The sequence below is a fragment of the Triticum urartu genome, chromosome 4A (genome assembly GCF_056163025.1).
Source record: "Triticum urartu cultivar PI428250 chromosome 4A, HENAU_Tu73, whole genome shotgun sequence".
In the NCBI taxonomy this organism is placed as follows: domain Eukaryota; kingdom Viridiplantae; phylum Streptophyta; class Magnoliopsida; order Poales; family Poaceae; genus Triticum; species Triticum urartu.
This window is the reverse complement of record NC_141876.1, coordinates 49,232,067-49,376,245: the sequence shown is the minus strand read 5'-3', so window position 1 is coordinate 49,376,245 and position 144,179 is coordinate 49,232,067. Positions and strand designations below refer to the sequence as shown.

The following is a 144,179-nucleotide window of genomic DNA, read 5'->3' as shown; positions in this document are numbered from 1 at the left end:
GGCCGCGAGGACTTCAGTCCATCTTTCAGCTAGCAGATCTTGATCAGCTTGAAGCTGCTGCTGTTTTTTCTTAAGGCTATTTGCCGTGGCTATAAGCCGGCGTTTGAAGCGCTCTTGTTCGACGGGATCCTCTGGCAAAGCGAATTCGTCGTCGCCGAGGCTTGCCTCGTCTTCAGAGGGAGGCATGTAATTATCATCCTCCTCTTCTCCATCTGCCGCTCTCTCAGGAGGGCTGGCTCCTCCATCCTCCTGCTTTAAATCTTGCTGGAGGGGATTGTTGTTGTCTTCGGCACTATCCGGAGTATTATTATCTCCTATGCCGGTATCACCACTTTTTCTTTGGCGGGACTTAGAGCGGCGCCGTTGACGTCGACGCTTGGGTTGCTTCTTGGAGGGGTCATCCTCTGCTATCTCGTCGCCATTGCCTTCTTTGGGTGTATCCACCATGTATATATTGTATGATGAGGTGGCTGTCCAGTGCCCTGTGGGCGGTGGTTCCTCTTCACCTCCCGTATCGTTGTCCATACCGTCGATGTCTTTGGAGTCGAAGTCGAGCATGTCGGTTAAGTCATCGACAGTGGCTACTAAGTGGGTGGTGGGTGGGCCTCGAATTTCTTCGTCGTCCGCATCCCAGTCCTGCCGGACATAGTTCGGCCAGGATCCTCCTGACAAGGAGAGAGACCTTAATGAGTTTTTTTATGTCGCCAAAGGGCGAGTGCTGAAAAATATCCGTGGAGGTAAACTCCATGATCGGCGCCCAATCGGATTCGATAGGAACGGGCGCAGGCGGTTCGGAGTCCGTTGCCCGAGAAAGATCCGACAGTTTAACAACACGGCTCTCGTGCAAGGTAAGGTCGATGTTCGGATCGATCGCCGCTGAGGGTAAGGCCTCCGTGGCGGGGTCCATCCACCCGTCCGTGGAAGGCGCACCTGGCTCCGAATGGAGGGTCGGAGCGGCTGCCTGTGCGATCTCTTGAACACTATCCGATGGTAGCGCTAAACCGCACTCATCGTGACCGCCTGACGCACAAGGTAGAGGCTCGAATCCGTCGAAGATCAAGTCTCTGCGGATACCGGCCGTGTAGTTTAAGCTTCCAAACCTGACCTGGTGGCCAGGGGCGTAACTTTCAATCTGGTCCAGATGGCCAAGCGAATTGGCCCGCAGTGCAACGCCGCTGAATACGAAGATCTGTCCGGGGAGAAAAGTCTCACCCTGGATTGCATCGCCATTGATGATAGTAGGAGCCATCAAGCCTAACGGCGACGACACAGAGGAACTCTCAATGAAAGAACCAATGTCGGTGTCAAAACCGGCAGATCTCGGGTAGGGGGTCCCGAACTGTGTGTCTAGGCCGGATGGTAACAGGAGGCAAGGGACACAATGTTCTACCCAGGTTCGGGCCCTCTTGATGGAGGTAAAACCCTACGTCCTGCTTGATTAATATTGATGATATGGGTAGTACAAGAGTAGATCTACCATGAGATCAGAGAGGCTAAACCCTAGAAGCTAGCCTATGGTATGATTGTTGTTCGTCCTACGGACTAAAACCCTCCGGTTTATATAGACACCGGAGAGGTTAGGGTTACACAAGGTCGGTTACAAAGGAGGAGATATCCATATCTGTATTGCCTAGCTTGCCTTCCACGCCAAGTAGAGTCCCATCCGGACACGAGACGAAGTCTTCAATCTTGTATCTTCATAGTCTAACAGTCCGGCCAAAGGATACAGTCCGGCTGTCCGGAGACCTCCTAATCCAGGACTCCCTCACTAGCCTCCTCTGGTGTCTATATAAACTGGAGGGCTTTAGTCCGTAGGACAACATACAATCATGCCATAGGCTAGCTTCTAGGGTTTAGCCTCTCTGATCTTGTGGTAGATCAACTCTTGTACTACTCGTATTATCAAGAATAATCAAGCAGGACGTAGGGTTTTACCTCCATCAAGAGGGCCCGAACCTGGGTAAAACATCGTGTCCCCTGCCTCATGTTACCATCCGCCTTAGACGCACAATTCAGGACCCCTACCCAAGATCCGCCAGTTTTGACACCGACATTGGTGCTTTCATTGAGAGTTCCTCTGTGTCGTCATCATTAGGCTTGATGGCTCCTTCGATCATCGATAGCGATGCAGTCCAGGGTGAGACTTTTCTCCCCGGACAGATCTTTGTATTCGGCGGCTCCGCACTGCGGGCCAACTCGCTTGGCCATCTAGAGCAGATCGAGAGCTACGCCCCTGGCTATCAGGTCAGATTTGGAAACTTGAACTACATAGCCGACATCCACGGAGACTTGATCTTCGACGGATTCAAGTACTTGCCGAGTGCATCGGACGGTCACGATGAGCACGACTTAGCTCTACCATCGGACAGTGTTCGGTAGATCGCACCGGCGACCGCCCCGACCCTCAAATCGGAGCCAATTGCGCCATCCAGTGACGGGTGGATAGACCCCGCCGCGGAGGCCGCATTCTCATCGGCGATCGAGCCAAGTATCGACCTTACCCTTCACGAGAGCCGTGACGCCAAACTGCCTTGATCTCCATCTCCAAAGTATGTGACATGATAAACATCACATGCAATCAAAATATGTGACATGATATGGCCATAATCATCTTGTGCCTTTGATCTCCATCTTCAAAGTACCGTCATGATCTCCATTGTCACCGGCATGACACCATGATCTCCATCATCTTGATCTCTATCAATGTGTAGTCACATGGTCGTCTCGCCAACTATTGCTTTTGCAACTATTGCTATCGCATAGCGATAAAGTAAAGCAATTTTATGGCGCTTGCATCTTATGCAATAAAGAGACAACCATAAGGCTCATGCTAGTTGCCGATAACTTTAACAAAACATGATCATCTCATACAACAATTTATATCTCATCATGTCTTGACCACATCACATCACAACATGCCTTGCAAAAACAAGTTAGACGTCCTCTACTTTGTTGTTGCAAGTTTTACGTGGCTGCTATGGGCTGAGCAAGAACCGTTCTTACCCACACATCAAAAACCACAACGCGGTATAGTGATTGCTTTTTGATCTTCAGAAAGAACCATGCTCATTGAATTCGATTCAACTAAAGTTGGAGAAACAGACACCCACTAGCCACCTGTGTGCGAAGCACGTCGGTAGAACCAGTCTCGCGTAAGCGTACGCGTAATGTCGGTCTGAACCGCTTCATCCAACAATACCGCTGAATCAAGAATCAACTAGTGACGATAAGCAATATGTATATACCCACGCCCACAACTCCTTTGTGTCCTACTCGTGCATATAACATCTACGCATAGACCTGGCTCGGATGCCACTGTTGGGGAACACAGTAATTTCAAAATTTTCCTACGCACACACAAGATCATGGTGATGCATAGCAACGAGAGGGGAGAGTATTGTCTACGTACCCTCGTAGACCGTAAGCGGAAGCGTTATGACAATGCGGTTGATGTAGTCGTACGTCTTCACGATCGACCGATCCTAGTACCGAAAGTACGACACCTCCACGATCTGCACACGTTCGGCTCGGTGACGTCCCACGAACTCATGATCCAGCAGAGTGTCGACGGAGAGCTTCGTCAGCATGACGGTGTGATGACGGTGATGATGATGCTACCGGAACAGGGCTTCGCCTAAGCACCGCTATGATATGACCGAGGTGGATTATGGTGGAGGGGGGCACCGCACATGGCTAAGAGATCAATGATCAACTTGTGTGTCTATGGGGTGGCCCCTCCCCCGTATATAAAGGAGTGGAGGAGGGGGGCAGGCCCTCTATGGCACGCCCTGGAGGAGTCCTACTCCCTCCGAGAGTAGGATTCTCCCCCTTCCCTAGTTGGACTAGGAGAGAAGGAAGGGGGAGAGAGGGAGGAAGGAAAGGGGGCACCCCCCCTTCCTAGTCCAATTCGTACCAAAGGGGGAGGGGGCGTGCGACCTGCCCTGGCTGCCTCTCTCTCTCCACTAAAGCCCATTAGGGCCCATATACTCCCCGGGGGGTTCCGGTAACCCCCCGGTACCCCGATGTATGCCCAAACTCACTCAGAACCATACTGATCTCCAAACATAGGCTTCCAATATATTGATCTTTATGTCTCGACCATTTCGAGACACCTTGTCATGCCCATGATCACATCCGGGACACCGAACAACCTTCGGTTCATCAAAACACATAAACTCATAATACCGATCGTCATCGAACGTTAAGCGTGCAGACCCTGCGGGTTCGAGAACTATGTAGACATGACCGAGACTCATGGATGTTCATATTGGCTCCCACATATTCTACTAAGAACTTTATCGGTTAAACCGCATAACAACATACGTTGTTCCCTTTGTCATCGGTATGTTACTTGCCCGAGATTTGATCGTCGGTATCTCAATACCTAGTTCAATCTCGTTACCGACAAGTCTCTTTACTCGTTCTGTAATGCTACATTCTGTAACTAACTCATTAGCTACATTGCATGCAAGGCTTATAGTGATGTACATTACCGAGAGGGCCCAAAGATACCTTTCCGACAATCGGAGTGACAAATCCTAATCTCGATCTATGCCAACTCAACAAACACCATCGGAGACACTTGTAGTGCACCTTTATAATCACCCAGTTACGTTGTGACGTTTGGTATCACACAAAGTGTTCCTTCGGTATTCGGGAGTTGCATGTCTCATAGTCATAGGAACATGTATAAGTTATGGAGAAAGCAATAGCAACAAACTAAACGATCGTTGTGCTAAGCTAACCGAATGGGTCAAGTCAATCACATCATTCTCTAATGATGTGATCCCGTTAATCAAATGACAACTCATGTCTATGGCTAGGAAACTTAACCATCTTTGATTCAACGTGCTAGTCAAGTAGAGGCATACTAGTGACACTCTGTTTGTATATGTATTCACACATGTATTAAGTTTCCGGTTAATACAATTCTAGCATGAATAATAAACATTTATCATGATATAAGGAAATATAAATAACAACCTTATTATTGCCTCTAGGGCATATTTCCTTTAGTTTGCACACTCCAATCCCATCCCTTTACTTTCTTGCAAATTGCATGCTTTACTTTTTGCTGCTCATATACTCTTGCCATGCTTGCCTGAATGTATTGTGGATGTTTAAACTTGTGCAAAAACTCTACCTTAACTTGAAGAAAATAAAAACTGTAACTTTTCTTTGTTAGGAGTCTATTCACCCCCCCCCTTAGACACCTCTTCTTGACCCTTTCGATTGGTATCAGAGCATTGGTCTCCATTGCTTTGGTTTAAACACCTTTGGAGGAAGATGGATGAGTCTACATTGGGGAGTCTTAGACGTAGAGTACCTATACTTGATGGAGAGTTCTTTCTGAAGGAAATATGCCCTATAGGCAATAATAAAGTTATTATTTATTTCCTTATATCATGATAAAAGTTTATTATTCATGCTAGAATTTTATTAACCGGAAACATAATACATGTGTGAATACATAGACAAACAGAGTGTCACTAGTATGCCTCTACTAGACTAGCTTGTTAATCAAAGATGGTTATGTTTCCTAACCATGGACAAAGAGTTGTCATTTGATTAACAGGATCACATCATTAGTTGAATGATCTGATTGACATGACCCATTCCATTAGCTTAGCACCCGATCGTTTAGTATGTTGCTATTGCTTTCTTCATGACTTATACATGTTCCTATGACTATGAGATTATGCAACTCCCGTTTGCCAGAGGAACAATTTGTGTGTTACCAAACGTCACAACGTAACTGGGTGATTATAAAGGGGCTCTACAGGTGTCTCCAAAGGTACATGTTGGGTTGGCGTATTTCGAGATTAGGATTTGTCACTCCGATTGTCGGAGAGGTATCTCTGGGCCCTCTCGGTAATGCATATCACTTAAGCCTTGCAAGCATTGCATCTAATGAGTTAGTTGCGGGATGATGTATTACAGAACGAGTAAAGAGACTTGCCGGTAACGAGATTGAACTAGGTATGGGATACCGACGATCGAATCTCGGATAAGTAACATACCGATGACAAAGGGAACAACGTATGTTGTTATGCGGTCTGACCGATAAAAGATCTTCGTAGAATATGTAGGAGCCAATATGAGCATCCAGGTTCCGCTATTGGTTATTGACCAGAGACGTGTCTCGGTCATGTCTACATTGTTCTCGAACCCGTAGGGTCCGCACGCTTAAGGTTACGATGACAGTTATATTATGAGTTTATACATTTTGATGTACCGAAGGTTGTTCGGAGTCCCGGATGTGATCACGGACATGACGAGGAGTCTTGAAATGGTCGAGACATAAAGATTGATATATTGGAAGCCTATGTTTGGATATCGGAAGTGTTCCGGGTGAAATCGGGATTTTACCCGAGTACCGGGAGGTTACCGGAACCCCCCGGGAGCTATATGGGCCTAAGTGGGCCTTAGTGGAAAAGAGAAGGAGCAGCCCAAGATGGGCCGCGCGCCCCTCCCCTCCCTTGGTCCGAATAGGACAAGGAGAGGGGGCCGGCCCCCCTCTCTCTTTTCCCCCTCCGCGAATCCTATTCCAACTAGGATTGGGGGGGGGGAATCCTACTCCCAGAGGGAGTAGGACTCCTCCTAGCGCGCCTCTCCTAGGCCAGCCGCACCCTCCCTTGAGCCTTTATATACAGAGGTAGGGGCACCCCAGAGAAACACAAGTTGATCCACGTGGTCATATTCTTAGCCGTGTGCGGTGCCCCCTTCCACCATAGTCCTCGATAATATTGTAGTGGTGCTTAGGCGAAGCCCTGCTGCAGTAGTACATCAAGATCGTCACCACGCCGTCGTGCTGACGAAACTCTTCCCCGACACTTTGCTGGATCGGAGTCCGGGGATCGTCATCGAGCTGAACGTGTGCTAGAACTCGGAGGTGCCGTAGTTTCGGTGCTTGATCGGTCGGGCCGTGAAGACGTACGACTACATCAACCAAACGCTTCCGTTGTCGATCTACAAGGGTACGTAGATCATACTCTCCCCTCTCGTTGCTATGCATCACCATGATCTTGCGTGAGCGTAGGAAATTTTTTGAAATTAATACGAAACTCAACAGTGGTATTAGAGCCTAGGTTTTATATGTTGATGTTATATGCACGAGTAGAACACAAGTGAGTTGTGGGCGATATAAGTCATACTGCTTACCAACATGTCATACTTTGGTTCGGCGGTATTGTTGGACGAAGCGGCCCGGACCGACATTACGCGTACGCTTACGCGAGACCGGTTCACCCGACGTGCTTTGCACATAGGTGGCTTGCGGGTGACAGTTTCTCCAACTTTAGTTGAACTGAGTGTGGCTACACCCGGTCCTTGCGAAGGTTAAAACATCACCAACTTGACAAACTATCATTGTGGTTTTTGATGCGTAGGTAAGATTGGTTCTTGCTTAAGCCCATAGCAGCCACGTAAAACATGCTACAACAAAGTAGAGGACGTCTAACTTGTTTTTGCAGGGCATGTTGTGATGTGATATGGTCAAGACATGATGCTAAATTTTATTGTATGAGATGATCATGTTTTGTAACCGAGTTATCGGCAACCGGCAGGAGCCATATGGTTGTCGCTTTATTGTATGCAATGCAATCGCGCTGTAATGCTTTACTTTATCACTAAGCGGTAGCGATAGTCGTGGAAGCATAAGATTGGCGAGACGACAACGATGCTACGATGGAGATCAAGGTGTTGCGCCGGTGACGATGGTGATCATGACGGTGCTTCGGAGATGGAGATCACAAGCACAAGATGATGATGGCCATATCATATCACTTATATTGATTGCATGTGATGTTTATCTTTTATGCATCTTATCTTGCTTTGATTGACGGTGGCATTATAAGATGATTTCTCACTAAATTATCAAGAAGTGTTCTCCCTGAGTATGCACCGTTGCGAAAGTTCTTCGTGCTGAGACACCACATGATGATCGGGTGTGATAGGCTCTACGTTCAAATACAACGGGTGCAAAACAGTTGCACACGCGGAATACTCAGGTTATACTTGACGAGCCAAGCATATACAGATATGGCCTCGGAACACGGAGACCAAAAGGTCGAGCGTCAATCATATAGTAGATATGATCAACATAGTGATGTTCACCAATGAAACTACTCCATCTCACGTGATGATCGGGCATGGTTTAGTTGATTTGGATCACGTAATCACTTAGAGGATTAGAGGGATATCTATCTAAGTGGGAGTTCTTTAAGTAATATGATTAATTGAACCTAAATTTATCATGAACTTAGTACCTGATAGTATCTTGCTTGTTTATGTATGATTGTAGATAAATGGCCCGTGCTGTTGTTCCGTTGAATTTTAATGCGTTCCTTGAGAAAGCAAAGTTGAAAGATGATGGTAGCAATTACACGGAATGGGTCCGTAACTTGAGGATTATCCTCATTGCTGCACAGAAGAATTACGTCCTGGAAGCACCGCTGGGTGCCAGGCCTGCTGCTGGAACAACACCAGATGTTGTGAATGTCTGGCAGAGCAAAGCTGATGACTACTCGATAGTTCAGTGTGCCATGCTTTACGGCTTAGAACCGGGACTTCAACGACGTTTTGAACGTCATGGAGCATATGAGATGTTCCAGGAGTTGAAGTTAATATTTCAAGCAAATGCCCGGATTGAGAGATATGAAGTCTCCAATATGTTCTATAGCTGCAAGATGGAGGAGAACAGTTCTGTCAGTGAGCATATACTCAAAATGTCTGGGTATAATAATCACTTGATTCAAAATGGGAGTTAATCTTCCAGATGATTGCGTCATTGACAGAATTCTTCAATCACTGCCACCAAGCTACAAGAGCTTCGTGATGAACTATAATATGCAAGGGATGAATAAGACTATTCCCGAGCTCTTCGCAATGCTGAAAGCTGTGGAGGTAGAAATCAAAAAGGAGCATCAAGTGTTGATGGTCAACAAGACCACTAGTTTCAAGAAGAGGGCAAAGGGAAGAAGAAGGGGAACTTCAAGAAGAACAGCAAGCAAGTTGCTGCTCAAGAGAAGAAACCCAAGTTTGGACCTAAGCCTGAAACTGAGTGCTTCTATTGCAAGCAGACTGGTCACTGGAAGCGGAACTGCCCCAAGTATTTGGCAGATAAGAAGGATGGCAAGGTGAACAAAGGTATATGTGATATACATGTTATTGATGTGTACCTTACTAATGCTCGCAGTAGTACCTGGGTATTTGATACCGGTCCTGTTGCTAATATTTGCAACTCGAAATAGGGACTACGGATTAAGAAAAGATTGGCTAAGGACGAGGTGACGATGCGCGTGGGAAACGGTTCCAAAGTCGATGTGATCGCAGTCGGCACGCTACCTCTACATCTACCTTCGGGATTAATATTAGACCTCAATAATTGTTATTTGGTGCCAGCGTTAAGCATGAACATTATATCTGGATCTTGTTTGATGTGAGACGGTTATTCATTTAAATCAGAGAATAATGGTTGTTCTATTTATATGAGTAATATCTTTTATGGTCATGCACCCTTGAAGAATGGTCTATTCTTATTGAATCTCGATAGTAGTAACAGACATATTCATAATGTTGAAACCAAAAGATGCAGAGTTGATAATGATAGTGCAACTTATTTGTGGCACTGCCGTTTAGGTCATATCGGTGTAAAGCGCATGAAGAAACTCCATACTGTGGACTTTTGGAACCACTTGATTATGAATCACTTGGTACTTGCGAACCGTGCCTCATGGGCAAGATGACTAAAACACCGTTCTCCTGTACTATGGAGAGAGCAACAGATTTGTTGGAAATCATACATACAGATGTATGTGGTCCGATGAATATTGAGGCTTGTGGTGGATATCGTTATTTTCTCACCTTCACGGATGACTTAAGCAGATATGGGTATATCTACTTAATGAAACATAAGTCTGAGACATTTGAAAAGTTCAAAGAATTTCAGAGTGAAGTTGAAAATCATCGTAACAAGAAAATAAAGTTTCTACGATCTGATCGTGGAGGAGAATATTTGAGTTATGAGTTTGGTGTACATTTGAAACAATGCGGAATAGTTTCGCAACTCACGCCACCCGGAACACCACAGCGTAATGGTGTGTCCGAACGTCGTAATCGTACTTTACTAGATATGGTGCGATCTATGATGTCTCTTACTGATTTACCACTATTGTTTTGGGGTTATGCTTTGGAGACGGCCGCATTCACGTTAAATAGGGCACCATCAAAATCCGTTGAGACGACGCCTTATGAACTATGGTTTGGCAAGAAACCAAAGTTGTCATTTCTGAAAGTTTGGGGCTATGATGCTTATGTGAAAAAGCTTCAACCTGATAAGCTCGAACCCAAATCGGAGAAATGTGTCTTCATAGGATATCCAAAGGAGACTATTGGATACACCTTCTATCACAGATCCGAAGGCAAGACTTTTGTTGCTAAGTTCGGAAACTTTCTAGAGAAGGAGTTTCTCTCGAAAGAAGTGAGTGGGAGGAAAGTAGAACTTGACGAGGTAACTGTACCTGCTCCCTTATTGGAAAGTAGTGCATCACAGAAAACTGTTTCTGTGACACCTACACCAATTAGTGAGGAAGCTAATGATAATGATCATGAAACTTCAGAACAAAATACTACAAAACCTCGTAGATCAACCAGGGTAAGATCCGCACCAGAGTGGTACGGTAATCCTGTTTTGGAAGTCATGCTACTAGATCATGATGAACCTACGAACTATGAAGAAGCGATGGTGAGCCCAGATTCTGCAAAATGGCTTGAAGCCATGAAATCTGAGATGGGATCCATGTATGAGAACAAAGTGTGGACTTTGGTTGACTTGCTCAATGATCGGCAAGCAATTGAGAATAAATGGATCTTCAAAAAGAAGACTGACACCGACGGTAATATTACTGTCTACAAAGCTTGACTTGTCGCAAAAGGGTTTCGACAAGTTCAAGGGATTGACCACGATGAGACCTTCTCACCCGTAGCGATGCTTAAGTCTGTCCGAATCATGTTAGCAATTGCCGCATTTTATGATTATGAAATTTGGCAGATGGATGTCAAAACTGCATTCCTGAAAGGATTTCTGTAAGAAGAGTTGTATATGATGCAACTGGAGGGTTTTGTCAATCCAAAGGGAGCTAACAAAGTGTGCAAGCTCCAGCGATCCATTTATGGACTGGTGCAAGCCTCTCGGAGTTGGAATAAACTCTTTGATAGTGTGATCAAAGCATTTGGTTTTATACAGACTTTTGGAGAAGCCTGTATTTACAAGAAAGTGAGTGGGAGCTCTGTAGCATTTCTGATATTATATGTGGATGACATATTACTGATCGGAAATGATATAGAATTTCTGGATAGCATAAAGGGATACTTGAATAAAAGTTTTTCAATGAAAGACCTCGGTGAAGCTGCTTACATATTAGGCATAAAGATCTATAGAGATAGATCAAGACGTTTAATTGGACTTTCACAAAGCACATACCTTGACAAGATTTTAAAGAAGTTCAAAATGGATCAAGCAAAGAAAGGGTTCTTGCCTGTGTTACAAGGTGTGAAGTTGAATCGGACTCAATGCCCGACCACTGCAGAAGATAGAGAGAAGATGAAAGATGTTCCCTATGCTTCAGCCATAGGCTCTATCATGTATGCAATGCTGTGTACCAGACCTGATGTGTGCCTTGCTATAAGTCTAGTAGGGAGGTACCAAAGTAATCCAGGAGTGGATCACTGGACAGCGGTCAAGAACATCCTGAAGTACCTGAAAAGGACTAAGGATATGTTTCTCGTATATGGAGGTGACAAAGAGCTCATCGTAAACGGTTACGTTGATGCAAGCTTTGACACTGATCCGGACGATTCTAAATCGCAAACCGGATACATGTTTACATTAAACGGTGGAGCTGTCAGTTGGTGCAGTTCTAAACAAAGCGTCGTGGAGGGATCTACGTGTGAAGCGGAATACATAGCTGCTTCGGAAGCAGCAAATGAAGGAGTCTGGATGAAGGAGTTCATATCCGATCTAGGTGTCGTACCTAGTGCATCGGGTCCAATGAAAATCTTTTGTGACAATACTGGTGCAATTGCCTTGGCGAAGGAATCCAGATTTCACAAGAGAACCAAGGACATCAAGAGACGCTTCAATTCCATCCGGGATCTAGTCCAGGTGGGAGACATAGAGATTTGCAAGATACATACGGATCTGAATGTTGCAGACCCGTTGACTAAGCCTCTTCCACAAGCAAAACATGATCAGCACCAAGGCTCCATGGGTGTTAGAATCATTACTGTGTAATCTAGATTATTGACTCTAGTGCAAGTGGGAGACTAAAGGAAATATGCCCTAGAGGCAATAATAAAGTTATTATTTATTCCCTTATATCATGATAAAAGTTTATTATTCATGCTAGAATTGTATTAACCGGAAACATAATACATGTGTGAATACATAGACAAACGGAGTGTCACTAGTATGCCTCTACTAGACTAGCTTGTTAATCAAAGATGGTTATGTTTCCTAACCATGCACAAAGAGTTGTCATTTGATTAACAGGATCACATCATTAGTTGAATGATCTGATTGACATGACCCATTCCATTAGCTTAGCATCCGATCGTTTAGTATGTTGCTATTGCTTTCTTCATGACTTATACATGTTCCTATGACTATGAGATTATGCAACTCCCGTTTGCCAGAGGAACACTTTGTGTGTTACCAAACGTCACAACGTAACTGGGTGATTATAAAGGGGCTCTACAGGTGTCTCCAAAGGTACATGTTGGGTTGGCGTATTTCGAGATTAGGATTTGTCACTCCGATTGTCGGAGAGGTATCTCTGGGCCCTCTCGGTAATGCATATCACTTAAGCCTTGCAAGCATTGCAACTAATGAGTTAGTTGCGGGATGATGTATTACAGAACGAGTAAAGAGACTTGCCGGTAACGAGATTGAACTAGGTATGGGATACCGACGATCGAATCTTGGGCAAGTAACATACCGATGACAAAGGGAACAACGTATGTTGTTATGCGGTCTGATCGATAAAAGATCTTCGTAGAATATGTAGGAGCCAATATGAGCATCCAGGTTCCGCTATTGGTTATTGACCGGAGACGTGTCTCGGTCATGTCTACATTGTTCTCGAACCCGTAGGGTCCGCACGCTTAAGGTTACGATGACAGTTATATTATGAGTTTATACATTTTGATGTACCGAAGGTTGTTTGGAGTCCCGGATGTGATCACGGACATGACGAGGAGTCTCGAAATGGTCGAGACATAAATATTGATATATTGGAAGCCTATGTTTGGATATCGGAAGTGTTCCGGGTGAAAGCAGGATTTTACCGGAGTACCGGGAGGTTACCGGAACCCCCCGGGAGCTATATGGGCCTAAGTGGGCCTTAGTGGAAAAGAGAAGGAGCAGCCCAAGATGGGCCATGCGCCCCTCCCCTCCCTTGGTCCGAATAGGACAAGGAGAGGGGGCCGGCCCCCCTCTCTCTTTTCCCCCCTCCGCGAATCCTATTCCAACTAGGATTGGGGGGCAATCCTACTCCCAGAGGGAGTAGGACTCCTCCTGGCGCGCCTCTCCTAGGCCGGCCGCACCCCCCCCCCTTGAGCCCTTATATACGGAGGCAGGGGCACCCCAGAGAAACACAAGTTGATCCACGTGATCATATTCTTAGCCATGTGCGGTGCCCCCTTCCACCATAGTCCTCGATAATATTGTAGCGGTGCTTAGGCGAAGCCCTGCTGCAGTAGTACATCAAGATCGTCACCACGCCGTCATGCTGACGAAACTCTTCCCCGACACTTTGCTGTCGGAGTCCGGGGATCGTCATCGAGCTGAACGTGTGCTAGAACTCGGAGGTGCCGTAGTTTCGGTGCTTGATCGGTCGGGTCGTGAAGACGTACGACTACATCAACCAAACGCTTCCGTTGTCGATCTACAAGGGTACGTAGATCATACTCTCCCCTCTCGTTGCTATGCATCACCATGATCTTGCGTGAGCGTAGGAAATTTTTTGAAATTACTACGAAACTCAACACTTTCATGAGTGGAAAATTGAGATGCTTGAGATTTTCAATGAATATCTTTGAACAAGTATATTACTAGCCCTTGTGCACCTCATGTTGATCCTTTGCATTCTACCCTTGATGAGTCTATTGACATGATCCGTAATCTTAGAATTGTCAATTTAATCACTAGAGGATTGCCTAGAAACTTGTTTGCTAGCTTGCTTGCTTTTGATTGTGCTTACAGCATATGGAGATTTCTTGAGGAACGATTTCGAAATATTCCTTGAAAAACTAAGATGAGATCCTTCATAAGTCTATTGCCTTGAGTAAGATGAGTTCCAATGATCCCAAATTTGGTGATTGTCTATTTGAGCTTACTAATCTTACACGTGCCAAAGGAGATGTTGGAATCATTAGCAATATCATCTCTGAAGCCATTAGAATTAATAAAGATGACTATTGTGATGACCATTTATCTAATGAATTGCCCTCTCTAGGAATTGATCCATCACAAGACGATGTTGAACATGAGTACTATGATGAGGATGATGATAGTGACTTTGATCTCGACGAGTCTATGAGACACTTTGGTCTTATGGCAAATCTTCGCAGCTACATGGCTGGAGGAAAGGAATGGGTTCTTGATAGTGGGTGTACCCATCACATGACCGGAGACAAGGATATGTTTTGTGAGCTTGCTGAAAACGACGGCCCTCGAAAGTATGTCACTTTTGGTGACAACTCAAAGGGTAAGGTGGTTGGCCTTCGTAAGGTGGCCATCTCACATGATAGCTCCATACAAAATGTTATGCTCGTTGAATCTCTTGGCCACAATTTACTTTCCGTATCTAGACTTGCTGACTTTGGTTTCAATGTCCTATTTACTGAAGTAGATTGCCAAGTGTTTTGTAGAGACAATCATAAAATGGTATTTACCGGTATACGTAGAGGTGATCTATATATTGTTGATTTCACTAAAAAGGCTCAACCTAGAACTTCCTTAATTGCTAAATCTTCTACAGGTTGGTTGTGGCATAGAAGATTAGGTCATGTGGGCATGCAAAATCTTGATAAGCTTATTAAAGGTGATCACATCCTTGGAGTAAAAAATGTTATATTTGACAAGGATAGATTGTGCAGTGCTTGTCAAGCAGGAAAACAAGTTGGAGGAAGTCATCCCGTGAAGAACATCATGACCACAGGAGACCGCTCGAGCTACTTAATATGGATCTCTTTGGTCCCAATGCCTACAAAAGTCTCGGTGGAAACTCATTTGGTCTAGTTATAGTCGATGATTTTTCAAGATTTACGTGGGTGTTCTTTCTTGATGCTAAATCGCAGGTGTCGGTGTCAAAACCGGCGGATCTCGGGTAGGGGGTCCCGAACTGTGCGTCTAAGGCGGATGGTAACAGGAGGCAGGGGACACGATGTTTTACCCAGGTTCGGGCCCTCTTGATGGAGGTAAAACCCTACGTCCTGCTTGATTAATATTGATGATATGGGTAGTACAAGAGTAGATCTACCACGAGATCAGAGAGGCTAAACCCTAGAAGCTAACCTATGGTATGATTGTCTGTTGTTGTCCTACGGACTAAAACTCTCCGGTTTATATAGAGACCAAAGAGGGTAAGGGTTACACAAGGTCGGTTACAAAGGAGGAGATATCCATATCTGTATTGCCTAGCTTGCCTTCCACGCCAAGTAGAGTCCCATCCGGACACGAGACGAAGTCTTTAATCTTGTATCTTCATAGTCCAACAGTCCGGGCAAAGGATATAGTCCGGCTGTCCGGAGACCCCCTAATCCAGGACTCCCTCAGTAGCCCCTGAACCAGGCTTCAATGACAATGAGTCTGGCGCGCATTATTGTCTTCGGCATTGCAGGGCAGGTTCCTCCTCTGAATACACCATGGAAGAATTTGAATACAAGGATAGTGTCCGACCCTGCAAAATAAGTTCCACATACCACCGTAGAGAGAATAATATTTCCACAATTCTAATCTGCTGACATGTTTCGGCAACATGACATCACGCCATGGCCTGGTGATTATTCGAACCGTTTCCTTTAACTAGCCCCGCACATAACGCGAGGCAGTTTTTTGACACGTCTTGTCAAAGCAGAGATCGTGTCCCCTTATTACGGGATTCTCATCAATACGGGCGTGGGTAACCCAACCGCGCCATTGATTACGGCGCTTGGGGGATAAGCGAGTTTTACCAGGCTGGTGGGGGCGCATAGTTTCGGCTGCCCATATAAAGGGACAAGGATTCACCTTTTCATCCACGCCTTCTTCCTCCTTTTCTCATCCATTTTCGCACACTCGAGTTCCAGCGCCCAAGTCCGCATTTCCCACCTCAACCTTCTCCAACCATGTTCGGAGCGGGAGGCAGGTGGATGGTCTCCTCCGTTACGAAGGGACACATCAAGAAGCTGAGGAGAGCCGGATACCTGCCCGACGACATCGCACACCGGCTCCCAGATGAGGGGCAGCTCATCCCCACCCCCAGGCCCCACGAGAGGGTAGTGTTCCTTACCCATTTCCTCCGCGGACTGGGATTCCCTCTCCACCCATTCGTCCGGGGCCTCATGTTCTACTACAGCCTGGATTTCCATGATCTGGCCCCGAACTTCATCCTCAACATCTCAGCGTTTATCGTCGTGTGCGAGGCCTTCCTCTGCATCAAGCCCCACTTCGGCTTACGGCTGAAGACCTTCAATGTCAAACCGAAGGTTGTGAGCGGCCGCCAGGCGGAGTGCGGAGGCGCCATGGTGGGCAAGATGCCCAACGTCACATGGCTCGAGGGCTCCTTTGTGGAGACCATAAAGGGGTGACAATCGGGGTGGTTCTACATCACCGAGCCGCGTGACCCTGCATGGGTAGCGGCCCCCGAGTTCCGATCTGGCATCCCCATGCGGCTCACCTCCTGGCAAGAGAAGGGCCTGTCCTGGGGTAGTTCGAGAGAGCTGACCAGACTCCAAACATGTATTCAAAACATGGTGAACAAGAAGCTCAAACTCGTCAACGTAGTCCAGGTCATGCTCATCCTCCTGTCCTCCCGTGCCAACAATGGGCTTTCAACTTGTGGGAGTTTGACCCGGCCCAGGACCGAACTCTGAACAGGCTCTTCGACACAACTCATGAGGATGCCTGGAAGGTGCTATTCAAGGGTGCCGAGGTTCCACCTCCCACTACCGAGGATCAAGGATTCTGCGCAAAGCGCCAAGCCGGCGCGGTAAGCTGTTTTACCTCTCACAGGATACTTGCTTTTCATAGTTTGACTCTATGCGGGATCTAAGCTCATGTACCTTTGCCAGGACTGGTAGGAGACGGCCGGACAGATCGACTGTCCGATTCCTTTGCCCGAAGGCCCAGCAGACGCTCTCCTGACAAAGATGCTGACTCCGGCCCCTTATAAGGTGCCGGAGAAGACCAAGAAGGCCAAGGGAACCCGAAAGAGTTCCCGATGCCAGGCGTCATCGGACTCAATGTTCGATAACTCTGCGGCACACTCCTCCCCCGAAGACGAGGAGGAAGAAGAAGAAGAAGCTCCCCCTTCAGTTGGGGGACACGAGAAAAGGAAGGCCGCCCCAACCGGGGGGGGGGGGGCGAAGGGTCCAAGAAGGGAAGGACTCTCCTTCCGGACTACTCTACCATCGCCGCCGAAGGCGAAGATGAGTGGCTGCCCAGGGCCAAGCCCCTGGGGAAGTCGTAAGTATTTGGATACCAGAGTAACTCATAGCATTCCTTTGTCGCACTGCTTCTCCTAACGCCGAATTATGACTATGCAGACCGCCATGAGCCCGTATCGATGTATCGTTGGACGGCTCCCTGGGCTCATCGGATATGGATATCGATCCACTTCCGACCGCCACCTCCCCTTGCCCTACGGACAACACCGAGGTATTGTCTCAAGAGGCACCGGGTCAGGGGGAGACAGTCTCGGAGGCGCCTCAAGGCGACCTTCCGGACTCCGGGAGCAGAGGGGACAAGGCCCCCGAGGGCTCCGAGTTCGGCCCTCAGCCGAACACCGCGCCAGAACCTCCAGCGGTTCTGGATTCGGGCAGGCGGCCTCCTTCCAAGAGGGGCAAGACGCCTGTGCCGGTGACCTCTGTCCATCCAGAGGCACTGGACAATCTGCTGGGAGCGCTTCGCAGCGCTTCCATCGACGAGGAGCACCGCACTATTATGAGTGCGATGGTCCAGAAGGTTCAGTCCGCCAAGAGCGGATTGACTGAAGCCTGTGCCAGCCTTTTAACGGGCTTTGAGGTAAGTGTTTGAAATATAGGAAAAATATTATCGCATACACAGTAGCTCCTGATGCTCTGTTTGGCGTTCCAAAAGAAAAGCCGAATAGAGGATCAAATAATACCGCAGGAGTCTAACATAAGTATGTCTATATGCGTATGCAGGCTTCGCTGCTGGGCTCAGCCGCACTAACCGCGGAGGTCGCCACACTGAAGCAGGACCTCGAGGGGTCCAAGAAAGAGCTCGGCCTTGCCAAGAGGCAGCTCGAGGAGAACAAGGGTAAGTAATACCCTGTCTATAGATATGTATAAAAGAAGACGCGATTGCAAAATGACAGGATCATCATGAATTTGCCAGGGGCCACAACCGAAGTGGCGACCCTAAAGCAAGCGATGTCCAAGGCCAAAGATAAAGCGGCCAAGGAGCACACTGAGCAGGAAAGGCAAGAGGCTCGGGTGGGCGAGGTGCAGCAAGAGCTCCAGGCTCTCGTGATGAAGCATGAGGCGTTGGAGCTTGACTCGAAGACGCGAGAGTCTGAGCTTGCCGCGGCCCTCAAGAGCGCAAAGAGTGCCAAGGCCAAAGCCCAAAAGGCCCTCCAAGAGATTGACGTGATGAAGAAAATAGCGGCAGGTAAGGCATTCTATATGCAAAGCAAGCATGTGAAAGTAAATTACCTATTACTTACCCGAATCCGGAGCTCTCCAGGAGCATTCGCAGATTTGCCCCGCAGCGTGTCGGATGCCGCACAGTTTTACCAGGCCGAGGAGGGAAGCTCAACGGAGAAGCTGTTCTGGTCTCAGTATACTGGGACCGAACACCCGATGCCTCTGAGCGGCCAATTAAAGCAGCTGGTCGAGCTACACAAGGCGGCCAAACAGGCCATGAAGGGCCTTATAGTCTGGTTGTGGCCTGGCGACGCCCTTCCGAACAACTACTTCGGCCTGGTGAGGCGGCTTGTGGATGCCTTCCCACGGCTGGAAGTCGTCAAGCGGTCCGTCTGCATCGAAGGTGCACGCCGGGCTTTCGCCCGTGTGAAGGTGCAATGGGCCAAGCTAGACGCCGTGAAGCTGATCAAGGAAGGACCACCGCAGGGCAAGGAGCATCGTACCCCCGAAATTTATTATGAGGGTGTCCTGAAGGGTGCCCGTCTTGTAGCGGACGAATGTCCAAAGGATGTAATATTTGAGTAAACTTGCTCGTGTGATCCTGTACGATGAAAACTTGTTTCATATGCGCTATGCAATGCTTGTTGAATTTAAAATATTACCTTCTGTTTGGCTTTTTATCCAATCTGAGAGATGGCTAGTCCTCAGCTTCTGCCCCCATGCCACGAGTGCTGGGGTGTTCGGGATAAACCTGAGCACTCTTGTTCCCATTTTTGGGTCCTTCGAGGGAGGTGCTCAGCATAGCGAACAAGGCAACCGGACTAATAACGCTTTATCACTCTCACTTAGCCATAGAATTATATAATTTTAAATTTCGGCGAAGCCCCTGGTATTCAGAAGGCCAAATTCGGGGCGCGATACACGCCTTTAAGCCGGACAAGACCGGCTCCTTGCTCTAAGCGGCATAAGTCTTTAGGGACTCAAAACCTCGCTGAACAGCGACCAGTCTCTCGCCTTATCATGATAGACAGTTTTAGCTTTCTCTACTGAGGTGCTTAGCCCAGCAGAACCGGGGCACAATCGCAGTAGTTCTCCCAGTGCTACCTTAGCCGATATAGCGGAACGTAAGGTACCAAAACATGGGAGCCGGGCAAACCCAACTATTGACCAAAGACATGATTCGGAGCTGATGCATATAATGCTATAAGTGTTGGAAATATGCCCTAGAGGCAATAATTAAAGCATTATTATTATATTTCCTTGTTCATGATAATTGTGTTTATTCATGCTATAATTGTGTTATCCGGAAATCGTAATACATGTGTGAATAATAGACACCAACATGTCCCTAGTAAGCCTCTAGTTGACTAGCTCGTTGATCAACAGATAGTCATGGTTTCCTGACTATGGACATTGGATGTCATTGATAACGAGATCACATCATTAGGAGAATGATGTGATGGACAAGACCCAATCCTAAACATAGCACAAGATCGTATAGTTCGTTTGCTAGAGTTTTCCAATGTCAAGTATCTTTTCCTTAGACCATGAGATCGTGTAACTCCCGGATACCGTAGGAGTGCTTTGGGTGTGCCAAACATCACAACGTAACTGGGTGACTATAAAGGTATACTACGGGTATCTCCGAAAGTGTCTGTTGGGTTGACACGGATCAAGACTGGGATTTGTCACTCCGTATGACGGAGAGGTATCACTGGGCCCACTCGGTAATGCATCATCATAATGAGCTCAAAGTGACCAAGTGTCTGGTCACGGGATCATGCATTACGGTACGAGTAAAGTGACTTGCCGGTAACGAGATTGAACGAGGTATTGGGATACCGACGATCGAATCTCGGGCAAGTAACATACCAATTGACAAAGGGAATTGTATACGGGATTGATTGAATCCTCGACATCGTGGTTCATCCGATGAGATCATCGAGGAGCATGTGGGAGCCAACATGGGTATCCAGATCCCGCTGTTGGTTATTGGGCGGAGAGTCGTCTCGGTCATGTCTACACGTCTCCCGAACCCGTAGGGTCTACACACTTAAGGTTCGGTGACGCTAGGGTTGTAGGGATATGTATATGCAGTAACCCGAATGTTATTCGGAGTCCCGGATGAGATCCCGGACGTCACGAGGAGTTCCAGAATGGTCCGGAGGTAAAGAATTATATATAGGAAGTGCTATTTCGGGCATCGGGGCAAGTTTCGGGGTCACCGGTATTGTACCGGGACCACCGGAAGGGTCCCGGGGGTCCACCGGGTGGGGCCACCTGCCCCGGGGGGGCACATGGGCTGTAGGGGGTGCGCCTTGGCCTATATGGTCCAAGGGCACCAGCCCCAAGAGGCCCATGCGCCTAGGGTTCAAGAAGGGAAGAGTCCCAAAGGGGGAAGGCACCTCCTAGGTGCCTTGGGGAGGAGGGATTCCTCCCCTTGGCCGCACCCCCCTAGGAGATTGGATCTCCTAGGGCCGGCGCCCCCCCCCTTGGCCCTCCTATATATAGTGGGGAGATGGAGGACTTCTTACCCCACGCCTTTGGTGCCTCCCTCTCCTGCTCCAACACATCCTCCTCCTCTATAGTGCTTGGCGAAGCCCTGCTGGAGTACTGCAGCTCCACCACCACCACGCCGTCGTGCTACTGCTGGAGCCATATTCCTCAACCTCTCCTTCCCTCTTGCTGGATCAAGAAGAAGGAGACGTCACGCTGACCGTACGTGTGTTGAACGCGGAGGTGCCGTCCGTTCGGCGCTAGGATCTCCGGTGATTTGGATCACGTCGAGTACGCCTTCCTCATCCCCGTTCTTTGAATGCTTCCGCGTGTGATATACAAAGGTATGTAGATGCAATCCGATCACTCGTTGCTAGATGAACTCATAGATGGATCTTGGTGAAACCGTAGGAAGATTTTTGTTTTCTGCAACGTTCCCCAACAGTGGTATCAGAGCTAGGTCTATGCGTAGTTCTCTCGCACGAGTAGAACACAATTTGTTGTGGGTGTAGATGTTGTCAACTTTCTTGCCGCTACTAGTATTATCTTGCTTCAACGGTATTGTGGGATAAAGCGGCCTGGACCAGCCTTACACGTACGCTTACGTGAGATCGGTTCCACCGACTAACATGCACTAGTTGCATAAGGTGGCTGGCGGGTGTCTGTCTCTCCCACTTTAGTTGGAGCGGATTCGATGAAAAGGGTCCTTATGAAGGGTAAATAGAAGTTTACAAATCACGTTGTGGCTTTCACGTAGGTAAGAAAACGTTCTTGCTAGAACCCTACTTCAGCCACGTAAAACTTGCAACAACAATTAGAGGACATCTAACTTATTTTTGCAGCAAGTGCTTTGTGATATGATATGGCCAAAGTTGTGATGAATGATGAATGATATATATGTGATGTATGAGATGTTCATGCTATTGTAATAGGAATCACGACTTGCATGTCGGTGAGTATGACAACCGGCAGGAGCCATAGGAGTTGTCTTTATTTTTTGTATGACCTGCGTGTCATTGAGAAACGCCATGTAAATTACTTTACTTTATTGCTAAACGCGTTAGCCATAGTAGTAGAAGTAATAGTTGGCGAGCAACTTCATGGAGACACGATGATGGAGATCATGATGATGGAGATCATGGTGTCATGCCGGTGACAAGATGATCATGGAGCCCCAAGATGGAGATCAAAGGAGCTATGTGATATTGGCCATATCATGTCACTTTTATTATTTGATTGCATGTGATGTTTATCATATTTATGCATCTTGTTTACTTAGAACGACGGTAGTAAATAAGATGATCCCTCATAATAATTTCAAGAAAGTGTTCGCCCTAACTGTGCACCGTTGCGACAGTTTGTTGTTTCGAAGCACCACGTGATGATCGGGTGTGATAGATTCCAACGTTCACATACAACGGGTGTAAGACAGATTTACACATGCAAACACTTAGGTTGACTTGACGAGCCTAGCATGTACAGACATGGCCTCGGAACACAGAAGACCGAAAGGTCGAGCATGAGTCGTATAGAAGATACGATCAACATGAAGATGTTCACCGACGTTGACTAGTCCGTCTCACGTGATGATCGGACACGGCCTAGTTAACTCGGATCATGTTATACTTAGATGACTGGAGGGATGTCTATCTAAGTGGGAGTTCATTGAATAGTTTGATTAGATGAACTTAATTATCATGAACTTAGTCTAAAATTTTACAATATGTCTTGTAGATCAAATGGCCAACGTAGTCCTCAACTTCAACGCGTTCCTAGAGAAAACCAAGCTGAAAGACGATGGCAGCAACTATACGGACTGGGTCCGGAACCTGAGGATCATCCTCATAGCTGCCAAGAAAGATTATGTCCTACAAGCACCGCTAGGTGATGCACCCGTCCCACAGAACCAAGACGTTATGAACGCTTGGCAGACACGTGTTGATGACTACTCCCTCGTTCAGTGCGGCATGCTTTACAGCTTAGAGCCGGGGTTCCAAAAGCGTTTTGAGAGACATGGAGCATATGAGATGTTCGAAGAGCTGAAAATGGTTTTTCAAGCTCATGCCCGGGTCGAGAGATATGAAGTCTCCGACAAATTCTTCAGCTGTAAGATGGAGGAAAACAGTTCTGTCAGTGAGCACATACTCACTATGTCTGGGTTACATAACCGCTTGACTCAGCTGGGAGTTAATCTCCCGGATGACGCGGTCATTGACAGAATCCTCCAGTCGCTTCCACCGAGCTACAAGAGCTTTGTGATGAACTTCAATATGCAGGGGATGGAAAAGACCATTCCCGAATTATTTGCAATGCTGAAATCAGCAGAGGTAGAAGTCAAAAAGGAACATCAAGTGTTGATGGTGAATAAAACCACTAAGTTCAAGAAAGGCAAGGGTAAGAAGAACTTCAAGAAGGACGGCAAGGGAGTTGCCGCGCCCCGTAAGCAAGCTGCCGGGAAGAAGCCAAAGAATGGACCCAAGCCCGAGACTGAGTGCTTTTATTGCAAGGGAAGTGGTCACTGGAAGCGGAACTGCCCCAAGTACTTAGCGGACAAGAAGGCCGGCAAAACGAAAGGTATATGTGATATACATGTAATTGATGTGTACCTTACCAGTATTCGTAGTAGCTCCTGGGTATTTCATACCGGTGCGGTTGCTCACATTTGTAACTCAAAACAGGAGCTGCGGAATAAGCGGAGACTGGCGAAGAACGAGGTGACGATGCGAGTCGGGAATGGTTCCAAGGTCAATGTGATCGCCGTCGGCACGCTACCTCTACATTTACCTTCGGGATTAGTTTTAAACCTTAATAATTGTTATTTAGTGCCAGCTTTGAGCATGAACATTGTATCAGGATCTCGTTTAATTTGAGATGGCTACTCATTTAAATCCGAGAATAATGGTTGTTCTATTTATATGAGAGATATGTTTTATGGTCATGCTCCGATGGTGAATGGTTTATTCTTAATGAATCTTGAGCGTAATACTACACATGTTCATAGTGTGAGTACCAAAAGATGTAAGATTGATAATGATAGTCCCACATACTTGTGGCACTGCCGCCTTGGTCACATAGGTGTCAAATGCATGAAGAAGCTCCATGCTGATGGACTTTTAGAGTCTCTTGATTACGAATCATTTGACACGTGCGAACCATGCCTCATGGGTAAAATGACCAAGACTCCGTTCTCAGGAACAATGGAGCGAGCAACCAACTTATTGGAAATCATACATACTGATGTGTGCGGTCCAATGAGTGTTGAGGCTCGCGGTGGCTATCGTTATGTTCTCACCCTCACTGATGACTTGAGTAGATATGGGTATGTCTACTTAATGAAACACAAGTCTGAAACCTTTGAAAAGTTCAAGGAATTTCAGAGTGAGGTTGAGAATCAACGTGACAGGAAAATCAAGTTCCTGTGATCAGATCGCGGAGGAGAATACTTGAGTCACGAGTTTGGCACGCACTTAAGAAAATGTGGAATAGTTTCACAACTCACGCCGCCTGGAACACCTCAGCGTAATGGTGTGTCCGAACGTCGTAATCGCACTCTATTAGATATGGTGTGATCTATGATGTCTCTTGCCGATTTACCGCTTTCTTTTTGGGGCTATGCTTTAGAGACTGCCGCATTCACTTTAAATAGGGCTCCGTGAAATCCGTTGAGACGACACCGTTTGAATTATGGTTTGGGAAGAAACCTAAGCTGTCGTTTCTAAAAGTTTGGGGATGCGATGCTTATGTCAAGAAACTTCAACCTGAAAAGCTCGAACCCAAATCGGAAAAATGCGTCTTCATAGGATACCCTAAACAAACTATTGGGTATACCTTCTACCTCAGATCCGAAGGCAAGATCTTTGTTGCCAAAAATGGGTCCTTTCTAGAGAAAGAGTTTCTCTCGAAAGAAGTAAGTGGGAGGAAAGTAGACCTTGATGAAGTATTACCTCTTGAACCGGAAAATGGAGCAACTCAAGAAAATGTTTCTGAGGTGCCTGCACCGACAAGAGAGGAAGTTAATGATGATGATCAAGATACTTCTGATCAAGCTCCTACTGAAATTGGAAGGTCCACAAGGACATGTTCCGCACCAGAGTGGTACGGCAACCCTGTCCTGGAAATCATGTTGTTAGACAATGGTGAACCTTCGAACTATGAAGAAGCAATGGCAGGCCCGAATTCCGACAAATGGCTAGAAGCCATGAAATCCGAGATAGGATCCATGTATGAAAACGAAGTATGGACTTTGACTGACTTGCCCGTTGAGCGGCGAGCCATAGAAAATAAATGGATCTTTAAGAAGAAGACAGACGCGGATGGTAATGTGACCATCTATAAAGCTCGGCTTGTCGCTAAGGGTTATCGACAAGTTCAAGGGGTTGACTACGATGAGACTTTCTCACCGGTAGCGAAGCTGAAGTCTGTTCGAATCATGTTAGCAATTGCCGCATTTTATGATTATGAAATTTGGCAAATGGACGTCAAAACGGCATTCCTTAATGGTTTCCTTAAGGAAGAATTGTATATGATGCAGCCGGAAGGTTTTGTCGATCCTAAGAATGCTGACAAGGTATGCAAGCTCCAACGCTCAATTTATGGGCTGGTGCAAGCATCTCGGAGTTGGAACATTCGCTTTGATGAGATGATCAAAGCATTTGGGTTTACGCAGAGTTATGGAGAAGCCTGTGTTTACAAGAAAGTGAGTGGGAGCTCTGTAGCATTTCTCATATTATATGTAGATGACATACTTTTGATGGGAAATGATATAGAACTCTTGGACAGCATTAAGGCCTACTTGAATAAGAGTTTTTCAATGAAGGACCTTGGAGAAGCTGCATATATATTAGGCATCAAGATGTATAGAGATAGATCAAGACGCCTCATAGGTCTTTCACAAAGCACATACCTTGATAAGATATTGAAGAAGTTCAATATGGATCAGTCTAAGAAGGGGTTCTTGCCTGTGTTGCAAGGTGTGAAATTGAGCTCAGCTCAATGTCCGACCACGGCAGAAGATATAGAAGAGATGAGTGTCATCCCCTATGCCTCAGCCATAGGTTCTATTATGTATGCCATGCTGTGTACCAGACCTGATGTAAACCTTGCCGTAAGTTTGGTAGGAAGGTACCAAAGTAATCCCGGCAAGGAACACTGGACAGCGGTCAAGAATATCCTAAAGTACCTGAAAAGGACTAAGGAAATGTTTCTCGTTTATGGAGGTGATGAAGAGCTCGTCGTAAAAGGTTACGTCGACGCTAGCTTCGACACAGATCTGGATGACTCTAAGTCACAAACCGGATACGTGTATATATTGAATGGTGGGGCAGTAAGCTGGTGCAGTTGCAAGCAGAGCGTCGTGGCGGGATCTACATGTGAAGCGGAGTACATGGCAGCCTCGGAGGCAGCGCATGAAGCAATTTGGGTGAAGGAGTTCATCACCGACCTAGGAGTCATACCCAATGCGTCGGGGCCGATCAAGCTTTTCTGTGACAACACTGGAGCTATTGCTCTTGCCAAGGAGCCCAGGTTTCACAAGAAGACAAGGCACATCAAGCGTCGCTTCAACTCCATTCGTGAAAATGTTCAAGATGGAGACATAGAAATTTGTAAAGTCCATACAGATCTGAATGTAGCAGATCCGTTGACTAAACCTCTCCCTAGAGCAAAACATGATCAACACCAGAATTCCATGGGTGTTCGATTCATCACAATGTAACTAGATTATTGACTCTAGTGCAAGTGGGAGGCTGTTGGAAATATGCCCTAGAGGCAATAATTAAAGCATTATTATTATATTTCCTTGTTCATGATAATTGTCTTTATTCATGCTATAATTGTGTTATCCGGAAATCGTAATACATGTGTGAATAATAGACACCAACATGTCCCTAGTAAGCCTCTAGTTGACTAGCTCATTGATCAACAGATAGTCATGGTTTCCTGACTATGGACATTGGATGTCATTGATAACGAGATCACATCATTAGGAGAATGATGTGATGGACAAGACCCAATCCTAAACATAGCACAAGATCGTATAGTTCGTTTGCTAGAGTTTTCCAATGTCAAGTATCTTTTCCTTAGACCATGAGATCGTGTAACTCCCGGATACCGTAGGAGTTCTTTGGGTGTGCCAAACGTCACAACGTAACTGGGTGACTATAAAGGTATACTACGGGTATCTCCGAAAGTGTCCGTTGGGTTGACACGGATCAAGACTGGGATTTGTCACTCTGTATGACGGAGAGGTATCACTGGGCCCACTCGGTAATGCATCATCATAATGAGCTCAAAGTGACCAAGTGTCTGGTCACGGGATCATGCATTACGGTACGAGTAAAGTGACTTGCCGGTAACGAGATTGAACGAGGTATTGGGATACCAACGATCGAATCTCGGGCAAGTAACATACCGATTGACAAAGGGAATTGTATACGGGATTGATTGAATCCTCGACATCGTGGTTCATCCGATGAGATCATCGAGGAGCATGTGGGAGCCAACATGGGTATCCAGATCCCGCTGTTGGTTATTGGCCGGAGAGTCGTCTCGGTCATGTCTACACGCCTTTGGTGCCTCCCTCTCCCGCTCCAACACATCCTCCTCCTCCATAGTGCTTGGCGAAGCCCTGCCAGAGTACTGCAGCTCCACCACCACCACACCATCGTGCTGCTGCTGGAGCCATCTTCCTCAACCTCTCCTTCCCTCTTGCTGGATCAAGAAGAAGGAGACGTCACGCTGACCGTACGTGTGTTGAACGCGGAGGTGCCGTCCGTTCGGCGCTAGGATCTCCGGTGATTTGGATCACGTCGAGTAGGCCTTCCTCATCCCCGTTCTTTGAACGCTTCCGCGCGTGATCTACAAAGGTATGTAGATGCAATCCGATCACTCGTTGCTAGATGAACTCATAGATGGATCTTGGTGAAACCGTAGGAAAATTTTTGTTTTCTGCAACGTTCCCCAACAATAAGTTCGGGGTGCCGCACTTGTGAAATTGTTCGGACTTCTCACACCATATTGTGGGGTACTTAAGCCCCTAGTGTATTGGCCGTACCAAAGTGTATGGTTGCAAGGTGTCATTGATGAACACATATATGTAAAAAAGAAGGAATAATGCAATAATAGTCTTAATGCTATGTATTGTTTATTCAAAAAGGTGCGTTAAAGCGGAATGATACACGCAGTGCAATAAGCGAAAAGTAGGACTATATCCCTTCCAAGGGCAAGCTGAGGAATAATGTTAAGGCAAGTATTTCACTCGTTATCGTAATCCACCTAGGAGTTCCGTTTTGTGGTGTAGCTTTCTGCCTCCTTGGTTGCTGCATCATGTGTTAGGCAATCATGCTACCGGACAGGGTTTCTAGAGATTAATGTCCTGAAAGAAAAATAACAAAGCGGGAAGCCCCTAGTGTGGTTTAAGTCGCGTCTTGGGGTGTGTCGTAGTTGTGCCCCTCTCCCTACCTGTGCCCATGGTATTTTTAATGCGTAATTATGTATGCGTGGCACGAATTTCGTCGTTTGGCTGGGGTGGGGGCCGCATTGTTATGCGAGCTCGGGACGTGCCAGGTGGTTCAGTTGCCGATTACTCCGGGCGCGCTTGAAGGTGTTCGGGTCCTTGAACGCCGAACTAGTGGATTGCCTTAAGAGGCTGCTTTGCGTTTCCGCTGCGAGGGCTGTAGTGTGCTCCTTCGTTCGGAGAGAGCGCTCTGTGTTTCCATTAACTGTAATGACCCCCTGAGGTCCTGGCATCTTGAGCTTGAGGTATGCATAATGCGGTACCGCATTGAATCTCGCAAATGCGGTTCGCCCGAGCAGTGCATGATAACCACTGCGGAACGGGACTATATCGAAGATTAACTCTTCGCTTCGGAAGTTATTCGGGGATCCGAAGACCACTTCCAGTGTGACTGAGCTTGTGCAATGGGCTTCTACACCTGGCATGACGCCTTTAAAGGTCGTTTTGTGGGTTTGATCCTTGACGGGTCTATACCCATTTTGCACACTGTGTCCTGGTAAAGCAGGTTCAGGCTGCTGCCGCCATCCATAAGGACTCGAGTGAGGTGAAATCCGTCAATAATTTGGTCTAGGACCAGTGCGGTGAATCCACCATGACGGATACTAGTGGGGTGGTCCCTGCGATCGAAGGTGATCGGACAGGAGGACCATGGGTTGAACTTTGGGGCGACTGGCTCCAACGCATATACGTCCCTGAGCGCACGCTTCCGCTCCCTCTTGGGGATGTGGGTTGCGTATATCATGTTCACCGTCCGCATTTGTGGGGGGAACCTCTTCTGTCCTCCGGTATTCGGCTGCCGGGGCTCCTCCTCATCATCGCTATGTGGCCCCTGATCTTTGTTTTCGGCAATTAACTTGCCGGCCTGCTTGAACACCCAACAATCCCTATTGGTGTGGTTGGCTGGCTTGTCGGGGGTGCCGTGTATTTGACACGAGCGATCGATTATATGGTCCAAACTGGACAGCCCCGGGGTGCTTCTTTTAAATGGCTTTTTCCGCTGACCGGGTTTAGATCCTTTGAATCCGGCATTGATTGTCGTATCCTCGGTATTGTCACTGTTAATGCGGCGCTTATGTTTGTTGCGACATGACCTGCCATTGCCGTCCTTGGTATCCGAACTACCATGGTTCTTTGATATGTTATTACTGCGAGCCAGCCAGCTGTCTTCTCCCACACAAAAGTGGGTCATGAGTGTCGTGAGGGCTGCCATAGATTTCGGCTTTTCCGGACCAAGGTGCCGGGCTAGCCACTCGTCGCGGATGTTGTGTTTGAAAGCTGCTAGAGCCTCTGCATCCGGACAGTCGACAATTTGATTTTTCTTTGTTAGGAACCGTGTACAGAATTGCCTGTCCGATTCCTCTGGCTACTGAATTATGTGGCTCAAGTCATCGGCATCTGGTGGTCGCACATAAGTGCCCTGAAAGTTGTTGAGGAATGCGGCTTCCAGATTGATACGTCTCCGTCGTATCTACTTTTCCAAACACTTTTGCCCTTGTTTTGGACTCTAACTTGTGTGATTTGAATGGAACTAACCTGGACTGACGCTGTTTTCAGCAGAATTACCTTGGTGTTGTTTTATGTGCAGAAAGCAAATATTCTCGGAAAGTCCTGAAACTCCACGGAATACCTTAGAAAAAATAATAAAAAATCCTCGCCAAATATGAAGACCAGGGGGGCCCACACCCTTTCCACGAGGGTGGGGGGCGCCCCCCTAGGGCGCGCCCCCTACCTCGTGGGCCCCCTGTTGACCCTCCGACACCAACTCCAACTCTATATATTTGCTTTCGGAGAGAAAAAAATCAGAGAGAAGAAATCATCGTGTTTTATGATACGGAGCCGCCGACAAGCCCTAAAACCTCTCGGGAGGGCTGATCTGGAGTCCGTTCGGGGCTCCGGAGAGGGGGATTCGTCGCCGTTGTCATCATCAACCATCCTCCATCACCAATTTCATGATGCTCACTGCCGTGCGTGAGTAATTCCATTGTAGGCTTGCTAGACGGTGATGGGTTGGATGAGATTTATCATGTAATCGAGTTAGTTTTGTTAGGGTTTGATCCCTAGTATCCATTATGTTCTGAGATTGATGTTGCTATGACTTTGCTATGCTTAATGCTTGTCACTAGGGCCCGAGTGCCATGATTTCAGATCTGAACCTATTATGTTTTCATGAATATATGTGAGTTCTTGATCCTATCTTGCAAGTCTATAGTCACCTACTATGTGTTATGATCCGGCAACCCCGAAGTGACAATAATCGGGACCACTCCCGGTGATGACCATAGTTTGAGGAGTTCATGTATTCACTATGTGTTAATTCTTTGTTCCGGTTCTCTATTAAAAGGAGGCCTTAATATCCCTTAGTTTTCAATAGGACCCCGCTGCCTCGGGAGGGTAGGACAAAAGATGCTAAGATATGGGTGATGCTAAGATATGGTTTAATTCCCTTGATCCTGGTTGTGTGTGTAGTCCCCAGGATATGATTTATTACTCCTCTGCTAAATATTTCCCTGCTCATAAGAAACAAGCTGCTTTGAGGGAAATATACAATTTCGTGCAAATTAAAGAAGAGAGTCTCCCACAAGCTTGGGGGAGGCTTCTCAAGTTACTTAATGCTTTGCCTGATCATCCTCTTAAGGAACCTGAAATACTTGATATCTTTTATAATGGACTAACCGATGCTTCCAGAGATTACCTAGATAGTTGTGCTGGTTCTATTTTCAGGGAAAGAACACCGGATGAAGCTGAAATTCTATTGAATAATATGTTGACAAATGAAAATAATTGGGCACCTCCTGAGCCAGCTCCCGCTCCAATTAATGATCCTATTCCTAAACCAACTCCGAAGAAGAGAGGTGTTCTATTTCTCAGTCCCGAAGATATGCAAGAGGCAAAGAAATCTATGAAAGAAAAAGGTATTAAAGTTGAAGATGTTAAGAATTTACCTCCTATTGAAGAAATACATGGTCTTAATATATCGCCTGTTGACGAAGTATATGATCTTAATCCTTTATTCATTGAGGAACCTCCCGATATCCCGACACAGGTAGTAAAGGTAAATTCTCTATATATATTTGATGAAGGTGATATCCCTCACTATAAGTCTGCTAGGCAATGCTTTGATGAGTTTGATAATTTTATTGTCAAACAAGAAAATTTCAATGCTTATTTTGGTAGACAATTGAAATATGATTCCGATATAATTAAATACTTGGGTGATTATATGGCTAATATTAGAGGTGAACTTAAACTTGTTAGCAAACATGCTTCTATGGTTACCACTCAAGTAGAACAAGTACTTAAAGCTCAAAAAGAATTGCTCCATGAAATGAATAGTAAGAAAAATGATTATGTTGTTAGAGTGGCTACTAGAACTGGTAGAATGACTCAGGAACCTTTGTATCCTGAAGGCCACCCTAAGAGAATCGAGCAAGATTCTCAGAGAAATAATATTGATGCACCTAGTTCTTCTAAAAAGGAGAAAAAGAAAAATGATAGAACTGTGCAAACTTCTAGTGAACCTATTGCTGAACCACCTGATAATCCAAATGATATTTCTATGTCTGATGCTGAAACACAATCTGGTAATGAACATGATCCTAGTAAAAATATTAATGATGATGTTCATGATGATGCTCAACCTCGTAATGATAATGATGTAGAAATAGAACCTGCTGTTGATCTTGATAACCCATAATCAAAGAATCAACGTTATGATAAAAGAAACTTTGTTGCTAGGAAACATGGTAAAGAAAAGGGAACCTTGGGTTCAGAAACCCATTCCTTTTCCTCCGAAACCATCCAAGAAGAAGGATGATGAGGATTTTGAGCGCTTTGCTGAAATGATTAGGCCTATATTTTTACGTATGCGATTGACTGATGTGCTCAAAACTAATCCTTATGCTAAATATATGAAGGATATCATTACTAATAAAACAAAGATACCGGAAGCTGAAATTTCCACCATGCTTGCTAATTATACTTTTAAGGGTGAAATACCAAAGAAACTTGGAGATCCCAGAGTACCTACTATACCTTGCTCCATTAAAAGAAATTATATTAAAACTGCTTTATGTGATCTTGGAGCCGGTGTTAATGTTATGCCTCTCTCTTTATATCATAGACTTGACTTGAATAAGTTGACACCTACTGAAATATCTTTGCAAATGGCTGATAAATCAACTGCTATACCTGTCGGTATTTGTGAGGACGTGCCCGTTGTGGTTGCAAACGTTACTATTTTAATGGACTTTGTTATTCTTGATATTCCCGAGGATGATAGTATGTCTATTATTCTTGGAAGACCTTTTCTTAATACTGCAGGGGCTGTTATTGATTGCAACAAAGGCAATGTCACTTTTCATGTTAATGGTAATGAGCATACGGTACACTTTCCGAGGAAACAACCTCAAGTTCATAGTATCAACTCCATTGGAAAAATTACATCGATTATAATTGGAGGTTTTGAATTTCCTCTTCCTACACTCAAAAAGAAATATGATATACTCACTATAGGGGATGTGCATATCCCCGTTGAGGTAACTTAGTGTTATTCGAAATTTCTCTGGTTTCATGATTATCGGAATGAGTTTGTTAACAAGACTTGATCAACCTTGTTAGTGGATTCTTTTTTATGAGCATGAGGTGGATGAAACTAGAAGCACAAACTTATGTACCCTCTTTATATTTTCTGTAATTTAGTAGAAATGAAGTAAAAATAGTATTTTTCTGTCTGTTTCCTGACTTATCCGTGCAATATAAAAATATCCTGAAAATAAAAGTCCTCAGAAATCCATGCCAATTTAATAAGATTTTTTTCGGGAATATTTGAGGATTTACTGTGCAAAAATTACCACAAGAGGAGCTGCCACCTGGCCACGAGGGTGGTGGGCACGCCCCCCTCCCTAGGGCGCGCCCCCTGCCTCGTGGGCCCACGGTGGCCCTCCTCCACTTATCCCAGCACCCATCTTCTTCCTCTGCCTCACACAAACCCGAAAAACCAACTCAAGCACGAGTTCCAGCCACTTTTGCTGTGATTTTCGATCTCCTTGCTCAAAGCACCTCTCGCAAAACTGCTTGGGGAGATTGTTCCTTGGTATGTGACTCCTCCATTGGTCCAATTAGTTTTTGTTCTAGTGCTCTATTCTTTGCAAATTTGTGCTGCATAGGTGACCATGTTCTTGAGCTTGCATGTCAAATTTATATGGCTCCAAGTAGTTCTAATGCTTGATATAGGCTCTAGGCACTTGTAGGAGTAGTTACTATCAATATTATTGAAGTTGATTCACTTTTGTTTGAAGTTACTAAAACTTTCAGAATTTTTCAGAGAAAAACAATATGCTTAGGAAGATGTTCCAAGGTGGTTCCTCTAAGAAGCAAGGACCCAGGATTTCTATGCGCGATGCTGACGAGGATCCACCAAGAGACGCTCCGGTACGGCCTTGCGAATGGCCATCAAAAAATTTTATGGACCGTGCGGGAATTAAAGAAGAATTCAAAGCATATTTGTGCAATGCCGGTCTTGAGGAATTTGAGGCCAACAAATGCCCCCAGTATCATGATCTCACAAGTTCATTTGTGAGGAGGTTTGAGTATTCATCTTCGCGTAATTCTCCTTCAGTCATGTTTGATCTTTATGATAAATCTTATAGAATGGACTTAGAGGATTTTACTCTTGCGTGCAAACTTCCATCATGGGGCAGTATTAGGGATCCCCCTAAATCTGAATTTAGAAACTTTCTTGCTAGTATAACTGTGGGGGAATCCAGAGACATAACGCAGGCTACCATAGGGAGCATTCACCTTCCTGCTATACATTATTTTGCTCTCTTTATCGGTAGATGCATAAATGCTAAGGATGAAGCATGTCACATGTGTGTCCCTGATCTTAGCATTCTTAGGAGTGCTGTGTTAGGAGACCAATCTTATCATATGGGAGCCATTGTAGCTCGTAGGTTGCATCGTAATAGACATAATGGAGATTTCTTTGGAGGAATTTATGCAACCCGCTTAGCTCATTTTCTTGAAATAGACATTCGTGAGGGTGATATGGAGTTGCTTCCTGCATATTTAGATTATAACTCTATGGCTTCGCACCAGTGTGTCGAGAGGCCTGAATCACCTCTCTTATATCGCTTAATTTTTGATAAACGACGTGTTTTCCATATTACTCTCCCTGCTCCTGCCTTCTTTGATTCACAGACAAAAGGAAGATATGTTATTACCAGAGAGGAGGCAGAAGAGTACGAGAGGAGAGCGGAGGCAGCTCGACTCCACGCTGCAGCTCAGCAGGCGATAACCGCTGCACAACAGTATGATCCCAACTATTCTTCCTCATCACAATAAGACCCCAACAACTATTATTATGGATATCCGCCAGGCCAGCCGTGGCCATAGACCAACTTAGGACAAAAGCCTAAGCTTGGGGGAGTACGTATTTCTCACTGACATTACATTTATGTTCACACACACTCGTTGCTAGATGTCGGTGCTCATACTTTTTCACTGTAATATCCATGCTAGTTTATTTTCCTTTTCCTGCTTTCTTCTTGTGTGTTTAGTAAACCTTAAGAAAAACAAAAAAATTAGTAGTAATTTACTTTCCTGTTGTAGTAGTAATTAAAAAGAATACCCAAAAAAAAATATTTCCCGCTCTTCTTTTGCTTGTTGGGAGCTTTCCCGTGTAAATAGTTTTATTTTCTTTTCTTTTCTTTGGGGGTCAGTAGGAGAAGACCATAATTAAATTGTTGAAGTGGCTCTTATATGCATTATTGTTGATTTAACCCAGAGCCCATATTGCCTTGTCTTCTCCTGTTTGTTGAATGCTCACAGATTCCAGCTTAGTCCAATGCACGTACACTTTTATTATTATTCACACCGTTCGGTCGTGCAAGTGAAAGGCAATTATGATGATATATGATGGACTGACTGAGATGAGAAAAGTTGGTATGAACTCGACCTCTTTTGTTTTTGTAAATATGATGAGTCCCTCGTTCTTGATTCAGCTTATTATGAATAAACATGTTTGCAATGACAATTAGAGATCATCGTTGCTTGTGCCATGCTTGATTAGCCATGAGTTATAATGGTTTACCTTGTGTGCCAACATGCTATTGAGATGATTATGATGTGGTAAGATGGGGTGGTATCCTCCTTTGAATGATTTAAGTGACTTGACTTGGCACATGTTCATGCATGTAGTTGAAAAAAATCAACATAGCCTTCACGATATTTATGTTCATGGTGGATTATATCCTACTCATGCTTGCATCCAATGTTTATTAATTTTAATGCATGTACATGGCTGTTGTCGCTCTCTAGTTGGCCGCTTCCCAGTCTTTTGCTAGCCTTCACTTGTACTAAGCGGGAATACTGCTTGTGCATCCAATCCCTTAAACCCCAAAGTTATTCCAAATACGTCCACCATACCTTCCTATATGCGGTATCTACCTGCCGTTCCAAGTAAATTTGTATGTGCCAAACTCTAAACCTTCAAATAAACATTCTGTTTTGTATGCTCGAATAGCTCATGTATCAACAAAGGCTGTCCTTATCTTACGTGTTAGGCGGGTTATTCTCAAGAGGAGTGGACTCCGCTCCTCACTCACGAGAAAATGGCTGGTCACCGGGATGCCCAGTCCCATGCTTTATGCAAACTAAATCAAAATTAATTGCAAACAAAACTCCCCCTGGGACCTGATGTATGTTGGAGGCACTCGTTGTTTCGAGCAAGCCATGGATTGATGCTTGTTGGTGGAGGGGGAGTATAAACTTTACCATTCTGTTTGGGAACCGCCTATAATGTGTTTAGCATGGAAGATATCACCATCTCTTAGTTGTTATGTTGACAATGAAAGTATACCGCTCAAAATGCAATTTATCTCTATTTCAAAATCGAGCTCTGGCACCTCTACAAATCCCTGCTTCCCTCTGCGAAGGGCCTATCCATTTACTTTTATGTTGAGTCATCACCCTCTTATTAAAGAGCACTAGCTGGAGAGCACAACTGTCATTTGCATTCATCACTATTAATCTATGTTGGGTATGACTATGGTTGGATCTCTTTTACCATGAATTACAATGTCTAGTCAGTCTTTGATCTTTAAAGGTGCTCTGCATTTATGTTTTGCAGTCTCAGAAAGGGCTAGCGAGATACCATCTTGTTATATCATATTATGATTGTTTTGAGAAAGTGTTGTCATCCGAGATTTATTATTATGACTTGCTAGTTGATTATGCTATTGATATGAGTAATTGTGAGACCTGAGAATTATTGCAAATGTGGTTAGTTATGATCTATGCAGAAAACTTGAATGCTGGCTTGACATAGTTACAACAACAATAGTAAACTGAGTTTGTAAAAGTTTTTCTTTCTTTCTTTCAGTTTGTCAACTGAATTGCTTGAGGACAAGCAAGGGTTTAAGCTTGGGGGAGTTGATACGTCTCCGTCGTATCTACTTTTCCAAACACTTTTGCCCTTGTTTTGGACTCTAACTTGTATGATTTGACTGGAACTAACCTGGACTGACGCTATTTTCAGCAGAATTACCTTGGTGTTGTTTTATGTGCAGAAAGCAAATATTCTCGGAAAGTCCTGAAACTCCACGGAATACCTTAGAAAAAATAAAAAAATCCTCGCCAAATATGAAGACCAGGGAGCCCACACCCTTTCCATGAGGGTGGGGGGCGCCCCCCCCCCTAGGGCGCACCCCCCTACCTCGTGGGCCCCCTGTTGACCCTCCGATGCCAACTCCAACTCTATATATTTGCGTTCGGAGAGAGAAAAAATCAGAGAGAAGAAATCATCACGTTTTACGATACGGAGCCGCCGCCAAGCCCTAAAACCTCTCGGGAGGGCTGATCTGGAGTCCATTCGGGGCTCTGGAGAGGGGGATTCGTCGCCGTCGTCATCATCAACCATCCTCCATCACCAATTTCATGATGCTCACCGCCATGCGTGAGTAATTCCATCGTAGGCTTGTTGGACGGTGATGGGTTGGATGAGATTTATCATGTAATCGAGTTAGTTTTGTTAGGGTTTGATCCCTAGTATCCATTATGTTCTGAGATTGATGTTGCTATGACTTTGCTATGCTTAATGCTTGTCACTAGGGCCTGAGTGCCATGATTTCAGATCTGAACCTATTATGTTTTCATGAATATATGTGAGTTCTTGATCCTATCTTGCAAGTCTATAGTCACCTACTATGTGTTATGATCCGGCAACCCCGAAGTGACAATAATCGGGACCACTCCCGGTGATGACCATAGTTTGAGGAGTTCATGTATTCACTATGTGTTAATGCTTTGTTCCGGTTCTCTATTAAAAGGAGGCCTTAATATCCCTTAGTTTCCAATAGGACCACGCTGCCACGGGAGGGTAGGACAAAAGATGTCATGCAAGTTATTTTCCATAAGCACGTATGACTATATACGGAATACATGCCTACATTACATTGACGAACTGGAGCTAGTTCTGTGTCACCCTATGTTATGACTGTTACATGATGAACCGCATTTGGAATAATTATCCATCACTGATCCGGTGCCTACAAGTTTTCCATATACTGGTTTACGCTTATTTACTTTCCCGCTTTTACTGTTACAATCACTACAAAATACCAAAAACATTACTTTTGCTCTCTTTACTTTTGTTGCCGCTACCATCACTATCATATTACTATGCTACTAAACACTTTGCTGCGGATACTAAGTTTCCAGGTGTGGTTGAATTGACAACTCAGCTGCTAATACTTGAGAATATTCTTTGGCTCCCCTTGTGTCGAATCAATAAATTTGGGTTAAATACTCTACCCTCGAAAACTGTTGCTATCCCCTATACTTGTGGGTTATCACAGATCCTCCCAACATCCAAATGACTCTGCTGGCAAGCTATTGAGCCAATGCCGAGCTGGTCCTTTGAGTTTGAGTGGGAGATATTTAATGGCGTGTAGATCATTACAGCATGCCATGTGGATATGCAGGAGGAAATCCTCGATCCATACCGCGGGATCTGTTGTGCCGTCGTATGATTCTATATTTACGGGTTTGAAACCCTCTGGGATTTGATGATCCATAACTTCGTCAGTGAAGCATAAGGGGTGTGTGGCGCCTCTGTACTGGGCTATATCGCGACGCATCTCCAATGAGTCCTGCTCGCTGTGTTCGGCCCGGCCGGATTTACTTTTGCTGTATCCGGCGTGACGTTTATCGTCTCGCATAGCGGCGCACCCTCATGATCCATAGATCGATCTTACATGTTTTGCTTTGTCCTCCAATACGTCTCGCAGGTCTGGCATACTTCCCCATGCCTTTTTATTTAAATGGCGTCGGGGTGCAGGCTGAGCTTTTGGCTGGAATGCCTCTCTATCGCGGCCACGAGGTGGCCGATCAGCCGCGTCATACGCTTCTTCCTCCAGTCGGGGTAGCAATCTGCATTTTGGGTAACTCTTAGAGGGGCATTCGAGTTTATATTCCTCGGCCGCGAGGACTTCAGTCCATCTGTTAGCTAGCAGATCTTGATCAGCTTGAAGCTACTGCTGCTTTTTCTTAAGGCTACTTGTCCTGGTTGTAAGCCGGCGCTTGAAGCGCTCTTGTTCGACGGGATCCTCTAGCACGACGAATTCGTCATCGTGGAGGCTTGCCTCGTCTTCGGAGGGAGGTATGTAATTATTATCCTCTTCCTCTCTATCTACCGCTCTCTCATGAGGGCTGGCTTCTCCATCCTCCTGTGCTGAATCTTGCTGGAGGTGGTTGTCTTCGGCACTGTCCGGGGTGTTGTTATCTCTTGTGCCAGAATCACCATTTTTGCTTTGGCGGGACTTAGAGCGGCGCCGCTGACGCCGACGCTTAGGTTGCTCCCTGGAGGGGACTTAGCGTTTGAATTCTCCAAACCCTTCCCTTTACATTCTTGCAAGTTGCATGCTTTACTTTCCGCTGCCAAGATACTCTTTGCATGCTTGCTTGAATTATGTGATGATTGCTTGACTTGTCCTAAATTAGCTAAAAACTGCCAAGAACTAAAATTGGGAAAAGGTTAAGTTTTTATTTGGTCAAGTAGTCTAATCACCCCCCCCCCCTCTAGACATACTTTCGATCCTACAAGTGGTATCAGAGCTTTGGTCTCCATTTTCTTGATCTCCATAGCTTTTGGTGGTCATAGCCTTGGTTTCACAACCTAGGAGAGTATGGCGTCTAGCGAGGGAAATTATCACCGTAGAGGTCCTTACTTTGATGGTACTAATTTTGCTAGTTGGAAGCATAAAATGAAAATGCATATTCTTGGACATAACCCTGCCGTTTGGGCTATTGTGTGTGTTGGTTTGCAAGGTGACTTCTTTGATGGGAGAGAACCAAACCGTGAAGCTAGCGCGGATGAGTTGAAGATGTTGCAATACAATGCTCAAGCTTGTGATATTCTATTCAACGGATTGTGCCCCAAAGAATTCAACAAAATCAGCCGTCTTGAGAATGCAAAGGAAATTTGGGACACTTTGATTGATATGCACGAAGGTACCGACTCCGTCAAGGAATCCAAGTTGGATGTGCTTCCAAGCCAACTTGACAAGTTCAAGATGAAGGATGGTGAAGGTGTCGCTGAAATGTACTCTAGGCTTGCTCTCATCACAAATGAGATTGCCGGCTTAGGAAGTGAAGAGATGACCGATAGATTCATCATCAAGAAGATTCTAAGAGCCTTGGATGGAAAATATGATACCATGTGCACATTGATCCAAATGATGCCCAATTACAAAGATCTCAAGCCAACGGAGGTGATTGGAAGAATTGTTGCTCATGAGATGTCACTTAAGGATAAAGAGGAACTTCACAACAAATCAAGTGGTGCCTATAAAGCCTCATGTGAAGCCCCTACATCATCAAGTGAGAAACAAGACTTCAATGAAGAATTGAGCTTAATGGTGAAGAACTTCAACAAGTTCTACAAGAGTAGAAGCAAAGATAGAAGCTTCAAGTCAAGGTCCTACAATGACAAAAGATCTTCTAGTCGAGAGCGAAACTGCTACAATTGTGGAAGACCCGGACACTATTCCAATGAGTGTACGGCTCCCTACAAGAGAAGAGAAGATTCTCCAAGAAGAAGAAGCAAAGAATCACCACCAAGAGAGAGAAGGAGTAGAGATGATCGTTATGAACGAAGATACTCACGGAGAAGCAAGGATTCGGAAAGGAAGGAAAAATCATCAAGGAGCTACACAAGACGAAGACATCAAGCTCATGTTGGTGAATGGGTATCCGGCTCCGACTCCGACAGCCACTCCGAGAGAAGTTATCACTCCGACTCCGAAGATACTCAAGATGAAGGTGTTGCCGGTCTAGCACTTGTGTCAACCAACTCCTACGACATATTTGACTCACCAAATGAAGGAATTGGAAGATGCTTCATGGCCAAAGGTCCTAAGGTAACACACCCCAAGTATGTTGATTTCAATAGTGATGAAGATGACTTGTTAGGTGATGATTTGCTTGGTGACAACTCTAGTGATGAATATTATGATGAAAGACCAATTAATCATGCTAATCAAGATAAAACGAATGACAATGATAAGGAGAAGATTGAGGCTCTAACTAAAGAACTAAACACTCTTAAGTTAGCTCATGACACTATCTTCGAAGATCATCGAGAACTTTTAAGAGCTCATGAGAAATTACGCTTTGAAAAGCTCAATCTTGAACAAGAGCATGAGTTCTTAAAGGAAATCAATGATGATCTCCGCAAGAAAAGTTCTTCTTACATTGCCAAGCGTTTACTCTTATCTACTTACATGCCTCAAGTCAAGTCTAGTAACAAGAAAGATTCTTCCTCTAGCAGTAACAATGATCATGCTAAATCCAATATTGTTGCTTCTAGTAGTTCTCTTGATTCCACTAATGATTTTCTTGCTCAAGTTACACTTGAGCAAGAAAATAGTTTATTGAAGGGAATTATAGAGAAAGGAGTGTACAAAAGCCTTGCCGGGAGTAAGCAATTCGAGGAAATTGTGCGCAAGCAAGGAATGCACCGGAAGAATCAAGGTGTTGGTTTTGAACGAAAGTTCAATGCCAATGGAGTTGAGTGGGAAGAAGATCAATACCCCAAGACAAAGTTTATTCCTCAACAAGAGAAGTATGATACTTCTTTCAAGGGGACACAAGCTCAAGATGATCTTCCACCACAAGACTACAAGCAAAAAGGCAAGGACAAGCTTCAAGAGGAAATTGATGCATTTGAAGAAGCTCCAAAGACCTTAGTCAAGTGGATTCCCAAGACTACTTCAAGTTCCACTTCATCAAGTACGACTACAACTCCAAGGATTCCCATCAAGATGATGTGGATCCAAAAGAAGAAGAACTAGAGAGTTCTTGAGGGTGACTCCGCCGACATACTTCACTCTTATCATTTTGGCAAGAACAAGTGCAATCAACTTCCACATCGTGCACTAGTTCAAGGAGTCACAAACCCTCTTGTTGGTAAGACAAGGGACAAGGTAATCTAAAAGTTTTCATGGACATCATCTTTGTGTGCATCACTCTATGTCTATGGATATCCTTGTTTGTTCCTTGTGGGACTAACCCATGTAGGTATTGAAAGTGCAATTCACTCAAATGGATAGCTCCAAGAGATCTACATCAACATTGAGCATCCACATCTTCAATATCTACATGAAGTCATCATCAACAAAACCCAAGGTTAGTTCATCCCTCTTAGGGGGGATATCACATCTAGGGGGAGCTTTACTCTAAGACTTGAGCTAAAGCAACTCTAAAGATGTGAACAAAACAATGCTTTATGTAAAAGTGGTAACCCCACTTGAGCTTAAACGATGAGTATGACCTATGATTAAGTGCTCTCACTTGACTCCTAAGTCAATATACTCATATATAGATGACCTAGTCATCGCAAATTGCTTGATAGATGCTAGAATTGGTTGTGCATGCCTTGTCACATATTTCATTTGCCATCTTATTGTGTGAGCATGCTGGTTGCATATTTTACTCATTCGAGGACATCCACTTGTTGTTTTGATTGTTTGGTTTTATCTTCTTTTGCCAAGTGGATGGACAAGAATGCCTAAGAACCTCCTCTAGCTATCTATGCTTTTCTCGTCTCAAACTCTATTCATGCTGCATCACAAAATTTGATCAAGTCAGATTCGAACCACTCTGTGTGAGGAGCGCTCGGAGTCCCCGATTCGTCATAGACTTAAACTTCCAAAACCTCTTTATGGTTCTCGGTCTGACCGATACCCCACTTTCGGTCCTACCAAGATCATTAAGTTGATCTAGGTTTTCGATCTCGGTGCAACCGATTTGAACATTTCGGTCACACCGAGTTTCAGTAACTGCACGCAGTTATGAATCTCGGTGCCACCGAGTTGTTCCACTCGGTCACACCGACAGGGTCGGGCTATATATAGTCACGGGCAAAATTTTGGAAATTTCTCCGAACCCCTTCGCCCGCGCGATAGCCTGCTCTGCCCTCGTGGTCTCCGGATCGTCTTCTCGCCGCCAGCCGCCTCCAGTCGCTGGTCTCCGTCACCGTCAACGGGAATTCTGCCCCGCCGTTGCCGCCGTAGCAAGTCCCCGCCGAACTAGGGTATGGACTTGATCTCTGTACTATTCCTCAATCTTATTCCTAGCACATTGTGATCATATTGATTCTTGCCACGATTGAGACACTCCTATCCAGTCAATACGATCATAGATTAGGTTTGATTCAAAAATTCTAGGTTTAGGTTTTCGCCGAAACCATCTCGGACCCACCGAGTTGAAAAACTCGGTCCCACCGATTTGGCTTATGCCATTGCACAAGTGAGACTCGGCCTGACCGAGAATTACTTATCAGTGTGACCGATTTTGGAACTCTGTGAAACCCTAGCAGTCTCGGTGCCACCGAACTGTGACTCGGTCCAACCGAGTTCACTAGTTTAGGTTCCAAAACTGCTTCGGTATCACCGAGTTTGAAAATCGGTAGATCCGAGATGATTTCAGTGGAAAACTAAAACTAAGTTTTTGGATCATTCTTTTCACAAAAATCTCTGCATTTTGTGATGCTCATCCTTTCTACCTCATCTATAATCTGTTCACAGGGTCAGCAGTCAGTTTGCAGCATGTCTGATCAAAGTGATAGCCAAAATCTGTCAGAACAGCAAGTGGTGATGAGTGAGGGCACTAGTCCCTCCAGTTCTTCTGATGAAGGCAGCAGGAGCACTCCTAGCAACTTGCCAAAGGCTGCCACGAGACAGAGGAAGAAGAGGACTTCAGATTCCGAAGATGAAGACTATGTGGCAGAGGAAGAGGCCACTTCCAAGAGAGTTGAGCCAGCTCAAGGCACTAAGCCAGGCCTGAAAATCAAAAGGCCAGCAGGCAGACAGCCAATGTCAAAGGCCAGAATGTCAACTGAGAAGCCCATAGAGCCAGTTGCAGCTGAGAGCAAGAAAAGAAAGGAAAGAGTGAAGAAGACTGTGGCTAGAGTGCTTGGCAAAGCTTCCATCATGGAAGAGGAAGAAGAAGAAGAGGTAGCTGCACCAGCGCCCAAGGCACCCAAGCTAATGGGAGATGCCATAAAATCAGGGGGAGCTGCTTCCAAGGCCAAGCCAGCTCCAAAGCCAAAGCCAAAGAGGAACACAAGAAGCATTCCTGCAGCTGAGAAGAACAAGGCCCCAGTGCCTGAGACTGTTGCTAAAGAAGAGGATGAAGAACAAGTTCTGAGAAAGCTAAAGCCCAAGATCCCAGACCACAACGATGCTCATCCTATGGCTGAGGATATGAAGCTCAGGAGAGATTCAGGGCTAAGGAAGTGGAGAGAAGCAGACCTGTATGCTTCAAGGAGAAGGACAGCAGTTGACTACAGGTTTCACACCAAGGAGCAGCAGGATTTTTATGAGACAGTGCTGCTAGATAAGAAGCCCATTGTCTGTGACATGCGATGGGTTGATTGGACATACATCAAGGACAATGAGGAGCACTATCCTGGAGTGCAAGACAGCTTCATAGCTTGTGGAGTAGCTGACTTTGTTGGGCAGAAGCTCACAAAGTGGAACGAGGAACTCATCATGCAGTTCTACTCCACAGCACATTTTTATCCAGATGGGAGGATCACATGGATGTCTGAGGGTACGAGGTACCAATCCACTATTGAGGAATGGGCAAAGTTGATCAATGCCCCAGAGGAGCATGATGATGACATGGACATATATGCCAAGAAGAAGATGGACCACAATTCAATGTCAAATATGTACAAGGAGATCCCAAATGAAGCACTTGATACCTTCAAGTTTGGCTCAGTACATTACCTTCTGTCAGGGCTCCCGACTATCAATTGGATCTTGAGGCACACCTTATTGCCTAAGTCAGGTGATCACAAGATGATCAGAGGCCATGCTATCAACTTGCTACATGTGTTTAATGTGCCCCAAAAATTCAAAGTAATGAGCCTCATAGTGGAAACTATCAAAAGGACTGCAGCAGATCAGAAGAGGAGTTGCGGATATGCCCCTCAGATTCAGGAGCTCATCAACTCCAAGATGGGCACGGGCATATATTTATTGGACAAGGAACATTTTCCCATCCGTCCAGATTTTGAGAACAATGAAGTTGTGATGACTGAGAACGAGCCATCGTCTGCACAAGCTTACGCAAAGAAGGAGAAGGCGAGGAAGGAGAAAGCTGCCAAGATGCCAACTCAAGAGGAGGCATCTGAGTATTTCTTGAAGACTAAACAAGAGCAGCTTGGTTACTTGATTGCATCCACGCTGAGGATTGAGCAAAGTCTGGCCACCCTCACTCAAAATCAGCAGAGCCTAGAGAGAATCATGGAACAGAAGTTCTATGACTTGGATGTCAAAGTAACGGAAGTTCAGTCTGCAGTGGAGCAGCTCCAGGAGGACATGCAGGAGAGGAGAGGCAAGACTACTACTCATGCCTTTGCCAGAGTGCCAAGAGGTCCGAGGTCGTCTGCCGTGCCAGTTGCTGACACAAGAGCCACCACCTCAGCACCAGCCACAGCCTCAGTTCCACCAGCTCCAGCATCTACTTCAGCTCCAACTCCAGCGTCTACTTCAGCGTCTACCGAAGCCTTCGTCCTTGGAGTGATCCGGACTCCACCACCACCAGAAGATCAAGCCTGAGCGTCGATCTAGAACTATGCATTTTCTAGGAACTTTTTGGTAACTTGTTGCCAAAGGGGGAGAAGATGTATAGATCATAGGCTTCGAGAGAGAGAGTGTTGCTTTTCTCTCTTGCTTTATTTGGTGGTTTTTCAAACTTGTTTGCTTTTGAGTGCTTGAGATACTACGTTATTATTTGTGAGACATTGATGATCATGTGTTTGATCATAAGCTACACTTAATGCTTGCTTAATGCTATTTATCTTATCTATCTTATGTGATCATTCATTATTCTTGGTGATGAGTGCATGTATTTCATTCTTATCATTTTAAGCGCTCCACCAAGATGTATGTGATATGGAAGAGTAACCCATGACTCTAACTCCTTGTGCATTTGCAGTCCAAAGCAAATTTTAAATATGCACAAATTTAGGGGGAGCTCTTACTTATCACATACTTCTCAAAGCGACGATATATTTCATGCTTATTATCATTTGTCGAAGCTTTGATCTATATGTTGTCATCAATTACCAAAAAGGGGGAGATTGAAAGTGCAACTATCCCTAGGTGGTTTTGGTAATTCATAACAACATATATCTCATTGAGCTAATGCTATTCCAAGATGATTATTTCAGGAAAGCTCAATGATTGGCATGGCATGGATGTGAAAGTGGAACCCTCAAAATGCTAAGGAAAAAGGATTGGCTCAAGCTCAAAAGCTCAAGACTCTTCATTTTATATTTTAGTGATCCAAGATCACATTGAGTCTTTAGGAAAAGCCAATACTATCAAGGAGGGATGAGGTGTTGCTTAATGAGCCTCTTGCTTCATGTGCTTAGTGATATGCTCCAAAAACCCTCAACTACTTTCCCATATCCATATATGACCTAAACCCTAAGCCAAACTCGGTCCTACCGATTCTTCCTATCTGGCGCCACCGAGTTTTCACTTGTCATTAGCAACTGCCAAACCCTAGCAATTCGGTCCTACCGATAGGGATCTCGGTCTCACCGAGATGGGGTTGCAAACTCTCTGTTTCCCTTTCGTAACTTTTCGGTCTCACCGAAAGAGCGAATCGGTCCCACCGAGATTGCAATGTAAACTCAGTGTTTCCCCTTTGTAACTTTTCGGTCTCACCGAAAGAGCAAATCGGTCCCACCGAGTTTGCCTGACCAACTCTCTGGTTAGCTAATTACCAAATTCGGTCTCACCGAGTTTGTGTAATCGGTGTCACCGAGATTACGTTATGCCCAAACCCTAACCATATCGGTCCTACCGAGTTGCATGTCAGTCCCACCGAAAATCTCTAACGGTCACTAGGTTTACATTTTCGGTCCGACCGAGTTTATTGATTCGGTCCCACCGAGATTGGAAAACTGTGTAACGGTTGGATTTTGTGTGGAGGCTATATATACCCCTCCACCTCCTTCTCATTCGAAGAGAGAGCCATCAGAACACACACACACCATTCCAACTCATATGTTCTGAGAGAGAACCACCTACTCATGTGTTGAGACCAAGATATTCCATTCCTACCATATGAATCTTGATCTCTAGCCTTCCCAAGTAGCTTTCCACTCAAATCTTCTTTCCACCAAATCCAAATCCTATGAGAGAGAGTTGAGTGTTGGGGAGACTATCATTTGAAGCACAAGAGCAAGGAGTTCATTACCTACACACCATTTGTTACTTCTTGGAGAGTGGTGTCTCCTAGATTGGCTAGGTGTCACTTGGGAGCCTCCGACAAGATTGTGGAGTTGAACCAAGGAGTTTGTAAGGGCAAGGAGATCGCCTACTTCGTGAAGATCTACCGCTAGTGAGGCAAGTCCTGTGTGGGCGATGGCCATGGTGGGATAGACAAGGTTGCTTCTTCGTGGACCCTTTGTGGGTGGTTGCTTCTTCGTGGACCCTTCGTGGGTGGAGCCCTGTGTGGACTCGCACAACCGTTACCCTTGGGTGGAGCCCTGTGTGGACTCGCGCAACCATTACCCTTCGTGGGTTGAAGTCTCCATCAACGTGGATGTAGGATAGCACCACCTATCTGAACCACGGGAAAAACATCTGTGTCTCCAATAGCGTTTGAATTCTCCAAACCCTTCCCTTTACATTCTTGCAAGTTGCATGCTTTACTTTCCGCTGCCAAGATACTCTTTGCATGCTTGCTTGAATTATGTGATGATTGCTTGACTTGTCCTAAATTAGCTAAAAACTGCCAAGAACTAAAATTGGGAAAAGGTTAAGTTTTTATTTGGTCAAGTAGTCTAATCACCCCCCCCCCTCTAGAAATACTTTCGATCCTACAATCCTCCTGACAAGGAGAGAGACCTTAATGAGTTCAGTAAGTCGCCAAAGGGCGAGAGTTGAAAAATATCCGCGGAGGTAAACTCCATGATCGGCACCCAATCGGATTCGCTAGGAACGGGCGCAGGCGGTTCAGACTCCATGGCCGGAGAAGGATTCGGCAGTCTGACAACATGGCTCTCGCGCAGGGTAAGGTCGATGTTCGGCTCGATCGCCGCTGAGGGTAAGGCCTCCGTGATGGGGTCTATCCACCCGTCCATGGACGGCGCAACTGGCCCCGAATTAAGGGTCGGAGCGGCTGCCGGTGCGATCTCTTGAACGTCATCTGATGGTAGAGCTAAATCGTACTCATCGTGACCGCGTGACGCACGGGGCTGAGGCTCGAATCTGTCGAAGATCAAGTCTCCGCGAATATCGGTCGTGTAGTTTAAGCTTCCAAACCTGACTTGGTGGCCAGGGGCGTAACTTTCGATCTGCTCCAGATGGCCAAGCGATTTGGCCCGCAGTGCGAAGCCGCCGAATACAAAAATCTGTCCGGGGAGAAATGTCTCACCCTGGACCGCATCGCTAACGATGATCGAAGGAGCCATCAATCCTAACGGCGACGACACAGAGGAACTCTCAACTAGAGCACCAATGTCGGTGTCAAAACCGGCGGATCTCAGGTAGGGGTTCCCAATCCGTGCGTCTAAGGCGGATGGTAACAGGAGGCAGGGGACACGATGTTTTACCCAGGTTCGGGCCTTCTTGATGGAGGTAAAACCCTACGTCCTGCTTGATTAATATTGATGATATGGGTAGTACAAGAGTAGATCTACCACAAGATCAGAGAGGCTAAACCCTAGAAGCTAGCCTATGGTATGATTGTCTGTTGTTGTCCTATGGACTAAAACTCTCTGGTTTATATAGACATCGGAGAGGGTTAGGGTTACACAAGGTCGGTTACAAAGGAGGAGATATCCATATCCATATTGCCTAGCTTGTCTTCCACACCAAGTAGAGTCCCATTCGGACACGAGACGAAGTCTTCAATCTTGTATCTTCATAGTCCAACAGTCCGGGCAAAGGATATAGTCCGGCTGTCCGGAGACCCCCTAATCCAGGACTCCCTCAGCAGGTCCAAAAGATCTTCAAGAACTTCACTGGGAAGGCCCAAAATCAATTTGAAGTGAAGATCAAGAAGGTTCGCAGTGACAACGGAACGGATTCAAGAACACAAATGTGGATACCTTTCTTGATGAAGAAGGGATTTCACACGAGTTCTCGGCTACGTACACGCCTCAACAAAATGGAGTTGTTGAGAGGAAGAACCGAACTCTTATTGAGATGGCGAGAACGATGTTTGATGAGTACAAGACACCAAAACACTTTTGGGCGGAAGCGGTTGAGACAGCCTGTCATGTAACAAAACACTTGTATCTTCACAAGCTACTCGGCAAGACGACATACGAGCTTCTCACTGGTAACAAACCCCAAGTTGGATACTTCCGAGTGTTTGGCTCAAAGTGTTACATTCTTGATAAGCGTCGTCGTTCTAAATTTGCTCCTAAATCTCATGAGGGTTTCCTACTCGGTAATGGCTCAAACTCTCACACTTACTGTGTCTACAATAATTTCACCCGAAAGGTTGAAGAGACGGTAGATGTGAAGTTTAATGAATCTAACGGCTCGCAAGTAGAGCCATTGCCAATTGATGTAGGAGACAAAGACCCTTTGGAAGCAATCCAAGACTTGTCTATAGGCAAGATTTGTCCAACGGAGGTGAAGGAGAGTACCTCGTCCGTCCAAGTGGAAGCTTCTACCTCACGACAAGGTGAACCAAGAGTTGACATGGAAGCATCCACAAGTGGGACACGCCAAGATGAAGAAAACGAGGAAGTACACCAAGATGAACCTCATCAACCTCCTTCTTCACCACGACGAGAAAACGACAATGTCAACAATGAAGAAGGCCAAGAACAAGAACGAGATGATGAAGAAGATGCTCTACCCCGACCCAAACAATAGCTCCCACGAGTCCGAGCAAGAGTTTCACGAGACCATCCCATTGAACAAATCTTCAACAATATTCAAACCAAGGGAATCACTCGCTCTAAAAACTTGTTTGGCTAATTCCTGTGAACATTATTCATTCATCTCTAGCATTGAACTTATGAAGGTTGAAGAAGCATTGGAAGATCAAGATTGGATAAATGCCATGCACGAAGAGCTACACAACTTTGAGAGAAACCAAGTGTGGACATTGGTCGAGAAGCCCGACAACAACCACAACATCATTGGTACCAAATGGGTGTTTCGCAACAAGCAAGACGAAAGATGGCCAAGTCGTCCGCAACAAAGCACGTCTCGTCGCCCAAGGCTACACTCAAGTCGAAGGTATGGACTACAGTGAGACATATGCCCCCGTTGCTAGACTTGAGTCCATTCGCATCTTACTTGCCTATGCTAATCACCATGATATTACCTTGTACCAAATGGATATTAAAACTTCTTTTCTAAATGGTGAAATATAGGAGGAGGTCTATGTTAAGAAACCTCCCAGCTTTGTTAATCCTAAGAAACCTAATCATGTTTACAAACTTCACAAAGCTCTTTATGGTCTTAAACAAGCTCCTAGAGCATGGTATAAATGCTTGACCAAGTTCCTTATTGAAAAAGGCGTTGAGATTGGAAAGATAGATTCTACTCGTTTTACTAAAAGGGTTAATGGTGAATTATTTGTGTGCCAAATTTATGTTGATGATATCATATTTGGCTCGACTAACCCTTATTTTAGTGAAAATTTTGGGAAGCTAATGACGGAGAAGTTTGAGATGTCTATGATGAGTGAACTCAAGTTCTTTTTTGGTTCACAAATCAAGCAAACTTAGGAAGGCACCTTCGTTTCTCAAACAAAGTACACCAAGGACTTATTCAAGAAGTTCAACATGCAAGAAAGCAAAGGTATGAAAACTCCCATGCCTACTAGTGGACATCTTGACTTGACCAAGGATGGCAAATCGATTGACCAAAAGGTTTATCGCTCCATGATTGGTACATTTTTATATCTATGTGCCTCCCGTCCCGATATCATGCTAAGTGTGTGCATGTGTGCACGATATCAAGCGGGCCCCAAAGAATGTCATCTTAAGGCTGTGAAAAGGATAGTGATATACATAATACATACACCAAATTTTGGCATTTGGTATCCTAAGAGGTCTTCTTTTGATCTTGTTGGCTACTCCGATTCGGACTATGCCGGAGACAAGGTTGATAGAAAGTCCACTTCGGGTACTTGTCGATTTCTTGGTAGATCTCTCATGTCCTAGTCCTCCAACAAACAAAACTCAGTATCCTTATCCACCGCCGAAGCGGAATACATTGCCGCCAGTTCATGTTGTGCTCAATTACTTTGGATGACCCAAACTCTTAAAGATTATGGGATCTATGTGAAACATGTTCCATTGCTTTGTGACAATGAAAGTGCTATTAAGATTGCTCATAATCCCGTGCAACATTCTCGAACCAAGCATATTGAAGTTCGTCATCATTTCATTCGAGATCATGTTGCCAAAGGGGACATTGATCTTAAGCATGTTCGTACCGATAAGCAATTGGCGGATATATTCACCAAACCACTTGATGAGAAAGTATTGAATTGAACATCATTGATGCTTCAAACTTGGAGTAGGAACTCCATGTGGATACATGCAAGGCATGAACCTATGACTAATCCTTGACTTTTCTCTTATGATGATGATCAAGTGTCTTGGATATATTTGCACCCTTGCATGTTATCTAACCCTTGTAGGTACTTGGATGAACCAAAATCTATGAGATTGCAAATCACTCACACCTTGAGCAATCTCTACATCACCAAGTCTCTATGATATGGTGGTTGAAGACAAGAAAGCATGAAACCTTTCAACATATCCTTTGACCATTTCTATATATCAAATTTCATTTGGTATCGAATTCATGATTGTCAAATTGGATACACACACTACAAAAAAAGACACATCCGTGACATTTTGGGCCGAACGAATTTTTTTTGTCATACATATGACACTTCTATGACGATAATTGTGACAAAGCCCGGTATCATCATAGATGTGGTGGGATCCTACTTCTATGACAAAAAATCATGACAGAAAATGGGTTTTTCGTCCTGGGCAGGCCGGAGACGCAGCTGCATGACATTCTTTGGGCCGTCCATGACGGAAAAAACCGTGGTAGAAGCAAGGCGGAGGAAAATTTCGGGGAGTTCCCTATTACGGTGGGAGGTCGGGGGCCGAGCGATGCGCGTTTCTCTCGTACACGTACGCGCGTGTGTGTGAGGCATTGGCTCTAACTGAACCCGAGCGAGGCGTTGGGCTCTAACTGAACCCGAGCGATTGCACTGCAGGCTACACGTTACTGAACCCGAGCGATCGATCGATGGCTATTAACTGAACCCGATCGAGCGATTCCTTCGCTACTGCTGCTAACTGAAGCCGATCGATGCTGCCTCTGGATGAACAGTGAGCGTTGTGGGGGGTTTGGATGAACAGTTCCCGGTGGGGGTGGATGAACAGGACCCCGTGGAGGGCTGGATGAACAGGACCATCCCGTGGAGGGCAGGATGAACAGTATACGGTGGAGGGCAGGATGAACAGTAGCCCGTGGAGGGGTGGTTGAACAGGAGCCCGTGGAGAGGGCTGGTTGAACAGTAGCCGGTGGAGTAGCGCGCGGTGGAGGCTGGATGAACAGGAGCCCGTGGATGAACAGTCGCAGGTGGAGGCTGGAGGAGGTCGACGGTGGATGAACAGTAGCTCGTGGAGGCTGGAGGGGGTCGACGGTGGAGATGAACAGTATCTCGTGGAGTCCCGTTTTGCGGTACGCCACACCCCTCCCGATGAACAGGACCCCCGTTTCGACCATAGTTGTAACGCCCCGGACACACCCGTCGGTGGTCGTTACTCCTGGCGGGATCTAGACTGGCCCCACAGATCAATACTAGTCTTTTCTGCGCACTTTGTCCTCACTCATGCGCACCCGGGAGCAACTTCCCGGTCGGTCACCCATCCTGACACTACTCCAAGCTGAGCACGCTTAACTTTGGAGTTCTGTCTGAATGGGCTCCCGAAAAAGAAGGAATTCTTTATTGATATGAGTAGTCTATCATCCCTAATAAGCCAGGCCATCACATACACCCCCACTCAGAGGAACCGACGTCCTCGTCGGGCCACAGGAACGTTCCCTCTTGGCACATACGTCTGTGCTTCCAGTACAGCACATGTGCCATGTCGTGTGCCACGACGGGTCACAAACGTCATGAACAACACGACCACGCACCTGTCCGCAACCATTCGTGTAACCGTGAGGGTCGGCTCTGATACCAACTTGTAACGCCCCGGACACACCCGCCGGTGGTTGTTACTCCTGGCGGGATCTAGACTGGCCCCACAGATCAATACTAGTCTTTTCTGCGCACTTTTTCCTCACTCATGCACACCCGGGAGCAACTTCCCGGTTGGTCACCCATCCTGACACTACTCCAAGCTGAGCACGCTTAACTTTGGAGTTCTGTCCGAATGGGCTCCCGGAAAAGAAGGAATTCCTTATTGATATGAGTAGTCTATCATCCCTAATAAGCCAGGCCATCACAGTAGCGCTCCAACACAAGTCTGTTTCGTCCGTTTTGCGGTACGCCACACCCCTCCCGATCAACAGGACCCCCGTTTCGACCGTAGGAGGTCCGTTTCCTCCTTTTTGCGGTACGCCGGACCCCTCCCGATCAACATGACCCCGTTCCGAACGTAGGAGGTCTGTTTCCTCCATTGTGCGGTACGCCAGGCCTCGTTTCCATCGCATGTTCCATCCAAGCCCTCCCGATGAACACGACCATGCATTCCGTTCCGACCCAGCCGATTGGCTCCCACGTGTTCCGTTGCCTCCCCATGAACACGACGTACTCCGTTGCCTCCCCATGAACATGATGACGACGCTGTTTCTCCGCTCCAACCCAGCCATCTCAACGAGCCCTCGCCTTACGTATGCGCGAGTAGGCATTCGAGACCCCGCCCGTATGTACACATACGTGGCCGTATTTTCTTTCTTGCACCCTGGCCGCCTCTACTACGACACGTGCGCGCCTCTACATCCACTAGTATATATGTACGTACACGTTCGCGACCAGAATGACAACGCTACGTACGCTTCGACCAGGTGGGTCCCGACTGTCAGGCACTTCCTTGCGTGCGAAGATGTAGCTGGTGGGTCCCAGCAGTCAGGGGGGCAAAATACGGTGGCCCGTCCGGTGGGTCCCCGCAGTCAGGTGGAGGAATAATTATTTTGCACGTAATAAGGAGGCACTTCCTTGCTGCGGTCGTGGACCCAACTGTCAGCCTCTCCACGTACAGTCCATGTCCGATGGAAGCCGTTCCTTCACCATGTTGACCACGTCGCGCCGAGAGCACCAGGGCGGTGGACGACGTGGAGCCGAGGAAGACGCGGCAGTGGATGCCCACGCGTAGAGGAGTACAAGGGCACTGGTTCGCTGTGGTGTGAGGCTGCCGTCGCCGCAGAGTAACAGGGGGTGTGGGTGAGTAGAGGGATGGCCTGGCCAGCGGTGGGAGTAGTAGGGTGCGGTGAGGCCTCCGCCGCATCGCAGCCGGCCACGGGAGGCAGGAGCATGAGGCACGACCGGCGCTGGTTTGGGAGGCTGGAGCAAGAAGATCAGAGGTTGAAGAAGCACTTGATGACCCACAAGTATAGGGGATCTATCGTAGTCCTTTCGATAAGTAAGAGTGTCGAACCCAACGAGGAGCAGAAGGAAATGATAAGCGGTTTTCAGCAAGGTATTCTCTGCAAGTACTGAAATAAGTGGTAACAAATAGTTTTGTGATAAGATAAATTGTAACGAGCAACAAGTAACAAAAGTAAATAAAGTGCAACAAGGTGGCCCAATCCTTTTTGTAGCAAAGGACAAGCCGGAACAAACTCTTATATAAGGAAAAGCGCTCCCGAGGGCACATGGGAATTCATCAAGCTAGTTTTGATCACGTTCATATGATTCGCGTTCGGTACTTTGATAATTTGATATGTGGGTGGACCGGTGCTTGGGTGCTGTTCTTACTTGAACAAGCATCCCACTTATGATTAACCTCTATTACAAGCATCCGCAACTACAACAAAAGTATTAAGGTAAACCTAACCATAGCATGAAACATGTGGATCCAAATCAGCCCCTTACAAAGCAACGCATAAACTAGGGTTTAAGATTCTGTCACTCTAGCAACCCATCATCTACTTATTACTTCCCAATGCCTTCCTCTAGGCCCAAATAATGGTGAAGTGATATGTAGTCGACGTTCACATAACACCACTAGAGGCTAGACAACATACATCTTATCAAAATATCAAACGAATACCAAATTCACATGACTACTAATAGCAAGACTTCTCCCTTGTCCTCAGGAACAAACGTAATTACTCACAAAGCATATTCATGTTCATAACCAGAGGGGTAATAATATGCATATAGGATCTGAACATATGATCTTTCACCAAATAAACCAACTAGCATCAACTACAAGGAGTAATCAACACTACTAGCAACCTACTAGCACCAATCCCGGACTTTGAGACAGGAATTGGATACAAGAGATGAAGTAGGGTTTGGAGATGAGATGGTGCTGGTGAAGATGTTGATGGAGATTGCCCTCTCCCGATGAGAGGAGCGTTGGTGATGATGATGGTGATGATTTCCCCCTCCCGAAGGGAAGTATTCCCGGCAGAACAGCTCTGCCGGAGCTCTACACTGGTTTCGCCAAGGTTCCGCCTCGTGGCGGCGGAGTCTCGTCCCGAAAAGTTTCTTCTAATTTTTTCCTCATCAAAAGAACTCATATAGGAGAAGATGGACGCCAGAGAGCCACCAGGGGGCCCACGAGGTAGGGGGGCGCGCCCCCCACCCTCGTGAGCAGGGTGTGGACCCCCTGGCCTTCATCTTTGGCGAGGATTTTTCTTTATTTATTTTAAGATGTTCCATGGAGTTTCAGGACTTTTGGAGTTGTGCAGAATAGGTCTCTAATATTTGCTCCTTTTCCAGCCCAGAATTCCAGCTGCCGGCATTCTCCCTCCTTATGTAAACCTTGTAAAATAAGAGACAATAGCCATAAGTATTGTGACATAAAGTGAAATAACAGTCCATAATGCAATAAATATCGATATAAAAGCATGATGCAAAATGGACGTATCAACTCCCCCAAGCTTAGACCTCGCTTGTCCTCAAGCAAAAAGCCGATAGCAATAAATATGTCCTCATGTTTAGAGGTAGAGGCGTCGATAAAAATAAAATACGGACATGAAGGCATCATTATTATTCTCATAACAGCAACATATATAGATTTTGTCATATGATTACTTATGTTCAAGTGATGATCTATTCACAATGCAAAAGTATAAATCATAAACCTTATTGGGCTCCGACAAACTATAATCTTAGTCATTGAAGCAATTGCAATATATCATAACATCGGAAAGAGTCTATGTCAGAGCTAAAAAGCAAGTCCACATACTCAACTATCATTTAGTCCTCCATAATTGCTAACACTCACGCAGTACTTGTGGTTACGGAGTTTTAATCGGACACAGAGAAAGATAGGGGCTTATAGTTTTGCCCCACAACCTTTTACCTCAAGGGTAATGTCAAAAATAATGGTTCATGCTCCCCTGCATCCAATTAGATATATATATATATATCATGTTCTTTCCAACATGCTGAGCTTGCCAAAGGATAAAATGAAAAAGAAAAGGTGAAGATCACCATGACTCTTGCATAAGGTAGAAGATAATGATAAAGGATAGGCCCTTCGTAGAGGAAAGCAGAGGTTGCCATGCGCTTTTATGGTTGGATGCATAAAATCTCAATGCGAAAGAACATCACTTTATATTGCCCCTTGTGATATGAATTATTACTTCCACATCACAAGATCGTATAAAGCTTATTTCTCCCACACCAATCAATCATACATATTTAGAGCAATTTTTATTGCTTTGCACCGATGACAACTTACTTGAAGGATCTTACTCAATCCACAGGTAGATATGGTGGACTCTCATGGCAAAACTGGTTTAAGGGTATTTGGAAGCACAAGTAGTATTTCTACTTGGTGCTGAGAATTTGGCTAGCATGAGGGGGAAACGCAAGCTCAAGAAGTTAGAGGAACCATGACAACATACTTTATCTCAGATATAAGAAAGACATAACTCATTACGTTGTCTTCCTTGTCCAACATCAACTCTTTAGCATGTCATATTTTAATGAGTGCTCCCAATCATAAAAGATGTCAATGATAATATATCTATATGTGAAAACCTCCCTTTCCTTATTACTTCCTATTAATTGCAACAATGACCAAAGCTATGTCTGCCAACTCCCAACAACTTTTAATCATCATACTCTTTCTATGTGAAGTCATTACTCTCAATAAGATCAGTATGAACTCTTTGTTTCTTTTTATTCTTTTTCTCTTTTCTTTTATTCACCCAAGATCATGGCAAAATAATCAAGCCCTTGACTCAACACTAATATTTATTATATATAACTCACGGACTCGCTTACAAAGAGAGATCATAAAGCAAAACTCAAAACTAGATCATGCCATAAACTTTATTCTACTAGATCAAGATACTACTAATAGAATCGAACTAAGAAAAACGGTAAAGATAGGAGTTGTGATTGTGATACGATACCGGGGCACCTCCCCCAAGCTTGGCAGTTGCCAAGGGGAGTGCCCATACCCATGTGATTATATCTCCTTTGTCGGTGAAGAATGTGGAGGTGACGGATAATCGCACATCGAGCGTAAGAGGTCCTCCAGCTTGCGAATAATGCCCTTGAGTGCGACAATATGCTCCTTCAACAAAATATTTTCTTGTGTGAGATACTTGTTTTGTATACGAGCTAACTCAATCATCTTGAAATCTTCGATCTCAGTTGGGGTAAGAAGGTTATGATCAAGTTGAAGGATGTCTTTTGCTGCCAGAGCTTGATCCTCCGTGGCCTTCTTGATCCTTTCATCCTTGTTGACCCTCATGGGTTCTTACCTCTTCAGATCTATCTTCATTACCCAAGCATCGTTGTCGCCATTGTTGGAGGAGGGAGACGACATGATGCCTAGCCTGGAAAACCCTGACAGGAAACAGCTCGAAACAAGAACAGAGGAGGTTTGCGTGATACGGGAGTCAAAACCTTTGGGAGGTTATATAATGAATTTTTACCGACCAAAATACGTATCGTGCAAGAAAATGGAGTCCGGAAGGCACACGAGGTGCTCACGAGGTAGGGGCGCGCCCACCACCCTCCTGTCCTTCCCGGACTGCTACTTATTTTTCTATTTTTCTAAATATTCCAAAAGGAGAAATATTGCCTTAAAAATTGTTTTGGAGTCGGTTTACTTACCGTACCACTTACCTATTCCTTTTCAGAGTCTGAAACGGTCTGGAAGGTGTCCCTTATTTATTCCTCTGGGGTTACAGTTTCAATAATATTGGTTTCAACATTTATGGGATTACCTGAGATATAATGTTTGATTCTTTGACCGTTTACCACCTTTGGATTTGTGCCCTCGAAGTTGTTGATCTTTATGGCACCGGAACGATAGACCTCTTTGATAACATAGGGGCCTTCCCATTTAGAGAGAAGTTTTCCTGCAAAAAATCTTAAACGAGAGTTGTATAGCAATACATAATCACCTACATTAAACTCATGCTTTTGTATCCTTTTGTCATGCCATCTTTTAACTTTTTCTTTAAACAACTTGGCATTCTCATATGCTTGGGTTCTCCATTCATCAAGTGAGCTAATATCAAATAACCTCTTCTCACCGGCAAGTTTAAAATCATAGTTGAGCTCTTTAATAGCCCAATACGCCTTATGTTCTAGTTCAAGAGGTAAGTGACATGATTTTCCATAAACCATTTTATACGGAGACATACCCATAGGATTTTTGTATGCAGTTCTATAAGCCCATAATGCATCATCAAGTTTCTTGGACCAATTCTTTCTAGACCTATTAACAGTCTTTTGCAAAATTAATTTGAGCTCTCTATTGCTCAATTCTACTTGACCACTAGACTGTGGGTGATAAGGAGATGCAATTCTATGATTAACATCATATTTAGCAAGCATTTTACGGAAAGCACCATGAATAAAGTGTGAACCACCATCAGTCATTAAATATCTAGGGACTCCAAACATCAGGAAAATAACTTCCTTAAGCATTTTAATAGAAGTGTTATGATCAGCACTACTAGTTGGAATAGCTTCTACCCACCTAGTAACGTAATCAATAGCAACTAAAATATGTGTATATCCATTAGAGGCAGGAAAAGGTCCCATATAATCAAAGCCCCAAACATCAAACGGTTCAATAACAAGAGAATAATTCATAGGCATTTCTTGATGTCTACTAATATTACCAATTCTTTGACATTCATCACAAGACAAGACAAACTTACGGGCATCCTTAAAGAGAGTAGGCCAATAAAAACCAGATTGCAATACCTTATGTGCAGTTCTATCTCCAGCGTGGTGTCCTCCATAAGACTCGGAGTGACACTTGCGTAGGATCTGTTCCTGTTCATGCTCAGGTACACAACGTCTAATAACACCATCTACTCCTTCTTTATAAAGATGTGCATCATCCCAAAAGTAATGTCTTAAATCATAGAAAAAAAATTTCTTTTGCTGGTATGTGAAGCTAGGTGGTATAAACTTAGAAACAATATAATTAGCATAATCAGCATACCATGGAGTACTACGAGAAGTACTTATAACATTTAATTGTTCATCAAGAAAGCTATCATTAATAGGTAGTGGGTCATCAAGAACATTCTCTAACCTAGACAAGTTGTCTGCAACGGGGTTCTCAGCTCCCTTTCTATCAACAATATGCAAATCAAATTCTTGTAGCAAGAGAACCCATCTAATAAGTCTAGGTTTAGCATCTTTCTTTTCCATAAGGTATTTAATAGCAGCATGACCAGTGTGAATAGTTACTTTAGAATCAACAATATAAGGTCTGAACTTATCACAAGCAAATACAACTGCTAAAAGCTCTTTTTCAGTAGTAGCATAATTTCTTTGAGCATTGTCTAGAGTCTTACTAGAATAATGAATAACATTTAATTTCTTATCAACTCTTTGCCCTAGAACAGCACCTACAACATAATCACTAGCATCACACATAATTTCAAAGGGTAAATTCCAATCAGGTGGCTGAACAACAGGTGCAGAGACTAATGCTTTCTTAAGTATTTCAAACGCTTCTACACAATCATCATCAAAGACAATTGGTATATCTTTTTGCAATAAATTAGTCAGAGAGCGAGAAATTTTTGAGAAGTCCTTAATGAGCCTCCTGTAAAATCCAGCGTGACCAAGGAAACTTCTTATACCTTTGATGTCCTTGGGACATGGCATCTTTTCAATAGCATCAACCTTGGCTTTATCAACTTCAATACCTCTTTCAGAAACTTTGTGCCCCAAGACAATACCTTCATTAACCATAAAGTGGCACTTTTCCCAATTCAAGACAAGATTAGTTTCTTCACATCTCTGCAAAACTCGATCAAGATTGCTCAAGCAATCATCAAAAGAGGAACCATAGACGGAAAAATCATCCATGAAAACCTCACAAATCTTTTCTCAAAAGTGAGAGAATATAGCCATCATGCATCTTTGAAAGGTAGCAGGTGCATTACATAGACCAAAAGGCATACGTCTATAAGCAAAAGTACCAAAAGGGCATGTAAAAGTAGTCTTTGATTGATCTCTAGCCGACACAGGTATTTGAGAGAAACCAAAATAACCATCTAGAAAGCAATAGTGTGTATGTTTGCATAATCTTTCTAGCATTTGATCAATAAAAGGTAAGGGGTAATGATCTTTCTTAGTAGCTTTATTTAATTTGCGGAAATCAATTACCATCCTATAACCTGTGATAATTCTTTGTGGAATCAATTCATCTTTATCATTAGGAACAACAGTAATACCTCCCTTCTTAGGGACAAATGGACAGGACTTACCCACTCACTATCAGCAACGGGATAGATTATACCTGCCTCCAGAAGCTTTAGTATTTATTTTCTTACCACTTCTTTCATTTTAGGATTCAGACATCGTTGAGGATCACGAACTGGTTTGGCATCTGCTTCCAAATTTATTTTATGTTGACATAGAGTGGGACTAATGCCCTTAAGATCATCAAGAGTATATCCAATAGCAACACGATGCTTCTTCAGAGTTTTCAATAATCTTTCTTCTTCATGCTCTGAAAGGTTAGCACTAATAATAACAGGGTATATCTTCTTTTCATCAAGATAAGCATATTTAAGATTATCAGGCAACGGTTTAAGCTCAAACACAGGATCACCCTTGGGTGGAGGAGGATCCCCTAAAATTTCAACAGGCAAATTGTGTTGCAGAATAGGTTCCTGTTTAAAGAATACTTCATCTATTTCCCTTCTTTCATTCATGAACATATCATTTTCATGGTCTAGCAAATAGTGTTCTAAAGGATCACTAGGAGGTATGGCAATAGAAGCAAGACCAATAATTTCATCCTTACTAGGTAATTCTTCCTCACGATGTTGTTTACTAAATTTATAGGAATTAAACTCATGAACCATATCATCCAAGCCAATAGTAACAACATTCTTTTTGCAATCTATCCTAGCATTAACAGTGTTCAAGAAGGGTCTACCAAATATAATGGGACAAAAGCTATCTTGCGGAGAAGTAAGAACAAGAAAATCAGTAGGATATTTAGTTTTCCCACACAAGACTTCAACATCTCTAACAATTCCAATTGGTGAAATAGTATCTCTATTGGCAAGTTTAATTGTGACATCAATACCTTCTAACTCAGCAGGTGTAATTTCATTCTTAATTTCTTCGTATAAAGCATGCGGTATAACACTAGCACTCGCACCCATATCACATAAGCCATGATAACAATGATCTCCTATTTTAACAGAAATAACAGGCACGCCTACCACAGGTCTATGTTTATCTTTATCACAAGGTTTAGCAATTCTAGCAGTTTCACCTTCGAACTGAATAACATGCCCATCAATATTATCAGACAAGATATCTTTAACAATAGCAATATTAGGTTCTACTTTAACTTGCTCAGGAGGTGTATAAGTTCTAATGTTGCTTTTACGAACAACAGTTGAAGCTTTAGCATGATCCTTTATTCTAACAAGGAAAGGTGGTTTCTCAACATAAGAAGTAGGAACAATAGGATCATTATAAGTGACAGTCTTTTCTTCAACTTTAATAGGTGCAGCTACTTTTACTTCTATGGGAGGATGATATTTAAACCACTTCTCCTTAGGGAGATCAACATAAGTAGTGAAAGATTCACAGAAAGAAGCTACTATCTCAGAGTCAAGTCCATATTTAGTGCTAAACTTACGGAAAATATCGGTGTCCATAAAAGATTTAACACAATCAAACTTAGGTGTCATACCTGACTTCTTACCTTCGTCGAGGTCCCAATCTTCAGAGTTGCGTTTAATTCTATCCAATAAATTCCATCTAAATTCAATAGTCTTCATCATAAAAGAGCCAGCACAAGAAGTATCGAGCATGGTTTGATTATTATGAGAAAGCCGAGCATAAAAACTTTGCATAATTGTTTCTCTCGAGAGCTCATGATTGGGGCATGAATATAACATTGATTTAAGCCTCCCCCAAGCTTGAGAGATGCTTTCTCCCTCGCGAGGCCAGAAATTATATATATAATTGCGATCACGATGAACAAGATGCATAGGGTAATACTTTTGATGAAATTCCAATTTCAATCTTTTATGGTTCCATGATTTCATATCATCACATAGCATATACCATATCAATGCGTCTCCCTTCAAAGATAAAGGGAAGACCTTCTTCTTAGCAACATCATCGGGTATACCTGCAAGCTTAAATAATCCACAAACTTTATCCACATATATTAAGTGCTCATCAGGATGCTTTGTTCCATCTCCTGTAAAAGGGTTAGCTAGCAGTTTTTCCATCATACTCGAAGGAAATTCAAAAGGGGTTTCATTTTCAATAGGTTCAGTAGGTTGAGGAGCAACTCTTTGCTCTACTGGACAGGGTGAAGATACCCCAAACAAGCCCCTCAGAGAATTACTTTCCATAGTAGCAAGTGACAGTAAATTTCAGCACACTATATAAATTTTTCCTTACCAAATTCCACCTACCAAAGGCGCTACACTCCCCGGAAACGGCGCCAGAAAAGAGTCTTGATGACCCACAAGTATAGGGGATCTATCGTAGTCCTTTCGATAAGTAAGAGTGTCGAACCCAACTAGGAGCAGAAGGAAATGATAAGCGGTTTTCAGCAAGGTATTCTCTGCAAGTACTGAAATAAGTGGTAACAGATAGTTTTGTGATAAGATAAATTGTAACGAGCAACAAGTAACAAAAGTAAATAATGTGCAGCAAGGTGGCCCAATCCTTTTTGTAGCAAAGGACAAGCCGGAACAAACTCTTATATAAGGAAAAGCGCTCCTGAGGGCACATGGGAATATCATCAAGCTAGTTTTCATCACGTTCATATGATTCGCGTTCGGTACTTTGATAATTTGATATGTGGGTGGACCGGTGCTTGGGTGCTGTTCTTACTTGAACAAGCATCCCACTTATGATTAACCTCTATTACAAGCATCCGCAACTACAACAAAAGTATTAAGGTAAACCTAACCATAGCATGAAACATGTGGATCCAAATCAGCCCCTTACGAAGCAACGCATAAACTAGGGTTTAAGCTTCTGTCACTCTAGCAACCCATCATCTACTTATTACTTCCCAAAGCCTTCCTCTAGGCCCAAATAATGGTGAAGTGATATGTAGTCGACGTTCACATAACACCACTAGAGGCTAGACAACATACATCTTATCAAAATATCAAACGAATACCAAATTCACATGACTACTAATAGCAAGACTTCTCCCTTGTCCTCAGGAACAAACGTAATTACTCACAAAGCATATTCATGTTCATAACCAGAGGGGTAATAATATGCATATAGGATCTGAACATATGATCTTTCACCAAATAAACCAACTAGCATCAACTACAAGGAGTAATCAACACTACTAGCAACCTACTAGCACCAATCCCGGACTTTGAGACAGGAATTGGATACAAGAGATGAACTAGGGTTTGGAGATGAGATGGTGCTGGTGAAGATGTTGATGGAGATTGCCCTCTACCGATGAAAGGAGCGTTGGTGATGACGATGGTGATGATTTCCCCCTCCCGGAGGGAAGTATCCCCGGCAGAACAGCTCTGTCGGAGCTCTAGACTGGTTTCGCCAAGGTTCCGCCTCGTGGCGGCAGAGTCTCGTCCCGAAAAGTTTCTTCTAATTTTTTCCTCATCGAAAGACCTCATATAGGAGAAGATGGGCGTCGGAGAGCCACCAGGGGGCCCACGAGGTAGGGGGCGCGCCCTAGGGGGGCGCGCCCCCCACCCTCGTGAGCAGGGTGTGGGCCCCCTGGCCTTCATCTTTGGCGAGGATTTTTCTTTATTTATTTTAAGATGTTCCGTGGAGTTTCAGGACTTTTGGAGTTGCGCAGAATAGGTCTCTAATATTTGCTCCTTTTCTAGCCTAGAATTCCAGCTGCAGGCATTCTCCCTCCTTATGTAAACCTTGTAAAATAAGAGAGAATAGCCATAAGTATTGTGACATAAAGTGAAATAACAGTCCATAATGCAATAAATATCGATATAAAAGCATGATGCAAAATGGACATATCAGCACTACGGCCGTTGGATGGACATCGTACGGTCACTGGAGCTAGAATCATGCATATTGACTAAGTTGACAAAGCCCTCTGTCCCGTCAACTTAGTAGGCCCACAAGTCAGCCTGCCAATATACTGGATCCAGCTAACAGGGGGAGTATTCATTTTTTTTGTGCGTAATAAGGAGGCACTTCCTTGCGTGCGAAGATATAGTTGGTGGGTCCGAGCTGTCAGCGGCGGTAACGTTTTTTTCGCGAAATACAAAGGCCCTTCCGGTGGGTCCCTGATGTCAGGTGGAGGAATCATTACTTTACGCGTAATAAGGAGGCATTTCCTTGCGTGCGGCTGTGGACCCAGCCGTCGGCCTCTCCATGTACAGTCCACTTCAGATGCATGTCGGCCGTTGACCATGTTGACTAGGCCGCGCCGAGAGCACTAGGGCGGTGGACGACGGTGAGGCCTAGGAAGGGAACGACACGGAGGCAGGGAAGACTTGGCAGTTGTTTCCCACGCGGAGTGGAGTACGACTGTACGAGGGTTTACTGGTTTGTCTGCCGTCGCTGGAGAATAACAGCAGGTGTGGGTGAGTAGAGGGATGGCTAGGCCAGCGATGGGAGTACGGTGAGGCGGTGAGGCCTGCGCAGCAGCACAGCCGGCCGCGGGGAGGAGGGAGCAGGCAGTCCCGCCGGCGCTTGTTTGAGCGGCTGGAGCAGGAAGAGCAGAGATTGAAGAAGCACGACGGCTGTTGGATGGACATCCAACAGTCACTGCTTGTGCGTCAACCTTTTTTTTTAGGAAAGCCTCAAATCTGTGGAAAACAGCATACAGCCCATCTGCCATTATTTCTAATAATGTTCAGCCCATTTGCTAATTCTTAAGGTTTTTTTTGGAGCCCGTATTCTTTTTGTTAGCATTACAGCCCAAATTGTGGCCACGGTTAAAAAATTATATGAAATTTTGCATATTTCGGTGCGGCCCGAACTGTTTTTAATCCCGAAATTTCGACTCACATTCAAAATGATTTTAAAAATAAATGTATATCAATATAAAATCCAACAAATTCTCCACGCATAAAAATTAATGTAATTTAAAATCTTGAAATGAAAAAAAAGATATTTGAAACTAATTGCCAGTTTGATGTGTTTTAAAAATGTACAGCCCATTTCTCATTACTGATGGGCCATTTTCTCGGCCAGCCGAATGAAATCTCTCCTCGTCTTGAAAGATTTGCAGCCCAACAGGCCTGACAAAGCGACTTACTTGGCAAATCACAAAAAAAACTGGGCTGTGGCCATGGACCCAGCTGTCAGCCTCCCCACGTACAGTACTCTTCCGATGGAAGTCGTTCCTTCACCACGTTGACCACGTCGCGTGGAGAGCACCACGGCGGTGGACGACGGCGAGGCCTAGGAAGGGGACAACACGGAGCCGGGGAAGACGCGGTAGTGGAAGCCCGCACGGAGAGGAGTATGAGGGTTTTCTCATTCGGCTGCGGTGTGAGGCTGCCGTCGCCGCAGAGCCTGGCCAGTGGTGGGAATAGTAGGGGCGGTGAGGCCTCCGCGGCAGCACAGCCGTCCATGGGAGGCAAGAGCATGCCGCACGACCGGCGCTGCTTTGGGCGGCTGGAGCAAGAAGACCAGAGGTTGAAGAAGCACTATGGCCGTTGGATGGACATCGTATGGTCACTGGAGCTGCAATCGTTCATATTGACTAAGTTGACAAAGCCCTCCGTCCCCGTCAACTTTGTTGGCCCACAAGTCATCCTCCCACTATGGTGGGTCCCAGCTAGCAAGGGGTATTCTTTTTTGTGTGCGTAATAAGGAGGCACTTCCTTGCGTGCGAAGATATAGCTTGTGGGTCCGACATGTCAGCGGGGGGAATGTTTTTTTCACGAAATACAGAGGCCCTTCCGGTGGGTCCCAGCTGTCAGGTGGAGGAATCATTATTTTGCGCGTACAGTCCACGGCTGATGGATGTCGTTCGCTGACCAAGTTGACCAGGCCACGCCGAGAGCACCATGGCAGTGGACGACGGCGAGGCCTAGGAAGGGAATGACACGGAGCCGGGGAAGACTCGGCAATGGTTGCCCACGCGGTGGGGAGTACGAGGGTTTATTGGTCCGGCTGCCATCGCTGGAAAATAACAGGAGGTGTGGGTGAGTAGAGGAATGGCCTGGCCAGCAATGAAGTAGGGTGGGGGCGGGGCGGCCTGTGCGGCAGTACAGCCGGCCACGGGAGGCGGGAGCAGGCAGTCCCACCGGAGCTGGTTTGGGTGGCTGGAGCAAGAAGATCAGATATTGAAGAAGCAGCACGGCCGTTGGATTAACATCCAACGGTCACTGCTGCTAGAATCGTTTGTGGACTAAGTTGACAAAGCCAAAGTACACGTCAACCTAGTAGACCCACAAGTCAGCCTCCAAATCTGTCCCAAACAGCATACAGCCCGAAATTTCTAGCCAGATTCAAATTAATTTTAAATCTAAATATACCTTAATTTAAATTCAATGAAATTTTACCCGCACAAAAACAATGAAATTTAAAATATCAAAAATCTGAAAGAAAACAGTATTTTGGAACTAATTGTCTGTTTGCTGTATTTTTTTCATTTTACAGCCCATTTATTATTACTTATAGCCCATTTCTTATTACTTATAGCCCATTTTCTGGGCAAAATGCATCCCTCCTCGTCTTGAAAGATTTCCGGCCCAGCAGGGCGTAGAAAAGCAAGTAGGCCTACGTTGGTTATTCTGCAAAAAACAAAATAGCTGGCTAGCAATTTTCAGAAAGGAAAAAAACAAACTGGGCTGGCCATGTGCTAAACATATGAAATAAAAGCCTGGGCTAGACGGGCCACGGGTCCCGCACAACCCAGTTGATACCCTTCTCCATCCCGAAAAAACAAAATTACTGCGCGCGCTGCTGGGTCCCTACTGTCATCCTCACCATGTACAGTCATCTCCTTATTCCTCTTGGTTGTTGACCATGTTGACAACACCGGAGGGCAGTGCCACGGCGAGCGAACCAAGGCGGAGGACGATGGTGAGGCCTCGGACGGGAACGAACAGGAGTCGTGGCAGATCACAGCCAGCCGTGGGAGGCGGGAGCAGGCGGTCCCGCCGGTGCTGGTTTGGCTTTGGCGGCTCGAGGAAGAAGAGACTGAAGAAACGCGACAGACGTTGAATGTCAATCCAACGGACAAGGTTGGCATAATCGTTTTGTTGACTAAGCGGACACCAAGTAGCATACTTTTTTATATATAGGAAAAAAACTGCGAGGAAAATGCGTTCGTCTGCCGTCCTCCTCATAGTGAACGTTCGCCACATAAGTGACTAGCACCCTTGGTTTTCAACCGAGAGGTATTGGGTTCGAGTCCCAGGAACTCTCAATTTTGTCCTCCTTCCTTCCTCGCAAAAAAAAGGGAAAGAAAATCAAAGACTTGGGAAGGCGTACAGAACAAACTAGTGTACCAGTAATGAGACCTTGCCGAGTTTTAGAAAAAAGAAAGACGTGCTCCTGTAGTTGGTTCGAATCCAAACCTAGATTATGACTATATATGGTGCTATTCTACTCTGCAAGTAATGAAACTGACATATCCAATGTTCGCTTCTCCTCTTCTCTACTTACTCTGCCTAGCATCAGAAGCTCTGGCCGCAGCAACCATGTCTGCTGGCTGCTCGTCCACCTGCTCTTCAGCAGGCAACAACCAGATATGCGCCAAGTCGCAACCCGTACCATCGCATGTGGGTCTCATCACACCCTCGCTGTCACGCGCACCGCAACCAATTGCTCATCACAACCCACTGCCGTTGGTGTGGTGCCACTGCTGCAAATCACGCAGAGTCATCCATCGCGTCTCAACCACAATCCGCAACCCTGGCCGAGTCTTCTACAAATGCCCGAATCATGGGGTAATAATATGTTTAAGTGTTGTTCTGCTGCTTTCAGTTGCTGATTTTTTTAATAGTTTGGTTGATGATCTACCAATTTGATTCGTGCAGAAAAGGGAAGATTCGTGTGATTTGTATTTCTGGGAAGTTGCTGATGTGGGGGAATGCAACTATGCTGATTATTTGGTTAGCCGAGGAATCCCAATACCAGCAGGTTGGGGTGTTGGACAAGTAACTGAAGGAACGGCAGAAGAGGAAAATGCAGTTCCTCTGATCATGGCCAAGCAACAGCTGCTGAACGGCCTTGACAGCAATGAGGAGATGAAAGAGCTTGTGAAGACAATGGGCAAAATCGATGTGCTCTGTAGGATGATTGTCTCTTTATTTGCAGTGTATGTAGCACTCGTGATGTATTCAGTGGCTACGACATGAGCACTTTGCTGAAACTAGTAATGAATGAAACCTATGTAGCAGGCTGGGCATAGTGTTGTGAACATCTAATGATTTCTATTAACGGAAATTAGGGGGTATCCGCTTTTGCTCATATAAATAAATAAATAGCAGAGGCCCTGTCGGGTCAGCTTTGTTCTCATTCGAAGACGTCGAGCAAATTGCAGTCCAACAGCAAACTATGTCATCAAATTCAAGTTTCACAGCCAAATATGAGTACAACTAAACAACAATGTCATCATGTTTTAGTTGTCATACAATCACCAAACAAAAATCAGCATACATAACAAGTGATGTTCTCACAGCAAAATACTAAACAACATGTTCATCATGTTTCAGTTGTCATAGCAAACGCAATTTCACATAGTAGATAAAAAACGTCTTCTGTCAGGCAAATACGACAAAAGCAATGTAATCATCATCCGCAGCAGCAGCGTCAACATCTTCGCCATGTGTATCAGTTATCGTAATTCCCCACGGTGGCATCTTCTTCTTCGTCCTCAACGTCCTCGAACGTTGGCTTCTTCTTGATAAACTCTTGTATGTCCACAGCACGACAGGCAATCTTTTCGCCGGCGTCATTGACATGATGGCTCTCAAAGATATTAGGAACATCTGTGTTATCTTGTACATCAGGAGCAGTGTAAGCATCATCTTGTTGTGCAACTTCATTAAACGAATTCCTCTACTCAAACCTTTGCAATACTCTCCAGTCATCGCTACGTGCAAATGTGTCTTCCAAGAAAAATAACTGTGTTGCTTGATTTGCCAAAATAAAAGGCTCGTTGGTCTGGTACGCTGCCTTGACATTGATGGATTTGAAATAATCATCAGCTCTGGGTTTTGCGATCCTGGAAAATAGGTTATACCAACGACAGCACAACAGAACCACACACTGATGATCCTCGAAACTGGAGATATACTACAACTGAATAATGCCTGTTATGTTAGCATACATTTCAGTTGTCTCTTTGTCATACGTATCAGTGCTCATGATGGCACTGTTTTGTGTCTTCCTGTCTTTGTCTCGTGCAAGGGTGTTGTAGCACACATCTCCAACAACGCAAGATTCATAATGTCTTACCCGAGTATCAGGACCCATTGCTAGTGAGTAAAGGGCATCATCAACTGCCTGCCCATCCTCCCGCATCTTCTTAACCTATGGTTAGAAAATAGACAAGCTGGTCATCTTATGTACTCAATATATTAAAAAACTGACAATGCACTTTAAAAGCTTACATGGTTCTTGAACCATTTCGCAAATCCTGCCATAACCAGTTTGTCAATGTTTCTTGGATTTTGCGGCAGTAACTCCTCTTTGTAGATGCTGCACAACATAGTGATCGCGTCAAACATCTAAATATATAAGAATGTGTTGCAAGTTTAGTAGATTACGATGTATAAGCTGCAGTACTGCACTTACTTGATATAAGGTAGTATCTCAGGACAGTTATTCAACACATACCAAACCATTTTGTCCAAATCTTTAGGTTTGTCCTCTTGTTGACTCTTCCCTGTAACTCGAACATAATAATCGAAAACATTGAGCCCGGGATTGTCTTCACCCACCTCTTTGCTAAGCTGATCAGCTGTTTCAATGTATTTTGAGCAGAATGTCAACGCTTCTGTAGCAATGTAGGCCTCTGTAATGGAACCCTCGGGTCTAGCTCTGTTCCTAACATAGCCCTTGAAAGTGCCTAGCCGCCTTTCAATAGGGTACATCTAGTCATACTGTACTGGACCTCTAAGTAGTGCCTCATCAGGTAGATGAACAGCCAAATGCACCATCACATCAAAGAAGGCTGGAGGATATATCTTCTCAAGGTCACATAGGATAGTTGGTATCTTGTCTCTAAGACGCTCCAAAGCATCTATCCTAATATTCCTACTGCAGAGTTCCCTGAAGAATTGTCCCAACTCTGCAACTGCTTTGTATAAGTCAGGGCGGCCCAATCCTCTAAGGATAACAGGTAAAACCCTTTGAAGTAGGACGTGGCAGTCATGAGTTTTCAACCCTTGTACCTTGTTTCCATCTGCACTGACTCTCCTTTCAGGGTTGGAAGCAAATCCATGTGGGAATCTCACACGTGACAGGACCTCGCAGAATTCTTTTCTTTTTACCTTGTCCAAGACGTACACAGCTGGTGCCATATCCCGTGATTTACCTTCATCTTGCACCTGCAAATCCTTTCTGATACCCAGGTGTGTCAAATCAATCCTAGATTTTATGGTATCTTTCATCTTGCCTTCAATATTAAGAAGTGTGTCGATAATGTTGTCACATATATTTTTCTCGATGTGCATCACATCAAGATTATGCCTTAGATCCAAATCTTTCCAATACTCCAAGTCCCACAAAGTGGACCTGCGGGTAAACAATAATCTCTCTTCTACCCTGCCACGCTTCATTTTCCCGCTACCATTACTAGGATGGTTTCCTGGTGTAATATGCATGACCTTCTCTAATTCCACTTGCAACTCATCGGCGGTGAGCCTCTTTGGCGCATCACGGTTTTCATGCTTTGCATTGAACACAAGTCTTCAGTATTTTCTAGGATGTAGCTTGTCCTTGGCAAGGAAACGGCGGTGTCCAATGTAACAGATCTTGCTAAGTATTGCGTATGACAGCGGATTCCTGTCATAGCGAACACATGCATTGTAACCATGTGTCGTTCGCCCTGACATAGTGCCTGTCGGTGTCAAAACCGGCGGATCTCGGGTAGGGGGTCCCGAACTGTGCGTCTAGGCCGGATGGTAAAAGGAGGCAAGGGACACGAAGTTTTACCTAGGTTCGGGCCCTCTCGATGGAGGTAAACCCTACGTCCTGCTTGATTAATATTGATGATATGGGTAGTACAAGAGTAGATCTACCACGAGATCGAAGAGGCTAAACCCTAGAAGCTAGCCTATGGTATGATTGTTGTTGTGTATGTTGTCCTACGGACTAAAACCCTCCGGTTTACATAGACACCGGAGAGGGTTAGGGTTACACAAAGTCGGTTACAATGGTAGGAGATCTGCATATCCGTATCGCCAAGCTTGCCTTCCATGCCAAGGAAAGTCCCTTCCGGACACGGGACGAAGTCTTCAATCTTGTATCTTCATAGTCCAGGAGTCTGGCTGAAGATATAGTCCGGCCATCCGGACACCCCCTAATCCAGGACTCCCTCAGTATCCCCTGAACCAGGCTTCAATGACGACGAGTCCGGCGCAGATTGTCTTCGGCATTGCAAGGCGGGTTCCTCCTCCAAGTACTTCATAGAAGATTTTGAACACAAAGATAGTATCCGGCTCTGCAAAATAAGTTTCCACGTATTGCCATAGAGAGAATAACATTTACACAAATCTAATCTGCTGACGTATTCCGTAGTGTGACACACCACGGTCAAGCCTTTATCCGAGTCGTTTCATTATCCCATCTCAGCGCGTCATGCGAGGCGGTTTCCTTGGCACGTCTTGTTAAAGCAGAGATCGTGTCCCCTTATTCCGGGATTCTCATCAATACGGGCGTGGGTAACCCAACCGCGCCATTGATTACGGCGCTTGGAGATAAGCGAGTTTTACCAGGCTGGTGGGGACATGTAGTTGCGTCCACCCATATAAGGGGATAAGGATCCACCTTTTCACCTACGCCTTCTTCATCCCTTGCTTATCCATTCTTGCGCACTCGAGCTCCAGCGCCCAAGTCCGCACTCCCCACCTCAACCTTCTCCAGCCATGTCCAGAGTGGGAGGCAAGTGGATGGTCTCCTCCGTCACGGAGGGACACATCAAAAAACTGAGGAAGGCCGGATACTTGTCTAACGACATCGCGTACCGGCTTCCCGAAAAGGGGCAGCTCATCCCCACCCCTAGGCCCCATGAGAGGGTGATGTTCCTCCCCCATTTCCTCCATGGACTGGGCTTCCCTCTCCACCCATTTGTCCGGGGGCTCATGCTCTACTACGGCCTGGATTTCCACGATCTGGCCCCGAACTTTGTCCTCAACATCTCGGCATTTATCATCGTGTGCAAGGCTTTCCTCCGCATCCGCTCCCATTTCGGCCTATGGCTCAAGACTTTCAATGTCAAGCCGAAGGTGGTGCGCGGCAACCAGGCGGAGTGCGGAGGCGCCATGGTGGGCAAGATGGCCAACGTCCTATGGCTCGAGGGCTCCTTTGTGGAGACCCTGAAGGGGTGGCAATTGGGGTGGTTTTACATCACCGAGCCGCGCGACGCCGAATGGGTCGCACCCCCCGAGTTTCGATCTGGACCCCCTACGCGACTCACCTCCTGGAAGGAGACGGGCCTGTCGTGGGGTAAGAAAGGAGAGCTGACCGGACTCCAAACATGCATCCAAACCCTGGTGGACAAGAAGCTCAAACTTGTCAACGTAGTCCAGGTTATGCTCATCCGCCTGATCCTCCTGTGTCAACAACGGGCTTTCAACATGTGGGAGTTCGACCCGGCGCGGCACCAAACTCTGAGCAGGCTCTTCGACACGACGTACGAAGATGCCTGGAAGGTGCTTTTCAAGGGCGCCGAGGCCCCCGCATCCGCTACCGAGGATCGCGGATTCAGTACGCAGCGTCACGCTCATGCGGTAAGCTGTTTTTTCCTTTTACAGGGTATCAGTTTTTCATAGTTTGACTCCATGCGAGATCTAAGCTCCCTTACCTTTGACAGGATTGGCAGGTGACATCCGGACAGATCAACTGTCCGGCTCCTTTGCCCGAAGGCCCAGCGGACGCTCGCTTGGCGAAGCTGCTGGTTCCGGCACCCTATGTGGTGCCGGAGAAGAAGGCCGCAAAAAAGGCCACGGGGACTCGAAAGAGTGCCCGGCGCCAGGAGGTGTCAGATCCATCATCCGACGGTTCCGAGGCGCATTCCTCCCGTGAAGACGAGGAGGAAGAAGAAGAGACCTCTCCCCCTCCAGCGGGAGAACAGAAGAAAAGGAAGGCCGCCCTCTCTGGGGAGGCCCGAGGGTCCAAGAAGGGGAAAACCCTTCCTCCGGACTACACCACCGACGCCGACGATGGCGGAGAGGAGTGGCAGCCCAGGGCCAAGCCCCTGGCAAAATCGTAAGTATCCGGATACCAGAGTAATTCATAGTACTCGTTTATTGCACAGCTTTCCCTTACACCGAATATGTTTATGCAGCCCACCCAAAGACCGGCTCAACGCGTTGTCGAGCGGCTCACTAGACTTGTCGGATGTGAACTCGCTTCCGACGGCTTCCTCCCCCCGCCCTACGGACGACACCGAAGTGTTGTCCCAACAGGTTCCAAGACGGGAGGAGGTGGTCCTGGAGGCGCCGCAAGGCGACCTCCCGGACTCCAGGAGTAAAGGGGATGAAACCCCCCAGGGCTCCAAGTCCGGCTCTAGGCCGCACACCGCTCCGGAACCTTCAAAGGTTCCAGAGTCCGGTGGGGGACCTCCTTCCAAGAGGAGCAAGCCCACCATGCCGGTGGCCCCCGTCCAACCAGAGGCGCCGGACAATATGTTGGAGGCGCTCCAAGGTGCCTCCATCGACGAGGGGCACCGCACTATTATGAGTGCGGTGGTCCAGAAGGTTCAGTCCACCAAGAGCGGACTAACTGAAGCTTGTACTAGCCTTTTAACAGGCTTTGAGGTAAGTAAAGAATGTGTAAATAATATTACCGCATAGACAGTAGCCCCTGATGCTTTGTTTGGCATTCGGGAAGAAATGCTGAATAGAGGATCAAATAAAATTCGCAGGAGTCTAAAAAAAATGAGTCAATATGCGTATGCAGGCTTCTCTGCTTGCGTCCGCCGCACTGACTGCGGAAGTGGACACGCTAAAGCAGAACCTCGAGCGGTCCGAGCGAGAGCTCGGGCGTGCCAAGAAGCAGCTCGAGGACAATGAAGGTAAGAAATACCTTGTTTTTAAATATATATAAAAAGGTGCAATTGCAAAGGATGACAGGATTATCGTGGCTATTGTAGGGGCCACGTCTGAGGTGGCGACCCTTAAGCAAGCGTTGGTCGAGGCCGAGAAGAGGGCGGCCTCGGAGCGCACCGAGCGGGAGAAGTATGAGGCCGAGGTTGGCAAGGTATGGCAAGAGCTCCAGGCTCTCATGGAAAAACATGAGAGTTTGGAGCTTGACTCAAAGACGCGAGCGTCCGAGCTCGCGGTGGCTATTGAAAATGCCAAGTCTGCCAAGGCCGAATCCCAGAAGACCCTCCAGGAGTTGGATGAGGTGAAGAAGATAGCGGCGGGTAAGGCATTCTTTATGCAAAGCAAACACATAAACGTGAGTTACTTGTTACTTACCCGAATTCGGAGCTCTCCAGGAGCGTTCGCAGATCTTCCCCGGAGTGTGTCCAATGCCGCCGCATTCTATCAAGCCGAGGAGGGCAGCTCGACAGAGAAGGTGTTCTGGTCTCGATATGCTGAGGCCGGACACCCCGTGCCCCTGAGCGACCAGCTGAAGCAACTGGTCGAGCTCCACAAGGCGGCCGAACAGGCCATGAAGGGCCTCATTGTTCGGCTGTGGCCTGGAGGGGCTCTGCCTGGGAGCTATTTCGGGCTGGTGCGGCGGCTGGTGGAGGCCTGTCCAAGGCTCAAAGTCATCAAGCGCTCCGTCTGCATTGAAGGTGCCCGTAGGGCCCTTGCCCGTGCTAAGGTGCACTGGGGCAAGATGGATGCTGAGAAGCTTGTGAAGGACGGGCCACCGCCGGGGAAAGAGCACCGCAAGCCCAAGAATTACTATAAGGATGTTCTGAAGGGTGCCTTCCTTGTGGCGGATGAATGTTCTAGGGATGTAATTTTTGAGTGGAACTTGCTCGTTTTGTCCTATGTGCTGAAAACTTGTTCATGTGCGCTAAGCAATGCTGTTGGAATTTAAAATATTACCTTCTGTGCAGTTGTTTATCAATTCTGAGAGATGGCGAGTCATCGGCTTCTACCCCCGTGCCGCTAGTGCTGGGGTGTTCGGGGATAAACCTGAGCGCTCTTTTTCCCATGTTTGGGTCCTTCGAGGGAGGCGCTCAGCCCAACAAACAAGGCAATCGGACTATAATGTGTGAACACTCTCACTTAGCCATAGAATTCTATAATTTTAAATTTCGGCGAAGCCCCTGGTATTCGGAAGACCGAGTTCGGGGCGCTATCCACGCCTTGGCCGGACAGAGCCGGCTCCTCGCCCTAAGCGGCATAAGTCTTTAGGGACTCGAAAAACCTCTCGAACAGCGACCAGCTCTCGCTTCATCATGATAGTTAGTTTTAGCTTTCTCCACTGAGGTGCTCGACCCAGCTCAACTGGGGCACAATCATAGTGGTTCTCCTAGTGCTACCTTAGCCGATATAGCGGAACGTAAGGCACCAAAACATAGGAGCCGGGCAAACCCAACTATTGACCCAAGACATGATTCGAAGCCTATGCATATAATGCTATAAGTTCCGGGTGCCGCACTTGTTAAAGTGTTCGAACTTCTCACACCATATTGAGGGGTACTAAAGCCCCTGGCGTATTTTGGCCGTACCAACGTGTACGGGTGCAACATGTCGTTAATGAAAATATATAAAGAAAAAAGGTAATGCAAAAATAGACGAAAGCTATGCATTGCTTATTAAAAAGGGCTGCGATCAAAGCAGAACGATACAAATAATGCGATAAGTGAAAGGTTGGACTAGTTAACATGTCTGTTCCAGGGGCAAGCTGCGGAATAGTATGCGGAACAGGTATACTGCTCATGATAGAGACCACCTGGGAGTTCCGTAATGCGGCGTGGCTTGTCTGCTTCCCTGGTTCTTGCATCATTTGTGCGGCAATTGAACTGTCGAACAGGCCTTCCGAAGGATGGAGTCCTGAAAGTAAGAGAAAATTAAAAAATCGGTAGCCCCTGGTACGGTTTAAGCCGTGTTTCGGGTGTGCCGTGATGGTGCCCCTCCCCCTGTACCCATGGTATCTCTAGAGCGTAGTTATGTACGCGAAGTACTGGCGTCGCCTTTTTGTGAGGGTTGGGGTTGGGGCCGCATTACTACGCCTGCTCGGATCGTGCCAGGCGGTCTTGTTGTAGGTTACTCCGGGCGCGCTTGACGGTGTCCGGTCGTTTAGTGGCCGAACTGGAGAACTGCCTGGAGAGGCTGCTTTGTACTTCGCTGCAAGGGCCGCCATGTGCTCCTCCGTTTGGAGGGAGCGTTCGGTGTTTCCATTGACCGTAATTACTCCTCGAGGGCCTGGCATCTTGAGCTTAAGGTATGCGTAGTGCAGTACCGCATTGAACTTGGCGAATGCGGTTCGCCCGAGCAGTGCGTGATAACCACTGCGGAACGGGACTATGTCGAAGATTAACTCCTCGCTTCGGAAATTATTCGGAGATCCGAAGACCACTTCAAGTGTGACTGAGCCTGTACAGTTGGCCTCTACACCTGGTATTACGCCTTTAAAGGTCATTTTGGTGGGCTTAATCCTTGAGGGATATATGCCCATTTTCCGCACTGTATCCTGGTAAAGCAGGTTCAAGCTGCTGCCGCCGTCCATAAGGACTCTAGTGAGATGAAATCCGTCAATAATTGGGTCTAGAGACAATGCGGCGAATCCTCCATGACGGATGCTAGTGGGATGGTCCCTTCGATCAAAGGTGATCGGGCAGGAGGACCATGGGTTGAAATTTGGGGCGACTGGCTCTATCGCATATACGTCCCTTAATGCGCGCTTCCGCTCCCTTTTGGGGACGTGGGTTGCGTATATCATGTTCACCGTCCGCACTTGTGGGGGAAAACCCTTCTGTCCACTGTTGTTCGGCGGCCGGGGCTCCTCGTCATCATCGCTATGCATCCCCTTGTCTTCATTTTCGGCGTCTAACTTGCCTGCCTGCTTAAACACCCAACAATCCCTGTTGGTGTGATTGACCGGCTTTTCGGGGGTGCCATGTATCTGGCACAAGCGGTCGAGTATTCGGTCCAAACTGGACGGGCCCCTAGGATTCCTTTTGAATGGCTTTTTCTGCTGACCGGATTTAGAGCCTCTGAATCCGGCATTAACTGCCGTATCCTCAGCATTGTCGCCGTTAATGCGGCGCTTCTGCTTGTTGCGATGCGACCTGCCACTACTGTCCCTGGTGTCCGAATTACCAGGGTTCTTGGTCATATTGTTGCTACGAGCAAGCCAGCTGTCTTCTCCCACGCAAAAGCGGGTCATGAGTGTCGTGAGTGCTGCCATAGACTTCGGCTTTTCCTGTCCAAGGTGCCAGGCAAGCCACTTGTCACGAATATTGTGCTTGAAGACTGCTAGGGCCTCAGCATTCGGACAGTCGACTATTTGATTTTTCTTTGTTAGGAACAGTGTCCAGAATTGCCTGGCTGATTCCTCTGACTGCTGAATTACGTGACTTAGGTCATCGGCGTCTGGGGGTCGCACATAAGTGCCCTGGAAATTGTCGAGGAATGCGGCTTCCAGGTCCTCCCAACAACTGATTGATCCTGTTGGCAAGCTGTTAAGCCAATGCTGAGCTGGTCCTTTAAGCTTGAGTGGGAGGTATTTGATGGCGTGGAAATCGTCGCCGCGGGCCATGTGGATATGAAGGAGATAATCCTTGATCCATACCGCAGGATCTGTTGTGCCATCATATGATTCGATATTTACGGGTTTGAAACCCTCGGGGATTTGATGATCCATTATTTCGTCTATGAAGCATAGTGGGTGTGCGGCGCCTCTGTACTGGGCTATATCACGACGTAGCTCCAATGAGCTTTGTCTACTGTGTTCGGCCCTGCCGAATTTGTGGCCGGCGTGACGGTTACCGTCTCGAGCCATGGGGCGCCCCCGCGATCCGTAGATCGATCTTGTTTGCCTTGCCTTGTCCTCCAACATATCTCGTAAGTCCGGTGCATATTCCCGTGCCTTGGTACGGGGTGCGGCTTGAGTGGAGGGCCGAGAGGCCTCTCTGTCGCGGCCACGAGGTGGCCGGTCGGCCGCATCAAGTGCTTCCTCCTCTAATCGGGGTAGCAACCTGCGCTTTGGGTAGCTCTTGGAGGGGTGTTCGAGTTTATGCTCTTCGGCCGCAAGGACTTCAGTCCATCTGTCGACTAGAAAATCTTGATCAGCTCTAAGTTGTTGCTGTTTTTTTCTTGAGACTTCTTGCCGTGGCCATAAGCCTGCATTGAATACGCTCTTGCTCGACGGGATCCTCTGGCACGACGAATTCGTCGTCGTCGAGGCTTGCCTCGTCTTCGGAGGGAGGCATATAATTATCGTCCTCGACCTCTCTGTCTGCCGCTCTCTCATGAGGGTTGGTTTCTCCATCCTCCTATGCTAAATCTTGCTGGAGGGGGTTTTCTTCGGCACTTTTCGGAGTATTATTATCTCCCGTGCTGGAATCATCGTATTTGTTTTGGCGGGATTTTGAGCGGCGCCGCTGACGCCGGCGCTTAGGCTGTTTCTTGGAGGGGTCGTCCTTCGCTGTTCCATTGCCATCTCCTTCTTTTGGGGTGTCCACCATGTATATGTCATATGACAAGGTGGCTTTCCAGGGCCTAGTAGGTGCTGGTTCTTCATCATCTCCTTCATCGGCGTCCATACCGTCGATGTCTTCGAAGTCGAAGTCGAGCATGTGGGTTAAGTCGTCGACAGTGGCTACAAAGTGGGTGGTGGGTGGGCTTTGAATTTCTTCATCGTCTGTACCCCAACCTTGCTGACCGTAGTCCGGCCAGGGCTCTCCTGATAAAGAGAGAGACTTCAGTGTCTTCAGGATATCGCTGAAAGGCGAGTGCTGAAAGATGTCTGCGACAGTAAACTCCATGATCGGTGCCCAATCGGATTCGATCGGCCGGGGCGCGGAGGGTTCGGAGTCCGGAGAGGAGTCCGGCTCCTTGGAGTCACGAGTCTCGCGGAGTACGAGGCTAGTGTTCGGCTCAATCGCCGTTGGGATCGCAGCCCCCGAGGTGGCGTCCAACCGCCCATCCTCGATCGGCGCAGTTGGCTCCGAATTAAGGGTCGAAGCTGATGCAGGTGCGGCCTCCAGGGCACTGTTCGGCGGCAGAGCTAGATCATGCTCATCGGGACAGTGCGGCGCGCTCGGCAGTGGCTCGAATCCGTCGAAGATCAAGTCCCCGCGGATGTCAGCCGTGTAGTTTAAACTTCCAAATCTGACCTGACGGCTAGGGGCGTAGCTTTCGATCTGCTCCAGACGACCAAGTGAATTGGCTCGCAGTGCGAAGCCGCCGAAGACGAAGATCTATCCGGGGAGGAAGGTCTCACCCTGGACTGCATCGCTATTGATGATCGTAGGAGCCATCGAGCCTGACGGCGACGACACAGAGGAACTCTCAATGAAAGCACCAATGTCGGTGTCAAAATCGGTGGATCTCGGGTAGGGGGTCCCGAACTGTGCGTCTAGGCCGGATGGTAACAGGAGACAAGGGACACGAAGTTTTATCCAGGTTCGGGCCCTCTCGATGGAGGTAAAACCCTACGTCCTGCTTGATTAATATTGATGATATGGGTAGTACAAGAGTAGATCTACCACGAGATCGAAGAGGCTAAACCCTAGAAGCTAGCCTATGGTATGATTGTTGTTGTGTATGTTGTCCTATGGACTAAAACCCTCCGGTTTATATAGACACCAGAGAGGGTTAGGGTTACACAAAGTCGGTTACAATGGTAGGAGATCTGCATATCCGTATCGCCAAGCTTGCCTTCCACGCCAAGGAAAGTCCCTTCCGGATACGGGACGAAGTCTTCAATCTTGTATCTTCATAGTCCAGGAGTCCGGCTGAAGATATAGTCTGGCCATCCGGACACCCCCTAATCCAGGACTCCCTCAGTGCCCAAAGCCGGATAATCATGGATGCACCAAACTATAACAGCACGCAGAAAGAAATCAGCTGGTGGGCCGCTATATAGGTCTCGAGTGAGAACACCCTTCCATAGCTGTTGAAGTTCCTCCACAAGAGGCTCCATGAACAAATCAAAATCCTTTCCAGGACTTTTTGGACCTAGGATGAGCAAGGCCATCATGTAGTTTGATTCTTTGGTTCAGACATTTGGAGGCATGTTGTAAGGGATAACAAGCACTGGCCACATGCTATATGTGGCGCTCTGGTGGCCAAATGGGTTAAATCCATCTGAAGCTAAGCCAAGTTTAATGTTTCTCGGGTCAGCAGCAAACTCTTTGTGTTTATCATTGAAGATTTTCCACTCACTACCATGAGATGGATGGCTCATTACATTCTGATCTCTGTACTCCTGGTTCCTAGAATGCCACAGTACATCCTCTCTTGTTTCAGCATCATGAAACAACCTCTGCAATCTTGGTGTAATTGGAAAATGTCTCAGAACATTATGAGGAATCCTCTTCACAGCATCGCCATCTTTCCATCTTGATGATTTGCATTTTGGGCATTCACTTAAGTTGGCATAATCCTTTCGGAACAAAACACAATTATTCTTACAAACATGGATCATATCATATCCAATTCCAACTGCACGAAGGAAATTCTTCATTTTACTGTAGGTGTGTGGCAGCTCAGACGCATCTAGGAAAGATTCGCGGAAAGCAGCCAACATCGCATCGAATGATTTGTTGGTCATCCGCTCAGATGTCTTCACCTGAAGAAAGGTGACCATAGCTGAGAATACTGACAGCTTATTTCCTGGGGTGACAGCAACGTTGCATTGTTCCAACATGCGGGCCCACCATTTTTCTTCTGCAGGTGAAAGTTCACGGAATGCACGAGCATTTCGTAGCATTGTTTCAATGTTGGTCAAACTCACTGGCTCCGCCACCACCACCTCCTCCTCCTCTTCCACCTGAGCATCAGGCAGATCAAGATGGTGATCTGCTGCTTCCACGTAGTCAATAACATTGACGTTCACAGCTTCACCATGATGAACCCACCTAGTATATGTGACCGACATCCCATACAAGTGTAGATGATTTTGCACAGTTGACTGGGGTCTTGTAGCTGAATTCATACAACTGCTACACGGGCAGAGCACATCTGATTTCGGACCACCGTACTCAGCTCTGATAAAGTTCATGAAGTTTTCAACCCCCTCGACATATGCAGCGGAGAATCTTCGAGTAGAAGTTATCCAAGTCATGTCCATCTGTTAGACATACAAATTAGTTCTTCTACTAGATATTACAGGAAAAACATATATGCTTTTTTATGAAGTCCAAAAAAAAATACCTAGGTCGATGTCTAAAGCTATGGCAAGATATTTGGACGAGCAGATCTAAGTAACACAATATATATGTAAAGCTAATTCAGCAAACAGATTTGAGTGCCAAATTATGGCAGGCTGTTTCAGCAGTCAATGAGGCCGGGCACACAGCCATCGAACTATCGAAGGCCATCACGGCAACAAAGATCGAGTATAAAACGGTGTAGAGCTATTTCAGCTAACAGATTGGCTACTAGACCATGGCAATCTACGTCACAATAAATATATGGTAGGATATTTTAGCAACTAATCGGCCTTGGCATGCCATCTTAGCTAAGCAGATTGAGTGCAGAACAGGGCAAGGAAGCTTCTTAAGCAGAGCATATTGATAGTAAACTACTTCGGCAAACAGTGAGATTAACAGCGTCTATCAGCTAACATTCAGCGCTACACCGACATGAATGGGGCCTTAGTCTAGAATGGGCGTACCGTGGGAGAAGCTGACCGCCGTGCGTCTCCACACGAATGTCGCCAGCGGTGGCGACGCTGACCGCCGTGCGCCTCCACAAGAACGTAGCCAGAGGTGGCGGCGCGGCTAGAGGACGGCAGTCTACGAGAGCGTACTATGGGAGTGAGAGGATCGCCGAACCATGGCGCTGATGTATCGGCACGGCAGGGAGGGTGGCTTTGGCGGAGCGAATGGAGTGGAGGGGGACAGGGGGGAGGGGGTTTGGGGAATATTATTGGCTAGTTGGCCGAAGGGCGGTTGAATCGGATTTGGGGGGATTTTTGGGTATGGGGGGAGGATTTTCACGCGGTGGGCGGGGGGAGTTTGGCGCATGGTCAGTTTCTCCGAGTGCAGTCCCACGTGTCAGTGAAGAGGCAAGCCGAAGCGCGTTCCGTTTGCGTGAGCCGTGTGCAGGACCGAACGTGTGTGGGGTGCAATGCGACCGCGACAGGAGTGCTGTGAGTGTACCGCATTTTTTCCTTTTAAACTAGGTTCTTCGCCCCCTCAAAAAAACTATGTTGCTTTGCGTGATCCATCGATACTATTACTAGTAATCCAGTAATCCCGACTAAAACGGCGCGGCCGGGTCTTTTCCCGCGCGATATGCTGGGAGGTTGGCTTAGTTGGGTTTTTTAGGACGAGTAATGCTACACCTACGTAATCCTAGTTACGTAATTAACGTAATGTGAAACATGTGAGCTGTTGATTGTAGATTGGGGGGAGGGAGGGGCCCACCACCATGAAAATCAGGGGAGGAGAGAGAGAGGCAATTTATGTTAAGCCTTTCGTAGGTTCCCGTAGATGTAGAAAGATGTGTCCGATCCTGCAATATAGGCCGTCCGATCTATATCTAACGGGTAGGAAGGAAACTATGACAATTTACCCGCACTCCTCTCCACATTTGCAGATAAGGCTTTCCCTCGTTCATCCTTTTCTCCCACAAGATCTTGATCTTCCGTGCAACGCACGGGCATCTTGCTAGTACTCCTACAATATGTATATTATTGTGAAAGTTCATATACACCGGCCGAGATTAATGCAAACACGGCAGATTTTCATTACATTTCGAACTTTTATAGGACAAAAAATAAAAGAAACCCGACCCTAAACCTATTCTACAGCGGCGACCGACGTCCTCCATCTGTGATATCCATGTACGGGGGCGGGGTTCAAGACCCGTGAAGTGAAGGTGCGGTCTCCGGCGAGGAAAAGTAGAACACGGGAGACGGACCGACCAGTTGGCACACCATGCCCTGCCGCCTCCCATGCCCTACTCATCCTAGGAGGAGTCCCCGACCTCGGCGGTGTCGAACGTTGGACGGCGGCAAGTAGGACGCGTGGCTGACAGTGCTCCCGTCATCGGCCGTCAGCGTGGCCACCGCTTGTGCGGCGACTTGAGCGAGGGCGGCGACCTCGAGCTCCATCCCTGAAGACAAGCTCTCTTGTAGAGCATTCGCGCTTGCGGTCATGGCGGATGTGGTTCCAGGTAGGAGGACGATGCGCTATGGTGTGGAGGTTAGCTGGGCATTGCCGCTTTAAGTAGCACATTCCGGTGAGGCCAAGCGTCCGGGTGTGTCATTAAGTCGCCGGAGTTGGTTCCGCGGGCACCGAGCCTCTTAATGACGACATACGAACGGACGGCATGAATACGGGCAGCTGGCGCCGGCTAGGAACGCACCGCGCGATGGCGCGAGGGACGAGGGTTTTGGTGTGCCAGGGTAGTCAGCTGCGGTCGTGGCAACGTTGGAGATGCCCTTTGCTCACATGCGATCCCCGCATGTCATTGGAAAAGCAAGACGACCCGGCATGGTCTCAGGTCCAGAGGATGCAGTTGGCCGCGCTACACCACTCCACGGATGCGTCGCGGCGCCCCGTGCATCCTCGACGAGCCGGGTGTTGGGGTGTGTTTGGATTGTGGCCAAAGTGCACCTTGCCAAAATTTTGGTCATGACCAAAAGATTGGTCTTTGTTTGGATAGTTGCCATTTTTTGGCATGCCAATGAACTCTACCCAACTCTAGTTCATTTTTCTTGCCAATGTCGGCCAAATCATGGGCAACCAATACCTCAACCAAAATTTTGGTCATGACCCAAAGATTGGTCTTTGTTTGGATGGTTGCCATTTCTTTGGCATGCCAATGAACTCTAGCCAACTCAAGTTCATTTTTCTTGCCAATGTCGGCCAAATCATGGGCAACCAATACCTCAACCAAAATTTTGGCTACCCAATGCTTTGATGGGGCAACCTTGGGCACAAACCAAACATATCGTTTGTCGTGCCACAGCACTAACGCCACCCTCGGCAAACTGAAACCGATCGTGTCTAGCGACGATATGAGTGTGTCGCACCGCAGTCGCCGTGTCCAGAGGCGGTGCTGGAGCTGCGCCCTATTGTTGGCCCCAACGACCCACATGAACGGTTGTCGGTGGCGAGGAGGTCGTGGGCCAGCTCCTCCATTGGACTAGTCTGCGCTACGTCGTCCCGACGGGTGTGCCCCACATGTCTGTTTCCCTGTTTTACCGGCCATACTCGAGCGTCAGTGCTCCGCGTTGTGCATTAGTCCTTTCACTATGTAGGCCAAGCGAGACAACTTATTGTTTATTTGAGCCATTCAAGTATAATCATGTGGCGTTTGCTTATTTCTCATTCCTCTCCAACCCTCTTCTCCATCGATCATGTCGCCCTCTAGTCGAGTCCATCCTCCTGCATGCCTCATTTGAACATTCCGCCGAGTATCATTCGCATGTACCCACCCTAGTCCTCTTTCAATAGATCTCCGGACCCCGAGATGAAATCGAGAGGGAACGAGAGGGGGCACGTGATACCTAAGGCGGATTCAAAATTTTGAACCGGTGATCATAGCATCCATAAATCATATATAAAGGGTATTCAATGTTCGTTTCGTTTTTGAACGCACAACACTGTTCAAGATATCTTTCGATATTCCGATAAATCGGCCAATTTATCGCTTACCGTTGTCTGACCGATAAGATAAATCGGCCGATAAATCAGCCGATATGGCGATAAATCGGCCGATATGGCGATAAATTGGCCGATTTACCCCTTATCATGGGTCGACCGATAAGTTCCCGATAAGCGATATCCCCAACATTGACGTACAATATACTCCCTCCTATCCTTTCTAGTTTACATATAAGTTTTATGTGTAGTCAAAGTATATCTACTTTGATCAAAAAGGTATCAACATTCAACAACGCCCAATCAATATTGTTAGATTCGTACGTACTCCTAGATTTGTACTCGAGATGGTTTCCAATTTGACTATTGACAAGATTAATAGTACATGAGATGTATAATGTGAAAATTATATCATTGGAAACTCCTTTCACATACGAATTTGACCGTATGCTTTGTGTAAGTTGCATGTCATATATTATTACTCTAACATTTGGTCAAAGTTAGCCTCGAAAAATGCATTAGACCCTGTATGCTTTGTGTAAGTTGCATGTCATATATTATTACTCTAACATTTGTGTAAGTTGCATGTCATATATTATTACTCTAACATTTGGTCAAAGTAGTATAGTGGAAGTGGATCCTCTGACGTAGGTATCCCTGCCTTAGCCTCCCTTTCGGTCACTTACTGGCGGACCCCATGCTTGCTAGGCCCCGCATGTCAGTTACTCAATGGGTTCGGCCACGTCAGGGGATCCTCATCCGTAGTATACTCCCTCTGTTTTTATTTACTCCGCATAAAACGGAGGGAGTGGTGGTATAATAAATGACGCGGGCGAGGGAGGGGGAGCGACGTCGGTTAGCTCTCAACTGCGGTCCCACAAGCGAGCGAAATAGCAAGATGAAGCGCGTTCCATTCGGTGAGCGACATGGAGGGTCCAGCGTGCCGGGCTGCAACGCGAACACGACAAGAGCGATGTACAGTCAAAACCGATTGACCGGTCATCACCGGAACCACTATTCACACCAGAACCTTCGCTGCTCGGCCTACGCCAGCCACTGCCCTAAAACCACACCAAATCTCCAGCCCATTCCCCCACCTTTCAATCCCCCAGCCCGCATCAAGCGTCCCCTAGTTCGCCAGAAAGCCATGGTGCGCCGCAAGATCACTTACTACAAGATGCTGACACCCGAGCGCCGCGCAGAAATCGCGGCGGTGGTCGGCGCCACAGACCTCCGTTCCCAAGCTCGCTTTGTGGCGGGCCAATCCCCGAGTTCTCTGGAGCCAAGCTACGAGGAGGAGGAAGCCGATCCAATGTTCATGGCGGAGGTCGCGGCACAGAAGGCCCCCGATGGGTATGAGACGATGGACGTCGACTTCGTGCCGGCGTCCGAGTCCCCCATGGTGCAGGCGGACCAGCGGTTCAACATGGCGATACTAAAGGAGGACCAGGAGGCAGAGGCTCAACTCGACGCAGAGCGCGCGCATGCTGCTGCCATCGAGGCTCTCCTGCAGGCGGAACCGGATATCGTGGATGTGAACCGGGCGGCGGAGGCTCAACTTGAGGCGGAGCACGCGGATGCCGCTGCCATCGAGGCCCTCCTGCAGGCGGAACCGGACGTCCTGGACTTGAACCGGGCGATAGAGGCTCGACTCGACACAGAGCGCGCGGATGCCGCTCTCATCGACACCCTCCTACAGGAGGAACCGGATGTCCTGGACTTGAACCGAGCGGCGGAGGCTTGACTCAACACGGAGCGCGCGGATGCCGCTGCCATCGAGGCCCTCCTGCAGGCGGAACTGGATGTCCTCGACTTGAACCAGGCTATGCTCTCGTCCGTGCAGAGCGCCCGCACGCTCCGCTTGAACGAGTAGCTGGAGGCCGAGGACAACCACGGTGCGGAGACACACGTCGGCAGCGACGGCTGGTTCGCGCCGGCAGCCAAAGACGACGAGGTCGTCTCTTTCCGCGAGCAGTGATAGTTTTTCTTTATGTTGTTGTTTTTATGGATCTTTTGCTGTGTAAAAACATATATTTTTTATGCAAGTCGCCTGACTTGGGTCAGTCTACCATTTCAGGCGGTTGGATGAATATCCTACGTCTCCTAACCCTTCTTTCCTTCTTCCTCACCTCTTCTTCTTCCCCAACAGACCACCGCACGGGCCGTACGGATACTCCCCAACATGTGGTTGGATAAACATACTCTATGAACGAAAATTATGTGTCAGCAATAGGATGGCTGAGTTTGGTGTGTTCACATGCGACAGCACGTGTCAGTGAGGGTGCGTTCCCTTGGTTGGGTTTGCGGCGTGCAGGAGCGACCGTGTGAGGGTGCGGTGCGACCGCGGCGTGCAGGAGCGACCGTGTGAGGGTGCGGTGCGACCGCGATAGCCATGTGCAAGTGTACCTCCTTCTCATTTTGAAAACTTTAGGCAAGCTTGGAAAAAATGTGTGGCGAAGTTTGGCAATGCAAGGCCTAGACCCAAGCAGGATAAGTACGTACGTACTAGGAGTACTAGTGTCAAAAATGAAAGGTTGGGTTTTCCTTCGCGGGATTTAATCGATACAAATCCTCGTTTCACGTGTCAATTAATGCGTATTTTTTTCTCCAAAGACCAAAGAGCTAACCATCTCACTCCTCATCGCTTGATTAATGCAGCGCCATGCAAACCAACCTTCTCACTTCCGCATGCATGCAGGGGATATTAATGTCCTTGGTTGCTAACCCCATCAATTTTGCCTCGATTAGTGTTAGTGGCCCTTTGCAAATTGTAATTTTGATATACTGGCCTTGTGTACAAAAAATGGAGGTAGTAACTATATTTGACTTCCTTCCCCATTGCGGTGACGTCGACGATATTTTTTTGGGTGGTTTCGCGAAGTGCGTTCGACGGAGAACACCATTGAGGGAGACCACGGTAAGTCGTTCGCAAGTGCCGCCTGCAAGCTGGGACAACCGCCTTATTTGCATCCAGGAAGTCCTTTACTAGTACTACTATAACTAATGCGGTGAGATGGATTCTCGAAGAAGACGATGGAGAAGCGGAGTCAGCGAAGAGTGAAATGATGGTTGCTTCGTCCGTGCTTTTGTGATTTGACGCCTCACTGCTTTGTGATTTGTGATAGAAGGGACAGGGGAGTAGACTCTGTGCTCTATATTGTACTACATGCGTCCAAGCATGGGAGAAAGAGGAGAGACGTTGCATTTTTCTATTCCTTCAATCAATCAATCAATCAGGGAGCTTCGGTTCCATCTTTTTGGCTTTGGCAACACCGTCCACAATGGTTCCCACGATGCCAAAAGCTATTTTCACATTTGGCTACACATTGTGGATGCCCTTAACCGTACCACTTGGTTTTGCTCCTGTGTGCTATCTATACAAATCTCAATTATATTGATCTAAAAAATTATAGAATCGAGATTAGTAAAAAGGTGGTGATTTTGCCGCGCGGATGGCGGAGGAGGTTTCTTATTTGAGCAATGCTACATCCACGTGATGGTTTATGTAAAGTTACAAACTGATGTGATGTGGGACTATTTGATTGGATTAAAGGAGAGGATTAGGCCCACCCCACCTGAAAATCAGGGGGGGCTTATATAGATTAGATGGAAAGTATACGTAGCAGCTACATAGCCCTTTGTAAGTCTAGGATTAGGCTTCTTATTTTCGGAGGACGTTGTCCTGGCGGTTTGCTAACATGCGGTCCCATGTGTCAGTGCTTTACCAAGCCGATCAGCGTCCCACATGAGGCAGAACAACGGCAGAAGCAACACGTGGTTAAGTTGAAGAAGATGAGGGAGAAGCGGATTCAGCAAAGAGTGAAATGATGGTTGCTTCATCCCTCCAACTTAACTGCGGGAAAGGTGCAGCTTTGTGATTTGACGCCTCATTGCTCATTACTATGTCGGCGCCATGACTGGGGCGCTTCACCCCGGCTGCTCTGCACTATATTCCGGTATGGCACGTGGACCCGGTAGCTTGATGTCCCACATGTCGGAGAAAGGGACTAGAAGATTTATGAAAGCGAGTGCTCCACTCTTACGACGGAGGAGTAGACGACATGACGGCCCAGTGAAATGTCACTTGTACTGTATAGTACTATAGTTTTGCTGTTTCGCACGATCCATCGATACAAACCCGATTAAATAGGAAAGGGCGGGATTTTTCCCGCGCGGTAGATGATACTGGCCATACATTTCAAAGGCAATTTTAATGTATGCAAACTGAATAATTATAAGTAACAGTATGATATCTAGTAAAACTAAAAACACATATGATTTATTGTGTTAGAGTGTAGTAGTAGTGCTGTATTGCATAGTTGTTAGATGTAACATGCGAGAACGTGTAGAGATGTAGTTTTGGAGGGCCTACAGAGAGAAAAGCGTAATACGGTCACCAAACTTCAGAATAAGCTGATTACGGTCACTATATACGTTTTGCGGTGATTATACGGTCACTTGCTCACAGCTTAGCATCGGGTTGCACTCTGTTGACCGGCCAAATAGTCTGCGTGGCACCATGTTGACTAGTTAAATTGACCACGTTCGTTGTGGATCCCACCTGTCAGTCCGCATAGGCAAAAGGTCAGATAAACACAAATTTACACAGGCGCGACAAGGCTCCAACCCATGCACGGGAATCACCTGATTGTGTATGTGTCTGTCAGGGCCTGATGTGTGCGCATGCACGTGTAGGTTGAGAACTTGAGCGTGAGAGTGTGTGTTGGTCGTGTGGTGTATTGGTGTGTGCATGCATGCGTGCGTGTGTGCGTGTGAGTGTTGCGTGCGTGCATGCGTGGCTGCGTGTGTACGTGTGAGTGTTGCGTGCGTGCGTGGGTGCATGTGTTTGTGTGAGTGTTGCGTGGATGCAGTTGATGTGCATGCGTGCGTGTGTGTATAATCACCACACCAGCTCCTGTGTGTTAAAACAGACGGCTCAGCATACCAATACAAGGCCACCTTGTCCCCTGTGCCCGCGGTCATGACTTCGAACCACTGTCCAAATATTTTTTTTGTCGTTTGTTTTCATTCTTACTAGCAAGATGCCCGTGCGTTGCATGTAACATCAAGATGCATTTGTATGACTTGTTTATCTTGTGAGAGAAAAGGATGAATGAGGTAAGGCCTTATTTGCAAATGTGGAGAGGTGTGTGGGTACCTTTTTGCAAAATTGCCATAGTTTCTTTCCTATCCGTCAGATATAAATCGAACGGCCTATATTGCAAGATGGCAGGCACACCATCATCACCAACTCTGTTTTTATAAGAGTGTATTTTATGTATTTTATAAGAGTGTAGATGTAGAGTAGATACAAGTCGACAGGTGGGCACGATGGTAGTGAGATAATGTGATGCAACACTAGAGGTGCCACGTGGAGCGTTTAACTGGTCAACTAGTCATGTCATGAGCAAATACAAAGTTGTACGGTGAGCCCGTGACTGCATAATAACCACTAAACATAAATGGTGACCGTAATGAGTGGATTCTGAAGTCCAATGTACGTATCATGCTTTCGCTTCAAATACAATGATCGTCATTGCATATATCGTGAGAGAAAGATGAAACATGCGTGAATTTCCTGGGGGCTTACTTTTAGAGGACCTGGAGATAGTTTTGTGTGCATACGTGAAAGGGGCATACATGGGGGGTATGCAATGGAGAGAGAGATGCTCTTCGTTTCTCTTTATTATGACCAGAGGCCGCCAGGTTGAAGTTGGATGTTGCTTTTGCAGTTCCCAGTGAAGGATGATGTAGGAAGAATCGTAAATGCCGGAGGACGCGTTCAACATGAATTGTCACTGTGGAATGAAATCACCTCTCGAATCGAGCAAGAAATGACTATTTATTTGATAATAGAGACTTATCACAAAAACAACCAAGGGTCCATCGTTGTATATAGTATAAAAATATACAAATTCACAGTACGGAATAAATATCATTGTGGGCACCATGCAATGCAAATTAGCATTCGTACTCCTCCATATAACTTTGTAATGTCGTATATATGTAGAAACTCTAAAATAATTTTTTGGCCACACTTTATTCAAAAGGAATGTTGTATGCGAAATAAACATGAAGAGAGGGCTTTTTAGATCAATGGGGTACGTGATGTAACATGTGTGAATGTGTAGTTGATGCATTTGGCAGGGCCTAGAGAGGTATGTGTGTGTATTACGTATTCGAGAGAGGCATGGATAGAGGGGCCGACGGGGGGCGGGGCGTGGGAGAGATGGCACGAGAAATGAGAGTGGTCTAGAGAGAGACGAATATGACATCACGACAAGAGATTCCATTCCCTCGAGTGTGTATATGCAAGGGGGGAGGGAATAGAGGCACCAGGAGAAATTTTCTGTGTGTGTGGTGTTTGTGTTGATATGTGTGGGTGTAAGAAGATAATGAGACGTGGGGGCAGAGGGTGTGTCACCGCGTGAGGTCCGGTGGGTCGAGGTGAGGCCCTTTGTTCTGTTCCGTCCTGTGCCACATTGGTCGGCCCGTGATGCATTTAGGAAGACCCATCGATGACTAGTCGTACAAGACAAAGATAGCAGAATTGTGAAGGACTCTGTGTCCACTGACAAAGCCGGCTAGGATTTGTAACCCTAGGTTCTTGGACTAAGGTAACCCCTTTATCTCTGATATTACTATTCATCTAACCTAACTTTAAGGGGCATCCTATAGAATGCTCTGCTAGAATCATACTCGTCGATTAGGAAGAGAGGTGTGAGACAATGCGTGAGAGATAGGCGTAAAGATAATGTGCGTACATGAGACACGTAGGCAGGTCCATGTATATAGAAAGGGTCGATGAGGATTGTGCATGTGTATGTTTGCGAGAGGAAGAGTGCTTGTGATAAAGGTTAGTGAAAACAGTTGTAAATGGTTACGAGAGGGAGGGAGGGTTATATCTAGAGCATGTGTGCGAGAAAGACACATCGGGAGAGAGTGTGTGAGCATGTGTGAGAGACCACCGATGGAGAGTAAAACTACACGTAAAAGACTGCTCTACACATTGATTAAAGATATAAATTGTATCCAAATATTAGGATGGGATCATGATATTTGCAATTCGCGTAAGGAACGGTCATTGATCCATCAGACATCTAGATTCTATTGAATTTGAGCATGTCTATGTTATTATTCGACACAATTGATCCACATAGTTAGTATTTTGAACTCCAGACAATGCATCGCTTTAGCAATCGAATATAAATGTGAGTATAGTTCATGTTGTGTGTGTAAAGCACATTATACATACGAAAGTTACACAATGGACATTGTAAATAGCTACCACCTATGAACTAGCATACATTTGAATTCAACTTAAGGTGGTTTAAAAAAATTGAATTCAACATGAAGTCCATTCAATTATTTGAATTTGATATCATGGCATTTGTAAACCATACCTAAATTATGGGGGCACCAATCTTTGCTTTGATTTTGTACATAATAGCATATGTAGTCGTGCACAAAATAGATTCAAATTTAGCTCCTCCATTCCAAAATAATCGTAGTTATAGGATTTTCAAGTGTCAAAATTTCAAAAAGAAGCAGATAATTTAATGAGGTTTTCAAACATACAAGGTCAAATATAACGTTGTATATTTAGGTCAATCCTCATAGTTCAAGAGTACTTTAAACGTGAATGCTTGTGTTTCAAAATTTCGAACGAAGCGCCAAAAGAGCCTCTACTCGCCCGAAACCGCGTGAGCCCAATGTTTGGTAGTACAAGGAAATTACTTTTCTAATAACTCCGACCCCTGAAACCTACCGGCCCGACGTCCAAAGGTCTAAACCAGGGTAGGTTTGTAGCTTCATCTAGACGCCACGCAACGGCATCCGAAAAACATTCATACACAATGGCCGCCTAAGCACACATGCGCGCGGCCGAAATCGCTCCCGCCCACTATTTGGGACACCTGGGATTACCATCCTACCCCCGACCCGCAGTAGGTCCGAAATTTAAGAGGGGGGCAAAGTTTGTACTTTCCCCAAATTTCAAACAAGCGCGTCCCATTTCTGTTCAAAAAAGCCAAAAACAAGCGCGTCCCAGACCGAAACATGGTTCCCCCCATCCGTCCGATTCCCCATTCGTACTCCGTGGGCGCCAAAACTACCTCTCCACCAGCCGTGAAACCCCGGCGTCCTCCGTCCGCCACCCCATCCCACCCATCAACCGCCGCCCTCCTCCATCACGCCGGAGCCGATACCCTGACGTCGTTGTCCAGCGCAACCTCAACCGCAACGCCCTCCACGGCTAGTAGTTGAAGCCGAGGCCGAGCCGTCCGTACCCGAGCCAGTTCAACCACGCCGTCTTGCGCCTCACCGCTGCCGCTCCAACTTCGCCACCCTCCACCGCACCGGAGCTGTTCCTGCTACGTCGTCCTTCGCCGCCTCGGATCTGCTTCCCCTCCGCCGACATACGGCCACGGCAACACAGTCAACAATTTGGCCATGGGTTCGTCCAAGCCTGCACCCTCCAGAACATCGGTTTCCCCGGTAAAAAGAAGAAAATCGGCGCGACTTGTGGAGGTGACCACACCGGCAACCGAAAAAGGTACTCCTCTTCCCTTATTCGTGCAAATCTTACGTCTCTTCTTGCACGGTATTCATCCCACATAAGACACTAGTTGACCGCTTCTTCTTGATACTAGATGTTCCTAGTAACTCGCGATGCACAAGGTTTCTCCTCATATACTATTTCACCTTAGCTAGAGGTCCGTCGCCCCCCTGAATTTCAATTTCTGGCCACTTGATTCCCAATTAACGGAAGCATCCCCGGCGTAACAGGCGCTAGTACGCCTATTACGCTGGGGAAGCAACGCCTTGGTGTTTATCTTAGGGGCGTGTGCGGCCTAGAGCTACTGGCGCCCGATCTGGAGGTCGGCCGGGATGAAAGGGATGGCCTGGGGGCACTGCCAAGCACGGCGGTGGTGTGAGGTCGATGGGAGGGCGGGGCGGCGGAGGCAGGGGTCTGGGCCGGTGGTCACTGGCGGTTCGAGAAAGATCGTCAACAGTGACTGGCGGGAGGTAGACGAAGGCCATCTGCCCGTTCCTTATAGATCGAACGGTTCATTAAAAAAATCGACTGACCTATTTATTTTCAGTCGACTGTTATCTTAGATATGACCACATGTGGTGGTGTGCTGGAGGAGTACCTGCATTTCCTGTGCTCATATATTACAAAATCATACATAGTAGAATCTAATTTTGTTTGACATGCAATGTTGTAGAGCTATCATATGTCTCCTATCATTTATTTTTCAGCCACCTGCTATCTGCTACTTTTACAGTGCACTAGTTCTGCACACACTTCACCCTTACTCTCACTGTTGTGTTTTTATGCAAGGGTATTTCAGACTCTGCTGCCATGAGAGAAGCCAAAAAGAAAAGAAAGAAGTCACTCTAGTTTGGTGTGCGGCTAGGCAAGACACGTTTCAACGCTTTAAAGGGTGTAGTGTCAGCAAATGGAGACGGGGAACGTAGCTCTGGAGTTGATGACCTCGCTCGCAATGAACCACCATCCCAGGTGCTTGCTTTAACTTCTCGGTGTCATATGTGGTTGCATGTTCCATATGGTGTCTAGCTTGTATTCGAAAGGCCGAAGTCGGTAAGATAAGGAAAGATATTTTTTTACATGAACCACCATCCCGTGAGCACCAGAAGACAAATAGCTAGTCAGGGCACTGGCCGAGCCAGTGACAAGCCCAGCAAAGATAGGCATCACCTGGAAGCCAACTAAAAAGTTGCGATGGTGGCGAAGCAGCCCGCCTCCCACCAGGCTCTCAGGTCCTAGATGATCATGCTCACCACTCCAGACGGATGTCTAGCTTGTATTGCTTCCAATTTGGTTAAATTGCATCTGCTTAGCTTACACATTATACCTTTGAATATGACATGCCTTTCTATTTTTGGTACATACTAGTACATCTGTGTATTAACCATGTTCTTACATCAAACTAATGTTCTTGTGTATCCCTCATCAATCACTTATGACGAGGCAGGCAGGCAAGGGGACTACTCCTCATTTAAAGAATGCAGCGTCAGCCTCCCGACATGATTCACAAGAAACAGAAATGCTAGATGAAGATAGTGAACGTAGCTCTGTAGTTGATTACAGCATTTCCCCTACACTAGCATCGCAGGTGCTTGCTCTAACTTGGCAGCGTGATATGTGGTTGCATGTTGCATATGGTGTCTAGATTGTAATTCTTCCAATCTGGTTAAACTACATGTGCTAGTCTGCTTAGCTTATACATTATACCTGTTAATGTGACATGCCTCCCTGTATTTAGTACATAGTACATCTGTCTATTAAGCATGTCCTTACATAAAACTATTGTTTTTTTGTATCCCGCATCAATCAACATGACGAGACACCTTTAGTATATGCAGTGCGATATTAGTTGCATCTTTCGTATGATTTATAGCATGTGCTGCTTCTAAATTGTTGAAATTCCATTTATGATGGGACGCTTTTAACTTGGCAGAGTCATATTGGTTGCATCTTTCATGTGGTGTCTAGCTTGCATTGCTTCTTATTTGCTGGAATGGTTTCGGCTTAGTTTACACAAACAGTTGTGAACATGCCATGCCGTCCTGTTTTTCGTACATATTCCATCCTGGTATCATGTGTTTGCCTTACATCAAAGTAGTGATTGTCAGTATCATGCATGAATGAGTTCTGAAGAGAGAATTGTATTTCTTTTTCTTGTCGGTTTTAATTGACAATTCAAAATCAATAAAGTGGAAGGAAGTTAGCAAGGCAGCGGATAAAGGTGCTCCTTCCGAACGGAGGGCCTCTACAGTTTCTACTCCTCCACACCCCCAAGATGATTTCCAAGACAACACATGCATAGACACTCAACAAAGTCGTGTTTATGATGAGCACGTCTCCCCTAGTGCAGCATCACCGGTGCTCCCTCTAACTTGGCACTGTTATATGTGGTTGCATGTTATGTGTGATGTCTAGCTTGTATTGCTTCTAATTTTGTTGAATTCCATCTGCTTACTTTACACATTAGACTTGAATAAGACACGTGTTCATGTTTCTAGAACATACAATATCTGTCTATCACACCATGTTCTTACATCAAATTACTACTGTTGTGTAACCTGCAACAATCACTTATCATAAGACACGTTTGACTTCGGAGTGTGATATAAGTTACATCTCACATTCTTTTCTAGCTTGTATTACTAATTTGTTGAAATGGCACTTATGACGAGACAGTTTTAACTTGGTAGAGTGATATTAGTTGCATCTTTCATATGGTGTCTAGCTTTCATTGCTTCTAATTTGTTGAAATGCCTTCTCCTTAGTTTACACGTCATAAGTTGTGAATATGCAATGCTGTGAATATGCAATGGCACTAATGACGAGAGACCTCTAACATGGTAGTGTGATGTTGTTTGCATCTTGCATATGATTTATTTCTTGTACTGCTTCACATTTGTTTAAACGTCATTTATGATGAGACACTGTTAACTTGGCAGAGCGATATTTGTAGCATCTTTCATATGGTGTCTACCTTCCATTGCATTGCTTCTAATTTGGTGAAATGTCTTCTTCTTAGTTTACACATCATAGTTCTGGTTATCTCTTCCGTCCTATTTTTCATGCATATTACATCCTCCTATCATGTGGTTGTCTAACATCAAAGTTCAGTTCGTCTGCATCACGCATCAATTTGTTCTGAAGAACTAAATTGTTATTCGTTTTTCTTGTCGGCTTGACTTAACATGGCACAGAGAAAGAGGAAGAAACACAAAATGGCAGGGAATGAGAAGCGGATGAATCCTGCAGATTCTGCTGGTACTGATGGTGCAATAGAAGGTCAAAGTCCAGCAGAAAATTCTACAAACATGGCATCACATGCTACACGAGTTGCAAAAAAAGACAAACATAAACAAATAGTTGCACCAAACAAGTAGAGACAGCCCTAGTTCTTGCAACACCTACCACGGTACTACCAGCTGCACGACGTACTCGTGCGTCAACTGAGCTAGCAGCATGTTCCCAAGCTCCCTTGCCACCTGACACTACTTCCCAAGCACTCTTGACACAAGACGAGTTGGCAATATCAGATGAACCTTGTGAGCTTCAACAGCAAGAAGGTAGTTGCTGGAGTCAAGTTACAGTTGCATGCTTCTTTATATGTAGTCTCACAGTTTGATGTACACTAACACTTCCAATGTTTGTTGTTGGACTAGCACCTAGGCGCAAGAGGAAACAAACATCAGGGATAATGATCGATAGGTTAACTAAATCTAGAGGAGGAAGAATGGAGATCCGTTTTGAGGCAGGTTTAAAAAGGCCACGTGATGCTACAGAGTCAGCCAAGTTAGTATCAAAGGCAGCGGTTGCTGTTAGGTGTCATGTACGTATCCTCCCAACATGGATTCAGTACAGGAATGACAAAGACGAAACCCAGTTCAACATCTTCCTTGACCATTTATCTGTAAGTATGGTTATGTATGGAAACTAGTAATATCGTCTTGCTCTGTCCAATACTTTCTAGGTTGCTGATAATGAGACTCCCATAATTTTCAACAGATGAGGTTCAAGTTGGATAGCCAAGATGATGCAACCAGACAAGCTTGCACCCATGTTTTCAAGTCTGCTCTGCGACAGTATCGGTATAACTTGAGGAAAACTCACTTTGAAGGCAAGGCTAACAGTGAACTCGCCCAAACATCTCCAGTGGAAAATATATCTGATGAAGACTGGAGAGGCCTCGTTAAACACTGGTCCGATCCGAAGTATCAGGTACATTATATATATATATATATATATGTCATCAGATCACATGTTGAAGTCCTATTTACGCATGTGCCACACAAATCTATCTTCTTGTAGGTGAACTGTTCAAAGAACAAGGCCAACCGTATGAAAGTGAAATTCCAACAGACGACAGGATCTCGTAGCTATATTGCACACTACGAGGCTCTTGTAATTAGCTATTGTTTCACTCTTTTCGCTATACCATATTATCAGATCTATATTGACTTGTTCCAAATGCAGAGGAAAGCCCGCAAGGACCAAAAAGTACTTGAACCAAATGTTGTGGAAATCTTCAAGGACTGTCACACCAGCAAGAAGAAGGGCATGACTACACCAGTCAAAGCCGCTGTTGTAAGTCCTTAATCCTCATGCCTTTTAACTACTACTTACTCTGACTTGTGCCTTGAACTGCATGGTTTGCAGCCAATGTCTATTACTCTTTTCAATTTTATACACAATTGTCTTAGCGTATCATTACACCTTACAAGGTTTAAAAGAGAGGAGTGATGTTCCTTTGATCTTGACCCGTAATCTAGTTCCGTGCTGGACTTGCCCACACAATGTTACAATTGCCTGTTTGTCTGTTCTCAGTTGTTTTGTGATACGAATGACGTCATACTATGCTTACCGTATTATAAACTTCGTCTCTTTATCCTTAGCCCTCAATACAATGTGAAGAAATAGACAATACATTAGCGATGGTACATGGTCATATGTTTGGAACCTGGTTTTATTATGTACTTTGCAATAAAATACAACTAATATTTTACATGGGTTCACCAGAATAAGTTCTGTATATAGACCAAAGCTATTTTGTTTGGTTTTGCTGCCTCCTTAATATCTTCTGTTCTGGTACTACTAATGTAAAACCTCAACTTTTCAGCGAGCTATGGAAAAAATGGTGGAACCGCCACCTTCTGAAGGTGGCGAGGCAACTATAACCGCAATGTCAGCTCTTGCTGCAGTGGGTCAGTACCTGTCCACTAACAGTGCCAAAAGCACGTTCCTACGTAATACTGGGTTGGTTGTTAAGGCAATATCGTCCAAACTGCCTCATGATCAAGATATGCAAGCTCAAAGCAATGTTGTATCTGCGCTCTAGACACAAGTCCATTCCCTAACAGAGACCCTTTGTGAAACAAGGAGAAACATTGCTCAATGTCGTCAAGATATGCATGGTTTTGAAACCAGACTATCAGACATTTGCTATGTTGTTCAGGAGCCTAGGGGAAATGAAGGTGAGGGTTATGGTGCTCCGTCGGACAATACAGCATGAAAACGTAACAGTCAGGTCAAATGAACTGAGCTTCTGAACTTCTGGTGGTGCATTTATCTACTAGACTGTTAAGTTTTATGCCAACCTTCCTTTTGGTATATAGTTGTAATTTGTTTTGGTGCGATACAAAATTTATTCTTAACATGCAGCCACCGCCTGAAGAAAACAGCAAGCCATTTTTGTATAGTGTAGGGTGTTTCCTATATTTGCACTGGTGGCGATCTTTGATGCCGAGTGGATGTAATCTGTGCAATCGCCTTAATAGCCTAGCGTTAGTTTCGGCCTTATTTATTTCCTAGTCTTCTTTTTCCCTAGTTTGCTAGTGGCTGCAACTACCATAGGCCATATACGGGCCGTAGGATCCATGGGTCTCCTATGGGCCGTCGATAAATGGGCCTGTAATCGGTGGGCCTCGGGCCGTCGGATAAATGGGTCTACATGGGCCATAATCGGGTGTAATTGGTATCGGCCCAGCACGGTAACAGGCCGTTAACAGGCCGTAGGACAACAAAGGCTTAATTCTGTCACAGGCATAACGGGTCATTAATGGGCCAGAATACAGGACGGGCTAGAAATGGCGCAACGGGTTAACAGGCCAGAAACGGGCCGACTCTTGCCATGGGCCGAATTTGGCCCATTAGGGTAACAGGCCAGTAACGGGCCGACTCTTGCCATGGGCCAAATTTGGCCCATTAGTCGAACAGGCCAGTAATGGGCCGACTCTTGCCATGGGCTGAATTTGGCCCATTAGGGGAACAGGCCAGTAACGGGCCGGAGTAATCGAGGGCCGAAAAGGAGCCCAAGAACGTATGGGCCGTCAATAGGCCGAAAGCTAACACGGGCTGGAAACGGCCCATGTAAATCACAGGCCGTTAACGGGTATAAAGAAAATTACTATTCATTATGGGCTAGAGTCACCGTGGGCCTTTACCTGGGCCGGCCTATTATGGCACATGAAAATCTTGTGGGCCTTTACCTGGGTCGGCCCATTATAGCCCGTGAAACCTTGTGGGCCTTTAGCTGGGCCAGCCCATTATGGTCCGCAAAATCTCATGGGCCTTTAGCTGGGCCGGCCCATTATGGTCCGCAAAATCTTGTGGGCCTTTAGTTGGGCCGGCCCATTTAAACTTGTTGGGCCGTGCCACGTGTCGACGTATCATAGGCGCCTTCTGTCCAGTGAGTGGATGACATCTGTCCTGACGATGAGCCGACACGTGTTTCCTCTAGCCAATGATGATTTTACACGTGGAAAATCCCCATTGGTCGGGGCTGTTAACGGGTTATCGGATCCAAAACCCGACCCGATAGCTTAACAGCGTTCCGTTACAATGGATGCCACGTGTCGGTCACCCTTGACAAAAGCACTTCTATGACGCGCGATTTATCGTCATGGAAGTCGACACTTCCGTGATGATAATTTTGGTAATGTCATGGAACACTTCTACGACAGCACAGGTATGACTATCTTGATTCTGTCATAAATTTGTCATGGATGTACATGCATGACAAAAAAAGCGACCTACTGTGACAAGCACGTATCATCACGGAAGTGTATTTTTTTGTAGTGACATGTGCTCTTCCTTGCAAGACTAACCCATGTAGGTAGATGAACTCAAACTACAAGTGGTGCTCCCAATCCTTGATGAGCTACATCAACCTTGAGCATCCCACATAAGTTCAACTACATGATCAAGTACAACACCACCACCCAAGGTATGTTATTCCATCTTAGAGAAGCTTTACCCCAAGTCATGGGTCAAAGCAACTCAACAAGATGCGAATACATCAAATGCTTAAACGAAAAATGGTAACCCCATTTTGAGCTTAAACGATGAGTATGACCTACGATCAAGTCTTCTCACTTGACTCCTCACTCAATATACTCTAACATAGGTGACTTTGTCGCCGCCCAATTCTAGATGAAGTTCTCTAGTGTTTCTATGTATTCTTGCATTTGTCTCTTGCATATTTGTTTCCATTCATCTAGATTTCCTTTCTTTTTCTTTGTTTTTTGCTCTGCATTCCCTGCATCCAATTCATTGCAAATCTTTGTGAGATCTGTCGTGGAAATATCACGGCAGATGTCCTAGTGTGAGGACTTAGTCGTGAGGCCAACGCGTCTATGTGGTAGCTTGAGAGGGGTTGATCGGAATCGAGAGACGCAACACAAGATAAGGATTTAGACAACTTCGGGCCCCGGGAAACATCATCCGGTAATAGCCCTACATGTTGTTTGTGGCTAGATCTCATTATGATCATGAGGAAGTCGCCGTAAACCGGCTCTCCCAGTTATCCTTAACCCTTAAGATTGTTTCTTCTTACTTGTCCCACTTTGGGGAGCCCTGCCCCTCCTTATATAAGTTGAAGGGGCGGGTTACATGTAGAGTCCAACTCGGACTTAAGACTTAACTATTATGACTTCTCTTCATGGGCTTCTTAACATCTTGGGCTTCATAACGTCTCGGGCTTCATAACCCCTGGCAACCCAGTTATCACTGTCTGCCGGGTTATGACTGGTGCCGATTTATGATGATCTGCCTGTTTATGACTGGTGCCGGTTTATGATGGTCTGCCGGTTTATGATTGTCTGCTGAGTTATCATCTGACTTAACTCCTGCTGGGTTATCATCTGACTTAACACATGACTTAACTGTCAGCCGGTTTATCAACCTATCGGTTTACCGTCTGGGTTAACTGCCTGTTTTAACTGTCTGTCTTAACTGTCAGCCGGTTTATCAACCTGCTGGTTTATAACTCTGGCCGGATCATACTGCGGGGTATATCCCCGACATTAGACCCCAGTTTAATTTGGATTTATCCATGTTAAAACTGATCCTGATCATCCTTAAGTCCTTGCCATTTCCTCCTTATAGAAAATCCGGGTCAATAGGCCAGCTTCATAATCAATTTGCTGACATTGGTTTGTCACAGAGAAATATTGTCAAGAATAATTCATTTGACCCAGCTCCCAATGCTTAACATAAATATTGGTCCTTAAAATACTCATCTGATCTTCAGCCGGTTTAAGAATGTAGAACTTGTCGGTTTATCATTGCCAAAATTGCCAGTTTATGAATATTGATGGCACCGGATCATAACTGTTTGTTAACATCAATTTTGAAAATATACCTCTTATATGCCTATCACTTGTAGCCCCTAAGTCTTAAGAAGGCAACGTAGTAACATCTTAAGATTTACTTCAATATGAATGTCACAAGCTTTGAAGAAATCCAAATTGTTCATCTCAGTTACTAGTAAAAACTGAATATTCCACATATGTAGCCCCCAAGTGCCGGGTTGTCATGCTTGCAGCAACCTGGGACTTGTAATTGCCTTGAATAGTTGATAGGAGCAATTGGTAGCCCCCAAGGGCCGGCTCATTACGATGTGATGAGTCGGGTCTTCAATAAGTGAGCAAACAATGACTTTGCATTAGCCCCCAAGTGTCATGGTGCATGCTTGCAGCGACATGAGACTTGTGTATTTGATGTAATCCCAACTTGAATAATGTAGCCCCCAAGTGCCGGGTCGTAAGCCTGCAGCAACTCGGGACTATTCCTTCCATTGTAGAATAAATCATATCCATTGATAAAATAATAGTCATTGCGCTAAAGCGACTTTGAAAACCTCAGTCATAATATTGGTTATTGATAACCATAATAAAAAAATCCAGCCGTGTTGGCTATTAAAGATTTGAATAACTATACCTGGTTTGAAAACCGATTCCTGCCATATAAGTCGGTATATCCATGCACATATGATACATGCTATGATGATGTAATGATGATGCATGATGTAATATATGACAATGTATATGTATGATCAAGAGGGTTTAAGCTATGGTTCGGATACGACCAGAGCCCCCATGTAGTCATAATTATGGCATTGCGCCGATCAAGAGGTGTAGCTATGGTTCAAATACGACCAAACCCCCAAGTGATTTCCCTAGTGCCCTTATTCCTATCAAGAGGTGTAGCTATGGTTCGAACCCATAGCCCCCAAGTGATTTCCCTGGTGGCCTTATGTCTATCAAGAGGTGTAGCTATGGTTCGGATACGACCAAGCCCCCAAGTGATTTCCCTGGTGCCCTTATGCTGATCAAGAGGGTATAAGTTATGGTTCGGATACGACCAGAGCCCCCAAGTGATTTCCCTGGTGGCTTTAAGCCTATCAAGAGGTGTGACTATAGTTCGAACATAGCCCGCAAGTGATATTGTGAGCTGTGCTCAAGGGATACCCATGTTTGGGCTGTGCTGTGCAGCAGACTCTCTTTGACCCCTTATGATAATATTGGCTTGATAGCCGGATTACCGAAATAACCAGAGCTGTACTCTTATGATAATATTGGCTTGATAGCCGGATTACCGAAATAACCAGAGCTGTACTCTTATGATAATATTGGCTTGATAGCCGGATCAAGAAGGTAGTAACGCTATGTTCTCTTTGGTGAATACACCTATGTTTGAACAGGAAGCCCCAAATGATATTGTGAGTTGTGCTCAAGGAATACCCATGTTTGAGATGTGCTCTTGCAACAGACTCTCTTTGGTCCCTTGAGCCGGATTTTAAACCGGAATCCTTCTTTTTAAGCTGGAAATTTTCTGACGGCCTTTAAATTTGCACCAATATGGCGGTTTAGGGTCCTACATTAGATAACTTTGCAAGCCGGAGTAATTGCTCCTTTAAAGAAAGCAATATATAATATAAAAATATACTGGATGGATTTCACCTGATATGTTAGGCCAGAAATTATTCACCACGGAGTTGACGATCACCATGGTGAAGTTGAAGTCAACCATGGACGAGTCGGCCACGGGATCAGACAGATAAGTCGTTCACGGCGTTGTAAACCGGTGCGGACAGGCGAGTCGATGGCAAGCGCGGTAAGCCATGCGGACGGCGAGTCAATCGCGGATGCGGTCCCAGCCAGTTGATGTAGATCGTGCCGCACGGGCGGCGGCTTGCGCACACCCATGCAACAGCAAGTGGGTGCGGACGCCAGTGCATGATGATGCTAACGCACATTCCATAGGCACAAAATGGCACCACCTTTGTAATAAACAATTGTCCTGCATATAAAATATACAGACCCAAGTAATTGCTCTTTGATAAAAACAATATGTGCCAAGAAAATAGATTTAGATGAATATCACCTGACGTATTTTGTCCGAAACTATTAACTGCGAGGTTGACGATGACTGTGATATAGCTGAAGTTCACCGCGAACAAGTTGCAGACACTCGTAATAATTGAGGTGTATAAATTCTGAGCTGAAAACTCCTTGGTCTTTGTTTCTTCATTGGTGTCCATACCCATGAGAAAACCCGGGTAAATGTAGTAATTGTACCGCTGTTCAAGAATTCATCCGATTAACCAGTTAACTTGCCGATTAATCCCTACTCATAGGGTCCCCGAGTAGCCGATTACCCGATAAATCATCCGATTAATTGATTGAATGGCCGATTAACTTGTTGATTAGCCTATTAATCCCCTACTCACCAGCCGACCGAGCAGCTACCAGTTAACGATTTCCTCAACAATGAATTGTACTGATACCGGATCAGTACCCATAACAATTTGACGAAGTAATGCCCTCCGGGTAGCGTCAAGTACCAATTCAAAACCGACCAAAGTAGTGGAACTTCTTCGCCACAAATCGCCAAGCAAGTACAACTCTGTAGAAGTAAGCATATATAGTCAAGCTCGGTTGCAGTATCGGTTTGTTTGTGATTCAAAACATTAGCGTCACATCCTCTCATATTCAAACGATGGCATTAGAGAGCTGGTGTGTCAAAATTTTGTAATATCTCTTCTCATCGAAGATCCTCCTGACTCTGAACTCCCTTCAGCAGCTGCTCAAGCTCACATCCTTCACGATTGACACATAGAATAAGACAATTGGTGAAACTCTCCTGCCGCAACTTACAACCCGACCATTAGATGTAGCTCCGTAGAGGCCAGTATGTAAAGCTTTATGTAGCTGAACAAAAATCCATAGCAAGCACAAGTTCATTTGACCGCGGTGGTGGCCTATTCATTCAGAATCGTAGAAGCAACTCTTCAGCAAAGTCCAGAGAACTGCAGAAACTCCATATCTATTGTATTACTTCCGCACTCAACTCTGTAGTGGATCCGATTTTGTCTATGATTCATCAACAGTAGCTTCACTCGTAGTAGAATGAAGGCATTGCAGGACTGCGTGCCTGAAAGTCCACTGTCACCGTGTCCCATCACCTCCATGACGGGCTGACAAGGCGAGTAGACGGTGACTCAATCGCATCCATGGAGGCGATTTGGCGTAGACACTGGGCCACTTGGAAGTGACGGAGGTAGGTCGGCAGCTCAGGCGAGCCACGGGTCAGAGGCGAACCCAGGCGGGGACGCGGCCCCGCGGGCAGACGGGCACAGAAAACAGGCCAGAACAGCGGCTGAAACCATGGCGTCTCGGAGGTGCGGTGACTCAGCTCGAAGGTGCAGCGCTGGCTGTCGGGGCGAGAGGTGGTGACTCGTCCGCGGTGGAGACCCGGCGGCTCGGAGGCCGCACAGTGACTTGCGGCGCGGGAAACGACAGCAGAGGCCATCCACGAAACCGCAGTGATGAGGTCTGCTCGAGGAAGGCAGTAGCAACATGAGGCGGACACAGCAGAAGGGCGCCGGCGACTCAGCGAGATAGAATGAAATCGGAGCGGCTCACCGGGCACGCCGGTCGGTGGATCAATGTAGCATAGTAAGACGGCGTGATATTGACGCGACGCTGGGGCGACGACTCCGAGAGGTGACTTACAGCAAAGCGGGCCCGCGGCGGCGGTTTATCATCAGCAGCGTGAGGCAACTTGGGGGCGCCGGCAAAACGGCGCGGCGGTGCCAGAGGTCCACACGGGAAGCAGCTTGAACCAGAAGGGCGTTGGGAGGAACGGTGCGCGGCCATGGCCGGTTCAACGCGGGAGGCGGCTTGTGGCTCGGAACGGCGCGCGGCCATAGCGACTTGAAGGTGGCAGCTCTGGGGTGTCAGTTTAAATCAGCGAGGCCGGTTTGTGGAGACGATGGCGGAGGCGCTCGGGGGGCGGCTCGTGAGAAGCCCACGGCGGTTCATCGCGGCGAATCCGAGTCATGGACGTTGACTCCCAGTCATGATTGTCTTCCTCAAAACTTGAGTTTGGATGTATTGGTCCTGACACCAGAAAGAGTAGCAGCAGTGGCGTAACCCGGCGACTCTTGAGGGGCGTCAGCAAGGCGGTTTAGCGGAGGCTACTTGGCGGCTCAAAAGTGGAAAGTGGTTCAACGGTGGAGCGAGGTGGGTCACCACAGCAGGGCCGGCTCACCATTAGCGGCAGCTCAAAACAACGATTTGGCATGGATTAGGCTTAATTTGTGAAAAAGGATTGGAAAGCGGCAGCTGCCTTACTCCAACATCAGGAGGCAATTTCTGACTCTGAAAATTGTCTGTCGATACGAATCAGTTAAACTAGACGCGTGACTCGCCAGATCTCCACCAATCTTAAGGAGCCTTTCTGATTCACTCCGCTCCCGTATTAACTCCTCCACGGAGCCAGAACGGTCTAGCGAAGGCAACAGTTTTTCTCAAGCACTCAAAGAAGACCGCCTGACCACAACGGCAGTACAAGCCAGTAGAGGCGGCAGTGAATTAATGCAGGACCACGGGGGCAGTTTGTACCGGGGAGAATCGGTGCGACGACAGCGGAACGACGCAACAAGTTGTAGTGGAGGAGATGCGGCGGCGACTTGGTAAGGCGGAGGCAGCCGCAACATTCGGGGTAATCCGGCAATAATAGATGATCGGGGACCTGCAACACCACCGGGTGAATGAAAGGCAGCCTGCAACGACACCAGTGAGCCAGCAAAGCAGCTTATTGCAGAAACCACATGGTCAGGTCAGCGGCGGCTGAACAAGGCTGGGGGTGACCTGCCAGCGACTTGGCGAAGGCGGCTTGAGGCCGGGGTGGCCCGGGCGGTGGCTCTGGAAACGAGGCAATGGGGCTGGCAGGCGCGCTTGCTGCGACGGCAGGAGGCCCCCGGCGGCCCGAGGCCTGGGATGGCGGTTTGACGAGGGACCCCGACGGCAGATTCAGGCGAAGTTGCGGCGGCTCGGAATGAGGCGGCGACTCAAGGCGGCGCCGGTGAGGGCGACCACAGCGGAGGGGGAGGCTGGCCACAGCGGGGGCGCGTCGGCGGAGGGGCTCGGTCGATGCGAGACGGAGTCCAGGTGCGGGCGGTTCTCTGCCGGGAGTAAGCCGGACCAGAGTGGAGACGACGTGGTCATGAGCCAGTCAAAACGGCGGCGATTCGAGTCAAAGCGGCGGGTCATGGCAATGACGGGGAATCTGGGTCGTGGTCGTGGTTGCTTGACACCCGTGTCTTCCTCCGGGTTGTGGCCCTTCTGTCTTTTTTCCTTTGACTCCGGTTTGCTAACAGTGCGTGATGACTAAGCCAGGGTCAAGCCTTCGGTTCCTTATACTTCAAATCGGTTTCGCTGTCGATCGGTTCAAATAGATACGCACGGGTTGCATCCATGGCGACTAAACAGATAATGCAGATTGCACCAAAAACTGTAGAGATTGTCCATGGCGACTCAATATAATTTCCTTGATCTCAACCGATGGGATTAGAGTTGATGCAAGTCCTTCCGTATGCTGACCCGGTCGGTTGTAATCTTCCAAAACCGACTTTTCTTCATCCGGAAATTTACGAACTTCTCGAAACCCTAGAGAGATCCATTCAAGAACTCATCACCACTATGCGCAGGCCCCACGGTGGGCGCCAACTGTCGTGGAAATATCACGGCAGATGTCCTAGTGTGAGGATTTAGTCATGAGGCCAACGCATCTATGTGGTAGCTTGAGAGGGGTTGATCAGAATCGAGAGACGCAACAGAAGACAAGGATTTAGACAGCTTCGGGCCCCGGGAAACATCATCCGGTAATAGCCCTACATGTTGTTTGTGGCTAGATCTCATTATGATCATGAGGAAGTCGCCGTAAACTGGCTCTCCCAGTTATCCCTAACCCTTAAGGTTGTTTCTTCTTACTTGTCCCACTTTGGGGAGCCCTGCCCCTCCTTATATAAGTTGAAGGGGCGGGTTACATGTAGAGTCCAACTCGGACTTAAGACTTAACTATTATGACTTCTCTTCATGGGCTTCTTAACATCTTGGGCTTCATAACGTCTCGGGATTCATAACGTCTCGGGCTTCATAACCCCTGGCAACCCAGTTATCACTGTCTGCCGGGTTATGACTGGTGCCGGTTTATGATGGTCTGCCTGTTTATGACTGGTGCCGGTTTATGATTGTCCGCTGAGTTATCATCTGACTTAACTCCTGCCGGGGTATCATCTGACTTAACACCTGACGTAACTGTCAGCCGGTTTATCAACCCGCCGGTTTACCATCTGGGTTAACTACCTGTTTTAACTGTCTGTCTTAACTGTCAGCCGGTTTATCAACCTGCCGGTTTATAACTCTGGCCGGATCATACTGTAGGGTATATCCCCGACAAGATCCTTTTTGCCTAGTGAGTTGAGGTGACAAATGTTCTCTCTGTCTTGAACTCGGTCATACCGATTCATCTCTTTCGGTCAAGCCGAACCATTTCGGTGCAACCGAAAATATAACTCGGTGTCACCGATTTCACTGCAGAGAAAACAATTTGCCACTTGTTCCTGCACTTTTGTTCCAGCTCCACTCGATGATTCTTCTCCTCTACCAGCATCATATTCTATGTGCCGCTTTGCTCTGTGACTCAAGGACTAAACCTATTTTGACTCAAACTCCAGAAGATCCCTTCTTGAAAATTGATGTCAAAAGGGGAGATAGAGATCACTTCAAAGCTTAATCACTTAAAAAGGGGAGAGAGTACTTCAACGGGGGGAGAGATAATCACGTCAAAGGCCCCATATGCTTGGTGTTCAAGAGGAGAGAAGTCACATGTCTTTAAGAGGGGAGAGACATGTTTGTCTTATGTTTCTGTGCTCTGATCTATTTTGCTCTAATTTTCTGTTCCCTATATTCTTCCATTATCAAATATAAGATTCATAGGGAGAAAGACATCCAAGGGAAGGAAATCCTAAATTCATTGCATATCTTTACCTTTGGGGACATGTCTATATCCAATGGGAATACCTAGTACTCATTCTCTACATGTCATCCCAGTTTTGGTACTCTTGTGGCTCTTTGATTTGCTCTGTCTAGTAATTGTACCTGTGATATCTAACCTTATTTACTCGGGTTCAGCTCTTCCTAAACCAGCTCAAGACCACAAGGTAAGTATATGCATCACACTCATGCGCATGGATATTTCTTGCTAATGTACATATTGTTTGCAAGGAGTAATCATGAACATGAAGTTACACTTCACATATTCACATCATTTGCTCTGATGCATATAGCCAAGATACATGTAACACATTGCTTGCTCTGTCATGATTATGCATTCACATGCTCTTACATTCCATATTGACATGGATGCATACATGTAGGGGGAGTCTATGCATGTTACATGTCTTTTCCAAAGCTTTACCTGTTATTCTCTATATCTTTATCTAAAACTTTGATGTATGTTGTCATCAATTACTAAAAATGGGGAGATGGAAAGCACAAGTGCTCCCTGGGTTGTTTTGGTAATTAATGTCAACATATCTCTTGTTGGACTAATGTTTTCATCTAGTATATTTCAGACAAGTTCAACAGATGGAGTGGCGTGGACAAGAGGATGTGGAACCCCTTCAAAATGCTAAGGACAAAAGATTGACTCAAGCTCTAAAGCTCAAGACTCTACATTTTACTTTTGATGATCCAAGATCACATTGAGTCCATAGGAAAAGCCAATACTATTAAAAGGAGATGATGTGTTGCTTAATGGGTTGCTTGCTCTAAGTGCTTAGTGATATGCTCCAGAAGCCCTCAACCACTTCCTCATATCCACATATGTCCCAAGCCAAAAGTCCAACTCGGCTCTACCGAAATTTTCCATCCGGCGCCACCGAGTTCACTTGACATAGCCACTGCTAGAAACCCTAATCGATTCAGTCTTACCGATGGGATCTTGGTCTTACCGAGATGGGCTTGCAAACTCTCTGTTACCTATTGCAATAATTTCGGTCCCATCAAGATATGCAATCGGTCCCATCGAGTTTGCTTGACCAACTCTTTGTTTTTCTTATTACCAAAATCGGTCTCACCGAGTTTGTGTAATCGGTCAAACCGAGATGAGGTTTTACCCTAACCCTAACACATCGGTCCCACCGAGTTGATCATATCGGTCCCATCGAAATGCCTAATGGTCACATTATGAACTAAATCGGTCCGACCAAGTTTTCTGATTCGGTCCCACCGAGTTTGGTGATTTATGTGTAACGGTTAGATTTTGTGTGGAGCCTATATATACCCCTTCACCCACTCTTCATTCGTGAAGAGAGCCATCAGAACATGCCTACACTTCCAACATCCATTTTTCTGAGAGAGAACCACCTACTCATGTGTTGAGACCAAGATATTCCATTCCAACCATATGAATCTTGATCTCTAGCCTTTCCCAAGTTGCTTCCCACTCAAATCTTCTTTTCACCAAATCCAAACCAGTGTGTGTGTGAGAGAGTTGAGTGTTGGGGAGACTATCATTTGAAGCACAAGAGCAAGGAGTTCATCATCAACATACCATCTATTACCTTTTGGAGAGTGGTGTCTCCTAATTTGGTTAGGTGTCACTTGGGAGCCTCCGTCAAGATTGTGGAGTTGAACTAAGGAGTTTGTACGGGTAAGGAGATCGCCTACTTCGTGAAGATCTACCCTAGTGAGGCAAGTCCTTCGTGGGCGATGGCCATGGTGGGATATACAAGGTTGCTTCTTCGTGGACCCTTCGTGGGTGGAACCCTCCGTGGACTTGCGCAACCGTTACCCTTCGTGGGTTGAAGTCTCCATCAACATGGATGTACAATAGCACCACCTATTGAAACCACGCAAAAAATCTCCGTGTCTCCAATTACGTTTGCACACTCCAACCCCATCCCTTTAATTTTTTGCAAATTGAATGCTTTACTTTCCGCTGCTCATATACTCTTGCCATGCTTGCTTGAATGTATTGTGGATATTTAAACTTGTGCTAAAACTCTACCTTAACTTGAAGAAAATAAAAACTACAACTTTTCTTTGTTAGAAGTCTATTCACCCCCCTCCCTCTAGACACCTTTTCTCGATCCTTTCAGATGTACTTTAAGGCTGGAGGGAGATCAAGCTTGGAGACAACGACTCTCATGCTTGCGGTGTATGGAGGCTGCCTTTACAGAACCAAAAATGACTATAATATGAAATTATGCAATGATAACATCGTAGCTCTTTTAGTCTCAATTGCCTTTTAAAAGTCCTTACCTTATTTTGGCATATAATTTTAAAAAAAATCTCCAGGACATCACCATAGCGTGATTCTTGTGTCTTGAACAACGTGTTCATATAGTTTTTCAGCCGTTACAACGCACGGACATATTTGCTAGTTATTATAACATACTCTCTCTATCCCATAACATAACATCACTCTTATGAGACGAAGGGAGTATTTTTTAACTAGAATGGTGGCTGACAATACCTGCATCCGGATTTCGTCCATCGTCCACAACTAGAAGAACCGAGCAGTCCCCCCCCCGCCCGCAGGAAGAGTCCAGCCTGCAGAGACTCTAGAACCTACTACGGCCGGCCCTGGAAACGGCCCAAGACGCGAGAACCAGAAGTCCGAAGGACCCGCCGATTCCCGGAACGATCTTTTCCTTTTCTTATCTTATTTTCTCCCCCTTCCTATTTCTTCTCTCCCGTAGAAAAATAAAGGTTTCGTGCAACCCGAGCCCTCCGCCCCACGAGCGCGCACGTATCGTTGGCTCCGCCTAGGGTTTTAGCCCCTCCCTCACCACCCCCGCCCCGCCTCGCGCCGCACCCTCACAAATCTCCTCCCCAAACCCAACCCAATCCCCTCTCCCCTCCCATCCCACCCGCCGGGCGACGAGCGGCGGCCGGCGGCCAGGGCCCGAGATGGACCGGTACCAGAGGGTGGAGCGGCCGCGGCCCGAGTCGGCCATCGCCGAGAACGAGATCCGAATCACCGCCCAGGGGCTTATCCGCAACTATGTCTCCTACGCCACGTCCCTCCTCCAGGTGCGCTCCCCCCGCCCCCCGCCCCCGTCCCGTCGGTTTCGCGTTTGCGTTGGTTCGATTCGGCGCGTGTCGACGGCGGAAAGGGCCCGAGGTCGCGGCTTGTTTCTGCCCGTCTGGCTTCCGCGGAGGCGGAGTCGTTCGCACGGCTGGTTTTGTGTGGTCTGATGCCGAGGTCGTGCTGAATCTGTGCGATTTCAGTTGGAAGTGCGTTGACTGGCGGCTGGGGCACAAATTCAATGTTGATGTGTCATATTTGCACAAATGTATACTTGTTTGTCATTGTTCTGAATCAGTATGGTCATTAGGACTAAATTCATTGCGAATCTGGTTTGATGCGACGGATATCCAGATTTATAAAGTATGCGCCGAGATTGTCAAGTTTAATGTGTCAATCTGATTTGCGGACTTTGGTTACATACCGAGGATATAAATTTAGCAATGTAGGGATGTTTCGTATGATTTCTGGTCAACAATTGATAGTAATCCCTGTAAAAACAGTTTCAATTGACAGTGAGATTGTGATAGTGATAGCAGTTGGGAGTTCAGTTGTAAGAAGTGCCAGTGCTGTTAGTTCTGTGTCCCTTACCTCCCCTGGATGCAGTCAATTGCATTTACATAGTGTGGGGTTGTGTGCTGCTGTAGGATAGGAGGTCTCGGTAATGGAGAGGTGCTGTAATTTGATGCTGGGTGTGAAAGATTTAGAAGTTCATCATCTCTACTTTGTTGCTAGTTTTGCAAACTAGTTATCTTAATAGTTTTTAACTATGATTTTTCCCATTGTTTACTTCATGACTCACGTTTAACATTTTGAATCAGGACCGGAAGATTAAAGAGATTGTTCTGAAAGCCATGGGACAGGCAATCAGTAAGTCTGTTGCTGTGACAGAGATTATCAAGGTAATTCTTCAGTTTTATTTTCTCATTTTTGTCCCACTGTACAGAACCACATTTGATATATTTCTTGAAAACAGAAAAGAGTACCGGGGTTGTACCAAGATACTAACATCAGCTCTGTCAGCATAACTGATGTCTGGGAACCTATTGAAGAAGGCCTTGTCCCGTTAAGTTTCCGTTTCTTTCTACCATCCTGTTATCACATAAACTTCTGTGGCACAGAGGATTCTAATTTATTCGAATGGTTACTCATTCTGCAGACTGGAGATGACTCGCCATGTTTCAATGATTTCAATTACTTTGTCTCCAGTAGAGCTGGACCAAAATTCCCCAGGGTAAATTGGATGCATGTCTGTTATTTTCATAGGATAAGAACATGTGTGCATGAACCATGATACACATTTGGAATATTAATACATTTTTTTGTAGGTATCAAAGCCCAGCTTATGTTGACCAGCCCAGGCAACAGCAGCGCCTCCAGCAGGCACCAGCGCCGCTGCGTCAACCTCGCCAACAACCATCTGATTATGACGGTATGATAGTGATAGTCCGCACTTGTTTTTGTACTTCAATTGTTCAAACTTATCATGATTGTTGTTCTGTTAGACTCCTATGTGCGGGGTCGTGGCAGAGGAAGGGGCCGTGGTAGGGGTTGGGGTAGGGGTAGAGGAGGTTATGGCGGATATGGAAACAACCAAGGTGGGTACAACCAAGGGGGCTACAATCAAGGTGGATACAATCAAGGCGGGTACAACCAAGATGGTGGGTACTATGATAATCAAGGCGGATACAACCAAGATGGTGGGTACTATGATAATCAAGGTGGGTATGGCGGTGGATATGGCTACAACCAAGGCCGACAAGGAAACTACCAAGGTATATAAGGGTAGCTTGTACATATTTATTGCTGATTTTGCTTATTTAAGGAAGTTTGGATGCTCAATTGATTTGTTGAACCAGAAAATGGTGGATATAACCGAGGACGGGGTGGTATGCGTGGAAGAGGCAATTGGAGTTACCGTGGGGGTATGACCTTCTATAACATACTTGTGTTTCCTGATTGAGTGCTTTAACTCATGTTCTGATCTGTTATTCAATAGTTAGTTGTTCTTCACCTTTATAGCATGAGCCATACACACTGAAGTCTTGCACTGCCATGCATGCTTAAAAGCAATGAATGTTGATCATGTAAATAATTCATACATCCCTTTATTCTTCACATGCAGCAATGCCACTTTCATGTGGTTGCGGATCTGATGATGTAACTGTCACGAATAAACTTCTTTACCTCTTTAAAGTGTAAAAACGTTCCAGGATATCCAATTGTTGTGTTAGTTTTTTTGGATGTTCATTTTACCTGCTAGTGACCTAAATATTTATGACCATATGAACTCTTTGAGATAAACAGTGTATTTTCTATGTTCATTTTTAATTTATTAATGTGGCTTTGCATCTAGAAGTGCCAAGAAAGATTTGCAATGTTACCTGTAACATATATCTCTGCATACAGGATATGAGCGTGGCAGGGGTGGCGGTGCTCCAGGTGGGAGGGGATATGAAGGTGGAAGGGGATATGACCAAGCTCCTGCTGGAAGGGGCTACGGAGGTGGAAGGGGATATGAAGGCGGAAGGGGATATGACCAAGCCCCTGCTGGAAGGGGATATGAAGGCGGAAGGGGATATGACCAAGCTCCTGCTGGGAGGGGGGGATACGAGGGCGGAAGGGGGTATGGAAGGGCTCGTGGAAGAATGGCTCGTGGGCGAGGGTACTGAGCAAAGGCAGAATTTCCATGGGCTTCTGGTTCTATTTAAATGCATGCTTTATAATATCAGGGGAAAGGTGAGTTATCCAAGGATTTTCTGTTGGAAGCTGTCGTTCGTGTGGGTGTTAGTTGTTTCCCCTGAGCGCGATGTTTGGTTGTGAGCACAATGCTTTTCCCAAGTTTATCCTGCAATCATCTTTCAATGTTGCTGTTGGCGAGGTTTGCAGTTTTTCCCAATGGTCGATGAATGCTGAGCATGCAGCTCTATGTTCATGCCCGTCGTATTATCTGATGGAACTGGTACCTTTGTTTATTTTATATTTGTGCAGTTCTTTGCCCATGATTATCAAAACTATTACTCCCTCCGTCCCAATATAAATGTCTCAACTTTGTACTAACTTTAGTACAAAAGACACTTATTTCGAGACGGAGGGAGTATTTGGCTGTGAAATGCTCCTTGGCGTGTATGTTTCCTGTTACTATTTTGCTGTTTGGTTCTAGAGCGCTCACCGCCCTTTGCTTCTAGACGTGAGGGAATTTATCTACTGTTTGCTCTGTACATAGAAAGATGTAACGGTGAATGAAAGTCGTGGCTCCAATCCCATATCAGGCATTGTGGAGTATGTGTGTTTGGTGCTTGGTTAGGCGTTGTGGAGTATGATGATGCTTGGCTAGGCACTATGGCGAATTGTTGTGGCTGTAATTATTGTTCTCTATCTAATACTAGCGAAGATGCATGTGCGTTGCAACGGAAGAAAAAAATCATCCCTTGTGCACACACCGACGACATCAACAAATCTCTTAAATCTTTCACCAAACAACATGATATGGGATGATTTTTGAAGTGTACTCAAGGTGTTTCTAATCCATTAGACAGAAATATCTACCAGTTGCTGTTATCTCTTTATGCCTCTATTGTCGTTATTTCTCGGTGATGCCCAATAAATATTGCATTGGGATGAAAATAACAAAATACATGTTAGTACTCAATGATAGCATGTGCATAAGAGCATTATTTTTGTCTTGTTGATGTATGTGTTCAGAACTGTAATCAAGTCAAGACTTAATTTGGTTGCAAACATATTACATTGCTTCACCAAAAACAATCAAACATGCATGCCAATATTAAAGATTGTATATCAACATCTTATATAAATCTCAAACAATATCAAAATCAACGTTAAGCCACTGGTTTATATAAAGCTCATATCAACACTTTAGGGTACATCATCGTACATGTGTGAAATAGAGAGGATGCTTATGTACCCAGTGGTGGAGCTTCACCCAAATTGCTGGGCGGGCCGGTGGGGCGTAGCTGAAGGAAATTACTACTATGTTGTTATTTGATGACCTAATAATAGGTAAACATTACACGAATTTGCATTGGCTAGGCGGGCCAGGGCACAGGTTGGCCCAGCCGTAGCTTCGCCACTGTATGTATCTATTGTAATCTTTAACATATGATAGCTGGTAGCAAGCATCATCGCCTGCGGTTTAAATAATAGTTTTTGTGAAAGTAATAAACTATCACATCTACTCAGTTTAAATGGGGTAAAACATGTACAATCGGCATTTTTAAAATACCATGTAAAAAGATATTTACTAAAATTACATGCTAAACATAATTTAGAAATGATTAACATGCAGATAATAGCATATTTGAAATGTACACATTTTTTGAGGGATTTTCGTATATAACATGTTAGATTTGGAGTTGTGGTTTAAAATATATGAATATTTAAAAAAGCTTTTAAACTTGCCGGAAAAAAAAGAAAAAGGGGAGAAGGGGGACTCAAACCTGGGTCTCCAGTACTGAAGCAGGACGCTCTACCAACTAGGTTGTCTCAATCCTTGTGTTATAAGGTGGGATTTAACTTTATTGAACCAAAGTTGTCGGTCACATGTAAAGGAAAAAAACGATTCATATTTTTCGTAACTTATGTGGCATGGTGGGTAATTATGGACAATTTCGAGGACAATTTTTATAACAGATGACCATAAGCAATAGCCGCTTTAGTATTAGGGAGAGATTTGTGAAAGTAATAAACTATCACATCTACTCAGTTTAAATGGGATAAAAACATATACAACCGGCATTTTTAAAATACCACATGTAGAAAAGATATTTATTAAAATTACATGCTAAACATAATTTAGAAATGATTAACATGCAGATAATAGCATATTTGAAATGTACACATTTTTGAGGGATTTTCATATATAACATGTTAGATTTGGAGTTGCGGTTTAAAAGATATGAATATTTAAAATAGCTTTTATACCTGCCAGAAAAAAAAGAAAAAGGGGAGAACGCTCTACCAACCCGGCTGTCTCAATCCTTCTGTTATAAGGTGGGATTTAACTTTATTGAACCAAAGTTGTCGGTTGCGTGTAAAGGAAAAAATGATTCATATTTTTTCTAACTTATGTGGCATGGTGGGTAATTATGAACAACTTCAAGGGCAATTTTTATGACGGACGACCATAAGCAATAGCCTCATTATTAGGGAGAGATATATACTCCCCCGTTTTAAAATACTTCCAAATTTGAATTAAAACCGTGCCATATATTTTGGAACGGAGGGAGTAGTAGTAATAAGAAAAATTGGAGTCCCTATTTGTTAGTAAGTCAGATGTCGTTCCTGAAAAATGCGAGCACTGATATAAACCCTGGTGTTTTTTTCTAACAAACAGTAGTTTACATCTGCGAGAACCAAACTAGACCATGACTCCATCCAGGTGCCGAGGGTAGAAAATCTTGCTAACTTAGCTATTTCATGGGTGTCGTGCGTACGGTAATCTATGGGACTAGCAAAGGCCTCTTTGCGGTTCGACTAGGGAGATCAACAAGCACAAAGAGCAGAGCTAGCAGAACACATGAGATGTACCCAGGTTTGGGCCGCTGTGAAGCGTAAAACCCTGCTCCTGCTTTGTTATATCGGATGTGTTTGAGCTCAGTTACGAAGAGCGCGGCTGCCGGCGAGATGCGCGGGAGGTGCAGCTACGCGTGCAGATGAGCAAAGTGTCGACCTAGGGGGTCTAATTGGCTGGTCGAATGCCCTCTTTTTATAGCTCAAGGGGTCACCACAATGGCAAATTGGTAAATACAAATGGTGAATATTAGCTTGACACGCACTAAGATAGTTGTCGATAAAGGTGATCTCCAAGCGGTGGTTCGCCACGTGCCCCGACAAGCTCTACCTAACCGTCTGTCCGCTTGCCACCTGCCGGCAAGTCTCTGACTAGCCATCAAGGTGGAGCAGTGAAGGGAGCTTGCTGGCCTGTAGCTTCCGGTGCTGAGCTTGGGTTTGCCGGCTCTGTCCTTGCCGACAACATGGAATACATCTTGCCGAGGAAGTAGCTTGCCAGGAAGGTGTGTTGCCTGGAATAAGGCTTGTCAGTAGCTTGAGTCTTGCTTGTTGATGTAGCGCTTGTCGGGTGTAGTGCTTGCCAGCGAAGATCGATTCTTTGCTGGCGCGGCTGTGCATTGTCATGGCCCATGCTCGGAGGTTAGTGGAACCCTGATTTTTACTACACCGACAATGGGCAACTTGATTGCTCTCCCTATTATAGTGAGCAAACAAAACATGATTAAAGTCCCGAGTCATATAGTAGCAATCATCAAAGATTCCACCACAGGGAAGCTAACCATCTAAGCTATGCTTAGTTTGCAGAGTTCCTAGTTATTAGTAGGGAGAGATTGTTTGTAATTTTATGTCATTTTCACTTAGTCATGTTAGGAGAACTTCGAATGAACCAACACAATGGTGTGAGACGTGCTTGTACCATTAATGGTACTCATAGCTGGCTTGCTAAGAGCCTAGACTCTTTAGTTAATGGTCTCTTGGCAGATTCTAATCGGTCATTAGTTAATTAGTAAAGCTCCCTAGTTTGATATACCAGAAAAAGAAGATACAATTATCGCATAACAGTATTAATGCGTGATGTTGTTGTCTCTTTACACGTCAAACTTGCTTAACTATTTATTTAATAATATAAATTGGATCAATTAAAAAAATATATGAGTATATGATGAACATGAAGAGTCCCTATTTTTAGCAATTTAGATATCCAACTCGGTCCTTTGGAAGTTCTTGTGTGTCCCTCACATGAGTGGCTTTGCAAAGATTGAAGAGATTCTTGATAGTACCCACTAAAGTCTTATCTATATTCTTGTCCTTTGGTGCCCTTGATCACACCATTGTTTCTTCAAAAGTTGGTAGCAACACAGGTAGCTTAGTTTGATGGTAGAGAGTGGCCCTTGATGATTATGGCTTCCAAAGTTGGTTACAACATAGGTAGCTTAGTTTGGTGGTAGAGAGTGCCAAGAGAAGGTGTCACATTATTGTTGAGGAAGGCTTGGATCGAGATATGGTCCATAGATGCATCAACACTACTCAAACATAAGAGTCCTTGTATCTTGTAACATGAAACCCACCACACCGACGGGCTTCCCGGTTTGCAGATAGAGAAAGTTGATCGATGAGACAACAAGCCATGAACCTCATGAGCATGTCCAACATTGGAAGTGATAGTGCACCCAAAGATCTTTTGGATGCAATCATACATTGTGGGCGTGCTTGGTGTTCCCAACAACAATTCCTCCTCTTGTTGGAGAACACGTGTGCAGGCAAGACAATTTGTCCATCTCTTTTGATCATCTGAAATGCGGATAACGTTTTCATCTTCTTCCAAGAAGAGTGATATCCAATATCTTAGACCAAACCTTGGTACTTACTTTAGATGCAGTATACCGCTTTTCTTCAGACATCCAATAGAGAATATTCCCATAATGCACTACTAGGAAAAGAGCTATAGATGAAATTGATACTAATGGCGCACCAGACATGTGGTGCGCCACTACTATATACTAATGGCGCACCAGACATGTGGTGCGCCACTACTATATACTAATGGCGCACCATATGCTGGTGCGCTATTAGTGTAGAAGACACTAATGGCGCACCATACACATGGTGCGCCACTAGTAACAAAAACTATTTTTTTTTTCATTTTTCCAAACATACTAATGGCGTATCCAGGCACAGTGCGCCATTACTAGTTCTAACTAGTAATGGCGCACCAGCCACCAAGTGCGCCAGTACTATATTTTTTTTTTTATTTTTTTTGCAAAACTACTAATGGCGCACCGTGGCATAGTGCGCCATTACTAGTTAAACTAGTAATGGCGCACTCTGCCAGGGTGCGCCATTAGTATATATTTTTTATATTTTTTTGCAAAACTACTAATGGCGCATCACCAGCAGGTGCGCCATTAGTATGTAGGGTTACTAATGGCGCATGAGTGGGTGGTGCGCCATTAGTAACCTGGGACCAGCTAGATATTTTGGACAGCCACACCTACACACTCACTTTCCTCACTTCATTCCCTCCACCTCCTTCTCCAAGCTTGTGTCGGCTGCCTCCTCCTCCTCACCTCATTTGCACCATAGATTCATCAAAATTAAGTGGTTAAATTACCTTTTTTTGATAGGTAAGTAAGGGGAAAGCTATCTTTATGTTGTAGATCTACTTTTTTTTCTCCCTAGCTCGCTCCAACAACGTGCACATGCACTTTTTATGGCCTGGCTAGATCTATGTATGTTTGTGGTGTTGCATATGTTTGTACTGTTGCATATATGTTTGTATTTGCAGGTACTGGTATTTGAAATACGATAGTTGCCAATATTTTGCCGGAATGTTGATTCATTTCCGTTTCGGCGAGAATTTTGGCAATATGCATTCTTTTTGGTCCTATTTTTAGGGAAAGTCATGCCAAATTTTTTCTTGGTTCTAAAATATCGTTTTGCTCTACCCCGCAGGTGACCATGGTCCGCACGATGACCGAAGGCATCATGAATAGATTTTTGAGCTCCGCGAAGGCCGAGATGCTTCAAAAGAACGAGATGGAGATAAGATGTCCGTGTCGAAGATGCAAGCTGAAGAGCCTTATTGCGGACCCGGATTCCGGGCAGGTGCGGGACCACCTGCTCTTGCGTGGTTTCATGGATGGCTATCGGTGGCAAGGTGATGAAGATGACTATGAAGTCGTCCATGGGGGCCGGGCAAGAAATGAGGAAGGGCAGCAAGACAACCACCACGGCTCGGGCGGGCGAGAAGACGAAGAATCTCCAGGACATGATCACGACGGTGATGCTGTACACAGTCATCATGTAGAAGATGCCGGACATGATGATGAGGAAGATCAAGACGAAGGGCATGATCATGAAGATGAAGATGCCGGAGCAGACGATGATGGAGGCTGGGTGCAGGACCCTTATATTCAAGAGCTGCTTCTCAAGCAGACGGATAACACAAGAGCTGCCACCCGAGAGAAAGCCAAGCTGGATCAACTAGAGATAGACGCGGTTACTCCATTGTATGAAGGATGCAGGCCCGATGATACCCGCCTGAAAGTAACGCTCATGGCTCTTGAGATGAAGGTAAAACACAAAATGACCGACGCATGCTTCGACGAGAACATGTCATTCTGGCACGAACGTCTTCCCAAGGGGAACAAGTGCTCGACCAGTTTCGAGGAGGCAAAGAAAATCGTGTGTCCTCTGGATTTACCGCACGTGAAATACCATGTGTGCATGAACAATTGCATCATTTATCGGGACGAGCACGCGAAGTCTACCATATGTCCATTGTGCGGCGTCACTCGATACAAGAAGAGGAAGAAAGCTCCTCGAAAAGTGGTGTGGTACTTTTCGATCACTCCTTGTCTGCAGCGGTATTTCGCGGACCCTAAGGTAGCAAAGCTCCTGCGTTGGCACGCGGATAGGGAGGAGAAGAAGCGGGAAGATGACGGAAATGATCCGGAGATAAATAAAAAAGACAAGATGCTGAGTCACCCTAAGGATGCGAGCCAGTGGCAAGCGTTGAACTTCGAAGACCCATAATTTGGGAACGATCCAAGGAACATCGTGCTGGGCGCGAGCACCGATGGAGTCAATCTGTTTGGCAGCCAGAGAAGCACACATAGCACCTGGCCTGTGTTTGTGTGGATGTACAACCTCCCCCCTGGTTGTGCATGAAGAGGAAGTATATTCACATGAGTATGCTAATTGAAGGGCCGAAACAACCAGGGCACGACATCAATCTGTATCCGGGGCTGCTGAAAGAGGAGCTAGACACGCTGTGGAAAACGCCAGCCAATACGTGGGACGCCGCAGAGAAAGAATATTTCCCTATGAGAGCTGCACTGCTCACGACGGTGCACGACTATCTCGGTTACGGATATCTCGCGGGGCAGGTGGTCCACGGATTTTCTGGATGCGTCAGGTGCATGGATGACACAACGTATCGCCAGCTAGATAGAGATCCCGGGTCTTCAAAAACCGTGTTCATGGGACATCGAAGGTGGCTTCGCGACGATGACCCATGGAGAAAATGCAAGGATCTGTTCGATGGTGAAACCGAACCCCGAAGACGCCTGCGTACGAGGAGCGGCGAGGAAATAGACGAGCTGTTGAAAAATTGGAAAGATTGCCCACTGCTGGGAAAGAAGCAAAAGGCGCCAGAGCCGGGAAAGAAGCGAAAGGCGCCAGAGCCGCTGCTGAAGGTATGGAAAACGAGGTCTGTTTTCTGGGACTTGCTGTACTGGAAGATCCACCGTGTGCCTCACAGCCTTGATGTCATGCATATCACGAAGAACATGTGCGAGAGTCTGCTTGGTACCCTGCTCAACATGCCAGAGAGGACCAAAGATGAGCCGAAAGCAAGGGCAGACTTGAAATCAATGGGCATCAGGCAGGAGCTTCACGCTAATGATGATGATGATGATGATGATGATGATGATGAGGAGGAGGTGAAGCAGGACACAGAAAGTCATCACAAAGGCAAAAAGGCTAAGAAGACCGGAAATGACTACCCTCCCGCGTGCTTCACTCTAAGTCAGGAGGAGATCGAGCAGTTTTTCACCTGCCTCGTAGGAGTAAAACTTTCTTACGGTTACGCGGGGAAGATAAGCAGATACCTAGACCCAGTGAAGCAGAAGTTCAACGGGATGAAGTCTCACGACTGTCACGTGCTGATGACGCAGATACTTCCAGTTGCAATCCGTGGGATCATGGACGCGCACGTCCGTGGAACGCTATTTGGCCTATGCAACTTTTTCGACGTCATCTCTTGGAAGTCGGTTGGCATGAGGCAACTCAGAAGGCTACAGGAAGAGATCATGGTGATACCATGCGAGCTTGAGATGTACTTCCCGCCCGCATTTTTCGACGTTATGGTGCATCTGCTGGTCCATATCGTGGAGGATATCATCCAACTCGGGCCGACGTTCCTGCACAGCATGATGCCGTTCGAAAGGATGAATGGTGTCATCAAAGGATTCGTTCGCAACATGTCACGTCCAGAGGGGAGCATAGCCAGGGGCTTTCTGACTGAAGAGTGCATCTCCTACTGCACGAATTATCTAGGCATCGAGAACCCCGTTGGTCTGCCCGTCAACAGGCACCTCGGCAGGCTCGCTGGATGGGGTCACCGTGGGGGTCGCCGCGTAATGCATGTTGACTTCGAGGGTCGACTCGCCGACTTTGAAAGAGCAAACCTAGTCGCGCTACAACACATAGACGTGGTTGATCCTTGGGTGGTAGAGCACAAAACCTTTATTGAGAAGACGTATAATGACCGAGGCCAACAGAGGACAGACGGATATATAATCAAAGAGCACAACTCATGTTTCACGCGTTGGTTCAAGCAGAGACTTCTGTCGTACCCTTTACATGAGGATTCTTCCACGGAAGAACAACTCATATTCGCCTTGTCACAGGGCGCCGAGCACAACCTGATGACCTATGAGGCGTACGATATCAACGGCTACACATTCTACACCGAGGACAAGGACATGAAGAGCGATGGTTAACAGAACTCCGGGGTAACGATGGAATCCTACACCGATAACGACAAGGACAAATACTACGGAAGGATCAAGGAAATCTGGGAGCTGAGCTACGCTGGAGAGAAGGTCTCGATGTTTCGTGTCAGATGGGCCAAGAGCGTCCTAAAAGAAGACCGATATTTTACCACCATGGTTATACCCGAAGCCAAATCCAAGACCGCGGGCGCAAACGTCACCGCGAAAAATGAGCCATGGGTACTCGCTTCCCAAGTGGACCAATGCTTCTTCATTACCGACCCGTCAAAACCCAGTCGTGTTGTTGTGAGGAGAGGCAAAAGGAAGATCATCAGAATGGATGGAGTAGCAGATGAGCAAGACTTCGATAAGTACGATGACCCGAACATCGAACATGACGACGACGATGAAGTAGCAGCATACACCACAAGAAGAAGAAGAAGGACCACCTTACCTAAAGGACGTCCGTTCAAGAGAAGAACTCCATTTACGAAAAATAACGGCAAGAAGATTGTGAACAGATAGCTAGCTAAGATCGATTGTATTTAAATCATAGTCTTCATTTCTCGATTGTATTACATGGACACTTTTTGAACTCATGAATATTTTTAAATTTTATGGGCACTTTTTGAATTCATGAATATTTTTTCAAATTTGATGATATTTTTTCATATTCAATATAAAAAATATATTGAATATTCATGAGGACACTCGATCTCGATCCCCCTCCATCTCGATCGCTATCCCCCTCCATCTCGATCGTTATCTACCTCCATCTCGATCTCGACCCCCCCGCACCCTCCCCCGCTAGCTCCATCGCCGCCGACGACCCACCGCACCCTCCCCCGCTCCACCGCCGTCGCCGACCCACCGCACCCTCCCCGGCCCGCTCCACCGCCGCCGAGCACCCCCCGCACCCTTCCCTGCTCCAGCGCCTCCGACGACCCACAGCATCCTCCCCCGCTCCACCGCCGCCGACGACCCCCCGCACCCTCCCCCGCTCCACCGCCGCCGCCGACCCACCGCACCCTCCCCGGCCCACTCCACCGCCGCCGAGCACCCCCCGCACCCTCCCCCGCTCCACCGCCGCAGACGACCCACCGCACCCTCCCCCGCTCCACCACCGCCGACGACCTCCCGCACCCTCCCCCGCTCCACCGCCGCCGCCGACCCCCCGCACCCTCCCCGCTCCACCGTCACAAATGAATGCAACTAAAAATCCAAACAAAACAAATTTGATTATATTTTCAAATAACAAATTTGATGATATTTTCAAATAATAAATTTGATGATATTTTTTCATATTCATAAATATTTTCAAATAACAAATTTGATGATATTTTTTAAAAAATTATTACTGTTTTTATAAAAAATTATTACTGTTTCATATTCATATTCATTTTCTTAAAAATTATTAGATGCAACAAAAAATAATAATAATAAAAATTACTTACGGCGCACCTCTGGCTGGTGCGCCATTGCTATATATAAAAAAGATTACTAATGGCGCACCTCCTGCTGGTACGCCATTGCTATATAAAAAAAGATTACTAATGGCGCACCGACGGGGGGTGCGCCATTAGTAAGCTTCCTCCCTAGCTAATTCCTCCCTCTCCCTCGCCAGATCCCCTTCGTCCCTCTCTCCCTCGCCAGATCCACCCGCGCGTTGCCCCGACCCACGACGCCGCTGCCCCGACCCCCGCCGGACTCCACCCCCGCCGCCCCCGCGCCCCCACCCCAGCCGCCCCGACCCCCGCGCCCCCGCGCCCCCACCCCCGCCGCCTTGACCCCTGCCGGCCTCCCTCGCGCTCTGCGGCTTCCTCATCTTCCTCAACGTCTTTGCCTTCCTCCTCGCCATCGGCGCCAAGCAGCGACGCAGCACCGTATGCCCCCCGACCCTCCCACACCTCCTCCTCCCCTTGCCCCCCGCCTGCGCTGGGGCTGACGGCCCCTTCTCTGTCTCGCAGGGCAAGGTGGTGCCGGACGAGCACGGCGAGCGCTCCTACTGCCTCTACGACACCGACGCCTCCACCGTCTACGGCGTTTGCGCCTTTTTCGTGCTCCTCCTTGCGCAGCTGCTGGTCTCCGGCGTCACCCGCTGCCTCTGCTTCGCCGTCTTCGCCGTCTCCTGGTGAGCCTCGCTCAAACCATAGATCGATCTCGTTCAATCTGAAGAGCACATTTGATCTGTCTAGTTTGATTCAGTACTAGGTTTTGTTCCTACGCTTCTCTGCATCATCAGTTCATTAGTAAATTCAGTACTAGGTTTTAATTGTCACCTGGAAACAAAATTCATTAGTAATGTATGGATGTTTTGTTAGTACTAGGTGATTGAATTTCTCTAGAGATGATTCATGACATCCTCAATGATAATGGCCATGTATCATTAGAATATGAAAGCTGAGAGTTGCCACAGGAACTATAACAAATATGCTAAAAAAGCTCCCCAAAATGTTCTTTTCTCTGAATAACTTGATACTGATTATCGCTACCAACTATAATCTCTGGTGGTATTTGATACAGTTGGTCCATCTTACAACACTAGGACAGCATATTTTTTTGAAGCAGACAACTCCATTTTTTTCTTTTTATTTGGATCTTATTTGGTGGATACCTTGGGCTACAAAAAAGAAAAGAGGGATGTGCATGGGTAAAAACAGGGCATAATCATGGGCTAGTATCATTAGCTAGCTGGCTGGGTGGCCAGTTTAATTTGGGAGGCCCATTGATTGTGTGTGTCAATGGAGCCAGCCAGCCAGCCATCTCTGCATCATCAGCAGCACTTTTTTCCTGCCCTGCTTCCACCTTTCAGTACTAGGTCTTGGAGGCACATGTTATAATGGTGGTCAGATTGCAATTGATAGCTGCAGCTCCTACCTGTATGTATGTGTATCTTGCCTTATTAACAGAATGGTGTCATCATCAGAACAAAGCTGCCGCAAAATGCATACCTTTTTTTTACAAGTGCATCTGCACCTTTTGATCCATTCAGAGTTATCATAAATATATTTCCAAGGTTTTTTTCATTTCACTGTAGAGTCTTTGCTTCTGGACTCAATGCACATGCTCCATGAAAGTAAATTGCCATGTTCCAAGTTGAGCTGATTTTTGTCCATATGAAAGCAGAGGACCATATGGTCTGTGGCCTTTTCATCCATATGAAAGTAGAGGCACATTGTGGTGCTAGTTTGCTGGGTTTTGTCTCCGACCTTTGTGTCGTGATGATTTTGCAGGTACCCCGAGAGGCCCTTGAGTTTGCCGGAATGTCGATTAACTTCCGTCCCGGCAAATTCGGGTACTCCATATGTCCTATTTTCAGCAAAGGTCATGCTGAAATTTTCCGTGAATTTTAGCATGACTTTGCTAAAAATCGGACATATGGGGTACTTGCTACTAATGCATGGGCCGGGGTATCTTAGTACTTAATTAAGTAGGATCAACTGCCCCTTTATTCTTGCTGCATTAAACCATAGGTGGCAATAGAGCCAAGTGATTAGGTCCAACTTAGAGTCGACAAACCCTAAATGATGAAACCTTGGCTTTTAGGGTGCCTCGGTGTCGATGAGAACCTAAATGATGTACGCTTAGGCTTTTAGGGTGCCTCGGCGTCGAAAAACCCTAATAGATAAAAGCTTAGCTTTTAGGATGCCTCGGTGTCGACAAACCCTAAATGATGAGACCATGATCTTGTTCCTTGACAATAACCAACTTTTTGACCAAACTTTTTTCCTATTTAGAGCGAAACATGGCCCACAACGATGAGGCCGGCGGTTCGGGCGGCAAGCAATTCTGGGAGCTGTCCCAGGAGTTGGAGGAAGAACCTCACCGCTATGAGGACACCGCGGAAGACACTGATCCTGACTACACAACCCCTAGTGGCGTCGGGGATGACACCACTGATGATGGCGCCGCGGATGCCACCACTGATGATGGCGGCGCACGCACAGATGGCAGCCAACCGAAGAGGCAACAGAAGGACCGGCGCCCGAGTGTGCTCGGCACCGTCAGGGAGGAATTTACTAAAGTGAACTATGACGGGCATCCGACGGCGCCCAAAGAAGTATTCAAGGGGTACTCGGTTCAGCTCGGGTGCATTCTCCGGAGCACCGTCTTGATCAACACCGAGAACCTAAGGCATAAGGACCGAGGGAATTTGCGCAGCCTCCTCTTCACGAAGCTGCATGAACGATACAAGTTCCCCGCTGACTTTGCAAACACACGCCTCTCAGGGAATAAAGTGAACAATGCCGCCCTCACGAGGATGAGCACGACCCTGTCTACTTGGAGAAGCATGGTGAAGGCAATGATTGAAAAAGGTGCTAGTTATGAGAAGATCAAGGCAAAATATCCTTTGATGAGCGAAGATGACTACAAGGAGTTCAAGATCAAGTGCGAGAGCAGCGCAACCTCCGAATCAAGTCAGTGGGGGAAAGAAATGCGGAAGTTGAACTTAGGGGTCCACCAACTCGGTCCCGGCAGTTACAGACGGCGGAGCCTATATGGGACAAGGAGGGCGCGGAGCGTGCTGAGCAAGGCCTACCGCCCCGCTTCGAGAAATACCGTGACAAGCAGACCAGGAAATTTCTCAGGGCCCGGTACAAGGAGGACCCAGTAACAAAGGAGCTTACCACGGATCTGATGACCAGGGCGCTTGAGCTTGTTCTGGTAAGGAATACACCCCCTCGTAATTAGCTCCATATGGTTGCATTCTAATTAATCCCCAATATTTCTAAATGGTTCATGTTCCTTCCGCAGGACAATGAAAGCAGTAGCGCGGGATCGTCTCAGAGCTCCCCTTTCGACACCCCTTTAAATAGGGCGTTGAACGTAATGAAAAACAAGGATAAGCTCAGTAAGCCGACGTTAGCTGGTCGTGTGGCCGGCAAAGGCTTGTCCACAAAATGGTCGTCATACTATACCACTGGTGGGCGAAAGGAGAAAAAGACCAGCTCAGAAAGCCAGTCGCGCGAGGTTGAAGCACTCAAGGCACAAGTGGCGCAGATTCCGGAGATTGTCCAAGAGCAAGTGCAACAACAACTGGGAACGACGCTCAACGCCATGGTGCCTACGTTGATTCATGGGCTGACGACGTGGATTGCGGGCGGCCAACAGGGGCCTCCCCCGGTTCCTAGCTTCATGGCCAGCAACTCGCACAACACGCAGGCGGCGCCATTGGTGTCTCCGGTGGAGGCGGTATTCATGTCCCCGGCGCCGGCACGGGCATTGGAGCTTAATGCACCCGGGTGTACGCCGGCCGGCACTTCGAAAGCAAGCGGCCCCTCCGTCAGTTGCATGCCCGCCGTTGGCGGTGCGTCGACATTAGCCGAGCTCGACGGCATCACGGTAACTAAGCCTCTTGGCCGATGACTTCATCTCCTTGCCTTTGACTGGGCATCCCTAACGCCCTACATGTTTTCGCAGGGCGCCGCCGACGTTCCTTGCACTCTCCTGCACTTCGTGGGCAGTGAGTTGGTCGATGTCGCCAAGGGCAGAATCGTTCAACCGGGCAACCCCGTGTTCCACGGTAATCCGATGCCACCCACAGTGTATAGGGTTGAAGTGGTTCGGGTGCTGCCAGGCTGCGACGAGCTGTTACCTCCGATTCGACCCGCTGGGGCCGACGAAGAAGATGAGATGACCCTCAGCGCCTGCGTAAGCTAGCCCCTGCTTTGGCCGAAGAGCCAGATTTGTTTGGGGGCGGGGGACACCACCCCACAGACAAGACCGCCAGTCGTGCCGGCGCCAAGCCATGGCAAGAAAGCCGCAACGCTACCGGACATGCCGGACATCCCTATGGCACAGGATCTGGACATGCATATGGCACAGGATCCGGACGACGATGACAACGACGACGGTACATTTACCAACGTCGATAAGTACTTTGCCGAACATGGGTACGGTTGTTGGGGAACGTAGTAATTTAAAAAATTTCCTACGCACACGCAAGATCATGGTGATGCATAGCAACGAGATGGGAGAGTGCTGTCTACGTACCCACGCAGACCGACTGCGGAAGCGTTGACACAACGTAGAGGAAGTAGTCGTACGTCTTCCCGATACGACCAATCCAAGCACCGTTACTCCGGCACCTCCGAGTTCTTAGCACACGTACAGCTCGATGACGATCCCCGGGCTCCGATCCAGCAAAGCGTCAGGGAGGAGTTCCGTCAGCACGACGGCGTGGTGACGATCTTGATGTTCTACCGTCGCAGGGCTTCGCCTAAGCACCGCTACAATATAATCGAGGTGGAATATGGTGGCAGGGGGCACCGCACACGGCTAAGGAACGATCTCAAGGATCAACTTGTGTGTCCTAGGGTGCCCCCTGCCTCCGTATATAAAGGAGCCAAGGGGGAGGGGGCGGCCGGCCAAGGAGGGTGCGCCAAGGGAGTCCTACTCCCATCCCCCCAATCCTAGTTGGAATAGGATCCCTCGAGGGGGGAAAGAGAGAGAGGGGGCCGGCCACCTCTCCTTGTCCTAATAGGACTAGGGGAGGGGGGAGGCGCGCGGCCCACCTTGGGCTGCCCCTTTCTCCTTTCCACTAAAGCCCACTAAGGCCCATATAGCTCCCGGGGGGTTCCGGTAACCTCCCGGTACTCCGGTAAAATCCCGATTTCACCCGGAACACTTCCGATATCCAAACATAGGCTTCCAATATATCAATCTTTATGTCTCGACCATTTCGAGACTCCTCGTCATGTCCATGATCACATCCGGGACTCTGAACAATCTTCGGTACATCAAAATGCATAAACTCATAATAACTGTCATCGTAACGTTAAGCGTGCGGACCCTACGGTTCGAGAACAATGTAGACATGACCGAGACACGTCTCCGGTCAATAACCAATAGCGGGACCTGGATGCCCATATTGGCTCCTACATATTCTACGAAGATCTTTATCGGTCAGACCGCATAACAACATACGTTGTTCCCTTTGTCATCGGTATGTTACTTGCCCGAGATTCGATCGTCGGTATCCAATACCTAGTTCAATCTCGTTACCGGCAAGTCTCTTTACTCGTTCCGTAATACATCATCCCGCAACTTACTCATTAGTTGCAATGCTTGCAAGGCTTATGTGATGTGCATTACCAAGAGGGCCCAGAGATACCTCTCCGACAATCGGAGTGACAAATCCTATTCTCGAAATACGCCAACCCAACATCTACCATTGGAGACACCTGTAGAGCTCCTTTATAATCACCCAGTTACGTTGTGATGTTTGGTAGCACACAAAGTGTTCCTCCGGCAAACGGGAGTTGCATAATCTCATAGTCATAGGAACATGTATAAGTCATGAAGAAAGCAATAGCAACATACTAAACGATCGGGTGCTAAGCTAATGGAATGGGTCATGTCAATCAGATCATTCAACTAATGATGTGACCTCGTTAATCAAATAACAACACTTTGTTCATGGTTAGGAAACATAACCATCTTTGATTAACGAGCTAGTCAAGTAGAGGCATACTAGTGACACTAAGTTTGTCTATGTATTCACACATGTATTATGTTTCCGGTTAATACAATTCTAGCATGAATAATAAACATTTATCATGATATAAGGAAATAAATAATAACTATATAATTGCCTCTAGGGCATATTTCCTTCAACGGTGATGAGTTCTGCGGGCCTCCTTCTCAAGAACCCAACCAAGACGACCGCGATCTAGCTGGTACGGCGGAGAAACCCAATTGCAACAGGCGTCGTCTGGTGTTCAGTTCTCAGGAGACGCCTCCAGCTGCCGCCTTCACTGAGCCTCAGATAGCTGAGGTGCGAAATATTATCAGCCCCAACACGCTCAAGAAGGCGGTTTGTGAGCAGAACTTGGTCCCATTACAGCAGATCAAGAAGAAGGGACGGAAACGAAAGGCTAAAAAGGGCGCCGGTGCGAGCCAGCCGGCACCGAGTACGATCCGTGCTCAGGACGGGCCACCTTCACCTAAGGATATCTCGAGGAGGGTGCATGTGGTGGGTAGGGCGATGCTACCGACAAATATGCTCAATGCTGCAACCGGTGCTATGCGGAGTCTGCATGACAATGTTCTTTCTTTGGAGAAGCGGCATCTCAGAGAGAATGATGTGGCATACCCGGTTTTCGTGGCCAAGGTGCCAGAGGGCAAGGGCTTTGTGGATGGCGCCATCGGGGGTACGATCGTCCTGCGGTTTGATGACATCTTTGCTATGTTTAACCTTCATCCGCTGCACTACACCTTTGTTCGGTTGTTTTCGCTGAGTATGGAGATGCGGATAATTAGAGACAAGACCCTGGACATCATGATAGTCAACCCCTTCTACATGCGTGCCAAGCTCTTGGGCAGCGCTGGGGACCGCCAAATCGCAAGTTCACACCTCGAAGGCGTCATTCTGGCAAACCCAGATAAGGATAACTTCCTCGTGTCTTACTTTCCCGAGTAAGTCATCCCTTAACGGCCCCGTAACATATGATTTCTTAGATTTCGATCGTTTTTTTCTAACATTCCGTGTTCTGTACAGTGACACACATTGCACACTCATCCTCTTAAGCCCGAAATATTCCATGGCCACGTATTTCGACCCGAACCGTGACTCCAAGATAGACTACACAAATATCAAGAAAGTTCTTGATGATGTTCTCCCCGGCTACGCCAAATCTAGAGGCACCTTCACCAGGCCAGTTCGTAGGTACGGCAGGCACGTGTTCGCCCACAATACTAAGTTCTGCTGCGTCAAGCATCCGCCTGGCAGTCAGAAGGATGCCTACTATGCCCTCCATCACATGCGGGCGATCGTACGGGACCATCATCACCTTCTGCTACCAGATAATCTCAAAGATTGGGTCGCGAGCTTGTCGGAAATCCAGGACGCAAACATCAGACAAGAATTCTTTCGCATCCAGTCGGAGTTTGCGGAAATCATCAATCAAGATGTCCTTCATACCTCGGGGCAGTTCTACCTCAGATATCAACCGTCCAACAGTGAGATAGACACAACGCTACAAATGCAGGCTGACAACGCCCGCGATTTCATGACAATCACGACAGACGGCAGCTTCATCCACGCTCCGGTCCCATGAGTCGAGTCGAAAGTAGTGATGCTATGTGTAGTTCTGAAACATTGATACATTGATTGGCTCATGTTGTAATTAAACTTTAATGAATTGTATGTCTCTTTGGTTTGGACAGTCGTTCAACTTAGATGTAATCGATGCTATTTATTAGTAGGACCATGAATCGTGCTATTAATATCTTGCTTTTATCTTCCGATCCTTTTGTTGCATACTTATATATTGCTCATGTATTGTCTGTTGTTTGGCTTGTGCATAGAGATGTCGTCGTATGTCGTGTACAAGGGTAAGGTTCCCGGAGTCTATGACGACTGGGAGGAGTGTCGGAGACAGGTTCACCGTTTCAGCGATAACAGTTACAAAGGGTACACCACTAGGGCGGAGGCGGAATCTAGATACACCCGCTATCTAGCGAGAGAGAGGAGGGAGCGTTGGAGGAACCGGATGAAGACCAGTTTCATCACGATGATGCTCATCGTGATGACCGCAACTCTCTTCTATGTGATGGTAGTTTAGATGATCGATATCGACTTGTAATGTGAAGACAAACTCGCTACTCGCGGTCTCCAGAATTGTAATGTTCTATCTTTGTTTGGTCTTTTGAATTCGGAGAATAATATGATGAATTGTATTCGGAGACTAATCTTTTATTGTATTCGATGAATCTGCTGTTGCTGTGTGGTGCTGTCTACTAATATGTTTTTTCCTAAAGCAAGTTCGCCCCCAATTGTAGTAGCTCCTTCTGCTAAAATTTGTCCTTTTTTAATGGATTTACCCCGTGGAACCCGGGTTTTTTGGTGCATACAAGTATTGCGACAACTATATGACACATCTACTCATTTGTGATAGAGGTATTTATTCATATAGTGACTGTTTCTTAGTTAGGATCTCGACAATACGAAGCAATAGGTTGGTTATTAGTTCATTTTCTATATATTCTGTCCAATAATATATTTTGTAACCTGTGCAAAAATCAGAAAAGTAAAAAAAATAAAACCTAATATTCATAATAATGGCGCATCATCTCAAAGTGCGCCATTAGTATGCCAAAGGATACTAATGGCGCATCACTACACAGTGCGCCATTAGTATGCCAAAGTATACTAATGGCGCATCACCCCATAGTGCGCCATTAGTATGCCAAAGCACATGGGTAAATATGGCCCCCTGGGAGGCATACTAATGGCGCATGTTGGTCTATACTAATGGCGCACGACGTGTGATAACCCACAAGTATAGAGGATCGCAACAACTTTCGAGGGTAGAGTATTCAACCCAAATTTATTGATTCGACACAAGGGAAGCCAAAGAATATTCTCAAGTATTAGCAGGTGAGTTGTCAATTCAACCACACCTGGAAACTTAGTATCTGCAGCAAAGTATTTAGTAGCAAAGTAATATGATAATGATGGTAGCAGCAAAAAAAGTAAAGACAGCAAAACTAATGTTTTTGGTATTTTGTAGTGATTGTAACAGTAGCAGTGGGAAAGTAAATAAGCGTAAACCAGTTTAGGGAAAACTCATAGGCACCGGATCAGTGATGGATAATTATGCCAGATGCGGTTCATCATATAACAGTCATAACACAGGGTGACATAGAACTAGCTCCAATTCATCAATGTAATGTAGGCATGTATTCCGTATATAGTCATACGTGCTTATGGAAAAGAACTTTCATGACATCTTTTGTCCTACCCTCCCGTGGCAGCGGGGTCCTATTGGAAACTAAGGGATATTAAGGCCTCCTTTTAATAGAGAACCGGAACAAAGCATTAGCACATAGTGAATACATGAAATCCTCAAACTATGGTCATCACCGGGAGTGGTCCCGATTATTGTCACTTCGGGGTTGTCGGATCATAACACATAGTAGGTGACTATAGACTTGCAAGATCGGATCAAGAACTCACATATATTCATGATGTTGGAAATATGCCCTAGAGGCAATAATAAAAGCATTATTATTATATTTCCTTGTTCATGATAATTGTCTTTATTCATGCTATAATTGTGTTATCCGGAAATCGTAATACATGTGTGAATAATAGACACCAACATGTCCCTAGTAAGCCTCTAGTTGACTAGCTCGTTGATCAACAGATAGTCATGGTTTCCTGACTATGGACATTGGATGTCATTGATAACGAGATCACATCATTAGGAGAATGATGTGATGGACAAGACCCAATCCTAAACATAGCATAAGATCGTATAGTTCGTTTGCTAGAGTTTTCCAATGTCAAGTATCTTTTCCTTAGACCATGAGATCGTGTAACTCTCGGATACCGTAGGAGTGCTTTGGGTGTGCCAAACGTCACAACGTAACTGGGTGACTATAAAGGTATACTACGGGTATCTCCGAAAGTGTCTGTTGGGTTGACACGGATCAAGACTGGGATTTGTCACTCCGTATGACGGAGAGGTATCACTGGGCCCACTCGGTAATGCATCATCATAATGAGCTCAAAGTGACCAAGTGTCTGGTCACGGGATCATGCATTACGGTACGAGTAAAGTGACTTGCCGGTAACGAGATTGAACGAGGTATTGGGATACCGACGATCGGATCTCGGGCAAGTAACATACTGATTGATGAAGGGAATTGTATGCGGGGGTTGCTTGAATCCTCGACATCGTGGTTCATCCGATGAGATCATTGAGGAGCATGTGGGAGCCAACATGGGTATCCAGATCCTGCTGTTGGTTATTGGCCGGAGAGTCGTCTCGGTCATGTCTACATGTCTCCCGAACCCGTAGGGTCTACACACTTAAGGTTCGGTGACGCTAGGGTTGTAGGGATATGTATATGCAGTAACCCGAATGTTGTTCGGAGTCCCGGATGAGATCCCGGACGTCACGAGGAGTTCCGGAATGGTCCGGAGGTAAAGAATTATATATAGGAAGTGCTATTTCGGGCATCGGGACAAGTTTCGGGGTCACCCGTATTGTACCGGGACCACCGGAAGGGTCCCGGGGGTCCACCGGGTGGGGCCACCTGCCCCCGGGGGCCACATGGGCTGTAGGGGGTGCGCCTTGGCCTATATGGGCCAAGGGAACCAGCCCCAAGAGGCCCATGCACCTAGGGTTCAAGGAAGGGAAGAGTCCCAAAGGGGGAAGGCACCTCCTAGGTGCCTTGGGGAGGAGGGATTCCTCCCTTGGCCGCACCCCCTAGGAGATTGGATCTCCTAGGGCCGGCGCCCCCCCTTGGACTCCCTATATATAGTGGGGAAAGGAGGGCCTCTCACAACACGCCTTTGGTGCCTCCCTCTCCCTCTCCAACACATCCTCCTCCTCCGTAGTGCTTAGCGAAGCCCTGCCGGAGTACTGCAGCTCCATCACCACCACGCCGTCGTGCTGCTGCTGGAGCCATCTCCCTCAACCTCTCCTTCCCCCTTGCTGGATCAAGAAGAAGGAGACGTTACGCTGACCGTACGTGTGTTGAACGCGGAGGTGCCGTCCGTTCGGCGCTAGGATCTCCGGTGATTTGGATCACGTCGAGTACGACTTCCTCATCCCCATTCTTTGAACTCTTCCGCGCGTGATCTACAAAGGTATGTAGATGCAATCCAATCACTCATTGCTAGATGAACTCATAGATGGATCTTGGTGAAACCGTAGGAAATTTTTTGTTTTCTGCAACGTTCCACAACAGTGGCATCATGAGCTAGGTCTATGCGTAGTTCTCTTGCACGAGTAGAACACAATTTGTTGTGGGCGTTGATGTTGTCAACTTTCTTGCCGCTACTAGTCTTATCTTGCTTCAACGGTATTGTGGGATGAAGCGGCCCGGACCAACCTTACACGTACACTTACGTGAGACCGGTTCCACCGACTAACATGCACAAGTTGCATAAGGTGGCTGGCGGGTGTCTGTCTCTCCCACTTTAGTTGGAGCGGATTCGATGAAAAGGGTCCTTATGAAGGGTAAATAGAAGTTGACAAATCATGTTGTGGATTTCACGTAGGTAAGAAAACGTTCTTGCTAGAACCCTATTTCAGCCACGTAAAACTTGCAACAACAATTAGAGGACGTCTAACTTGTTTTTGCAGCAAGTGTTCTGTGATGTGATATGGCCAAAGTTGTGATGAATGATGAATGATATATATGTGATGTATGAGATGTTCATGCTATTGTAATAGGAATCACGACTTGCATGTCGATGAGTATGACAACCGGCAGGAGCCATAGGAGTTGTCTTTATTTTTTGTATGACCTGCGTGTCATTGAGAAACGCCATGTAAATTACTTTACTTTATTGCTAAACGCGTTAGCCATAGTAGTAGAAGTAATAGTTGGCGAGCAACTTCATGGAGACACGATGATGGAGATCATGATGATGGAGATCATGGTGTCATGCCGGTGACAAGATGATCATGGAGCTCCAAGATGGAGATCAAAGGAGCTATGTGATATTGGCCATATCATGTCACTATTATTATTTGATTGCATGTGATGTTTATCATGTTTTTGCATCTTGTTTGCTTAGAACGACGGTAGTAAATAAGATGACCCCTCATAATAATTTCAAGAAAGTGTTCCCCCTAACTGTGCACCGTTGCGACAGTTCGTTGTTTCGAAGCACCACGTGATGATCGGGTGTGATAGATTCCAACGTTCACATACAACGGGTGTAAGACAGATTTACACATGCAAACACTCAGGTTGACTTGACGAGCCTAGCATGTACAGACATGGACTCGGAACACAGAAGACCGAAAGGTCGAGCATGAGTCGTATAGAAGATACGATCAACATGAATATGTTCACCGACGTTGACTAGTCCGTCTCACGTGATGATCGGACACGGCCTAGTTAACTCGGATCATGTTATACTTAGATTACAGGAGGGATGTCTATCTAAGTGGGAATTCATTGAATAATTTGATTAGATGAACTTAATTATCATGAACTTAGTCTAAAATATTTACAATATGTCTTGTAGATCAAATGGCCAACGTAGTCCTCAACTTCAACACGTTCCTAGAGAAAACCAAGCTGAAAGACGATGGCAGCAACTACACGGACTGGGTCCGGAACCTGAGGATCATCCTCATAGCTGCCAAGAAAGATTATGTCCTACAAGCACCGCTAGGTGACGCACCTGTTCTCCCTGCAGAACAAGACGTTATGAATGCTTGGCAGGCACGTACCGATGACTACTCCCTCGTTCAGTGCGGCATGCTTTACAGCTTAGAGCCGGGGCTCCAAAAGTGTTTTGAGAGACACGAAGCATATGAGATGTTCGAAGAGCTGAAAATGGTTTTCCAAGCTCATGCCCGGGTCGAGAGATATGAAGTCTCCGACAAGTTCTTCAGCTGTAAGATGGAGGAAAACAGTTCTGTCAGTGAGCACATACTCACTATGTCTGGGTTGCATAACCGCTTGACTCAGCTGGGAGTTAATCTCCCGGATGACGCGGTCATTGACAGAATCCTTCAGTCGCTTCCACCGAGCTACAAGAGCTTTGTGATGAACTTCAATATGCAGGGGATGGAAAAGACCATTCCTGAAGTATTTGCAATGCTGAAATCAGCAGAGGTAGAAGTCAAAAAGGAACATCAAGTGTTGATGGTGAATAAAACCACTAAGTTCAAGAAGGGCAAGGGTAAGAAAGCCTTCAAGAAGGACGGCAAGGGAGTTGTCGCGCCCGGCAAGCAAGCTGCCGGGAAGAAGCCAAAGAATGGACCCAAGCCCGAGACTGAGTGCTTTTATTGCAAGGAAAGTGGTCACTGGAAGCGGAACTGCCCCAAATACTTAGCGGACAAGAAGGCCGGCAAAACGAAAGGTATATGTGATATACATGTAATTGATGTGTACCTTACCAGTACTCGTAGTAGCTCCTGGGTATTTGATACCGGTGCAGTTGCTCACATTTGTAACTCAAAGCAGGAGCTGCGGAATAAGCGGAGACTGGCGAAGGACGAGGTGACGATGCGCGTCGGGAATGGTTCCAAGGTCGATGTGATCACCGTCGGCACGCTACCTCTACATTTACCTATGGGATTAGTTTTGAACCTCAATAATTGTTATTTAGTGCCAAGTTTGAGCATGAACATTGTATCAGGATCTCGTTTAATACGAGATGGCTACTCATTTAAATCCGAGAATAATGGTTGTTCTATTTATATGAGAGATATGTTTTATGGTCATGCTCCGATGGTGAATGGTTTATTCTTAATGAATATCGAGCGTAATGCTACACATATTCATAGTGTGAATACCAAAAGATGTAAGATTGATAATGATAGTCCCACATACTTGTGGCACTGCCGCCTTGGTCACATAGGTGTCAAACGCATGAAGAAGCTCCATGCAGATGGACTTTTAGAGTCTCTTGATTACGAATCATTTGACACGTGCGAACCATGCCTCATGGGTAAAATGACCAAGACTCCGTTCTCAGGAACAATGGAGCGAGCAACCAACTTATTGGAAATCATACATACTGATGTGTGCGGTCCAATGAGCGTTGAGGCTCGCGGTGGCTATCGTTATGTTCTCACCCTCACTGATGACTTGAGTAGATATGGGTATGTCTACTTAATGAAACACAAGTCTGAGACCTTTGAAAAGTTTAAGGAATTTCAGAGTGAGGTTGAGAATCAACATGACAGGAAAATCAAGTTCCTGCGATCAGATCGTGGAGGAGAATACTTGAGTCACGAGTTTGGCACACACTTAAGAAAATGTGGAATAGTTTCACAACTCATGCCGCCTGGAACACCTCAGCGTAATGGTGTGTCCGAACGTCGTAATCGCACTCTATTAGATATGGTGCGATCTATGATGTCTCTTGCCGATTTACCGCTATCTTTTTTGGGGCTATGCTTTAGAGACTGCCGCATTCACTTTAAATAGGGCTCCGTCGAAATCCGTTGAGACGACACCGTATGAATTATGGTTTGGGAAGAAACCTAAGCTGTCGTTTCTAAAAGTTTGGGGATGCGATGCTTATGTCAAGAAACTTCAACCTGAAAAGCTCGAACCCAAATCGGAAAAATGCATCTTCATAGGATACCCTAAAGAAACTATTGGGTATACCTTCTACCTCAGATCCGAAGGCAAGATCTTTGTTGCCAAGAATGGGTCCTTTCTAGAGAAAGAGTTTCTCTCGAAAGAAGTAAGTGGCAGGAAAGTAGGCCTTGATGAAGTATTACCTCTTGAACCGGAAAATGGCGCAACTCAAGAAAATGTTTCTGAGGTGCCTGCACCGACAAGAGAGGAAGTTAATGATGATGATCAAGATACTTCTGATCAAGCTCCTACTGAAATTCGAAGGTCCACAAGGACACGTTCCGCACCAGAGTGGTACGGCAACCCTGTCTTGGAAATCATGTTGTTAGACAACGGTGAACCTTCGAACTATGAAGAAGCGATGGCGGGCCCGGATTCCGACAAATGGCTAGAAGCCATGAAATCCGAGATAGGATCCATGTATGAAAACGGAGTATGGACTTTGACTGACTTGCCCGTTGAGCGGCGAGCCATAGAAAATAAATGGATCTTTAAGAAGAAGACAGACGCGGATGGTAATGTGACCATCTATAAAGCTCGGCTTGTCGTTAAGGGTTATCGACAAGTTCAAGGGGTTGACTACGATGAGACTTTCTCACCGGTAGCGAAGCTAAAGTCCGTCCGAATCATGTTAGCAATTGCCGCATTCTATGATTATGAAATATGGCAAATGGACGTCAAAACGGCATTCCTTAATGGTTTCCTTAAGGAAGAATTGTATATGATGCAGCCGGAAGGTTTTGTCGATCCTAAGAATGCTGACAAGGTGTGCAAGCTCCAACGCTCGATTTATGGGCTGGTGCAAGCATCTCGGAGTTGGAACATTCGCTTTGATGAGATGATCAAAGCGTTTGGGTTTACGCAGACTTATGGAGAAGCCTGCGTTTACAAGAAAGTGAGTGGGAGCTCTGTAGCATTTCTCATATTATACGTAGATGACATACTTTTGATGGGAAATGATATAGAACTCTTGGACAACATTAAGGCCTACTTGAATAAAAAAATTTCAATGAAGGACCTTGGAGAAGCTGCTTATATATTAGGCATCAAGATCTACAGAGATAGATCAAGACGCCTCATAGGTCTTTCACAAAGCACATACCTTGATAAGATATTGAAGAAGTTCAATATGGATCAGTCTAAGAAGGGGTTCTTGCCTGTGTTGCAAGGTGTGAAATTGAGCTCAGCTCAATGTCCGACCACGGCAGAAGATATAGAAGAGATGAGTGTCATCCCCTATGCCTCAGCCATAGGTTCTATTATGTATGCCATGCTGTGTACCAGACCTGATGTAAACCTTGCCGTAAGTTTGGTAGGTAGGTACCAAAGTAATCCCGGCAAGGAACACTGGACAGCGGTCAAGAATATCCTGAAGTACCTGAAAAGGACTAAGGAAATGTTTCTCGTTTATGGAGGTGACGAAGAGCTCGTCGTAAAAGGTTACGTCGACGCTAGCTTCGACACAGATCTGGATGACTCTAAGTCACAAACCGGATACGTGTATATTTTGAATGGTGGGGCAGTAAGCTGGTGCAGTTGCAAGCAGAGCGTCGTGGCGGGATCTACATGTGAAGCGGAGTACATGGCAGCCTCGGAGGCAGCACATGAAGCAATTTGGGTGAAGGAGTTCATCACCGACCTAGGAGTCATACCCAATGCGTCAGGGCCAATCAAACTCTTCTGTGACATCACTGGAGCTATTGCACTTGCCAAGGAGCCCAGGTTTCACAAGAAGACGAGGCACATCAAGCGTCGCTTCAACTCCATTCGTGAAAATGTTCAAGATGGAGACATAGATATTTGTAAAGTACATATGGACCTGAATATAGCAGATCCATTGACTAAACCTCTCCCTAGAGCAAAACATGATCAACACCAGAATTCCATGGGTGTTCAATTCATCACATGTAACTAGATTATTGACTCTAGTGCAAGTGGGAGACTGTTGGAAATATGCCCTAGAGGCAATAATAAAAGCATTATTATTATATTTCCTTGTTCATGATAATTGTCTTTATTCATGCTATAATTGTGTTATCCGGAAATCGTAATACATGTGTGAATAATAGACACCAACATGTCCCTAGTAAGCCTCTAGTTGACTAGCTTGTTGATCAACAGATAGTCATGGTTTCCTGACTATGGACATTGGATGTCATTGATAACGAGATCACATCATTAGGAGAATGATGTGATGGACAAGACCCAATCCTAAACATAGCATAAGATCGTATAGTTCGTTTGCTAGAGTTTTCCAATGTCAAGTATCTTTTCCTTAGACCATGAGATCGTGTAACTCTCGGATACCGTAGGAGTGCTTTGGGTGTGCCAAAAATCACAACGTAACTGGGTGACTATAAAGGTATACTACGGGTATCTCCGAAAGTGTCTGTTGGGTTGACACGGATCAAGACTGGGATTTGTCACTCCGTATGACGGAGAGGTATCACTGGGCCCACTCGATAATGCATCATCATAATGAGATCAAAGTGACCAAGTGTCTGGTCACGGGATCATGCATTACGGTACAAGTAAAGTGACTTGCCGGTAACGAGATTGAACGAGGTATTGGGATACCGATGATCGGATCTCGGGCAAGTAACATACCGATTGACGAAGGGAATTGTATGCGGGGGTTGCTTGAATCCTCAACATCGTGGTTCATCCGATGAGATCATCGAGGAGCATGTGGGAGCCAACATGGGTATCCAGATCCCGCTGTTGGTTATTGGCCGGAGAGTCGTCTCGGTCATGTCTACATGTCTCCCGAACCCGTAGGGTCTACACACTTAAGGTTCGGTGACGCTAGGGTTGTAGGGATATGTATATGCAGTAACCCGAATGTTGTTCGGAGTCCCGGATGAGATCCCGGACGTCACGAGGAGTTCCGGAATGGTCCGGAGGTAAAGAATTATATATAGGAAGTGCTATTTCGGGCATCGAGACAAGTTTTGGGGTCACCGGTATTGTACCGGGACCACCGGAAGGGTCCCGGGGGTCCACCGGGTGGGGCCACCTGCCCCCGGGGGCCACATGGGCTGTAGGGGGTGCGCCTTGGCCTATATGGGCCAAGGGCACCAGCCCCAAGAGGCCCATGCGCCTAGGGTTCAAGGAAGGGAAGAGTCCCAAAGGGGGAAGGCACCTCCTAGGTGCCTTGGGGAGGAGGGATTCCTCCCTTGGCCGCACCCCCCTAGGAGATTGGATCTCCTAGGGCCGGCGCCCCCCCCTTGGACTCCCTATATATAGTGGGGAAAGGAGGGCCTCTCACAACACGCCTTTGGTGCCTCCCTCTCCCTCTCCAACACATCCTCCTCCTCCATAGTGCTTAGCGAAGCCCTGCCGGAGTACTGCAGCTCCATCACCACCACGCCGTCGTGCTGCTTCTGGAGCCATCTCCCTCATCCTCTCCTTCCCCCTTGCTGGATCAAGAAGAAGGAGACGTTA

At 46.3% G+C, this 144,179-nt stretch overlaps 1 protein-coding gene across 1 annotated transcript; it reads left to right on the top strand.

Annotated features, from left to right (window-relative positions):
- Positions 1-112,822: 112,822 nt before the first annotated feature.
- On the top strand, positions 112,823-116,132 carry LOC125550558 (uncharacterized). Its single transcript, XM_048713581.2, has 8 exons — positions 112,823-113,147; positions 113,964-114,044; positions 114,119-114,207; positions 114,302-114,376; positions 114,471-114,574; positions 114,648-114,917; positions 115,002-115,067; positions 115,552-116,132. Exons 1-8 carry the CDS (start codon positions 113,025-113,027, stop codon positions 115,812-115,814), a joined length of 1,071 nt encoding a protein of 356 aa, XP_048569538.1. The 5' UTR covers positions 112,823-113,024; the 3' UTR covers positions 115,815-116,132.
- Positions 116,133-144,179: the final 28,047 nt, after the last annotated feature.

Excerpts from the sequence above, each read along its gene's own strand:
- LOC125550558 (XM_048713581.2), top strand. The coding sequence starts at position 113,025 with ATGGACCGGTACCAGAGGGTGGAGCGGCCGCGGCCCGAGTCGGCCATC. Across the intron at positions 114,045-114,118 it reads CTGTGACAGAGATTATCAAG|AAAAGAGTACCGGGGTTGTA; the intron begins GTAATTCTTCAG and ends TCTTGAAAACAG. Across the intron at positions 114,918-115,001 it reads CCGACAAGGAAACTACCAAG|AAAATGGTGGATATAACCGA; the intron begins GTATATAAGGGT and ends TTGTTGAACCAG.